Below are 144,179 nucleotides of genomic sequence, written 5' to 3' on the forward strand. Positions count from 1 at the left end.
ATGTTGGGAGTAGAAAACCATTAGGGCATTAGTAATGGGCTTTGTAGTGAGATCAACAGCAGGACTTGGCAATGAAAATGTTCACATTATCATTGAGACGCCCAGATGTCACCTACATGAACAAATCACATCTGTATGGTCTGTCAAATAATATGTTCAAACAGCCTTACCACCAAACATAAACATTAGTTGAACGGAATTAGGGTATCAAAAACAGGCTGTGTCCCAAGACAGGGACAGAATTATGAAAAATATGGAATGATGCCATTGTCAAGATGCAGCAAAGGAATGAAAAGGAAAATAAATTAAGAATTGCTCAATTATAAAAGACTTAAACTATCAGCAACGTCAGCATACACGAGTTTATCCATGTCAACACATTATAATTTACATGCTAAACATTGATGTTCTATACAGATCTATGATTATACTACATGTACCAGTTAAATTCCAAAATGCAGAAACATCAATTTACCAAAAAAATAAAACACACAATGAACTCCATATTGAGACGTTGAGGCTTACATTGAACATTAATCTTCCTTTTTTTTTTTTCTTTCTAATTTCTACGTCTACATGCATAGCATCCTTTCTTAGCACATCAATTTCATTATTGACAAACAACACATTCGTCAGAATACCTAACAATGTTCCTATGCTGCATTTCTTTCAAGAGTGAAATTTCTCTAATGGCGGTGCTAGGAACCCCCTCATCTTCCTGCTCCAGGCGAATCTTCTTCAACGCGATGGTCTCGTTGGTGACACGGTCACGAGCCTTGTAAACGACGCCGTAGGTTCCTTCACCTATCTTCTCAACCTTCTCGTACTGCAAAAAAAAAAAAATTAATAATAATAATTCACAAAGCAGAGGGAAAGAATCGGTGGATATTTCGATCATATTTGTAAGAAGAAATGAAAGTCGAACTTCAAAACGCAATGCGTTTCACTAACCTGTTCCATCAAAGAAGCTCTCTAAGTTCAAAGGCGAAGATCTAACACCAAAGAAGAAAGAGGAAAATTAGAGTGAAGAAAAGAACGATTGAAGAGAAAGAAGAAGAAGATCTGGGAAGTTAGCAGTGACGGTTACAGTGAGTGTAGTGGCTCTGTTAGTCTCAGCCTCCTTACTGGCGGAGACTATTGTCTGTGTCTTTTCTCTGCTTTTACTCCTCACGCTCCCAATTTGTTTCCCCACATCCCTATTCTCAAGTGAACGAGTGTGTGTGTTTTTCCCCTAAATTTGTTTCTTTTTTCTTTTATATATATATATATATATAGGATCATTTTACACCAGTATAAGTTACACTCTCAATCTTATCCGTTGATCCCATTTATATCTAAGGGCTCTAATTTTTTATTGGATACAAGTGGATCAATGGTCAAGATTGAGTGTAAGACTTCTAACTCTTACACCAGTGTAAGAATATTCTATATATATATATATATATATATATATATATATATATATATATATATATATATATATAGAGAGAGAGAGGATCAACTTACACCTCTTACACTCAATCTTAACCGTTGATTTTCGCATATCTAACGGTTATAATTAATTAATGAGTATAATGTAATTAATTACAGTCGTTTGATGGACGGAAATCAACCGTTAAGATTGAGTGTAAGAGTTATTACTCTTATACCGGTGTAAAAAGATCATGTCTATATATATATATATATATATATATATATATATATATATATATATTTGTTTTAATGTTTATAATATAGATAAGTTATCTACATTCACTCTCAAAATGACGTCGTTTTGGGGCAAAAAAATAAAAAATTATTTTGAGTAAAACTATTATATCCCTGAGATAAATATCTTGATTTCCGTCCCAAAACGACATTATTTTGGGCTCAGTATAAATAACTTATTTGCATTGATTATAGAAAAAATGAACACATATATATTTTAGTATAGGATTTTATAAGAGTTATGTTGCAAGAAAAGTTAGTATGTCATGTTACAGAGATTCGTTTTTCATACCCTTTTTTTTTGTTTTTTTTGCTTCGTAAATTGCGGACCCCATGAAATGTTGTATCTGCGGGAAACTTTCCCTTTTTCCTGTTATAGGACAAACGAAAACCCTTTTAGTATAACTAAGTAGAGAGATACAAAAGATATAAAAAAATGGAGAAAATATTTGTCATTTTAAATAACATAAAATTATGTCATTTTTAATGAAACTACCTCGTTTTGGTAAGTTTTTACATTCTATTTCCTCCATTTTCTTTTTATTTCTAATTTTATAAATTAGAGAAAATGACAAAACACACTAAAACGACATAGTTTCATAAAAATGACATAAAATTATGTCATTTAAAATGATAAACACTAAACCCATAAAATAATTAATATATCATCAGAACCTAGGGGTGTTTGGTAGGAAATTTTTTTTGAGATTCCCGGAAAAGTAATACTAGGAATCCTATTTATCCACGTTTAGTATAAGATTTTTGAAAAATTTCTCGGGAATCTGATTTTTTCGATATTTGTTTTGTGTACTATTTTCTTTCAAAATGTCAATTCTTAGAATCCCAGGTATTGAAAAAAATTTACAATTTTTTTGAAACAAAATCTCGGTAATATTTTGACCTGCTAGAAAATTTTTTGGTAACATTCCTGGAAAAATAATTTTTCCACCATATTCCTATAAATCATGATTCTCGGGCATAAAAAAATTTATCCTCTACCAAACGGCCCCTTAGATTTTGGGTTAAAGTAATTCCTTATCATGGTATCCAAATTAGAATAACTAGGAGGTCATGAGTTCGATCATCACTGCCCTTATTTTCAGGTGAAATTAATAAAAGCGCAAGTAAACTAAAAATCGATTTGTGTCATATCCATACTTGAAGTCCAAAAAACTCTTGCATGAGGGGGTGTCTTGTAGTGTCCCTAAATTTGTTTCATTTTTCTTTTCTATATTTTTTTTGACGTATAGATCACCGAAGTAGATTTTACCTCTACTAACAAAGTTTTTCCATACACAAAGCCAGGAATTGAACCCCTATCAACATGCTTAAGGGACCCGACTACCTACTAATTGTGCGGCTTTGTTGATTTCTATATTATTTTTTAATTTAAGTATAATTGAGTCTTTGTTTGCCAATATAATTCAAAATTCTTGGTGAGTTATTGATTCAACTAAAATATTTAATACAATGAAAAGAATAACTAAATTATATTTCATGCTAGGAACATTTTTCTTTTCTTTCCACGGGATAAACTGACATAATTAATGTAAATTTAAATTTAAAATATTAAATTAATACAAATTTAAAAATATTTTCTGAAATAATGCAATCATTTGTACAACAAAGTAATGTACACTTCATGTTCTTAGGGATTACCCTCTTGCCAAAATTGTTTGAAATCACTGGCTGGACCGACAACATAGATTAATATTCTACCATATGGACAAAAAGGAATAGTTCAACAAAATTCTAAAAACCCATTGGGGTTATACAAGGAACCAGGATTGGAGACAATATTTTTGTGTCATATGTTGGTACTTGTGGAAGCGGAGAGACATGGCCTTACGTGATGATACCTATGTCAGACTAGCTCAACCACATAATGTTATAATTGACTATATAGCCTCTGTCCAAATTGCTTGGTGTTCGACCCTACATCCAGATAACATACAATGGTCAAGAACCAAACCCCCTGAGATGGTTGCCTTCGCTAGAAAATTGGATGAAAGTGAATTTTGATGGGGCTGTTCATACTATCTCTTGCAAAGCTGGGTGGGGAGGCATTATCTGCGACTCTCGGGACTGCTGGTTCTGGAATTTTTCATGCCATATAAGAATATGTAATCCGGTTGATGCAGAACTTTGGGGTGCTTTGACTAGTTTAGAAATTGCATGGACCTTAGGAATAAAGAAAATACTCTTGGAAGGAGATGCAAGAAATGTTATTTCCATGCTCACCGGTCGTGATAATGATGCTAGAAGGCCCCACCTGGTGACCCTAACACAGCCATCATAAGACAGTTTATCTTAAATTGATTGCGTGAAATTTATTTTACCCTTAAAATAATTAGTGATAAAAATTAAACAAAATAAATACTAAATTCTAACATTCATAAGAGATTAAGGGAATTAATTTAAATATATACAAGACAAAAGCAACAATAACATGACTAAAAAGTTTACAAGACAAAATGGGTGTTGTCCAATATCTCTGAGGATCGTAATTGGTCCAATTTGCCATCATGGCCTCTTCTGTTTGGTATCATCTCCTGTTTCATTTGGCAAGCTAAGAATAAGAAGATTTTCCAGGGATCTTTTGTTCCTGCTTATGGCACTTTTAGAGCTGCTATGGTCTATGGTGAAGAATTTCCTTGGTCAGAAAACACGCTTCGGGTTGCTGGTCTTGAGACTAACTCGAATAAAGAGAAATTAGTTTCTTGGGTTTTTCCTTCGGATCCTTGGGTTAAGCTCAATGTGGATGGGTCTAGTATGAATAATGGAGAAGCTTCTGCTTGTGGGGGTGTATTTAGAAATGCTAATGGTAGGTGGCTTGTTGGCTTTTGTAAAAATCTTGGCTGTGGTAATGTTTTGTTAGCAGAACTTTGGGGTTGTCTCCTTGGGCTTGAGATTGCATGGAGGAAAGGTTTCCGTTTTGTCTGGCTTGAAGGTGATTCCTTAGTAGCCCAGTATTTCATAAGAGAAGGGTGCAGTTCTCATCATCCAGCCTCTAACTTGGTCTTGCGCATAAGGAATATGTATTGTTAAATATTCAAGTGTGATGAGTCACACATTGGTTGGTAATGGGCTAACTGAAGAGTATATAAGTGGAAGGACCCATGAACCCAATGCCTTAAGGTTTTGGGTTGAGACATGGTGTCAGATCCACTTGCTATGGTTGGTGTAGCCTTAGCTCATTGGTGGTGGCCCTCCGCCACGGGCTTTCCCCTGGACCCCCTGACATTGGTATCAGAGCCGGGTTGGGCTCGAGCTAGCCTGGTGATTGGCTAGGAGGCGGGTCGAGTACTTTGCGCTTGGGGTACTCGGTTGAGGGAGAGCTTACCAATGGTGGGTTTCACACTTGAGGGGGAGATTGTTAGGTATTCAAGTGTGATGAGTCCCACATTGGTTGGTAATGGGCTAACTGAACAGTATATAAGTGGAAGGACCCATGAACCCAATGTCTTAAGTTTTTGGGTTGAGACATGGTGTCAGATCCACTTGCTACGGTTGGTGTAGCCTTAGCTCAATGGTGGTGGCCCCCCGCCACGGGCTTTCCCTGAACCCCCCCTGACATTTAAATAAAAAGGCTTGATTACAGATGATCAGAATTAAATAAAAAGGCTTGATTACAAATGATCAGAATCTCCTAATAAAGAGCAATTACAAACTGATCAGAATCTCCTAATAATCCTAACATATTAACAGAATCTCCTAATAAAGGTGCCTTAAATAAAGGCTTGATTACAGATTCTTACAGCTTTCTTGATACGCCCCCTCAAGTTGGAGCATGGAGGTATGAAATGCCTAACTTGGACAGTAAAAATTGGAATTGTTTTCGCCCAAGTGCCTTAGTGAGGATATCCGGTGACAATCTAATTCGATGTGTTTTGTCTGTTCATGAAAAACGGGATTCGAAGCAATGTGAAGGGCAGATTGACTATCACAGAACAATTGCATGGGACGTTGATGATGAAGGCCAAGAGATTGCAAAAATGATTTGAGCCATAAAAGTTCTGCTGTAGCACTTGCCATTGATCTATATTCTGCTTCGGCAGAAGAGCGAGACACAGTATGTTGTTTCTTTGTCTTCCAAGAGATAGAAGGGGAACCTATAGTGACAAAGTAACCAGTAACAGATCGTCTAGTAATTGGACAGCTTGCCCAATCTGAGTCACAATATGTACGAAGCTGAAGATCACAGTTGCTGTGAAGGAGAATGCCTTGACCAGGGTTACCTTTGAAATAGCGAAGGACGCGGATAACAGCATCATAATGGAATTTGTTTTGGATGTTGCATGAATTGAGACAGACAGTGAACATGGTATCAGAGCCTCGCCGCCGCCCACTTTCTCTTGTGGAATTTCTTAGCACAGGTAGGCTGGGCCTGTTGCATCATCCACTCTTCAAGCCCAATGGGCTCTCGTGTGAGGGGACGTGTTGAGATATATAGTCCCACATTAGTTGTATGTGCAACTAATGTGAGGTTTATAAGGCGCACTCTCACCCTTTGAGCTAGCTTTTGGGGTGGTGTATCTCAAGGTTCTTTACAATATGCTGGATTGGAATTAGAGGGTTAGAATTTCCCATATTCATAGGGAAGGGAATGGGGTTGCCGATTGGATGGCCTCTTTTGCCTACTCCTTTGATTGGTCTTTACAAAAGTTTGACTCGCCTCCTTCTGGTTGTCGTGACAAACTTGAAAGGGACTATGTAGGAGTAGTTTGGTCTAGGAGGTGTTCCTAGTTTCTTTTTTGTTTTTCTGTTTCCTGTTTGCTTTTCAAAAAAAAAAAGTTTACAAGTGAAATGAAAATTTTAAATTAAAGATTCACCAAAATAAAATATGAGTAAATATTATTTTTGGTCCTCAGCAAATTTCACGATGCTCGATTTAGTCCCTAGCAAATAAAAAGGCTATTCGTAGTCCCTAAGAAATTCAAAATGGACCCATTTAGTTGAAATCGTGGTCCTTCACAAATTCAAAAACGACCCATATTAGTCCCTCAAAATGACTAAAATGGGTCCACTTTGAATTTTTTATGGACCACGAATAACCTTTTTATTTGCTAGGGACTAAAGCGGGTATCGTAAAATTTGATGAGGACCGAAAATTGTATTTACTCATACAATAAAAATCATTTTTTATATAAAACTAAATAAACAATACTTTCAAGTTTAAGTAACAATAAAAATTTGACAGCATTAACAAAAAGAAAAAAATAATTCAACATGAAGAAAAGCGTAACCCCGTCAGCTCAAATTATTATAGCATGAAAATTAACTTTACTTTTTATATGTAGGAACAGTGACCATTGTGCCACCGTTTCAAGACAAATTTACCTAAATGCCACGCCAAGAAACAATTTTGCCAAACTGCCACGAGGGCAAGTTCGCCCAGAGCAGTAGCGAACTTCGTATGCTATGTGTCAGCTTCTTGGTGGTGTCAGAATTCGAGTCTGACACAGGCGACCTCTGTTGCAATTAATGCCTCACCTGCTTTGCCACGTGGCTTGCATGCAGCAGAGGTCGCTGCCAACGTGGGCGACTTGTGTGCAACGGCTAGCATGCCACGTGGCTGACATGCACCGAGTTCGCTTGGGGGGAGCGAACTTGGTGTAACGGCTACTTTCCACCCCTATATAATAAACCCACCCCCTTTCCCCCCTCACCATACGCCCCCCCTTCTCTCTCTCTCTTATTTTTCTTGTTTCACTCTCTTTCTCTTTTAATTTTCTTTCTCTCTCATTTGCATTCTTTGTCTTCATTTGAGGTTAGTGATGTATAATTTAATTAATTTTTATTCATTTTTTTATTGTTATTTAGTTTTTGTTAATTATATTATATGTAACATAAAACATTAGGTTATATGACATATTAATTGTTTTATTATTTAATTAGTTTAATATTAGTAGTTTAGTAATTACATTTTAATGTTAGTAGTTAAATAACATATAGTTTAATTAATGTATGCAATACATTATTTTATATGCATTATTTATTTATAGGATTTAGGGTAAGATAATTTTTAGGATTAATGTTATGACACATTAGGTTAGATGACATATTATTTATTTTATTATTTGAATTAGTCTAATATTAATAGTTTAGTAATTGCATGTTAATGTTAGTAGTTAAATGTTTTATAGTTTAATTAATCTATTTAATAAATTATTTTATATGCATTATTTATTAATAGGATTTAGGTTAGATTTTTATATTTTAATGTTGTTAAATTATGTATTTAATAATTTTTTAATTATGAAATAAATAATAATATTGAATTAAATAAAATCATTTATTTGTAGGATTGAAAAATAGGTTAGAAAATTTTGAACATTGACTTATATAATATGTATGCTAATGTTATTAGGTGTAGTACTTTTTATTAATGTATTATTTAATAATATTAATTATTTGATATTATTTATAGGCTTGGAACCTAGGTTAGAAAAAATGATTTTAATTTTGTTAGATTTTGTATTTAATAAAATTTTGATTATGCAATAATTAAAATATTTGAATTAAATAAAATTATTTAGTTATAGGATTGACAAATAAATGTGACAAAGTTCTTTTACCACAATGTTTGTATTTATTTATTTATTAGTAATTAGTATTTATTTTTAGCATTTATATAATTTGTGTATAATATAATATATATTCTTGTATGCAATTATTTCATTTTTAAATGTAATATAATTTATATGTAATATATTATATTAAATAACAATATTGATTTATTTATTTCTTACTAATTAATTTTTAATTTGTATATATTATTTAAGTTTTGTATACTGGCTATTTGACCATTTTACCCCTCATTAATTAATTAATAACTATTTTTCCCCTGATTCGAAACTATCTACCAATCTGCCCCTCTTTAATCGACTACTTTGCATTTTTAATCGACTAAATGGTTGTTGGGAGATTTAATCGACTAAATCTTCCTACTTAATCGATTAAAAATTCATACTGACTTGTTTTCTTTTGTTGTCTGTTGGGAGATTTAGTCGACTAAATAGGGAGATTTAGTCGATTAAATCTCCCAACAGCTATTTTTGCATGTTTTGGCCATTTAGTCGATTAAAAATGCAAGGTAGTCGATTAAAGAGGGGCAGATTGGTAGATAGTTTCGAATCAAGGACAAAATGGTTATTAATTAATTAATAAGGGGCAAAAGGGTGAAAAAGCCTTTGTATACCATTATATATTATTGTATTTTATAATTCAATTGTTGTATTTTTATTATTCAATTGTTGTTACTAATAACGAATTAACATTATTTTGTTATTTTCTAGTATGTAATATTTAATTAATTATGGAGTATAGAATAATTAATTAAACTAGAAAATTTATTTATTTATTAATAATTTTTGTATTTATTATTTGTAAATAGATTCATGGAGCAACAGGACCCGCACCAGACCTTCATTAATGTAAGAACCCGCACCGTTAATTAAAGTATTTAATTAATAAATTACGAGAAAATAGGAAATGATTCCATAATTGACTCTAATAATTATTATGAGGCTTTAATAATTATAGTTAGTGAGTAATAATGCTGAAAGTCGCTTTTCGGAAGAAAAGTGCAGATACCGGTTCTGCTAGTCGGTATAAATGCGTGCCGAAAAAGTATCCCGAAAAATTAATGTAAGTGCATGATAATTACTAGAATAATATGTAGGACTTGTAAAACGAGTTTAAAGTCCAGATAATGAGAACTGGTGCTGGAAACCGGTACTGGCTTGGAAAAGCGCGTACCAGAAAAGTGCTCAGAAAATTATAAGAAAAATATGATAAATCTTAGAAAATTATGTAGTTTCATAATCCAAAGTTTGGGATTAAAATGCTAAGCGTAGCAATTAAAGTTAATACTGTGTGTTTTATGGCTAAGTGGCTACATATATGCATTTTAGCACATAACCCTAGGCATACCAGAATTCCTACGTGAGGCACTTGGTGGGCTGAGGGTGGTTTACTGTTCCATTGCCTCCTTTCACCATCTTTGAACTCAAGTTGTCACCTTTACTTGATTTCTTCCCTCTTTGAGCTTGTTTACACTTAAGAACATGCATGGTGAGGAAGTGTGAGGGTGTATTCTGAGTTTCCATCCTCTGTGTGTGGGTGAGAGTGCTGGTTTTGGGTGGTGTGGTTGCTGAAAGCCATAGTTATGGCATTTTGGAGGTCCAAGTGGTGACCTTTGGTGAGAAGAACCAACCCTTGTGAAGCCATTTTCGTGCATCTTTCTTGAGTCAGACTTGAGGGGCTGTGTTGAGCTCCAAGAGCATCTCCTTCTCTGTTTTAAGCCTTTGGTATGTATACCAACCTTTGATCTTGAGTTTAATGCTTAAAAATGAAAGCTTGATGCATGTTAAGGTCAAAAGATGATAACTTGTTGTGGGGTAATGTTGAACACACTTAGAAATGCATGTTTAGGTGTTTAAAATCGGTAAAAACCCAACCTTGGAAGGATATCTTCACGAAAATGCAGAAACTGCATTCTGTCGTGAAATATCCGGATATCGGCCCGTGGAATATCCGGATATGGGATATCCGGATATGATATCCGGATATGTGTATTCGGATATGGGGTTTTGGGATATCTGGATAATAGATATCCGGATATGTCCAGTGAGATATCCAGATATTGCATATCCGGATATAGTACCGAGGAATATCCGGATATTCTGGGATTTCGTAGAACAGTAGCTGTGTTGTGTGTACAGTAGGCTATTGGGGGTTTGTGGACCCTAGATTGATGAAGTTGAACTTCTGTATTTAATGGACTAAGCCAGAATCAAGGGATTAAGGGCTTGTGGCTTTGTTAGAAGCTTTAAGACTTGAAAACGTAATGAAAAGGCGTTGTCTTAATATTGTATGCTTGTGGTGCATGTTGTTGATGTATTGTTGGTCCATAACAGATTGTGAATCTGCTGTGTTTGGACTTTGAGCTGTGGACTCTTGGCTTTTGGAGTTAGCTTGCAAGGTAAGCTTTCGTGTCCTCGGTTTAGCCATGTTGTGGTTCCACCATGTCCCGTGGGGGTATGGTTTATGCATGCTGTGTACATGCTTTTGGATATTTGATATGTTGATTGAACTTTACATGTAATGGCTTTTAATATGCATGTGTTGTTTCATCTTGACGGGAAGCCTGAGTATGTAGCGCCATACAAGACGGTGTACCGGGGTGAATGCAAGTGGTACTTGCACGGTGTGTAGGTGATAGACGTATACCTGCACTGTCTCTGGCCAGTAGATTAGTATTGACACACATGACATGATTATCTGCTGCATTGCATTGTTTTAGAAATGATAAATTATAAACTGCTTTTGAACTTATATTGCACATGTAAGTGAGCTTGGGGTGGAAGATCTTTGAGGACTCACTGACTTACTGAGATTTCTAGATTAGAGATCTTACCCCACGTTTGGGGAATGCTTATTTCAGGATCAGGTAGTATGGGTACTGATGCCTCAGGCGGCAAGAGGCCGGAGCTTAGCTGATTATGTTTTACTGCTTTATGTTAGCATGACTAGATTTGGATGCTGTTTATGTTTTCCGCTATTTATGATATGTTGTTGTTGAGACTGATGTTGGGCATGTTGCCTTATTTGAGTGAGCATGGGGATTGTCTATGACACTTTATGTTAGTGCTTTTGATTTGGAGTTGTATAAACTAATAGATGGTCCGGTCTACGTTGTTGTAGTTCCGTGACTAGAGCCACACTTTTATTATCTATGTTTTGAGATATTTCAGTTAGCTGTTTATTTGCAACTACATACATGTGATGTTTTATTAATTGATTATTAAGTAAGCTGGTAATGTTAATGGCATCATAATTGAAAAGAAAAAGTAATTCCGCATTTTTAATTAAGCGCAACTTAATACGATATTATGATAACATTGCCGGATATATACGGGGTGTTACATTTAACCCTGGTCCATCGGTGCCGTCTCTCCTGACGTTGCAGGATAAACACATTTCGACGCTTGTATGGAACAGATCTGGTAACGCAAATCCAGATGATCGTGTCCTCAACGTCAGACACTCTGGTTCATGGGATCATTTGAATATACCCGAGGATATCCATCCTTACCTGCAGCAGGCTGGGTTTTATCACGTTGCGCGTCTGCGCAACCATGAGGTTAGTGATACGTAGAGTACATAAAAAAAAGAATTACATGTTGTATTGTTAACAAATTGTGATAAAATGTAATATAATTTTTTATTGTCAGATTGATCACTCACTCATTTCGGCCCTTGTGGAGAGATGGCGTCCTGAGACCCGCACATTCCATATGTCGATGGGTGAGGTGACGATTACTTTGGAGGATGTCCACTATCTGGTTGGATTGCCTACAGATGGAGAGGTTGTATCTGGCTGCGTTGGAGGTCATAACTTCTCCCAGCTGGTGAGAGATTTATTGGGCGTTGAGCCGGGTCGGCAGCGCGACTTATATAAGAACCAAATTTCGCTGAAATTTCTGAGGGAACGGTATCTACATTGGCATGAATGGTCTGGCAATGAAGTTGACCGTATGAGATACACATGTGCATTGATTTTGCGCATTATCGGTGGTTGCTTATTCGTTGAGACAACATCTAGCTTCGTGCATGCGCGGTATCTCCTATTTTTGGATGATTTTCAGAGGACAGGGACGTATTCTTGGGGTTCCGCTGTCCTGGCTACTTTGTACAGGGAGTTATGCAAAGTTACTGACCCAGGACGATCGGATATGGGGGGATGTGCTCTGTTACTACAGTTGTGGGCATGGACGCGTTTCCCTACTATCTCACCAGGAATCCCTGAGATCACGGACATGCAGGCTATTTTCGGAGCAAGGTATCTGCCTTTTGAACTTTTTTTGTTTTCTTCAAATTTACTGTTTGTTACGTTAATTACTAACTTTTATTGTGTTATTGTTTTGCAAGTTTAATGAATATTTGTCGCTACGACGTCAGTACTCCCACATCAGACGATATCGTCATCACATTGACGTTATGCCTATCCGCAGGATACGGTGGAGGCCATACCACAGATTCGTTGCACACCCGCCGTCGTCCGAGGAGTCACGCAGATGGTTAGCTGTATGCCCACTCATACACTACCAGATCGTTGTCTACCAGCAGCCCGATAGAGTGCTAAGGCAATTTCATTTTAGGCAATCGATACCGAGCGATCCATTCATGAGTTCAGAGTTGTTGACTATCACCCTGACTGGTAAGGGTGACGTAGACTGGAGGGAGCGACATGGACTTTATATAGCGCAGTGGCATTCTAGGGATGCCCTCGTTGTGCAGGGTCTACAGCTCGTGCAGGGAGATGGTCATCTGTCTATCAACAGCACGTACTTGCAGTGGTATTTTCAGCATACGCCTAGATGGATGATGCAGAGATCAACCATTCGTTCTGATGTGGTATGTTAATTTGTTGCCCGTGTCATTACTATTATGACTACTATTTTTTTGGGTTAATGACATCATACATTTAACATTATATTCGCTGCAGAGAATGATCGCATGGAGACTATTCTGCATATGGCATCAGACGAGGCGCAATGAGCTTTCACATACCGCCAGATATACGACGAGACCCTTCAGATGATGTCTGCATTCGACGAGTTTGGCAGACTGACAAAGCCTAGAGAGCCTGCACCTCCACCGGCAGTAGTGCAGACAGTGGAGCCGCCTCGTCGACCGCGTGTTAGCCAGCGTGCACACCACGAGGGATTGCCACTACATCATCAGTCTCCCGCTATGGCCGATAGGCCTGTGCTTGTGCAGTCTCTTCCGCCCCGTCCAGCCGGGCAGTTTACGAACTAGCTTACCCCCCAGGCGATCTGTCGCAGCCGTACTGGTGGCCTCCCATAGCCGGTCCGTCTCAGCCTAGTGTCCCATCGTCGCAGTACGGGTACCCTTGGTTTTCAGCACCGTCGCAGCCGTACCCTGGATATCAACAACATTTCAGTCAGCCGTTCCCAGGTCAGCAGTTCCCGGGTCAGACCAGTCGACCATCATATTCGCAGGCTGAGCCTCATGCGCATGAGCACAGTCAGTTTGCAGGCCAGTCCAGTTCGCAGCCTCAGTCGGTTCTGGAAGAGTTCACAGAGGATTACATACCGACATTCGATTCCCCAGCCTTCATGGCCACACCGGAGGCATTTTCGACTGACTTCCTTCAGTCACCCGTATCTGGTCCTACAGGTGTACTTGCAGAGGAGGATGTTGCGGGTACTTTCGACGATATTGATGCGGACGCAGTAGCGCCCGCTGCAGTTGCAGCCGGAGGAGAGGGTGGAGATGGCATCAGGCGTAACCAGATAGAGGGGCCAGGGAGCGGTGTTTCTTGTCACCATTTGAGCATGACCAGGCGCGTTGTGCCAAGTATCATGGGCGGAGGAGACAGCAGTGATTGGTTGTTTCATCATAGGACTTTTTTGTTTTATCACTGCTTCATATGTATTTACTGTCTTTGTTTTGGTACTCGTTGTATGTTGGACTTAGTACTTGGATTTCCATTTATTACTATGTGCTGACTGTTATTTTATTCATACTTCATGTGGTGTTATGTGCTATGCAACGGTCACTGCCCGAAGAATAAAACAATTAACAGCTAGGCACACGATGATTATATTAATAAACATATTACATTCACTAAACTTCACGACTAACCACAACAAAATAAAATAAACCACAAAGATAATTAAAAACATAACAAAAAAACGCATGACAATACACAGGCAGGAGAGCAGTACCAATGTTTCAACAAGTTTGTTTCACACCAAATTTAAGTGCCTTGCAGGCGAGATGGACAACAACGTCTGTCATGGCCAACAACCCTACAATAACCACATCTTACCTGCGTGCTCACACCCTCGCACTGATCCATTTCGTTACGGATGCGAGTACTTCGCAGCCTGCCTTTTTTACGTCTAAGTGACACATCCGGTAGGATCGTTGGGCCTTGGCTGGGTGGGATGAAGTCTTCATTACCAATTGGATACCATTGCCCGGAATATACCTGGCATTGATATGATGCACTAAATGCAGGATCAATGTATTGTAAGGGGTCATGATTTACTGATTTGCATGCAGCAATCATATGATTACATGGGTACCTAAAAGCAGTAAACTTACCACACTGACAGGCTCGATCAGCTAATGAAACTCACCATTTCTTTCCGCCTCTATGAGTTCTTTGATTGTAAGACTCTTGAACTTCAAATTGTGTTTTCTGTCTGTCATACGACGTAACAAAGTGTGTTGCAGCATTTTGTTGGTTTTTAACGTGTGCAACCCAGAATACTTTGGCGAAACGATTACCTTTGTCCATCTTTTCCCGAGCCTCCTGCCCATGGGCCAAAAAATATTCATTTAGCCTAGCGTACGTGATGCGCACCAAAGACGTGATTGGTAAGTTTCTGGCACCTTTAAGAACCTTGTTAACACACTCCGACAAGTTTGTAGTCTTGTGGCCAAATCGCCTTCCTTCAGCATCGTATGATATACTCCATTTTTCCTTCGGAATTCGATCAATCCATGTTGTAATTTGTGGGCTTGATTCTTTAAATTTTTCCAAACCAGCGTCAAAATCCAATCACGATGTAGTGTAACCTGTACATGACAACACATAATTGTTAATCAGTAATGACATCAGAGTCGTACGATGATTGCAACTAACAAAAAAACATGGTGCGTAACAACCATACCTAACTTCTTTAGCTGATTCTTCTACATGATGTTTTTGAATTTATGATTGAAATTGCTTGCCAGATGTCTCAGGCAAAAAACATGGTACCCTCTGGGTGGTTGCCACCCTAAGTCAACATTATTGACGGCCGCCAATATACCTGCATGTCGACCAGAAATAAGACATATTCCATCTTTCTGAGTCACATGGATCCGTAACATGGCCTAAAACCAGGACCAATTGTCAATATTCTCACAACTAACAACATCAAACGCAACAGGCAGGACATAATTGTTACCGTCAACAGCTGTAGCAATTATTAGCGTTTCACGGTATTTTCCATACAAATGTGTCCCATCGATTTGGAGCATAGGCTTGCAATAATTAAAGGCATCACAACACTGTTTGAATGTCCAAAAAACCCTTTTGAACACCTTGTGCGATCCATCGAGCCAACCATCAATCCTATGTTCATTCACATCCAGTTTATAGGCAGACCCTGGAGAAAACAATAACATATAATCCAACCATCTCGGCAGAAACGCGTACGACTCATCCCAATCCCCAAAGACCCTCACAATTGCCTTCTGCTTTGCTTTCGAGGCCTTTCTGTATGATATATGAAATCCTAGATTTGATGCAATCCTCTCCTGTATTAACCCAATTTTAACGCTAGGCTCTTCACGTATCATTTCTGCGGTTTGACAAACAACAGCGTATTAGCGTTACAAATATGATATTTATTTAAACATAGAGCAGATGGTTGACTTACCGATGATCAATTCACAAATGAAACTAGAGTTAAGTTGTTTGTGATCCTGTGAAAGTGTTATTGATACACATGTATGGATGTTATTCCACACGCCTATTATCCATTCATGACCGCCTTTTTTCAGATATGCTCGCATCCTCCACGGACAACCATCATTGTGATTTTGACAAATCATGATCAGCCTTTTCGTATCACTTTTTAGCACAACAGTTGTGCGATTATTTGCCATACAATATTGTTTGATGGCCATTTGTACATCCTGCTTGCTTTCAAATTGCTGGTCCTTATAAAGCTCTTGACCCATTTGCCAATTTGGTACTTGTTCCCCTTGCATGTCATCACACTCTTGATCGGGGTGTGCCCAGTTAATGTTCGTGTAATGTGGTATTTGCGACCAAAATGGAATATTATCCTCTCCTGTTTAACACACGTTTCGGATGTCGTTAAGTACATAAAAATATTCATTTAAACTCAAACAGTAAACTACCTAAAAACTCATATGGTAAACTACCTAACCTGCAGTAGGTGGTGGGTCATGCGCACCAACAATTCCCGGTGATGGAATCGGTTCAACCATGGCAGTGAACGTTTCCAACTCGAAATCACCATCAACGTCTGTTTTCGACGAGTCACTGTCAGGGACTAGACCTTCATCAACCTCCTCCTCGGAAGTAGCAGTACGCCACGACGGATCATACATGTCATTGGCAGGAATCATATCTAAAGGTTGTGTTATTGGGGGTGATGGTGGTGGGGGTGACACATTCATATCTTCTGGATTTACTTCCGGCTCCCTGTTAATGTCTATGGAGTAACTGGTAGCGATGAAACTTTGAGTGCTTGCCTCTCCACCGGTGTTTAGTTCCGCATATAACTCAAAGTATGAGGACTCTCCATGCTGTCGAAATGCATCAACTACTAGTGACACATCTTCATCCTTAACCACCTCCACAGCAACCCATTGCACGGGGTTACCAGAAGCACATCTAGCAATCAGTCGAGACAAGGTTTGACTTCGTTGTAATCTCAACTTCTTGTATATTATTTTCTTGAGCTCTGTATATTTGCAACGCGGACTCATGCGGAAGAACTTCGTATCTCCTTCAAACACTTGACCGTTCGGTCCAAAATATCTTCTCCCATTGTAATATAGAAGACATATTACATCGTTGTTATTCTCACTCATTATGTACTGAAATAGAAAAACATTCACAAACAGAAATGGAAATTTCCTTTTAAGAAAACGGACGAGAATGATGACTTTGGGAGAGGAAGAGAGGGGTGTTTAAATAAGATCTAGTTCGCTGCCTGGGCCAGCGACCTGTAACTGTCAGCAGGTAGTTCGCTTACCAAGGCAGCGAACTTCTGGGGAATTGCCACGTGGCACTAAGTTCGCTACAGTGTCCAGCGAACTACTCCAGTGGCTGCCACTTGTAACCTAGGTCGCCTGGGGCCCAAGCGAACTATGTAAGGGTCAGACACGTGGCAAATCAAGTTCGCCTGGCACATCCGCAATCTCACCATACGTGTCAGCATTTATTGCACCCAAGTTCACTCGTGTCAGTAGCGAACTTGTGCACCACCAGCTTGCTGACACATCATCATGCCTAGTTCACTACTACTCCAAGCGAACTTGCCTGCGTGGCAATTTGGGAAATAAGTTCATAAGCGTGGCATTTTGATAAATAAGAGTTGGAACAGTGGCACAATGGTCACTGTTCCTTATATGTATATATATTTTTATAGCCTAAAATATAAATTCTAAAAAAAAAACCCACTATGATATATTAAGCCCAACTTGAGACACATTGATCCATATTTGAAAATTCTAAATTAAACTCACATAAAAACTAAAAGAAACAAGGTGCCAAGATCGATACATTTTTTATTATCAATGAGGACAAGTGGTACACTACAGCTATAGTAGACATGATTTATAAATAGTTGACAGAGATACATGTTTACCATTTTCTAATACTTTAGCTGCAAGCATATGGATGCATGAATCAATGATAACTTCATAAATGTATAATTTAGTTCTTCTCGGATTTGTATAGTGAGTGAGTCCTCATTAGATTGTTCAAATCAGCGAAAGTAGCATCAAGAGTTCATGACTTGAATGTTTGTTAATTTTCTGTTTGTTGGTTTTATACAATGCATGCGAGTCAATATTAGATTGTTCTATTCAGTGAATATAGCATCACCAAGACTTGCATGTGCGCATAACTTTTTATTTGATGTCACAGCTATTAGTTCTAGATTCACAGAAGCATGGAGAACAACATCCCCTTATATAGCAAATATATTTTTCCTTCTCTAATATTGAACTGAGTTTGAGCCCAAAGAGATAGCCAATTGTTTTCCTATTATTACAAATATTTTTTTTAAAAAAAAACTCATGTATAACTTTCCTTAGGCTGCACCCTTCCTGATCCTGAAGATAGAACTAATATGAATGAAGTGTTATCTGCTCTCAAGAAGCTTGAAACAGCAAGATAGTACTACAATCTTGTTTAAATGATAAACACCATCAATCAATCTTTGGAGCTGCTTTAGCAAAAGAATAAAAATTAAATGCTTCTCAATTGCTTCGTTATTAGTGTCTTTAACTAAAGCAAAGCCTTCTGATATCCATGTTAGTTTTCCAATTATCATGAAATGCATGCACTATTTTTTTGTAATAGACAACAAATTAGCAATGGACTTGAGTCTGCAATTAATATGTGGAACTTTGTGAAAGTGATTTCCTATCCATGTGATATAGCCTTGACTGTCTCTTGCTGCATACTCCTCCTTTTTCACCCCCCCCCCCCCCCCCCTTCCCACTCTTGGGTTGAATGCAAATATAATTATATATTCATTTACAAAATTGCATGGTGGAAACCAGGGAAATTACAACGTACAGTATAATCATAATCTAATAAGGAATAAGGCAAACTAACAAAACTAAGAGCTACAAATTACATAATCCATTTTACAACTAGCCTTCTCAGCGTAAATTATGCATTTAATCGCATCCTACCCTTGCCCTATCCCCTGCCATTTTCTTATTTTCAGTATACAATTTGATCGGACCAGATACAGTATGGACTGACTTATAGGTATAGAGTCCAATCACACACGGTTGAATCACCTTACGTCGTTGTTGGCCTGGGCTAAGTATTGTTGTCGGGCTGATCTTGAGCTTTTGTCCTTCACGTTGGCACGTTGCACCAAATGGGGGTACCTGCGAAGACACTCCGATGCTTAAGTTAGTATCAGAGGCAGGTGTGTTATCTTGTTAAAGTAAAGGATGATCGTACCTTGGTGGTATATCGTGTGTTTATATAGTAACTGGGATGCCGCCTTAGTTAAGGCGGCTTGGCTTCTGAGTGGCCAGCCTTGGGCTGCAAGTTATTTAGGGGACCTATATAGCCTTATCTTTCAAAGGGTCTAGTAGTAGATTAGAGGCAAGCTGGAGCTGTTCGTTGTTTACTGGAGCTAAGGCGCGGTGGAGTTATCTTGAGCCTTACGTTTACCTCTCTTAGAAAGTTTCATGCGCGATACGAGAATCGAGTCTTGTGTGCCGCGATGATACCATCGCGTCCTGTATGTCGCGATGGGGATATCGCATCTGGAACGCCGCGATGTGGGCATCGCGTCAATGCTTGTTCCTTGTGCTTCGGAAGGGCTTGGGCTTTCCTTATGAGGCTTTGATTGGGCCTATATTTTATCCGGATCACAATTGAATTTGATCTCTTGTATAATTGGAGAATGATGTTAATATGGAATGAAAAATAACAGGTTACTTCCGAGTTTAATTGCTCAATATTCCCAGAAGCATGAAAGAACCTCCAAGTTTTCTATTAGAGGTCATAAAGTCTCTAAAGTTTCTATCATGTTCATAGTGCCATCACTGTCATAAGTTTGTGAAATTTTAAGTTGTGAGTAATAAAATGCTTATCCCCTATTGGAAAAATAGAAGGTATAGCATACTAAAAACATTTTTAATCTCCAGAACTCCCTAGAGACCAAGTAAAAGTTTAAAAGATAACTGAAAATGGATCAAAGTTATGCTGCTCTGAAGTTTCTTTATCCTTTTAATTAGGATGAACAACTCAACTCAGAGATCATAGCAATAATAGTTCCAGTTCCAGATTTAAGATTATTTTGCATCATAAAACTTGTCATTGTGCAGCTGTTCATATAAAAAAGGACAAAGTGAGAAGACTACATGATGCGATCTCAACAAATTGACTTCATCTGCATATAACAGTTAGAAAGAAGAATATCATAAAATAAAACAACAAAGCTCAAGAGTAATAAAAAGAATGGGAAAAAAAATAGCTAGGTTGCCTCAATTGCTGGGAGGATCAGTATGAAGAAATTCTTGAATGGTTGAACGAAAATGGTGAATAGATTCTACGTGGCATTTTCAAACAATAGAAAATTAAAAAAAAAAAAAAAATTCAAAATATATATGGCAATCTAAAGCTGCCAACAAATTATTAGAATTGTTTTTAAAAAAAATACATTGCAATTTTTCTATAATGCCACTAAATAACCTCCAGTAAAATCCCTTTTTCTTTAGTGTCCAGCTCGGGTTTCATAATTATCATAACATAATGCCAGTGTTGATCTGGGCCCTTCCGAATTTCTGAGTTCCTCGACCATAGTTGTTTAATGAATTTTTAGTAGTAGTAGTAGTAGTGTTAAAAGGCATGCTTCCCCCTTTGCAAACTTGCACACCGACATTGATCTCAGCCCGATCGAAATCTTGTTCGCCACTGCCCTTGTTGTTAAGGACATCTTCGATAAGGACACCTTTGCAAACTTGAGCTGATTCAGTGTTGAATTCCACTCGATTGAAATCTTGTTCGCTAGTGTTAAAGGCATATCCAGTGCCGTTGTTTCCATTGTCGACACCGATTGAAATATTGTAATTTCGAATGTTTGTTAAAAATTTTATAAATTTATATTGTTTTTTTAAATTTTATAAATTCTATTAAAAAATTTTAAAATTTAATATTATAAAATTTTTATGATAATTTTTTTTTTTAAAATAAAGTCTTTGAAATCTCTCTAATTTTAAATAGCCTCTTAAAATCTATAAGATTTTTTAATTCAATTTTTTTTTTTAAATTCTAATTCAATATATCCCTTTAAATCAATTAACTTGTTTAAATATATTAAATATTTCATAATTTAAAAAATAATTAAAATAATATTACTTTATTATTCAAAATAAACCATTCTCCACGTACCCTCCTTCTTCCGTCATCCGTCACCGTCACCCAAAGATCCACGGTGATCAGGCTCAGATCTCGGCCTCACCTCTTCGCCGCCTTCGATCAAGTCTTTGTTGCGCAGGTTACTGGTTACCACCATCTTCGAACTTCACGCTTCTTCTTCTTCCCGGCGCGACAACAATCGAAACAATGTACCTGTTCCTCACTCGCGAGTTCGGACGGAAGCATCACGGTTTAGGGGTGATTTTTATTTCAGGTGTGAATTTTTGAAACCCTAATTTTTTTTTTCTCTGATTCTACCCATTTCTCATCACCCTTCGAACCCTTTTTTTTTGCTACCCCGTTTTCCCCTATTCTCCATTTTCCCTACTGAATTCCTCATGACCATCATCTTCGAGCTGGGCTGCAGACCACCAAACAGTAGCTAATAGCTATCCCTTTTAACACTCTCGGTTGGTCTTCCAATCAGTAGTGCCTGTGGGTCATTTCATTTTGATAGCACTAGATTTTGGTTTCATGTGCAATTTTGCTTTACATTTTGTGGTCTACATCATTCCTCTGTTTGCCCCAATTTTTTTATTTTATTTTTAACTCATGATTATTTGGATGGGTTGTAAGCTAGTTGATGTGTTGAATTCCTTGTTATGCATACTCTCTGTTCCATCTTAGCTTTACCTGACATGTTGAGTGATTGAAGTAGGAAATGAATTAGAGTGCATGGAAGCCATTATGGTACAATGAGTTGCTGTATTATTATGAGTTAAAGCTCTTGGATTAAAATTCACATGCCTACCATTTCCTTGTTGCCATACACATATATATACAAACCATATGATGTGTGCACCTTGTTTTGAGAATGGTACGACTCTCCACTGTCCAATTATTCTGATAAAACTGCTGCTGATTCTCAAATTTGTGTGTTCTGGAGGTGCTTGTTACTGTCATATGGATTTTAATATAGAAGATTTTAGATCATGAAACAGTGCATGGAAGTCATTAATCTTTAATTGATTCTCAAATTATCGTGAATTAATAATTTATTAATAAATTTGATTTACGAAAATAGTAATTGTTGATCGACAAAAATCAACGATTAAAATATGATTGTAAGAGATTATAAAAATAAATAAATAATAAGTATAATCTTATTCCATTTTATATCCTTAATTCTGGATATCACGGGATATAATTATAACCAGTCGTGGTGATTTGTTGAGCAACTGCTGAGGTTTTTTTTTTTTTAAATAAATCAACTGGCCTCGCTTTATGGGCCAAGGCTTGGGCTACGAATGAGGCAACTTTTCTTTTACTTACATTTTTAAACATGAAATACGGTTATTTTTTTGGTTTATCATTACCACTATCTTAGCTTACAGGATCTAATCTAATCTAATCTTGATCGCAAGATAATCAACTGAGCTGGTGTACTAGTTGCTATCGTGCTTCTTCTGTCTAATGAGAAATTACTTTTAATTGGTACAAGCAATGTACGTATAGTAAGGTATTCAATTTAACTATATATTGTTCGGTCTGAAATCTTTATTTATATTATTACTTACGTGTGACAATGAAGAAAGCAAAAACCTGAAAGAGATATGAACACAAGATCATATATGGCTTTCTTGAACTTGAAATGCACTTAAAGGCTGTGTATAGGATCTATAAATGATCCCCCAAATAAAGGCCAAAATATTCTGTAAGTTCTACCCCTTGTTGGAAGTAAAGTCGTTAGTATCATCACATGGGAAAGGATCACAAGTGTCCCAAAACCCATGGGCTAAGTACCGTTTTTCAGTTAATGTACGTATGAAGTTCAAACAAAAAGGATATCTACAACCACATGCAACGGATCTTAATTTGCAGCTCCCAATGCGTATATCGTATATAAACTAATTAATTCCCTCATCTTCATAAACTGAACATGCCCATATTTCCCAAAAGAAACGGGTCTATTATACATCATTCGTTTGGTTTACCTTTTCCTTGATTCCGTTCATGCTGTTGAGTAGGTGAACTAAAGATGGTTATTATTAACTATTAATTCACTCGTATCCATAATTTACATAACTAAAAAACTAAATCTATCAAATATAAGAAGGATTAATGATAAAATTGAAAATATAATTTATACTGATGTCAAATAATTCAACCCTTGAAGAATACAAGAAAAAAAATGATAGATGAGGATGTAAAGTGTGGTTACAGTAACTGTAAGGATAGTAATATTGTCACCACAAATATTATTCTAGCGATTTAAAATTATTGGCTGAGTTGCATGTCATGGGATGGAGGATATAAAATATGTATAGTTAAGCTTCCTTTTACCAAAAAAAAAGAAAAAAGAAAAAAGATATGTACAGTTAAGCTATATCTTGGGTTGTCTGAGACTAAAATTAATGTAAGTGCGATGGTCCAGACCCCCTATAAAATTCTACAGCTAAGCCTATTAAGTAGCCACTGTGTTTGGTGGTCGGAAGCAAGAACCCCACATCCCTTGAGACCCTCCGGATTTAAAGTCAGCTTGTCATCTTGCAATGTAAGTTTCTTTAATTTAAAAAAGGTAAAATAAAATAAAATTCAATTGACCAATCCAAGTATCTGGAGTGCAACTAAGGAAGAAGCAAACACAACCTACATATAACGTTGCCATAAATCTTGAACTAGCATTTTTTTTTTATAAACTATGTTTTTTTGGCCACGATTAGTTACACAAAAGTGTTTGGTAGGTGCTAATTTTTTCAAAAAAATTGAGTTATTTTTACTAATACTATATTTGGTTGATGATGAAATATTGATGAGACTGTATAGTAAAATTACAAAATTACCATTATGTTCAAATTTTTAATCAGAGCAAGTACGTTTTAGCAAGCCATTATGCTCAAATACGTTTTATTCAGGGTATTTTGGTCTTCAACTTGAAAAAGGGGTCTGTTCATTACTCAGATTAAAAGAATACCATGTTTCAAAGTGCATTTTTTTTTTTTTGCAGAGTCTAGTACAAAATTATTTTAACTGGCAATATAATATACTGGCATTTGATAAATTAAACACATACCAAACATAGGAAATATATTTGACCTACACTACTTTCTCAAAAATTTTATCAAATTCTCCAACCAAACACCCCCTATAGATATTCTCGAACATTCAAATCATGGTGAGATTAGTTCTTCTAAAGGAGATTTTTTTGCATTCACAAAGACTTCAACCCAAGATGTAAATTACTTAAGCAGAATCAAGCATGTATTATATGAACCAACTCCTTTTGGTATATTGATCTAGCACTTAGTTAATTAGGTCAACTTGATCTAGCACTTAGTTTAAGTTGACCTAGCTTAAGTGTGGTCATCATAATGTGTTAATCATTTAGTTAAAAGACAACAAATTAAAGAGGTCGCATGCATAAGATAGCCGTCCACTTGATTCGATATCAAGGTCAGTGATGACATCTCTCCACACGTCATGGTCTTATTGGCAAGTGACCCGCGACCCGCGTGCCCCATGAACATGGTTGTTACGCAGACAGCTCAAGAAGATTATTTTAGTGCATATGGGTTTATACATTTGATTAGTTTAATTAGAACTGGCAGTGGCAACTACAACAGTTGGCATTTTAAGAACCTTGCAATACGTCATTGTTTAATATGTTGTTACATGACATAGTTATAATATATATATATATATATATATATATATATATATATATATATATATGACTAAATTATATATACACACACACACACACACACACAGCGCGCGCGCGCGCGCGCGCGCGCGCGCGCGCGCGCGCGCGCGCGCGCGCGCGCGCGCGCGCGCGCGCGCGCGCGCGCGCGCGCGCGCGCGCGCGCGCGCGCGCGCGCGCGCGCGCGCGCGCGCGCGCGCGCGCGCGCGCGCGCGCGCGCGCGCGCGCGCGCGCGCGCGCGCGCGCGCGCGCGCGCGCGCGCGCGCGCGCGCGCGCGCGCGCGCGCGCGCGCGCGCGCGCGCGCGCGCGCGCGCGCGCGCGCGCGCGCGCGCGCGCGCGCGCGCGCGCGCGCGCGCGCGCGCGCGCGCGCGCGCGCGCGCGCGCGCGCGCGCGCGCGCGCGCGCGCGCGCGCGCGCGCGCGCGCGCGCGCGCGCGCGCGCGCGCGCGCGCGCGCGCGCGCGCGCGCGCGCGCGCGCGCGCGCGCGCGCGCGCGCGCGCGCGCGCGCGCGCGCGCGCGCGCGCGCGCGCGCGCGCGCGCGCGCGCGCGCGCGCGCGCGCGCGCGCGCGCGCGCGCGCGCGCGCGCGCGCGCGCGCGCGCGCGCGCGCGCGCGCGCGCGCGCGCGCGCGCGCGCGCGCGCGCGCGCGCGCGCGCGCGCGCGCGCGCGCGCGCGCGCGCGCGCGCGCGCGCGGCCGATATATATATATATATATATATATATATATATATATATATATATATATATATATATATATATATATATATATATATATATATATATATATATATATATATATATATATATATATATATATATATATATATATATATATATATATATATATATATATATATATATATATATATATATATATATATATATATATATATATATATATATATATATATATATATATATATATATATATATATATATATATATATATATATATATATATATATATATATATATATATATATATATATATATATATATATATATATATATATATATATATATATATATATATATATATATATATATATATATATATATATATATATATATATATATATATATATATATATATATATATATATATATATATATATATATATATATGCTTCACATGGTATAGATGCTGATCATGATTCTCATTGGAAAACAAAATCCGTGTTATTCTGCTAGGATTAGAAGAATCCCAGTTCATTTTTGTTTGTTTCTGTGCTCTGTGATCGGAAAATCATGCAAAAACGTGGAGCAAGTGTTTCTCTTAATTAAGCCATTTTATAATAATGATTTTGCAAGACAAGATACCACGCAAATTGGGTTCGGACATCACTATCAGAATAATGAATTGCTCCCTAATTTTAAGAATCCATATAAAAAAGGTTCTGGACAGAAGTTACCGAGCTCTGAATATTCAAAGATGGTGTAAATGAATTTATAAAAAATTAACAAGTATCGTACGTGTATTTTTAAATTTAAGTTGAGTTTTAAAAGTATATAATAAAAGGGAATATCCAGCAGAAAAAAAGAAGTCCACCACATAGAGTAAAAGTAAAGTGAGTCTATCATTTCATCAGTTTCTCTCTTCTTATGGATTCCTCTCGATCTCTTTGATTTAATTATTCTATGTGGTAGAATTTTTTTCTCAATGATATTCTCATATTAAAAATATTTAAAATTGTAAGAAAGATATCCATAGATTTAGATAAAACATAAAATTATATTGTTACAAGAAAAACTTAAATATTTAAAATAAATAAATATACATAATTAATTTAAAAAGAGAAAAATTATGAATGGCATGTACCATTCTTTAGAAAGATTGGATTAAGAAATTAAAAAAATTCTCAATAAAATATATTCTAAAATAATATATTTAAAATATGCTCTCTCCTACAATACGAGAGTAGACAAACCTATAATTAATTAAGCAGTTTCCCATCCTCTGAAATTTTTGTTACAAAATAACAATAACACTAATAAATTGAAAATATATAAAAGTATTTTCATTTTACTCTACTTGCAATTTTTCATTGTTTCTGTCAAAATATTAAAATTTTTATTGAGCTGAACAATATTATTTGCATCGTGTAATTAAATTATGATTATAAACAAGTGTTAGTAGTTTTGTATCATATAAACACATCATAAAAATTATTCATGGTATCTCTTTTTTTAGGCCAAATATTCTTATAATCTCAACAACCTCAAATTTTCTTAGCAACATATTTATGTGTTGTCAATTACATTATCATGTGAGTGGATCTTAACTCATTTTTGTATACATATAAAAAAAATACTCTGAACTACAGCCACTACCTCAACACTTTTAGTTGTTAATAGTTACTATTTGCCTTTTTATGTGAATATCCAAATATGTATTTACAATACTATAAGCAATTATATACGTCTCCATTCTTGCACAAAAGGAATTTGAGATTTTTTATAATGCCAAAATCATATTGTAGTTTGATTAAATAACATGTAATTCATTGACTAGTAAAATTTACTAAAAATCAATAGTTTTTTTGTCGAAAAAAATTCCGTCCAAATTTTTTATAGATTACGTCGATGATAATGACTGAATCAGATATAATCTCTAATTTCGTCTCTATTTTTAACGGAATACATTTTCGGTTAAAAATTTCATCACTAATTTTGACAAAAAAAAATTCCATCGAATATTGAGCCTTTTCTAATAGTGAAACAAGCACATTCTAATAGAAAAGATGATGCTCATACTCACTAGCTAACTATAAAATAAAATAAACAATACAATTCCTACATTATTTTAAAGGGAAAAAGGTGTGTCATTTTAAATGACACATCTTATATCATTTCACTCTCACAAAGATGTGGGATCCACATCTTTAAAACTTTTTCCACTCATTCTTTCTCTCACTTAAAATGACACAATTTTGTATCCTTCAAAATGATACATATTTTTACCTATTTTAAAATGTGATTACTCGTGATTATTTTGTGGACTTTAGAAGTACACACCTTGATTTGTAGTTGGCCTAATAGGCATTCTTATGGAGCATATGACATCAAAATCAAGATAGGGGTGAAAGTTGTGTTAACGTTTTCTCTTATCACCGCATTATAATTATGTATTCACGATAATATATAGTTATCATGTTAAAGTTATATATATATATATATATATATATATATATATATATATATATATATATATGAGGCAAGATCCTTTGACACCGGTGTCAAATTTAAAGTTTGACACCTCATCTGAGAGCCGTTAGATCAAAAAAGATCAACGACTCTGATTTGCAAATATGTGACACCATGGATCTTTTTTGATCTAACGCCTCTCAGCTGAGGTGTCAAACTTCAAATTTGACACCGGTGTCAAAGGATCCTGCCTCTATATATATATATATATATATATATATATATATAGAGAGAGAGAGAGAGAGAGAGAGAGAAAATTAGGTACTGTCCAGTTACTGGATATAAAGTTTTGTCCAATCATCACATTGTAACTATGTATTCACATGAATATATAGTTATAAGGGATAGGATTCTTTGACACTGGAGTCAAATTTAAAGTTTGACTCCTCATCTGATAGTAGTTAGAATAAAAAAGATCAACGACTTTGATTTGTAAGCATGTGACACCATTTATCTTTTTTGATCTAACGGCTCTCAAATGAGGTGTCAAATAATCCTACCTATAGTTATTATATTAAAGTTGTACGTTTTTTTTTCTTTTCATAATCTTGTTTGCTAACGTGAAAAGTGAAAAAAAAGTATAACTTTAATATTATAATTATATATTCTTGAAAATACATAGTTATAATGCAGTGACGGGATAAAACCTTATATCCAGTGATTATTATTTCTCATGTTATAGGAGATAATTTTATCTCCTACATATATATAAAAATGTATAGAACTCATATTTTTTTTTCTCTCTTTTTTCTTCACATGGTTCCACATGGATCACACATGCTTTTATGTGTATATACTAAGGCGGACCTGCACTTGTGCAAATGTGTGCAAGTGTAGACATAAATTTTTGGAAAAAAGAAGAAGAATAAAGTATCTTTTGGGTCTTCAACAAAATTTACGGGACCCAATGTAATCTCTTAAAAAAAATCGACTCGTGGTTCATCTAAATTCCAAAATAAACCCACTTAGTCAAAATTGTGGTCCCTTTGAAATTTAAAAAAGATCCACATTAATCCCTTAAAAGAACTAACATGGGTCTATTTTGAATTTCAAAGGGATCACAAGTCAACTTTTTTTAAAAAGAATTAAATTGGGCCACGTAATATTTGTTGAGTACCCAAAATATACTTTACTCTATAAATATTAAAAGAAGAGAAGCTACGCTCAAAGGTCCTTTCCGTGATTCTCTTTATTACTCTTTTTTTCTTTTCTTGTTTATATTCTTTTATTTTTAATACATTTAAGATTTTCTTTAAAAAAAATTTCGGGGGCTCCCATCCCTAAATATACAGATATAAATTAAATTTCCTAGGTCCATCATTGTTTATATTGAACATAATTTTATCTCTTACAACATAAAAAAACATTAATATATATATAGGTATGAGATATTATGCATACCTTTTTTCATGTCTAGTTTATCTTCTCATCTCCAATATCGTTAGATTAGAATCTCAATTAACTTTCACCCTTTCTCTATCCTTTTAAGATTCTGAAATGACGGTGTTGGAAAAGAATAAATTGAATAAACATGAAAAAGGTAACCATAATATCTTATCATATATATATGGATTTTATTAGTCTCTTTTTACATAAGATAGTTATCTTATGTTATAGAGATAAAATGGGTGGGTCCCACCATTACAAAAAAAAAAAAAAAAAGTGGAGTGCAGAAATCGAAATGAGAGAAGTTATATTATGTGAAAGGAGAGTAATATTTTCCTATATATATATATATATATATATATATATATATATATATTAGATTCTCGAAATGTCTCATCAAACGTATTTGGGCGGTGATTCTCTTCATGATCATTGAGCCATAGAAAATTAAACTTGAATCCTCCAAATTGCAAACAACACTTCATCCCGCTATAAGTTAAAAAAGGAGAAAAAAAGAGGGAAGGGGAGGGAAACGCTTTTAGAAGTAACAATCAAAGCCCTCAAAAGTGTCTTATCGTGCATGTGTCATTTTATCAATATATAAGATCATTCTTTAAGCATCATCTTTTGAACGCCTTCACAAGATTTCTAGATTCAAAAAATATATATAGGCACAGAGACGTCGTTACTCTTTGTAAAAGGAAGATACTAAAGCCTAGTTTATTATATTTATTTAACTTAGATTATAGGCTTCATCGATCTTCTAATCATTGTCCTTTATCATTCCGACATACTATATATATATATATATATATATATATATATATATATATTAGTTCCTAGTTATTTGCATTCCACACAGTCTAATCATAATCACTTTAAGAAGTTTAATTATACTTAAAAGTTAAAAGGCCGTCCTTAAGCACCTCAAGGTTCTCAATTTCTATTCCGAATAAACCTGTCTAGTTAGATATATCATTCATTGATTGTAGTTGTGAATTATGACCTCTGAAAATGATGAAAAGTTATAAGCATGGCTCCCGTTAAAAGTGGCTTGTGAAATAGTTGATTTGCAAAGAAATAACTCCTCTCAACCACGAGAAAATTCTTATATATAAAACATATATATGGCCTGTGAGGTCAACTCATTTTGCCTTTGAATGGAGTAAGTGGACGTGGATGTTCTCAACCACTCACTATTCTTCTTCTGTTTGTAGATTAAAAGAACTCACTAATTTGTCTTCATGATTATTTGTTCCATCATTCCATTGTCATTTTTTTTTTTTTTGGATACAATTCCACTGTCATTTAGTCATGAATGGATATATACTATTTGCTAAATTTTTTGCTCAGTAACTATTCTTCTAGATAATGTATCCGATGTTTACAGAAAATAACAGAGAAGAGAATAATAAAATAATATCGCAGTGAACTAGAACTATAAAATTGAAATTAAAATATGACAATTAATTGCAAGCCAAACTTAGTGGCTTTAAATATTGACTAGAGAAAGTCTTGTGTTTTTTTTTTAAGTGCACGGTGCATTTTGATAACTATTAAGAAAAGTTTAAAGTTTAAAGTTTAAAACTTATAAAGAATAATGCTAATTTCTCCGACCTCTCATTCAACAAAATTTCACGAATGACGTGGCACTTTTTTTTAAGTTAAAACTTTCATAAGAAAGGTGCACAGCCTAATCTATAAATGAAGCCTTCTCCTGATCTAAACTGTAAAATTTAAAAAAAATAAATAAAAATCTTTTGTTACATTTTTGTTATTTAAAATTGTTGCGTATGGAATGGAGCATTGGAGTGGTTTGTGTGAAAAGTCAGCATCTGTATCTCTCTCTATCTCTAAACCAATTTTCTTTTTGTGTGTATTTAGAGAAAAGTGCAATCAATTTTCAACCTCCAAAAAACTGTTCCTTTGCTTTTTCTTTGTTCTTAGTGGCCAAAAAGAAGACCATTATTTTCTCATGAGAAAGTTTTCATGCTCATAACCTCATAATCAAACTTACAACCCACATATATACATACAACAAAATTCCTAGAATTGCATGTCTTTTTCGTCTATGAAAGTTAGCAAATTAGAGGTTCCAAGCAATCTATATATGTTCCAAATTACATGACACTGCTTTCCTCCTATTTGAAGCATTTTCACTAAGAAAAAGTACAATCTGAAACATCTTTGGCCAAATTATGGACAACTATCAAGGTAATTTAACTGACATATTCTGTGGTAGCGGTGCATCATATGGAAGCTGCAGCACAGGAACTTCATCATCTGAAGCTGCTACCTTCTCTGGTGATCACTGGCAGTTCTCTTCTGATCCCATGATGAATTTCTCTACTGTTTTGGAAGACCCTTATGGCAACTTTGGTGATCCATTCTCAAACACTATAGATTCCTTTCTACATGAGCTTGATATACCTGGCTCTGCCTACTTTAACAACACAAGTTCTGCTGAAATTACAAGTTGTGGGAGATTGGAAAAAGCAACTTGTTTTGGTGGGGATGGTGTTGTTGGTAGTAGTAATGCTTCCATTTTGCCACAAAAGGTTCTTGAGGATGATATGAGAAAGCCTTGTAATAGCTTATTGTCAAACATGATTCAGATCTCTCCCAGTGCAAAGTTTGATTCGCCAGTGATGCCTGCTTTGTCAAGGGTAGTTAAGCCTTCTGCTATGGTTTCAGGGAAAATATTGATTAATGCAAAGACATCTAAAGATCATTGCTTGATGGGAAACACAGGAGTGCAGATCTCATCTCCACGGAATCCGGGTCTTAAGCGAAGGTGATGTGTTAATTAGTTATTTAATAACTGAATTAAATGGAGAACAGCTTCCAAGGATTGAGTTGAAGAATTAAATTCACACTTGTTGATTAATTTCATGCTAGCATCATAAATTTGCAAAAGGGAATTAATCACATGCATTTTTTTTTTGGAACTTGAATTAGTTTCATGAAATCATGGTAATTGTGGCGTGGATAAAGTAGGGTTTGGCATAAGTGGGCAATTAGATTCTTTTCTTTTGCTTTAGAAATTTGTTTGGTTTTGACTGTTCTGGTCCTATGAACTTATTAGAGGATTTCAGGTGGGAAACAGTTCATTGTGATCAAGACTAAGCATGGGCACTCATCTAGGCTTTCATAGGTTTAATCTACCTGAAAAGTAGAGCTAGATGGGGTGCCACAATAATAATAGTCACATACTGAGCTTTCAAGAAAGTTTATCTTAATCTGCTTTTCTTCCAAACCCACCTGAAAAGTCCTATTCCTTTTATCATAGATAAAAACCATATATCTTTTGTTTGGCCACAAAATGTCCACTATTTCAATGGAAACCAAATCGACAAAGTTAAAACAGCCTGGTTTAAAAGAATTACTTTTAAGCATTCTATATTTCTTTGATTATGTATTTAATCCGTTTGTCTAGTTAAAGTTATTAAGTATTGATGCTCTTGGTGTAATTGCAGGAAGAGCCAGGGAAAGAGGTCAATTTGTATTCCTGCAGTAGCAGCAGCACCAAACAGCAGACAAAGTGGAGAGGTTGTTCCTTCTGATCTGTGGGCTTGGAGAAAATACGGTCAGAAACCCATTAAAGGTTCTCCATATCCAAGGTAAGTTGGTCTAGTGTGATCTTTCTTGGTAAGATAATGAAGGTATTTTAATAATAAAAACTACGTGTATAGCGCAGAAAATAAGTATTGTGACCTCCTCGTAGTGTGTCTTCATTCTTTCTTAATCAGTGATATTAACCAAAAACATAAACTGTTTGGTGAGGTTATATAAATAGTTTTATACTTTTCTAATACATCCTCTCACACAAAAGTTTATTCGGCTTGAAAGAGGAATAAAGATTGAATTCATGACTACTTAGTCACGTCGGCTCTAATATCAAGTACTAACGAATTAATTTAACTTCAAAACTTAAAGTATCGGGTGAGACTGAGTTAATGATTTTATATTTCTCCTCACAGGTGATGGGTTTTTTTTTTTAACTCTTTCTCATAATCATTTTTGTGTTGTAGTGTTTCTTATACATCTCTTTTGGTACCACATCTAGGAGTTATTATAGGTGCAGCAGCTCAAAGGGTTGCCCTGCCAGGAAGCAAGTTGAGAGGAGCAGAGCAGACCCAAACATGTTGGTTATTACTTACACTTCAGAGCACAACCATTCATGGCCAACACAGAGAACCAAGAATTATGCTGCTTCAAAGAATTCAGAAACCATTCAGCAACAAAAGGGCACAACAAAGCCAGAAGAAGAGCAGCAAGAGAGCAACAGTGACAGCAATGTGTCTCCAGTTGTTGTTGCTGCTGGGAACTCAGCAAACAGTGCATCTGTTAAGGAAGAGTTTGAAAGCATAGAGAAGAAGCATGTTGAGGTGGATGATGGAGATTTCAGTAATGGACTCCCTTACATGTCATCTAAGTTGAAGTGCAACCAACTTGATGAATTATTTGCAGAATTAGGAGAAATAGAAGCTGATTCACTGAACCAATTGTCTCTTCAAGGTTTTAATGCAGTTGATGATCAGCACATGGAATCCAAGGCTTTAGAACCATTCCATCTCTTTGAATTTTCAGGAGATAACAACACCAAGTACCACCTCATTTGATGAACGCTTAGAGAAGGTTATAAATATGACCTTGAAATTTCTTTTGGTGGTGAAGGTCAAGTTCTATCTCATTGTACTTAAAAAAAAGGGAGGTTAGGGAGATTTCAGCTAATATAGCCTAATAGCATTTTTCTTGTTTCTAGCTTTATTTTTTATTTCATATTTTTTTATTTTTCTTGTCATTAAATGGAATAGTTAGGGAGATGAATAAATTAGTGGAGTGAAAAAATGGGACAGTGCTGCTTGATTTGAAGCACACCCAACGAGTCCCGCATTGCTTTTGGAATATTGGTGGATGGGACAAAAAGCTGAGGAACAGAAGATTTCAACAGTTGAAACTTGAAACAATTCCTATAGAGACATGATTCAAAGGCTCAGTGAGTAGATTGATGATAAAAAGAATGGGACTAGTCCTTTCAAATGGGAAGCCTCCCACTTGGTCATGTGGGGTTATTCTTAAAAGTGAAAAAAGAAGAATGGGTACATAGATTTGAGATTTCCCTCGCGGAGATGAAAGATGACAAAGAATAAACTGAATAGGGTAAAACAAAGTATATTGTAACATAATATAAAGCTTGACTTTTCACTATAACATGAGGAGAATTATAAGCTTTGGTTTCTCGGTTTTCTATTTTTCTATTATTCTTGAACTTGTGTGTGTGTGTGTGTATGTTTTTTTTTTAATGTTAATTACTTGATATGTCTCCTACACCAGTCTCTCATTATCCAAATGATCGTACTCTGTCTTATCTGTTTGTATTGGTAGTTCCTCATAAGATAACAAAGTCCAGCAAAACGAGGTTGGCATTTAATCGTTTTGCATGTGCATGCTCCCCAACTTGTGCATGTAGCATTATATTAATAATTCCTCTATTGGTTGTGTACGTAATATTGAACTACAACTTGGGCTCGGCAACTTTTCCAATGAAGCAAATTGTTAAGAGGTAAATTTTTTTGTAAGAACCAATTATTGTAGCTCACTTGATAACACACAGGCCTTGGTACGGATTAAATTTTAACCAATTATATTTATTATGTATAATTATATAATTAATTATAATTTGGTCCGAGTTAAAATTATATATTGGCTTGGGCTACAATTTATAATTTGGCCCTATCTAAAACTTAAAATATTTTTAGTAAAAGATTTGGGTAAGTTGTATTAGGTTATGTGTTCAATTTTTATTTGTATTAGGTCCATTACTAATCTGATTCAGGACGGGTCTCGGGATTAAGGTTTTTTTTTTTTTACAGCTAGGGATTAAGGCTTTAAAATCCCTCCCAAAGACGATATTGAGGAAGATCAAACACATGCTTTTACTTTCACCTGCTCAATTTTCTAACACTGAACTACCATCACTTGATCATATTGCAACACTATATATTCAAATAAATACTTCAATAATCCTTGCCAAATAAGCATGTATACAGGAACACATGATATTGTGGGGACCATAAGGCCGAATTGCTTGGGCTCCAATCCCGTATGCACCCACTTTGAAAGTCAGCCCATCATTTAGCTCTTGACCTTGAATGGACAGGACCCGAAAGGCCCAATTAGTAAATGGACTGAGGTCCAAGGCCTGCCCTGTCGTAACTAACATTGAAGCTCAGCCCACCATTTGGCCCTTGACCCAGGATGAACGGGCCCAACCCATTTATTTATTAAATTTGTGGGATGGCTGTCCTGAACAATTTTGTCATATTTTTTTTCTTCGGAGGAGTTCCTACACCAATAAAGTGCGATACAAATTCATGGTTGACATAGAAATTATTCCTCTTTACAAGTATTTTTCTGCAAGCTCTTGAGATTCCTCAACTAATAAACTAAAGTTTTCTTATTATTTAAGCCAACCTTTTGAAGTACTTTTAGTTTTAGAAGAAGAGAGGAAACAACATTCTTTAAAGCTTTTGCCCAGATAGGCTTTCATTATCCTATTTAATTGACGAGTAAGAATCATTGCGAGAAATAAGTATGTAACAGATATTATTGCGAGTGACAGTGGTTCATGAATTTGAAAACAAAGAAATGCTAGTGATCATTAATTGAAGACGCACAAGTGGCTAACTTACTTATATAGTTTATAGTGCTGCCCTTAATTTTTTTCCCACCTTGTAGCTCTCATTGGGTCATGGTGGTTTTGCATGCAATATAGTAAGGTCGGAATTGGGGTCACAAAGCTAGTAAGGTGCCATCATGTCACTAGAAGGAACTTGGGTCACTCATGTTCCTCAAAATGGGTTTACACTGTATTAATGGCTTTGTGAAGAATAGAGAAGAGACAGTGTAGTGCAAAGAGAGGGAAGGTATTGTGAGTCAAAGAGCCATTGCTTTAATTAGAGGGCTTTGCTTCCTTTGCCATATGTTGAAGGTTTCACTAGTGGCAAGAGACGATAGTAGTGGAATTTAAACCTCTCCCATGTCCCCTAAAGTTTGGGGAAAGTTCAGCCACTAATTTGCTATTTTTTATTTTGAAATATTGTTTGGTAATAATTCCTTTTAGCACTGGGATGGGTGACTTTCTAAAATCAATCATAAAATGATTTGCATGTGAAACATCACATTCTTTTCATTTGGCCAAAATATTGGCAAGAAAAAGAAATTATTCAAATTTTAATCATAATTGTGCTGATATGGAATTATAATATTTTTAAATCAAATTAATATAAATAAAAGTATTTTATTTTCCTATTTTAAAGATAAATTTACTTTAAAAAGATTTATTACAAATTCATAAGCGTGTGTCTCGAAGTCGGGCCTCTCAATGTCAAATAGCTTGGCCTTCACCAAGTCGGCTTGAGAAAGCGTTGATGAATAGTAAATCAAAAAATTAAAATAGAGATATGAAGAATAGAGAACATATCAAAACTTTCAATGTGAAAAACCTCTTCGAAATAAAGAGTAAAATCCACGGGATCAATTCCAGAAAACTTCTACTATGATTAATGAGATTACACAATGATCCACTTTATCTTAATAACCAGAGGACTTCACCCTTTAAAGGATGGATCTATACACAAGGTTCTCCACACAAGTGTTTCTCTTTGTAAAGGGGATATAAATTCTATTCTATAGGCTATTCCTCTTCTTCAGTTATGACACTAAGTTTCTTTCTTAGAGGTTCTTCATCTCTGACTTGCGATGCCTTCGGGTTTCTTTTTCTTCTCGCTCTGTATTTCTCTTTTAGCAGCCACATATAAGCATCTAAGCATATTTTATAAACAAGAGATTAGGACACTCATCAAATGGGCTGGGTCCATCATGGGTCACAGATCTAACAAATCTCCCCTTCCATGCCCATGAGGGAGGATGTATGTGCTCCTTATATCAGGGGTATGGGACCGAGGTAATCATCCCGGCACCTTCGTTGCAATCTTCAAACTTTCATGTTGGAACCATCTTGGTCATCATATTCGACCAATTCAGGTCAGTATCGACTTTGTCGAGTTGCAGATACTTTTCTTCTATCATATCCTAGAGCAAATGGTATCGCACATCTATGTGCTTTGATTGTGCATGGAATGTTGAGTTCTTTGCTAAGCGTATGGCACTCTAGTTATCACTCTTTAGAACATACTTCTCCTTATTATGGTCGAGCTCTTGTAGGAAACTCTTCATCCACACTAGCTCATTGCAAGCATCAGTTGCAACAATGTCCTCGACCTCAATAGTCGACAAGGCAACTGCTATGCCTCCAGCATATATATGATTTTAAGCCAAAAAGAGAAATAATCTTGATCAATCTTGGATAAAAAGGGCTATAATTGTTATTAAATTGATAAATCTCAATCAGATATCTTGTCACTGATTTTATTATATTTTTGTAGGAAAATCTTCAACTTAACTCAGAATTGTATCAGAAAGATTGGATCAAGATATATGATGAAGATTTGATCAAGATATATGAAGAAGATATGATCAAGATTTCTAAGTAAGGCACAAACTCTATAATAGAGACTCAGACCTCAGAGCAAAAAATCTTTGACTGGATAGAATTCTTGGAGGCTCACGCTGGAGATCAGAATTCCGACGGAGTTGAAGACCGAAGACCATTGATTCTTCTTTTTCTTCCTCTTCTTTATTGCTTTTATGAATTCTTTTTATTTTAATTTGTTTAAGCCAGCTATTTCTGGCTAGTTTGTTTTTGTAGTTGGGATCACGGACCCAATGTGAATCCTTTTATATTTTCTGTATTCATATTTTATAATTTAATTAGTTAGTTTGTTTTATTCTACCTGTGTTACTTTTTCCATATCCTGTTTAGAATTGGCCACTCTAAATTATAGGGCTTTGAGGGTTAGAATTCACAATAGACATATTGGGGTTTTAATCTGGACAAGGGTAGAATAACAATTTGTGTATGATCTAGACATAGGCTTACATAAATTGCAAACTCATAATTCATTTGCTTAATGCTTAATTCAAAAGGGATTACTAAGACATTAGAATTCTGATTGGGTTAAAGGGTTGAAATCACTAAGACATTAGGGTTCAACTATTTTATAGGGAAATAATGAATTTTCTGAACAAACAAATTAATTGATTATAAAATACAATATAGGAATATAAGGGAGGATCGGAGGTGAAGTGCATCTTGGCTACATCCTTTTTATAAATTTTTCATCAATACTTTCATGTGTTCTTGATCTTTTCTTGCATGCGTTAGAAATTAATTGTTTTTAAAATTCTGTTTTAAATATTATTTTATTTTAAATTATGTTTTTAAATTCCAAAATCAATTCTCTTCACAACTCAAACCAACTTTATTTTCCAACTTAAGGGGAATAGTTAAACTAGTAATTGGTGCATTAATCCTCGTGGGAACGATACTCTACTTATCACTTTATTACTTGGAACGAACGGTATACTTGCCAATTTCACAACAGCAACACACATTTGGAGTTTGAACTGCCAAGAAATAGCTCCCCTGCAAAGGTCGTCCACTAACCTTTGGTCGACTTCCTCGAGTCGTCATCTCCAGTACCTAGGTTGGCATCCGAGTATGCTTCTAACCCAGGTTTTCCTATCATAAAACACAAACAACTTTGACTATGCCTTTGATATATCTGAATATTCATCTGATGGCGTCCCAATACTCCCTGCCTAAGTTTGACAAAAAGCTGCTTACAGCCCCAACTGCATGAGCAAGATCAGGCCTTGTGCATATCATGGTATACATAAGGTTCCTTACAGCTGACTGATATGGGGCCTTTGATATTTTGTCTCTTTCTTCATCACTGGTTGGACCTTACTTCTGACTCAACTTGAAGTGTCTAGTTAGAGGAGTATTGACCGTCTTGAAGCGGTCCTTATTGAACCTTTTCAGGATTATCTCTATGTACTTCTCCTGAGATAGCCACAACAGCTTCTTTGAGTAATTTCTGACAATCTGCATCCCGAGTATCTGTCTTGTTGGGCCGAGATCTTTCATTGCGAATGACTTGCTCAAGGCTTTCTTGAGGGCATTAATCTTCCTCATATATTTCCCCACTATTAGCATGTCATCTACTAAAGCAAGAGTATGATGAAGTCGACATTGTCGTACCTCTTGACGAGAACACAATGGTCTGCTTGAGTCTTCTTAAAGTCGTGTTGAGTCATGAAGGATTCAAACTTTCTATACCATTGTCGGGTTGCTTCAGGCCGTACAAGCTCTTCTTAAGTTAGCATGCCAGATGTTCTTTACCCGGGACTCCAAAACCTTTGGGCTACTCCATATATATTTCTTCTTCCAAGTCTCCATGAAGAAATGCAGTCTTCATATCAAGTTGTTCGACCTTCAAGTCTTGAGTGATCACTATGCCTAGAATAGTTCAGATTGATGTCATCTTCACCACTGGTGAGAATATCTCCTCGAAGGCCATTCCTTTCTTTTGATTGCACCCCTTTACCACAATCTGAGCTTTATATCTTGGCTTTGGGTTGTTCTCCTCCACTTTTGTATACCCATTTATTTTTTAGAGCCCGCCTACCCTATGGTAACTCGACCTGATCAAAGGTATGATTCTCATATAAGGATTTTATCTCGTCTTGCATGACTTTCTCCCATTCTTCCTTTTCAATTAAGGTCACTGCCACTTCATATCTATGAGGTTCTCCTTCTTCCGCAATGACTGTGTATTCGTCTGCAAGATATATGGTGGAAGGGCGTCTGACCCGGACATATTGCCGAGTTTGTAGTTGTACCTCAGAACCCGACTCTAATTCACCTTGGACTTTCGTATGTTCTAACTCTTCTCGCTTTCAGTTGATGGTTCTTCTTGTTGTTCGCCCTGTTCATCATTCTGTTGAATGGATTCTCCCCCTGCTTCAACTCGGACATGGTAGAAGGGGTCTTCATGACGAACAACATCTCAGACTTTGGGCCTCTAGATGTCCTCAATAATCTGATTCTCCTTTATAACCTTCTGGTTGATGGGGTCCCAAAGACGATAACCAAACTCGTTGTTTGGTAAGTCAAGATGGGCATATTCCTTGGTCTTTGCATGTAGTTTTGCTCGTTCATCCTTGGGAATGTACACAAATGACTGACATATGAATACCTTCAAATGCTTATATTTTTCCTTTTAACCCGTCCAAACTTCTTCTGGGATGCCTCCTTCCAGAGGACTTGAAGGTAATAGATTTATTAGATGGACTGCAGTCTTGACGGCTTCTCCCCAGAACGCCTTGGGAAGTTGGCATAAGATAACATACTTCAGAATCACTTTTTAATGTTCCAGTTCATCCTTTCAGCAACACCATTCAGCTGAGGTGTCTTCAGCTTTATATTTGCCACCCTATAGTGCATCTCAAATGTACCTCAGTATTCTTCGCCATTTTCAGCTTGTACGACCTTTAAATTTTTGTTGGTCTCCCTTTCAACCCTTGCATGGAAATCCTTGAATAGTTGGAATATCTGGTCTTTTGTATTCAGCAAGGATACCCATACTTTTTGGTGTGATCATCAATAAATGTGATGAAGTAATACACACCACGTATAAATTTCTCTGGCATAGAACGCATGGTAGTATGAATAAGATCAAGAATATACTTCTTTCTTCTGGACTGGTTTGGTCTCTTGGATAAAACTCAACATTGCTTGCTGACTAGGCAGTGTGTGCATGTCTCCAAGAGTTGACCTCTTAGGGTGTGCATGACAACCTTCTCGGAATCAATTTTTTTAATTTACGCTTTCGGGAACAGAAATGGATAGAAAACTCATTTGGTAAAATCGGTTTATTTTTTTGTTCCCGGGATGAACCGGTTTAATTTTTGTGCTGGGGAACAGAAAAAAGAATAATTTTTTTTTTGTTTTTTTGTTCCCGGGCACAAAATGAGAAACACTTATCTCTCTCAATTACTCTCCACCAATACCATCATCATCACCGCCACCACCATCCCGACACGATCACCTCTACCATCATCGTACCACCACCACCACCATCATTACGACCACCATCATCACCACCACTACCATCACAGTCACCATTATTATCACTACCATCGTCACCAACCACCACTAGCACCATCATCGTAGCCACTGCCACCACCACTACCACCATTACCGCCGCCATCGTGTCATCACCATCGTCGCTGCCGCTACCACCACCACCACCACAACCACGCCATCACTACTACTGCCATCGCAGTCGCTGCCACCGTTATAACCATCATCGCCACCGCCGTCACTATGTCATCACAATCACCATCATTGCAGCCACTGCTGTCACTACCATCACCACCATGACCATCGTTGCCTCCGCCTCCACCACTACCATTATAATGCCACTGCCACCACCACCGCTAGACCACCATGTCATCACCATTACCATCGTCGCAACCACTGATGTCACCACCACCACCACTACCGCCACCGCTAAGCCACCATTACCACCAATGTCGCTGCCACCATTATCATTATCACGCCACTGTCATCACCATCACCACTGTCATCACCATCACCACCACTACTGCCACCACCACATGTCACTATTATCACCACCATCGCTGTCACCACCACCACTACTACCATCACCATCACCACCATTATCCCTACTATCACTAACACCATCGCCCCAGCCACTACCGTCACCACCACTACCACCTCCATGCCACCATTACCACCAGCGCCGCTACCATGTCATCACCACCACCACGACGATGCCACTACTACAACCACAACCATTGCCACCATTACCGCCGCCGCCACCACTACCACCACACCATGTGAAAAGAAAAGTGATGATCCAATTGTTTTTATGCTTAATAGGAATAATTTGTTATTATATTATTTGTTGTTTTATTAAACACAATTCTCATTCTCGGAATAAAAATAAAACATATTATCAAACACATTTTTTTTTTCCAGAAACTGTTACAAGGCACAAAAATAGAAAATAATTGTTTCTTTTCAGAAAGAATGCTAGAGAACAGAATGGTTGTCATGCACACCCTTAAGTTCGACAGCAGTTCCTTCTTAGTGAGAATTTGGAGACTTTTCTCACTTATGTGTCCGAGTCTCCTGTGCTAGAGCTCCAAACTTAATTCGTCTTGGACATCATTGATCTTTGCATTTCCGACCTTCTCTTGCATAATATAGAGAGATCTTTCCTCCTTATCTCGGGCCACCACCAAGCTACCCTTGACAAGTTTCCATCTTCTTCCTCTAAAGCAGTTTACTAGCCCAACTTCATCGAACTTACCTGCCGTGATGAGGCTGAGTTGCATGATAGGAACATGTCTGACTTCCTGAAGAACCAATCTACAACTCATGTTAATCATCATCGTGACATCTCCAACTCCCACTATCTTGCTAGTAACCTGGTTACCCATCTTCAATATACCAAAGTCGTCGCGTTGATATGATGAGATGAAATCTTTGTCGGGGGTGACATAGAAGGATGCTCATGAGCATGGTTGTCAAAATCGCGATCCAAATCGTAGGATCGCACGATTCACGATATTTGCCTCCATGACTGATTTGAATCGTCTTCAAAATCGCTTTCAAACAAGATCGCTTCGGATAACCATGTAGGATCGCAAAATCGATGGGATCACACGATTTTACCATGCCAGGCAATCCAAAAAAGAGAGCAAGAGTTGTGCCGTCTATAGAGGTGGAGAAGACATCACTAATATGATTTTCAATTAAAACTCTAATTTGTAGAACCGCGGTGTGCTTCATGAAAACTCGATGTTACTCAGCAATTTTCCTTCTCTCCATTTGGTGAAAACTCTTCCAGCATCTTGTTCAATCTCTATTTGTTGAACCACGGTGTGCGTCGTCTTTGTTTTCTGCTCCATTTTGTCCATGGCGTCACTTTAATGGTGGTTCTTATATTCATGTATATTCAAGATCTGCATTGTTTTTGCTTCTAATTGATGGTGCGATTTCCTTCTTAGATCTTTATTTGGTGAATGTATTGCGTTCATGTTTAGGCCATTTTGTTGATATAAAAATAACTTTGTAGATTTGTGTTTATAGATTCAGTTCAAATTCAAACTTGAAATTTTGTTTTGGAATAGATTTGACTTACCCACTAGAATGTCCACCCCTTCGCCTCTTCGTCATCAAAGATGTCTTGATTGGAAGCTGCCAAGTGCTGACATTAACATAGACCAATGGCCGGGGAAGGCATGGATTGAGGTTGCTACAACGTTGGATCTTGTTGTGTTACTTTGGAAGAGATTTGGACCGTACGTGGGCTAAGGGTTGTTGGGCTAAGATCTGGACGATGTCCTTTCATTTATAATTAAAATTGTAATTTAAATATTATTTTTTATAATTAAAATTAAATAGTTACGATCTTAGGATCCGTTTCTATCCCACAATTTACGATCTTTTTATCCCCTTCCGATCTTAGGTAAGATCTCAATCCTAACAATCTTGCTCCTGAGACCACAACCCATGAACAGTCATCATAGGCTATGTTCAAATAACTGTCTTCACCAATTAGGAAAATATCAACCTCGGTATTGGCTACTATAGCCGCGGTGCTCTTCTCGTCTTTCTTACTCGAATCTATCACGTCCATCTTGACATTGCCTGTCTTCTAGTCTTTATTCATAGTCCAAAATTCAGACTTTTAATGAACCGATCTTCCACAATAGAAACATGTGAGGTTCGACCTTGGCATTGACCGACCTTTAGACTTGTCTACCTTGACTTTTACTTCTACCTCGGTGTGGCGTTCTTCCACGATTTTTCGATGACATTTGCTTCATATTGGTGGGTTATACCTCATTTTTTCTTTCTAGCCTCTTCATTCAACAGGTTGTTTACAACCGAGTCCGCAGTTATCTTCCCTTCTGGGTTAGCCCATAGCCATTATATCAAGCTCGGGCACTAATTTTTTTACACGCTCAAAGCATAGAATGTCTTGCCCAACTTTCTTTTTATGACCTCGTCTCATTTTAGCATAGCTAAAAAATGTAGTCATAACTTATTTTTTTTCTTATTTATTTTACGAACTTTGTCATTAAAATTAATTATGACAGTTTATTTCTAAATGAATAACTAAGACTTTTAACATAAAATGATCATACATACTAAAAATAAGAGATGACGAATTCATTCCCCACTCCCCCCCTCACCGGGATTACTTTATGTAAAAATTTCTGTAGTTGGGCTTCTTGATTTGTCAATTTGGACTTGCTCAACATATTCCTGATGATCCATTATGGGTTTGGCTAAATATGAGCTTGTCCGTTACTGGTTAAGCATAGTTTAAATTAAAAATATTGGCATACCCAAAAAAAAAAAATAATAATTAAAATTATTGAGAGTTTAGCGAGTTTGGAATTAGGGGTGTTAACGGGCCGAGCCGAGCCGAGCTTTGATCTTAACGGGCCAAGCCTGTATTTAAACGTGTCCGACTGGCCTTAGCCTGTTACCTGTTACGAATATAATATTGGCCTGTGGCCTGATTTATTTACAAAAAATAAAAGCCTGTATGAAGCCTGTCTTAGCCTGTTAGCATGTTAAAGAATAAAATTAAGAGAACAGAATTCCACAAAAAATCAATTTCCAGATAGAAACCTTAGCTTCCAATTTGCAGCAATAATTTACAAAGTCTACAATAAATAAATAAAATTAAAGTGAGAGAAGGTATATAACAGGTTATATTATCTTAGCTCATTATAAAAAAAGTGCCAACAAAAATAAAAATAAAATAAATAAAATAAAAAATAAATTGACACAAACGAGCAGTGTGGAACAAATGAGTTTTTGTGGGTTTGTTTGTGTGAAGGAGGATGAAGGATAATATAGAATAGCACTAGTAATTCCATAAATATACATAAATTCAATATATATCCAAATAACATAATATAGAACAAAATCATTCAAAAAGTCTGTTAAACTAATAAAATGGGGTGAAATAAATTGATGAGATAGAGTTATTACAAGTAGTATAAAAACTAGGCTAGCCTGAGAGGCTCTAAGGCCGAGTTTCTGAATTAGAGCCTGAGGCTTTTTTATTAAACGAGCTTTTATACAAGTCCAAGCCTGGTTCCAACACGAGCTTTTATTAAACGAGCTCAGGCCTTTACGAGCCGAACCAAAGGCCCCTGGCTCGTTTACCACCTCTATTTGGAATAATACAGGTTGGCGTTAACCAATATTTTCTTTACTTATTTATACAAATAACTTCCAAAAATGTTAATTTTAAATAATTTATATAAATAACATGAATTAAAAAACTTAAATCGATCCATATTAAAATATTTAAAATTAATTAATTAAAATACATGAATGTGTTTTAAATCAATATTTAAATAAACTTAATAAAGAGAAAAGTTATAACTATAATAGTTATTTTAATTTGTAACTTGTAGGGCAACTTACATTAAGTTGGTCCAAGTTTGGCCGAAATCATTTTTTCTGCAGGAAAAATATATAACAATCAAGTGATCAACATAGGAGCACTCCTCCACTGCTCGTCCTATAAAGTTCGGATACCTCCGGCCAATAATTAATTGGCTCTTCTTTAAATTTGTGGCCCAAAATCCCATGTAATTTTTTAATTAAATAATTTAAAGCGTATTATATATTAATTTATTTTTTAGTCTTAGAAATCTAATTTTAATTTATTAATTTTCAACATTTTCTTATTATTTTTAGTAAATAAAATTACTTATAAAAGGACCTGTTTAGCACTACGCTCTGAAAAAAATTGTTATTTTTCTTTTAATTTAAAAAGATATTTATTATAATAAGAAAATATAGACTTTCGATACTCTTTTTTGAATATTAAAAATAAGTTAAAATATTATAGCAAGAAATCAATAAAGAAATTTTATTCAAATCTAAAAATACATTCAGAAATTGGAGGGTCTTACAAAAATATAAATTATTTACCCTATAAAGAATAAGTGTAGTTGAAAAATAAATAAAAAATAAATTTTTAAAGTAAAAATTTTAAACATGAAAAAAATATTTCTTCTACAACATGAGATAAAATTATTTCTAACAACTCTAAAACGATATCGTTTTGGAGATTTGAAAAAAAAAAATGCTGGATATTTTTATCATTTTACTTTTTTTATGTCATGTAATTTTATTAAAATACCTTGTATTTTTTTCTCAAACCCTCAAAACGATATTGTTTTGAAATTGTTGGAGATAATTTTATTTTATGTTGCATGAAAAACTTAATCCCTAAATAATGTTAAAATATTTATCAGGTTAAGCAAATAGTAATTTTTTTTAGGAAATGAATAACTTGGTATGATGTTGTATTTAAATTATTAATTTGTTTCAGTATTATAAAATTTTATTTGAGATCTTAACTAGTTGATAGTAGTTTAGCAAATATAATATTAAATTATGTGGTGTTACGTATAACATTTTTCTACTTTGTTTCCGTTTGCTGGAGTTGTGGATAGCGCACCCATTATAGACTACTATATATATGATATGTATTCTAATACTGGGACAATATCAATTATCAACAATGAAGTTCACAGAATTCAAAAAAAACCGGAGAAGCTTTTGAATTTTGAGATTCATCAAAGTCAAAATTGGGTTTTTCAAGCTAAAGAGATTTCATCTCATGGCCCGTAGAATCAGTCTTCTAACTTGTCTCTCAAAAGCTATTCCAAATGCGCCAAAAAATACAATTTGTAATCTACAGCTAATGGACAAATTAAAGGCACAAAGCTAGCTGTTGTACACGAGAGTAGATTCTTTTATACTAAAATTTCATTTAATTTGATCATATAAAATTTTTATGTCTATTTTTTTCTTTATTAATGATAATTGGACCTTATTTATTTAATATATGTGAAAAAAAAATAGATTCAAAATTTTTACATATTTAAGTTACGTAAAATTTTAATACCAGAGAATCGCCCTCCTTATCCATATAGCTAAAACGAAACAAAACAGAAACAATGAAAGAAAGAAAGTTATGATAAGAAAGAAATCATCATCTAATCATATAAGTTGCTTTCACATTGGTGACGGATATTCGGATAATGTTTGACTCAACTACAACCAGGAGTTAATAATACGCAGTACTATATCTATCGATGAGTTGTTTCGAAAATGAATATAAAAGATTCGTAAATATAATATGTAAAAAATAAAGTCCATAATGTTAATTATATTTTATAATTTTTTCTTCTGGAAATGAATGCAGAAGATTCGGAAGAAAAAGTAACCCAGGGACTATTCCGCAAATAACTTGCAAACAATTTCATGTCTATAACGAGAAAGTTTGTAATTTTCAATAAGTTTTGAATAAAATTAAAAATCTTAATTTCATTATTTTAGACAAAGATAATTTATTGAAATCTTAACTTTTCAATAAATTAAAAATGTCAATAAGTTTGTTAATTATATTTTATAAATTAAAAGAACTTGCAAATAACTTGTTTTATTTGATTAAGGCAAAGTGCTATTCTGTCCCTTGACAGAACAATACGAATAATTGAAGTTTTATGGGACATAAAACCGTGTGCACCCACAAGGCCACAACCGCCCACATTGTTGAAAAAATGGAACTCCTACGAAATTGAGTGATTGGATCAGCAGATTTGATCTTCTTTGATATTATTTTTGGAAAGAATTTAAAATCTTAATTTTATATCTGTCTTAAATTTTAAATTAATCTATAAAAAATCTAAGAGATTATAGGAAAAATAATCTAAAAAAAAAGAAAAGAAATTGACCATATTTTTCCTAGACATTCCTTTTCTAAAGTAGTAAAAAATGGGATCAAATGACAATAATTATAAAACAATAGGATAAATGATATTAGGTAATTAAGTTATTAGTTTTTCTATTTATAACAAGTAATATACGAGTAAACAATACTAAAAGAGCTGTTACAATTTTTCCAGCATCATACCAATATATATATATATATATATATATATATATATATATATATATTTTCCAGCCACGATGATGCTAGCATATATATTTTTTAGAATAAAATTGATTTTTATGAATAAAAATACAATACATATACTGAAATATATTTGTTATAGATTATAATTCATTGAATAATTGTCATTATTGTAGACTGACGTACAACTGCCATTATAGTTCATTGCTGCTTGTAAAATAATTTGATTTGATAAAAAAAAGCTGCCACAAATGTAGGAAAAAATATTTCATAGTCCCTCCTTTTTTTTTTTTTTTTTCCCTCCATCTCTTCTTTCCTGAATAAATCTTTGGTACTACTGCTTACTGCTGTACTAAAGATTCAGTACATCTCATCAATGAAAATATTACATGTTAGCTAAAATTCTATTTTTTCTGTCATATTTTTTCTCTCTCCTCTGATATGTAATGAAATACACTGAATCTACATACAACAGTAGTACCAAAGATTTATTTTTCTTTCCTCTATTTCTCTGTCACCCTCACTCTTTCCCATATGTGTGCCTGGACTAGTACATATTCGCTCCAAATGTAGACTGTAGAAGAACCGACAAGGAACCAAAAACATTTAAAAATCAAGTAGAACAATGATTCCAAGTTTAATAATATTATTATGGGAAAAATATTTATCCTTTTAGATGACACAATTTATATTCTTTAACTCTCCTAAAGAAGTGGGACTACACCTTTTTTTTTATCAATTCTCTCTCCTCCTTTATCTATCTCTTTCTCTCTCTTAAAATAATATAACTTTACCTCCTTTAAAATGACAGAGTGTCAAACCCTATTATTATAAAGTTATAGTTTAGAAAACATTGTTTTACTTATCATTATTATAGTATTCACCGTTGGTCATAATAATATTTTTAAATACAAGTATACAACTTAGAAAAAAAAGAATTGCACATATATATATATATATAATGGGATTTATATTTATCATGCAACATAATATAATTATTTTTTCTACACACACAATATTTTATGAAGTCCTCATTTTTTGACGCAAAAAAAATTAAAACACAAAAAACGAATCTCTATAATATAACATAATCACTTTTTCTACCGGATGACTTTTATAAAACCCCAGCTGAATGACACGTCTTTATTGATATGCAGAAAACATCAAAATAAATGAGAAGAAGGAAATGGTCATCAGTTGAAAATCTGACTCAAACTTCGCTTTTTTTAGGGTAGCGGCAATCATGATATTATAATGGCGGGGGGCGGGATGTTAATTTGACATAATTTTGATTCAAATAAGCACAGATGAAAAACTGTAAATCATAATATAATACAATAACAATATTAATATAACACTTTTAAAGAAGGAAGTAAGATGGTATTTAATATTTATTTAATTTGAAATATAGCGTAATCTTTATTTATTTTAAACAATTTTACTTCAAGAAAACTTTTTATCAAGAGTATATATGACTGTTAAGTCCAGTTTTGATGTCCTATTATGATTTTTTCAACATTTAAAATTGAAGTAATCCATGTAATGCTAAATTTGAACCTATCCATAATCCATTGGAGGGACGTACAAGCATCACCTTCATGAATATTGACATTAAAGAAGTTGACTCTAATAATAAGATTATACCAACAACAATGAGCTGTCCTTGAAGACTAAATGATGGAGACATGGCATAAAATGATGGAGACATGGCATGATGCTATACTCCAATCCTTTCCACATAAACATGTTGAACTAACAACGCGAGGATAACTCAGTTGACAATTAAATGTCTAAGGATTTGTTTTATTTAGGAATTTAAATTTTGATCAAAGTAAATTTTTGAAATTTATTAAAATCACATTTTCCACAAAAGATGATTAGTCTCACATTTTTTTGATGACACTTGTTCAATGCATCTTTTATTCCAACCAGAAGTTAAATTTAAGGGGACGTTTGATAGAGGATAAATTTTTTTTATTAGGAAAATATAATTATTAAGAATATGATGAGAAAATGAGTTTGGTAGGAAAGTTAAAAAAAAGTTGTTTGGAAGACCAAAATATTACCGAAAAAATTGAGTTAAATTTCCTGAGTTTATGTTTGGTTGAAGATAAAATATTAATAGGATAATGGGTGTAAATTACGAAAATAACCCTTTTAACTTTTGTATCTAAAATCAAAAATTAACCCTAGTCTATCGTTGAGTCTTTGTGAACCTCTCTCTCTATGTCCTATGTCCGTCTTTGTCTTGTTTGAGTCTTTGTGTCTTGTTTCAGTCATTTGACCGCTTTGAGCATATTCAGGAGCCAAATACGTACACAGAAGCAGTATTGAAAATGTTCACCCGCATGTTTCACTCTCATTAGAACACAATCATTTCAATGCATACTCAACCAAAAAAGATAAAAAAAATCTTGAACTTTTCTAATTAACTATTTACTTTTCAACTAAATTATCTTCACTGCAGAAAGAATTACTCTTGGAATCATCTTCAATAAGAAGAAAGGTTGAATCAGTGAGGTAGTCCTTCAACATCCCCATTTTTTGGACTACATCCAAATGCTTGGTCTTGTTGAAGGATTGTGTAATGTGCAGAGTAGCCCCAGCTCAAAGAGTTCCAATATAACATCTTGCAAAATTTTGTTATGATGGCTTGAAACTGCATAAGGAGAAAACATTTGGACGAGGGGCATTTCCGTAATAAAAGTAGCGCCAATTTTTTCACTTCTTTATCCGAGGTGGTATTTGCGATCAGTGTTTTTGACATCAATTTACACACACCTCTATACATGGCATTAATGGTATTCCACTCTCACTTACCCAGCAATTTCACTAGAAACCACCTACCTATATAAAAAATTATACGTCCCATAAGGGCCATATTCTAAGAACAAAGTAACTAAAAAAATTATATGGGAACATTTCTAGATTATCTATATAAAAATAATAATACTGAACTGAAATATTGTATTCCCCTTCTTCTTTCTTCAATATTATCTATGATTTCATATACTATAGAGAAAAGTGTTTGTCTATTTAAATGACACAATTTACTTACTTTCACTCTCACAAAGAGATGAAATCCATATATTTATATATTTTTGTCGATTGTTTTTCCTTCTTTATCTATCTCTTTTTCTCACTTATAAAATGACACAATTTTACGTCCTTTAAAAATGATAAACACTTTTACCTATATTATAATACTAATATGATTCCAGCCGAAGTCAAATTCAAAATCACTAGTTAAAGTAGCTAGTTGTTCTGGAACTCCCCTGCCTATATAAACCAACACTTGATATCACTTTTCCTCACCCCAAAAATCACAATCAAATATCCATGATTGCAACCATGTTTCGCTTACCCATCATCCTATTCCTAACAACAACATGTCTCTTCACTATTGCAGTAGTCTCTGAAAAATGCAACCCAGAGGACAAGAAAGCCCTTCTCCAAATAAAGGAAGAGCTAGGCAACCCAACATCTCTATCCTCATGGAACGCAACCACAGATTGCTGCGACCCCACGTGGCAAGGTGTGGGCTGCGACACAGACAACAAAACCTACCGTGTCAACGACCTCTCCCTCTCCCAACTCTCCCTCACCAAACCTTACCCTATTCCTCTCTCCATAGTAAACCTCCCTTACCTCAACTTCCTCTTCATCTACACAATCCCCAACCTCGTCGGTCCTATCCCGACGGCAATCGTTAAACTCGACAAACTCCGTTACCTCACCGTCAGCAAAACCAACGTCTCCGGCGTGATACCTTCCGCCATATCCCAAATCAAGACCCTCGTAACCATCGACTTCTCCTACAACCACCTCTCCGGCAAAATCCCCGCCTCGCTCTCCACTCTCCCCAACCTCGTCGGAATCACCCTCGACGGCAACCGGCTCACCGGCTCCATCCCGGAGTCGTTCGGGTCGCTGTCGAGCCTCTTCACGTCGCTGACGCTCTCCCGGAACATGCTCACCGGGAAGATTCCGGCGTCGCTGAAAAAGCTGAACCTGGCGTTTGTTGACTTGTCGAGGAACATGCTGGAGGGTGACGCGTCGGTGTTGTTTGGGTCAGGGAAAAATACACAGAAGATAATAGTTGCGAAGAACAAATTGGCTTTTGATTTGGGAAAAGTGGGGTTGTCGAAGAATTTGAATACGTTGGATGTGAGGAACAATCGCATATATGGGATGCTACCACAGGGTCTAACGGCGTTAAAGTTTCTGCATAAGTTGAATGTGAGCTATAATAGCCTGTGTGGTGAGATTCCACAAGGTGGAAACTTGCAAAGATTTGATGTGTATTCGTATGTTCATAATAAGTGCTTGTGCGGTTCTCCCCTACCCAGTTGCAAGACTACTTAAGTCTCCTATGGACAAATTGTATATCATAGATATTTTGTTTGTCCTACTACATCATTTTAATAATAATAATAATGTCTATCTATGACATTTGTTTTAGAAAATCATTGTATCATGCTACCTCATTTATGGTTAATTTACCTATGTTATTTGTTTGATTAATTACATAACATATGCTCTTAGCTACAAACTTATCCAATATTAATCGGTGTAAAACATATTAACCAATCACAATTTGATTGTTTCCTTTAATGATAAGAGTGGCATGTGATATCAGTGTGGAAGTGTTATGTATTTTTCCTTTTATCAGAAAAAGTGTAATTCGTTGTCCTATTGTTGATACAATGTGTAAAATCTAGGGGCTAAGCTCCTCTGTTCGTACTATTTATTAACTCGTTAAGAGGATAAACCAATGAGGATATTCATGCTGGTATTCAAGCGAATGCTTACAGCTTATTGCAATTATGGGTGTGCAAAAAAAATTGGTTTACTTGCCTGCTTTGACCTGATATTGACGTGACTCATAAATACTTAATTTTTTGAACTGATTTAAATATTGATTTATTTTTATTTAGATCAGTTTTAGACTTGACTTATTTTAATAATTGATCCATGGACCCAAAACTTAACTCACTGTAAGAAAACAAAAAAACAAACGAAAAAGGGAATATCACCCACTGCATAATGTTTTCGTCCAAATCCAGCTATCAAGACTTCGTCCTACAACCATTGGTCAGACACTCACACCCGACCCCATGTTACACAGTCGATAGAAGCGGTGTTTAAAAATTCGGTCCGGCCATTAACTCGACCAAGGTTAGAGGATCATGAGATCACGGGTTCAACTGGGGGGTCACGGGATTACTATGCTAACCCGATTTTATATATTAAAAAAATATAAATATATATATCCTATATGAAAATATTAAAAAACAAATCATCGATTATCAAAGATTCAAAATATACTTAACATAATTCACCAATTACAACCACAAGTCAATATTATACAACCTAATTAAAGTATCAAGATACCAAAGTACAAAACTCGTTCTAATGTGATCACTACGCTGATCCGGTTCTGCCTCTTTTGAGAAGGTCTCTGACAAAGAAAAATTTAAAGAAAGTAAAAAAGAGTTTTGTTTTCCATCGACGACTGAAAAGATTTCATTTGAATGGGTAAATTTTTTATCTTTTCTAAAAGATTCACGGCAGCGAAGTGAAGATTGAAAACGTCTAGGTCACTAGGAGAGAAGAGAACGATTAGATTTAGGTTTGCAAGCATTTTTATTTTATTTTTTTTAATAAAACAATGTTGTTTCATGGAATTATTTAAAAAAAAAAAAAACATGCAGTCCGGAAGTCACTGAAACTCGACCGGGTTTTGGGGGTCAGAGGGGTCGATATGTATATAGAGTCCAACTTGTGCTTCAACCCTCAAAGGAGAAGGGTCAGGTTGACCCGGGTCAACTCGAGGGTGGAGCGGAGTTTTAAAACACTGGATTGAAGCGAAATATTACTACTTATTGAGATATTAAAAACTCACGAGAATTGCAAATGTTACATTATAAAGATCAACCAAACTAACAAAAATTATTAACAAGAGTACTCACATTCTCTTCTATGTAGTTTAAGCAACCATCATTCGGTACAAATGCAGCAATCTTCTTCCCATTCTTGATGAGTTGAACCCTATAACACACTTACGAATGACAGAGTTGGGCTGCTTAGCCTCAATACCTCTGCACATAGAACAACATATTAATTTCATAACATTAACTGTACTAATTGAAAATATGTAAATTTATTATATAATTTATATATTTTAAACAAATAAAGAGTTAAATTACATGAGTTTAAAAATTAAATAAATAACTATTAAAAAAACATCAAATAAAAAACAAGTTTTGAAATCAATTTAAAAGCGGATCAGGTCAAATTTGACCCGATTTTGAAATTAAATTAGACCCACTTCAGAAACCAAGTCAGGTCAGATCTGATTCAGTTCTGAACCAGTTCAAAAAAATTCAAACTAGATTAAATCTGAATTGGATCAAATTAAACCAGGTCGGGTCAAAATACCTGACCTATAAAATCAAGTTGAGTCGGGTTAGTACAAAAATTCAACCCGACCTGACCCATGCACAACTCTAATTGCAATCGAGCTTTTTACTATGATTTTCAGTTCATAAATGTTATAAAATATAAATATTTATAATTTTAAATTATCTTTCGAATGGTTGAAATGTTACCCGAATAAGATTTATCATAAGCTCAAATATATAATAACACAAATCAAAATTCACGTTTCGATAAATCTCCGCAGCTCTAGACTAGAGATAGATAACCAAGATTGCATTTCACGAATAAGCCGATTAATGGCTTATTGAAAATATGCCTTACATTAATAAATTAATGATTGATTGACTATTTTGTCCCTAATATTTCTTTTTTACCACTTTATTTCGTTTCTTAAGTTATATATTAATATGTCTCTATTTAACCAATTGACTGATACCTCTCGCTATATATATATATATATATATATATATATTCTTTTGATAAAGTAAAGGGCAAAAACCCAACAAAACAAGAAACTAAAGTAGTATTTGTCTAGCTCTATAAACAAAGCCAAAATCAGACGAAAAAAATAACCATGTAATTCCCTAAGAGGGAGTTTGGAAACGGAAATAGTTTCCCTGAGCAAAAAATCAAGAGGAAAATTAGAGATCCAATCTGCACAAATATTGCCTTTCTTATATGCGTGCTCCAGTTTCACCGACCACCTCCTTAACAGTCATAAGATGAGACTCACGAGATGCATCACCAACTTTGATGAGCAAAGTGATAGCAGCTGCATAATCATTTTCAAGAACTACTTTTCTCCATCCGCCTTCCCAAGCCAGCTCTAAACCTTTGAGGATATCCCATAATTCAGCTGTAAGTGACATACTTTGAGGTTATGTCCATAAGTAACATATAGTGTTGTGTCAACACGACATTGGTGAAAGTAATATTTTGGAGGTTATTTGTATCTTATTATGTCGTTTCGATTCACATACTAACTCATTTTGAGGTTTATAGGCTATTTATTTGTGTCATGTCGTATTAATTTGTATAATAAGTGATAAACTTTGAGGTTATGTCTATTTGTGTTGTGAGTTATTTGTATCATGTAGTGTCAACCTGTTAAATAAGCACATCATGACAAAGTCTTTGTTTATTTTTTGAATGGGTTAAAAATTTGTCCTTTTACATGATGTAATTTTTTTTCGTTTTAACAATTTGTAACGATGTATTAAGAGTAATACATAATTATAATATTAAAGTTGTACTTTTTACACTTTTCACGTCAGCAAACAGTGTCTAAAGAGAAAGAAAAAATACAACTTTAATATTATAACTATGTACTAGTCTTATTATATAATTATAAATTGCTAAAGGGACAAAATCTACATCTTTTAAAAGGAGAAATAATCTGTGTTAAATCCGTGTGTTCATGTTAAATTTAAATTATACCATCTCATCATGTATCAACCGAATTGTTGCTTCTAAGTTCGTGTTATGTTAACCTTTTAAAAAATCTCTTCACTTGTTTCCTGTGATGACACAAATTGTTCACTATAATTTCTAACTCATAAATTTTATAAAATATGAATTATCTTTCGAAGTTGAAATGTTACACGAATAAGATTTATCATAAACTCAAATATATAATAACACAAATCAAAATTCACGTTTTCGATAAATTTACGGAGCTCGATATTAGAGATAACAAAGATTGCATTTCACAAACAAGCCGATGAACGGCTTAATGAAAAGATGACTTACATTAACAAATTAATACCTACAATAAGATTACAATAAAACATGGATCTCCCATACGAAAAAAAGAAAAAAGAAGGGTTTCCGATGAATATTCAATACTACAAGACAAACTGATCATTTGATGATTCTAGGTCTATTAGCTTGTGTTTTAGATCTAGTGCGGTGAACCTTCTTTGGAGCATCGGTGGTCAATGCATATATCTTCACAGCAAACAATTCCTCAGGGAACCCTTTCTGATCCTAATTTAAAACAAAAGCAGCATAAAAAACCAAAGGATTGGTTTAAAGCAGATAGGGACCAATCATATATAATATATGAGACATGTTATATTTATAAATTTTTTATTTACAATACATTCTTCTATTTTTGTATTCCCAGGAATATATAGACAAATTTGTAAATATTTATAAATAAAAAATTTATAAATATAACATCATGATATATTGTTCTCACAAATACTTATCCAAGAAAAATAAAGTACACACATTGACACGACATCAGACGTGGCATCCTGTGGTGGTGAAGTATGTAACCAAGGACATCAGCACGTGGAAATCTTTTTTTTTCTTTTTTCTTTTTGGTAAAAGGAAATCCTTTTTAAAGTAGAACAATAACATAAGCACACACAATAAGAGGCAAAACCTGCTCCTAGTTACGCGATTTTGAACATTTTTTTTTGTTTTAAATATGCAAAGATAAGACTATTAAATGGATAGGGAAGACATAATAAAATCATTCTCCATTAAATCCAAATTAACGAGGGTGGAATAAGGACAATCCATATTCGTAACCTTACCTTTATATAATTGCAAAGAAGTTATTTTTTTTTTTTTTTGGATAACATGCAAAAAGGATCTTTTATTGTTCTAATCATAAAGGAATAACTTTACTATTATTTAGGCTCGCAAATGCATGTAATAAAAAATTTAAATTTAAAATAATATTTCAAAAGGCTGTTGATTATACTAGTCAAAAGTCAAAAGTAGACCATCACCTATTTAAATTAAAAATAATATCTCAGTAAGCGTGTTCTAGTTTATTTCTAATGATAAAGAAAATTAGAATGTAAAGAGATATCATAAAGAATACTAGAATTTAGAATGGGACCGGTTGAACATTCGCAGGCACATCTAGCTGTCTTCCATATGAAAAAAAAGTGATTTACCTTCAACTTGTAAACATGCAATCCACAGCGAGAAAAGAGTTCTTTGAAGTATAAATCAGATCTTGTAATGCTTCGGTCTTCATTATCAAGCACAAATCCTGCATGCCATGAAAACAAATATCCAAAACCATAAAGTAAACCTCCACTTAAACTGAAAGATGCACAGATAAATTAACTGATGACAATAAAGAAAATTAAGTTAATGACATCATTTAATAAGGCTATGTTTGGGAGTTTACAAGAGGATGGAATAGTGTTCATAATGGAGTGATTTGTAATGAAATGGAGACAGAGGTAAAAGAATATCTCTCCTCTCCATTCCTTTGAAGCCAAAATGATAAATAATGAGTGGAGTGAATTATAAATTCAACTCTCAATACTATCCTTTTGACTTTATCGCTTACGTCATTGTTAATGAACATTTTATCTTTCACTTTTTACAGCTGAAAATCTCTTGCACTTGAATCATCTAAAAGTTCTTATAATTTTTATTTTGTACGGTCAAACTTTAGTTCCTTTTTATCAGCCACCTACAAGTATAATATATACAATTTAACTAAAAAATATTTCAATAATTCAACATAAAAAGATTTTTAAAATAGCATATGCATAGTATTGAATATACACGTTATCTGTTTCAATATATATTAAAGAACATTTGTCGATCCATACCAAAAAAAAAAAAAAAAAGAACATTTGTCGATAGATATCATACGGCAATATTATTGTACATCGACATCTTCAATCAATATATTATACATAAATATGAAAGAAGCATCATCACAATGACTGGAAAGACAGAAATGCAACAAAGAGTAAAGTACCAGATCTGGCAATATTCTCTTTGAGGACAAACAATCCACCTGGTTTGAGGCCAACCTATAGTAATGTATATGTCAACACCATCAGAGTAAAGACAAAATAAAATAAAATAAAATAAACCACTCCCCGTTAAACCCAACTAGTGAGTGTGGAGTGGAGACAATCCTTGTACGCAGCCTTATCTTTTCATAATTGCAAAGAGACTACTTCCTGGATTCGAACCCATAACCTTTCAATCATGAAAAAACAGCTTTACCACTGCTTCGGTTCGCCACGTCTTAAATACCTTGATCTGCAGAGTCATAAATATTAATCAAAGAAAGGACAACTTACCTTTGCTCTCTTGAAAAATGAAACAAAATCGTCATCTGTGAGATGACCAATACACCATTGGATCCATATTACATCATATCTTCCAGTATCTGGTGTAAAATCCTAAAACAAGGAAAGCAAGAGGTGCTCAATAACATTACTGAAGAATAGACCAAAAGTGATGCTAAAAATATTAAAGCCCAGACAAGTATCAAAAGTGCCAGAGATACCACATTAACTAAAATGTTTTACTCAAGACCATCAAATGTGCCAATGGCCACAAAATAGATATTTACTAATTTATTTTGTGAGCGGAGGCAGACGAGGGAGTAGGGAGAGGGAGCAACCATTGAATTTGCATTATTATTGCAGAAGTCTCTAACAGTATTTTAAACTAATATGTAGCTGCTTCAATGCCCAAAGCTTACATCTCTACAGCGATAAATGCCGGATCCCAAATAGTTATTTACTTGTTAAATGTGAGTTCATAAAAGTCAAACATACACCATTTGTTGCCTGTGTAACCCATAACAGCCAGAATATGGAAAGAAATAACTGAGTTGTTGAAAAACTTATCCATAATATATAGGTCCATTTAAAGGCCTGATCTATTGAAGTAACTTCTTCTGAATATTAAGAAAAGCTTGTCTTCCTATTATTCAAGCGAAAAATGGTAATAAAAAAATTATCATAAGATCAAAGCTCAAATAAAGATATCAAGAATTCCAAAAATTTTGGGAACTGTGAATTACTTCAAGTTTGAAAGCACTAACTCTACATGATGCTAAGCTTAACAACACCAGAATGCCAAATTCTTATGGCAGTGTGCAATCTATGCCACTCTTTGGTGTATTACGTTGGAGTGTTATTCTTGCATCTTTAAGGATATTCCTTTGGATGAGCAACTCCTTTGGGATGTGATGTATTTGGCTTCCACTTGGCACAACTATAAAGCCCATGGTTTTTTGACAGGGGTTTATTTTCTCCTACAAAAATGTTGAGAGATTGGATAGCTTTGCTTCATTGATGTTTTTCTTTTTGGTTCTCTTTGTTCGTACCTTTTATATTTTGTAAGGAGGATTTCCTATCCTCACAATTCTTTGTAACATCTTCTATTTGTCTAAATGAATTTATTCTTTTATTTAAAAAAAAGCAAGATAAGTAGAGAGAAACCAACAGAATAACAAAGCCAAAAAATCACCAGTCAAATATCAAACAACCAGCTATTCTATTTATTGGAATTTTGTACATATTAGCTGTTGTTTTATTTGTTTTATTCATTTATCGTAATATAGCTGTAGTGTCTAAGAGTACTGAGGTCTATAGGCTGTTTTCGTGTAATTCAATCTGTATAAGAGATGTATAAAGGGTCCTACTGTACATCCAATCAGAAAAGGGTAATCTCTCTCTCAAAAAAGTTGTAGTTGTTGTTGACGTTTAAATAACATTCCATACAATGACCAACCTAATTCTTATCTACTATACTGTTTGGGGAAAATAAGGCAGGCATGCAACATGTTCTAATGTGAATTCCTCACTCTATTAAGTATTCACATCCTATATCATCTCAATCATCTAATCTAATGAAAGAAAGATGCCATCATTTACGTGGAGGTGAAATACACACCTACCCTTGAATTCTCTACTAGAAAACCATCTAGGGTTCTGTAAACATGATTAACAAGGATCAAACAACCACTTGACCTAATGCTAGATGCGAGTTGATATAATTATCAGAACTTGATTAAGTTGAGTAATTAAACCAAACACCTTAAGAAATAGATACCATCATTTACGTGGAGGTGAAGTACACAAACCTGAAGAGGCACACAATAAAAATTAACTGCTTTGTGCATATCCGAATTTGTATAATGTCCAGGAGCCAAAGTTTCACGTGCAGTCTCTAAGAAATGTGATACTGGCTCAAGAAGATCAACCTGAATTTTACAACAAACCAGAGAAAATAAAGGACGACTAATTAACTTAAAAGAAATATATATATATAGAAGAGAGGATGAAGAGAAGAAATAAAGCGATGCAGACATTCACATTTGGTAACGCCACCAATATCAGAAACAATGAACCAAAAAAAGATGATATTTCATGTTATATAATGGATAACTTAACTTAAATGTTTAATCCGTCTAGTGGTTAGGATAAGCTAGGACTTAAAACACACCACTGTGATACTAGATTGGAATTTAAATAGAACATGTTTAAATTCAATTAGTTAAGTATCTCTTCATTATTAGAGACAAGGCCATTGCACTAAAATGCTCAAAACCTGAACACAGCCTGAATAATTATATGGCTTGACCTAACAGGCTAACATGACCTGTTTATAAGTTAGGTTATCCACAATTATGACGACACAAACCCATATAAGCTTATTAAGCTCAACCAAACCCAGCGCAATTCAGGTCGTGTCAAAAACTATCATTGCTAGTTTTAGATTCCTTGCTATATCACAATCCCTGCTTCTTTTCTTCCCTACCCTTTTGATTAGGATAATTCCTTGATATCCATCCCAGGCTCTGCTAAGCCTGGATTGCATAAAACTAAAGCTGGGAAGGCTTATGCCTACCAGTACTATTTAAATATATAGCAATGGCGGCTTCTCACAAAAATGGTTTTGAAAATAAATAGCTTGAGAATTCCCCAGTAGTTGATCGAGAGAAGGTTCATTACATCTCTCTTTAACACCATTGTCAATAGAAAGGAACATCATTATGATCCCATTACTTCTCCACTTAGTTTGTTGTCTCTCCTTCTCAATATTCTCTCAATCATGCAAATACTAAGTTACCTTCCAAATATAAACATAATCCCAGACAAGAGAAGTGACAAAAAATTCTTGGCATTCTAAACATTGAAACAATATATGCTCTACTGACTTATTGTTTGAATTGTAGCACCAATAACAATTACTCGAAATAAGCATCAATTGATGAACTATAAAAGAACAACAGATGCTTGAAGAGTTGCCTAGCCAGCAGAGTGACTCAAAAAGAAAATATATGAAAGGTAAATCTGACAAACCTCATTGAAGTATCGTATCAACAGATTTTTGGTGACTCTGCCAATGCCAGAACCACAATCTGGAATTCAAGAGTTTGCTGATTTAGAAATTCCACTGATAAGAAATCAATATTTAAAGCAGGCTGTGTATAACATTCAATGAAAGCAGATACCAAAATGTCATCTTTCCCCAAAACACTCAAAAATAAACTAAAACACAATAGCCATCATTCCCAAGAAAAAAAAAATAAAAAAATTTCAAATGAAGTCCCGGCTAAAATATCATTTGATTAGAAAAGATACGAACCAATATCATCAATAACCACATAGTTTCTGATAAATAAGCTCCAAGGTGGGGTTAGGGGAACAAAGAAGCAAAGAGTGAGTGAGTACCAAGAGCAACAAGTGGTTGGCTTCTGACATCAGCTTCAAAACGTTCAGATAAGAGAATCTTCAAGAAATCCTCACTGCAACTTATATCAAGTTCATCCACATTTGCATACCCTCCCAATACCCCATCCGCAGTTGCCTTAACACCCTTCTCTCACAAACAATTAAAAAAACAAACTTTGTAACAATTTATTAATTCCATCATCACCCAGAAGAAAAAAAAAAAAAAAAACCTGTCACTACAAGCACACACCATCCAATTATTATATTTTTCAATTTTTTTTTTAATTCAACGACGATTCATGAGCTTCCAATAACAGAAACCCATTAAGGAAAACAATCAGATAAAGCGAATCCAATTCTGGTTAGGGAGGATAAGAGAGAAAGGTACCTCCCAGTAGGTGACGCCATGATGGTACCACTCGGTCTTCTTGTTAGGGTCACCCGCCTGTTCCCTCCACATCTCGTCGGCGCTCTTGTATTTCCGGCCATCGGAATCTAAGCCGCCGGCGTCCATGTAGCTTATTTTCCGGTTAGCGGGAATTGAGAAAGGAGAGTGACAAGTAAAAGCGGTAATGACAGAAGTGCTAAACAAGGAATGAGAAGTAACCCAACAACAAAACATATCTAAAAGCCCAAATTCTTCATCTCTTACCCGCCAAAGATAAAATAAATACAGGGCAAAGATTAAATATCTTTTTTTTGTCCCTGATAAAAAAATACAATCCTCATTTTAGTCTCTTACAAAAATAAACTAGTCAGTTAGTCTCTAACAAATTCAAAGTGAACCCATTTTAATCCTTTTGAGGGACTAATACGGGTATTTTTTGAATTTGTGAGGGACCACGATTTCAACTAAATGGATCCACTTTGAATTTGTTAGGAACTAACTGACTAATTTATTTTTGTAAGGGACTAAATTGGGGATCGTATTTTTTGTTAGGGACCAAAAAGAGTATTTACTCTATCTAGAAGCCCAAATTCTTCATCTCTTACCCGACAAAGATAAAATAAATAAATAAGAGTTTTATTTCTCTCATTTTACGTTTTCCATCGTAGAAATAAAGTTTCTATACACAAACTTTCATCTCTATTTTTCTCTCTTTTTTTATCTCAAGTCTCATTTGTGTTCGTTTTTTCTGCAGTTAATACAGATAAGTTATCTGCATAAAGTCCAATACGACATTGTTTTGGAGCAAAAATTATAGTGTTTTATTAATTTTAATTTATTTCAGGGTTATTAGTCTTTATAATTATAATTTTTTAATTTTTCCAGAAATATTTTTCTGTATCTCTATTATATTAAATAATTTTTCTCATGTAATATGAGAAAATAATTTCTCAATAAATAATGGAAATCATTCTCTATATATAAAATCATTTCTGCAGCCGTTTTACGTACAGCAACGATAGATGTATGGTTATTATTCCCCACATTTGATGCTTTCATCCTTTGTATGGTTATGATTCCCTGCATTTAATACTTTCAAGTATATATATGGCAAGTATTTGATTGATGCACGTACAGCAGCTGCAGAAATATAAACCCCCCCACATATATATAGGGTTCACTTTTTCTACAGTCAATGTAGATAACTTATCTACATTGAGCCAAAAACGACGTCGTTTTGAGGCGAAAATCAAAGTATTTTTGTAATTATAATTTATTTCAGGATTACAATAGTCTTTTTATTATAATTTTAAATTTTTCAATCAAAACAACGTCGTTTTGGGAGCGAATGTAGATATTTATCTACATTCACTGTAGAAACATTAAAGTCATATATATATGAGGTAGGATCCTTTGATAACAGTTTGAAATTTGACACATCATCTGAGAGTCATTAGATCAAAAAAGATCAATGGTGTCACATGCTTATAAATCAGAGTCATTGATCTTTTTTGATCTAACGACTCTCAGATGAGGTGTGTGTGTATATACACACACATACACACCTCATCTGAGAGCCGTTAGATCAAAAAAGATCAAGGGCTCTCAGATGAGGTGTCAAATTTTTTGACACTGGTGTCAAAGGATCCTACCCCACCTTATATATATATATATATATATATATATATATATATATAAAGATATAACTGTTTTTGTGTCCAAGTGTTTGATATGCTAGAAGGTGAAGAATGAACACTAGAAACCATCTGGTAAGCTTCAACCTCTTGAGATTCCGCAATGGAAGTGGGATAACATTTCCATGGACTTCGTAGTGGGATTGCCTAGGACTCAGGCTGGTTCTGACTCTATCTGGGTCATTGTGGATAGATTGACTAAGTCTGCCCACTTCTACCGGTAAAGGTGAGCTTCACTACTGAGCAGTTAGCCAGACTGTATGTTCGCGAGATCGTGAGGCTTCACGGGGTTCCCAAGAGTATCATCAGTGATAGGGACCTGAAGTTCACATCTCGGTTCTGGGAGGCGCTGTAGGGAGTTTTGGTATTCAGTTGAGATTGAGTACAACCTATAACCCTCAGACTGATGGACAGACTGAGCGGACCTATCACCCTCATGCTATTGGTTGAGTTTTCATACAACAACATTTTCCATGCTAGCCTGGGCATGGCACCCTACGAGGCATTGTATGGTATGAGGTGTCGAACTCCTACCTGTTGGTTCGAGGTTGGAGATAAGGAGTTGTTTGACTTGGACTTTGTCCAAGATACCACCCAGCAGATCCAGATGATCAGAGAAAAGCTGAAGCATGCGCAGAATCGCCAGAAGAGTTATTACGATGTCAAGCATCGACCACTGAAGTTCAGTGAGGGTGAGCACGTGTTTGTGAGATTTTCACCTGTCACTGGTGTTGGTCGGGCTCTCGAAGTGAGGAAGCTTAGCCCGAGATTTTCAGGGCCATACCAGATCCTTGGTAGGGTAGGGCTGTTGCCTACCGGCTTGCCTTGTCTCCGAACTTGGCCAACATCCACGACGTGTTTCATGTGTCTCAACTTCGAAAGTATATTGCGAACCCATCGCACGTGGTGCAACCTGATGATGTAGAAGTTCGGGAGAACTTAAAGACTACCGTCGGACCACTCAAGATTCTCGATCGTGGCGAGAAGAAGCATAGGAGCAAGATCATTCCTATAGTCAAAGTGTAGTGGACAGGAAGAACTCATGAGGAGTGTACTTGGGAGCGAGAGGACGAACTTCTCTGGTAGTACCTCGAGTTTACGGTATGTCTCTGATTTTGTGAACAAAATCCTAAAAGGTGGGGTGAATGTAAGAACCTGCACCGTTAATTTAGGAATTTAAATTAATAAAATGTTAATTTAGGAAATAATTCCATAATGGACCCTAATTATTATGAGAAGGCTTAAATAATTATAGTAAGTGATTAATAATGCTGAAAGTCGCTTTTCAGACGAAAAGTGCAGATACCGGTTCTGCCTCACGGTATAAGTGTGTGCCGATGAAGTATTCCGAAAAATTATGAAAAGTATGTATATATACTAGAATAATATATAGGACTAGTAAAACAAGTTTGGAGTCAAAATAACGAGAACTGGTATCAGGACTGATATCGGCTACGTAAAAGCGCGTACCGGCAAAGTGCTGTGAAAAATAAAATAAAAATATGACAAATCTTAGAAAAATGGCTAGGTTCAAAATCCAAAGTTTGGGATTAAAATAATAAGCATAACTATTAGTGTTAATACAATGTGCTTAAAACTTAATAAGGCTATAAATAGAGGGTTGCACACAACCCTAGGCTGATCTTCAGCCTCCTACGTGACTTGGTTCAGCAGCTGAGTGTCTTCACTTGCCACCACCCTTCTCTCTTCTTCTTGTGAGCCAAGTGGTCACCTTTCTTCTTGCAATCTTCACCAAAATACCTTGGCCTTGTGTGAACTAGCATTGTGAGGGGGAAAGAGTCACCATTTCTGAGTTTGTAACCTCTGTGTGTGAGGAGGAAGGTCTAAGTTCACTGTTTGGGTGGAGTGAGAGAATTTTCTTGGGTTGTGGTTCTTCAAGAAGCTACATTTGTTGGTAAAGGGCCAAGCTTGGTAGCTATTTTCGTAACCCTTGAAGTCAGAACCATTGTAGCTGACTTGAGAGCTCTAAGAGCACCATTTACTTCTGTTTTAGAGCTTGGGGTATGTTCTTGAACCTTTGATCATGAGTTTCTTAAATAAAAGTGGAGTCTTGGCATGTTAATGAGATGATTAAGTAACTAGCATGTGTACTGGTCTAATTAAGCATAAAAATGAATCCTTGGACGTATAGAAATGTTAAAAGATGAATGGAGCTAAAGAAAAGAAAAGATACATGGAGAAGTAAATGGGAAAATCCATTCAAGAAACTTGACCTTAGTGACTGTAAACGTTGCACTCCTAGTTACCACTGTTGGCTTGTTGCCTTCTTCAGTGAGGGCTATAACTTTGATAATCTTTTCTGACAATTTAGTTGGCTTTTGTCATAAGCATTTTGTCATGCGTAGAATATCAAGTATTAGCAACTTGGACATACTATGGATCCTATAATTGGGGCATAAGTGCATGGAATATATATTTTTTCTTCCTCTTTCAATATATGCCACTGCTTAATCACAGTGCTATGAGGCAAAATGATGGAAGAAATTTGAGATAAACTTAGAAAAATTTGTAATTAGATACAATTTAATATATTCATTTCAAAGTTAATGTGTAAAAATATTCATAATTGTATTTTTAACATATTTTATTTAAAATAATGAATTTAATTTTTTTTAAATAATTTAAAACAGGAAGTAATATATAAATAAATTAAAAAATTTAAACATAAAATAAAAAAGAATTATATGAAAATCTATTATTGAGAGTATTTTTGTCTATTTAAGCATATCCCGGCGCAATCTGATTCACACCAAACAACAGATATGATACTATTGTCCTATCAGATAGCTTATCTAGTGCACATCAAACACAAGATAAGATATGAGCTTATCATGGCCATATCATATCCTACACTTATCCAATTCTCTTATCCTATACGTCCTTATCCCATCATGTCAACCAAACGAGCCCTTAATGTAGACTCACCCAACAGTTTAAACTTTTGGGTTGAATTGGTTCCACCGATTATCTTCCTCTGTTTCCATCCCAAAATTCTCTTTCTCTCCCTCTGCAAATCTTGTTTTCACTCTTTTTGTCTCAATTCCTCATTTTTGTTTTTTTCTCTCCTAAACCCTAAACCCTAAACTCTAAACAACGTAAGAGAGAGACATAGAAAGAAGAAACCTATTTTTTGTTTTCCTTGTTTACCTTACTTATTGTTCTGTCCGATCAAACCCTTCACTCTTTTTTTGTCTTTATTTTCTCTTGTCCCTCAGAGATCTACTCGACTTGTTTTCTAGCAAATTTTCCTAGGAAAATCTGGAGAACCGATAAAAGATAAAGAGAGTAAGGGATGACATGTATGCTAGTTCTCGCTCTCAATTCAAACGCCCCTTTAGTTCCTCACGTGGTGATTCCTATGGCCAAAACCAAGTCCCTGGAGGAGGGGAGGAGGAAGGGGAAGAGGAGGAAGAGGTAGTGTTGGTGGGGGAGCAACTACTTCCCAGAAACAGACTACCATTGTTGCCTTATCCTATTAGAAGGAAGTGAAAGACATGTTTTAGGACAAAAGCGAAAAATACGACATTTTCCTTGAGGTCATGAAAGATTTCAAGGCTCAAAGGACTGACACAACTGGTATCATAGTAAGGGTGAATGAGCTATTCAAAGGGCACAACAATTTGATTTTTGGATTTAACACTTTCCTGCCAAAGGGAAATGAGATAACCCTTGACGAGGATGAGGCTCTTCCAAAGAAAACGGTTGAATTTGAAGAAGCTATTAGTTTTGTGAACAAGATAAAGAAACGATTCCAAAGTGATGAGCGTGTTTATAAATCGTTCTTGGACATTTTGAAAATGTATCGCAAAGAGCATAAGGACATCAGTGAAGTTTATAGTGAGGTTGCTACCCTGTTTGAGGATCATCGAGATTTGCTTGAGGAGTTCACTAGATTCTTACCAGATACTTCTCATTATCGTGAGTGTGATCTGAGTGTTGAATACCCTGAGGTGGATGATGACAAAAAAAGATGAACATGCACAAGGAGCAGAGTAAACGTGAGAGTAAGGATATAAGGATTCGTGATCAGGTTGAGAGAGAACCTGATCTTGATAACAACAGGGATTTGAACTTGCAGCGCTTTCCTGAGAAAAAGAAATCTGTCAAGAAGGATGAAGGTTTTGGGTAGGCTTCAGACTTTTCTTCTGATGAAGACAATGATAAAATAAAGAACATGTAGAGTCAAGCATTCAGTTCCTGTGAGAAAGTTAAGGAGAAGTTGAACAGTGCTGGTGACTACCAAGCTTTCTTGAAGTGCCTTCATATTTTCAGCAGTGGAATAATAAAAAGGAATGAATTGCAAAATTTGGTAACCGATTGACTTGGAAAGCATCCTGATCTTATGGAGGAATTCAATGATTTCCTGGAGCATTATGAAAATATTGATGGGTTCCTTGTTGGTGTCATGAGTAAAAATTCATTGTCTACTGATGGTCATTTATCAAGATCATCAAAGTTGGAGGACAAAGACAAAGAGCAGAAGCGTGAGATGGATGGAGCTAAAGAGAAGGAAAGATACTTGGAGAAGTACATGGGAAAATCCATTCAAGAAATTGACCTTAGTGACTGTAAACGTTGCACTCCCAGTTACCGCTATTGGCTTGTTGCCTTCTTCAGTGAGGGCTTTAACTTTGATAATCTTTGCCTACAATTTAGTTGGCTTTTGTCATAAGCATTTTGTCATGCGTAGATACCAAGTATTAGCAACTCTGACATACTATGGATCCTATAATTGGGGCATAAGTGCATGGAATATATATTTTTCTTCCTCTTTCAATATATGCCACTGCTTAATCACAGTGCTATGAGGCAAAATGACGGAAGAAATTTGAGATAAACTTAGAAAAATTTGTAATTAGATAATATTTAATATATTCATTTCATAGTTAATGTGTAAAAATATTCGTAATTATTTATTTTTAATATATTTTATTTAAAATAATGAATTTAAATTTTTTTAAATAATTTAAAATAGGAATTAATATATAAGTAAATTAAAAAGTTTAAACATAAAAAAAAAGAATTATATGAAAATCTATTATTGAGGGTATTTTTGTCTATTTAAGTATATCCCGACGCAATCTGATTCACACCAAACAGCGGATAGGATACTATTGTCCTATTAGATAGTTTATCTAGTGCACATCAAACTCAGAATAAGATATGAGCTTATCATACCCATATGATATCCTACACTTATCCAATCCTCTTATCTTATCCGTCCTTATCCTATCTTGTCCACCAAACGAGCCCTTTATGTAGCCTCATCCAACAGTTTAAACTTTTGGGTTGAATTGGTTCCACCGATTATCTTCCTCTGTTTCCATCTCAAAATTCTCTTTCTCTCACTCAGCAAATCTTGTTTTCACTCTTTTTGTCTCAATTCCTCGTTTTTGTTTTTCTCTCTCCTAAACCCTAAACAATGTAAGAGAGATACATAGACAAAAGAAACCTATTTTTTGTTTTCCTTGTTTACCTTACTTGTTGTTCTGTCCGATCAAACCCTTCACTCTTTTTTTTTTCTCTTGTCCCTCAGAGATCTGCTCGACTTGTTTTCCAGCAAATTTTCCTAGGAAAATCTGGAGAACCGATAAAAGATAAAGAGAGGAAGGGATGGCATTTATGCTGGTTCTGGCTCTCAATTCAAACGCCCCTTTAGTTCCTCACGTGGTGATTCTTATGGCCAAACCCAAGTCCCTAGAGGAGGAGGAGGAAGAGGTAGTGTTGGTGGGGGAGAAACTACTTCCCTAAAACTGACTACCAATGATGCCTTATCCTATTTGAAGGAAGGGATAGACATGTTTCAGGAAAAAAGAGAAAAATATGACATGTTCCTTGAGGTCATGAAAGATTTCAAGGCTCAAAGGACTAACACGGCTGGTGTCATAGCATGGGTGAAGGAGCTATTCAAAAGGCACAACAATTTCATTTTTGGATTTAACACTTTCCTGCCAAAGGGATATGAGATAAACCTTGTCGAGGATGAGGCTCCTCCAAAGAAAACAGTTGAATTTGAAGAAGCTATTAGTTTTGTGAACAAGATAAAGAAACGATTCCAAAGTGATGAGCATGTTTACAAATCGTTCTTGGACATTTTGAATATGTACAACAAAGAGCATAAGGACATCGGTGAAGTTTATAGTGAGGTTGCTACCCTGTTTAAGGATCATCGAGATTTGCTTGAGGAGTTCACTATATTCTTACCAGATACTTCTCATGATCGTGAGCGTGATCTGAGTGTTGAACACCCTGAGATGGATGGTGACAAAACAATGATGAACATGCACAAGGAGCAGAGGAAACGTGAGAGTAAGTATAGGAGGATTCGTGATCAGGATGACAGAGAACCTGATCTTGCTAACAGCAGGGATTTGAACTTGCAGCACTTTCCTGAGAAAAAGAAATCGGTCAAGAAGAATGAAGGTTTTGGGTTGGCTTCAGACTTTTCTTCTAATGAAGACAAGGATACCTTAAAGAACATGTATAGTCAAGCATTCAGTTTCTGTGAGAAAGTTAAGGAGAAGTTGAACAGTGCTGATGACTACCAAGCTTTCTTGAAGTGCCTTCATATTTTCAGCAGTGGAATAATAAAAAGGAATGATTTGCAAAATTTTGTAACCGATTTACTTGGAAAGCATCCTGATCTTATGGAGGAATTCAATGATTTCCTGGAGCGTTGTGAAAATATTGATGGGTTCTTTGCTGGTGTCATGAGTAAAAAGTCATTGTCTTCTGATGGTCATTCATCAAGATCATCAAAGTTGGAGGACAAAGACAAAGAGATGAAGCGTGAGATGGATGGAGATAAAGAGAAGGAAAGATACAAGGAGAAGTACATGGGAGAATCCATTCAAGAACTTGACCTTAGTGACTGTAAAAGTTGCACTCCCAGTTACCGTTGTTGGCTTGTTGCCTTTTTCAGCGAGTGCTTTAACTTTGATAATCTTTGCTTAGAATTTAGTTGGCTTTTGTCATAAGCATTTTTTCATGCGTAGAATACCAAGTATTAGAACCTCTGACATACTATGGATCCTATAATTGGGGCATAAGTGCATGGAATATATATTTTTCTTCCTCTTTCAATATATGCCACTGCTTAATCACAGTGTTATGAGGCAAAATGACGGAAGAAATTTGAGATAAACTTAGAAAAATTTGTAATTAGATACAATTTAATATATTTATTTCATACTTAATGTGTAAAAATATAAGTATTATGTATTTTTAATATATTTTATTTAAAATAATGAATTTAAATTCTTTTAAATAATTTAAAATAGGAATTAATATATAAATAAATTAAAAAATTTAAACATAAAATAAAAAAGAATTATATGAAAATCTATTATTGAGGGTATTTTTGTCTATTTAAGCATATCCCGGAGCAATCTGATTCACACCAAACAGCGGATGGGAAACTATTGTCCTATCAGATAGCTTATCGAGTGCACATCAAACACATGATAGGATATCAGCTTATCATGCCCATATCATATCCTACACTTATCCAATCCTCTTATCCTATACGTCCTTATCCTATCTTGTCCACCAAACGAGCCTTTAGTGTAGCCTTACCCAACAGTTTAAACTTTTGGGTTGAATTGGTTCCACCGATTCTCTTCCTCTATTTTCATCTCAAAATTCTCTTTCTCTCTCTCTACAAATCTTGTTTTCACTCTTTTTGTCTCAATTCTTCGTTTTTGTTTTTCTCTCTCCTAAACCCTAAACAACGTAACAGAGAGACATAGATAGAAGAAACCTATTTTTTGTTTTCCTAGTTTACCTTACTTGTTGTTCTGTCCGATCAAACCCTTCACTCTTTTTTTTTCTCTTGTCCCTCAGAGATCTACTCGACTTGTTTTCCAGCAAATTTTCCTAGGAAAATCTGGAGAACCGATAAAAGATAAAGAGAGTAAGGGATGGCATTTATCCTGGTTCTGGCTCTCAATTCAAACGCCCATTTAGTTCCTCACGTGGTGATTCTTATGGCCAAACCCAAGTCCCTGGAGGAGGTGGAGGAGGTGGAGGTGGAGGAGGAGGAGGTAGTGTTGGTGGGGGAGAAACTACTTCCCTAAAACTGACTACCAATGATGCCTTATCCTATTTGAAGGAAAGGATAGACATGTTTCAGGACAAAAGAGAAAAATATGACATGTTCCTTGAGGTCATGAAAGATTTCAAGGCGCAAAGAACTAACACGGCTGGTGTCATAGCATGGGTGAAGGAGCTATTCAAAGGGCACAACAATTTGATTTTTGGATTTAACACTTTCCTGCCAAAGGGATATGAGATAAACCTTGACGAGGATGAGGCTCCTCCAAAGAAAACAGTTGAATTTGAAGAAGCTATTAGTTTTGTGAACAAGATAAAGAAACGATTCCAAAGTGATGAGCATGTTTACAAATCGTTCTTGGACATTTTGAATATGTACAACAAAGAGCAAAATGACATTGGTGAAGTTTATGGTGAGGTTGCTACCCTGTTTAAGGATCATCGAGATTTGCTTGAGGAGTTCACTAGATTCTTACCAGATACTTCTCATGATCGTGAGCATGATCTGAGTGTTGAACACCCTGAGATGGATGATGACAAAACAATGATGAACATGCACAAGAAGCAGAGGAAACGTCAGAGTAAGGATATGAGGATTCGTGATCAAGATGAGAGAGAACCTGATCTTGCTAATAACAGGGATTTGAACTTGCAGCGCTTTCTTGAGAAAAAGAAATCTGTCAAGAAGAATGAAGGTTTTGGGTTGGCTTCAGACTTTTCTTCTAATGAAGACAAGGATACCTTAAAGAACATGTATAGTCAAGCATTCAGTTTCTGTGAGAAAGTTAAGGAGAAGTTGAACAGTGCTGATGACTACCAAGCTTTCTTGAAGTGCCTTCATATTTTCAGCAGTGGAATAATAAAAAGGAATGATTTGCAAATTTTGGTAACCGATTTACTTGGAAAGCATCCTGATCTTATGGAGGAATTCAATGATTTCCTGGAGCTTTGAGAAAATATTGATGGGTTCCTTGCTGGTGTCATGAGTAAAAAGTCATTGTCTACTGATGGTCATTCATCAAGATCACAAAAGTTGGAGGACAAAGACAAAGAGCAGAAGCGTGAGATGGATGGAGCTAAAGAGAAGGAAAGATACAGGGAGAAGTACATGGGAAAATCCATTCAAGAACTTGACCTTAGTGACTGTAAAATTTGCAATCCCAGTTACCGTTGTTGGCTTGTTGTTTTTTTCAGCGAGTGCTTTAACTTTCATAATCTTTGCTTACAATTTAGTTGGCTTTTCTCTTAAGCATTTTGTCATGCGTAGAATACCAAGTATTAGCAACTTGGACATACTATGGATCCTATAATTGGGGCATAAGTGCATGGAATATATATTTCTCTTCCTCTTTCAATATATGCCACTGCTTAATCACAGTGTTATGAGGCAAAATGACGGATGAAATTTGAGATAAACTTAGAAAAATTTGTAATTAGATACAATTTAATATATTTATTTCATAGTTAATGTGTAAAAATATTCGTATTATGTATTTTTGATACATTTTATTTAAAATAATGAATTTAAATTTTTTTAAATAATTTAAAATAGGAATTAATATATAAATAAATTAAAAAATTTAAACATAAAATAAAAAAGAATTATATTAAAATCGATTATTGAGGGTATTTTTTTCTATTTAAGCATATCCTGGAGCAATCTGATTCACACCAAACAGCGGATAGGAAACTATTGTCCTATCAGATAGCTTATCTAGTGCACATCAAACACAGGATAGGGTATGAGCTTATCATGCCCATATCATATCCTACACTTATATAATCCTCTTATCTTATACGTCCTTATCCTATCTTGTCCACCAAACGAGCCCTTAATGTAGCCTTACCCAACAGTTTAAACTTTTGGATTGAATTGGTTCCACCGATTCTCTTCCTCTATTTCCATCTCAAAATTCTCTTTCTCTCTCTCTGCAAATCTTATTTTCACTCTTTTTGTCTCAATTCTTCGTTTTTGTTTTTCTCTCTCCTAAACCCTAAACAACGTAACAGAGAGACATAGATAGAAGAAACCTATTTTTTGTTTTCCTTGTTTACCTTACTTGTTCTGTCCGATCAAACCCTTCACTCTTTTTTTTTTCTCTTGTCCCTCAGAGATCTACTCGACTTGTTTTCCAGCAAATTTTCCTAGGAAAATCTGGAGAACCGATAAAAGATAAAGAGAGTAAGGGATGGCATTTATGCTGGTTCTGGCTCTCAATTCAAACGCCCTTTTAGTTTCTCACGTGGTGATTCTTATGGCCAAACCCAAGTCCCTGGAGGAGGAGGAGGAGGTGGAGGTGGAGGAGGAGGTAGTGTTGGTGGGGGAGAAACTACTTCCCTAAAACTGACTACCAATGAGGCTCATCCAAAGAAAATGGTTGAATTTAAAGAAATGATTCCAAAGTGATGGGCAGTTTACAAATCGTTCTTGGACATTTTGAATATGTACCGCAAAGAGCATAAGGACATCAGTGAAGTTTATAGTGAGGTTGCTACCCTGTTTAAGGATCATCGAGATTTGCTTGAGGAGTTCACTAGATTCTTACCAGATACTTCTCATGATCGTGAGCATGATCTGAGTGTTGAACACCCTGAGATGGATGATGAGAAAACAATGATGAACATGCACAAGGAGCAGAGGAAACGTGAGAGTAGGGATATGAGGATTCGTGATCAGGATGAGAGAGAACCCAATCTTGATAACAACAGGGATTTGAACTTGCAGCGCTTTCCAGAGAAAAAGAAATCTGTCAAGAAGGATAAAGGTTTTGGGTTGGCTTGAGACTTTTCTTCTAATGAAGACAATGATACCTTAAAGAACATGTATAGTGAAGCATTCAGTTTCTGTGAGAAAGTTAAGAGAAGTTGAACAGAGTTGAAGACTACCAAGCTTTCTTGAAGTGCCTTCATATTTTTTGTAGTGGAATAATAAAAAGGAATGATTTGCAAAATTTGGTAACCGGTTTACTTGGAAAGCAACCTGATCTTATGGAAGAATTCAATGATTTCCTGGAGCGTTGTGAAAATATTGATGGGTTCCTTGCTGGTGTCATAAGTAAAAAGTCATTGTCTACTGATGGTCATTTATCAAGATCATCAAAGTTAGAGGACAAAGACAAAGATCAGAAGCGTGAGATGGACAGAGCTAAAGAGAAGGAAAGATACAGGGAGAAGTACATGGGAAAATCCATTCAAGAACTTGACCTTAGTGACTGTAAACATTGCACTCCCAGTTACCGCTGTTGGCTTGTTGCCTTCTTTCGTGAGGGCTTTAAATTTGATAATCTTTGCTTACAATTATATTGGTTTTTGTCATAAGCATTTTGTCATGCGTAGAATACCAAGTCTTAGCAACTTGGACATACTATGGATCCTATAATTGGGGCATAAGTGCATGAAATATATATTTTTTCTTCATCTTTCAATATATGCCACTGCTTAATCACAGTGCTATGAGGCAAAGTGACGGAAGAAATTTGAGATAAACTTAGAAAAAATTTTAATTAGATACAATTTAATATATTTATTTCATTGTTAATATGTAAAAATATTCGTAATTATGTATTTTTAATATATTTTATTTAAAATAATGAATTTAAATTTTTTTAAATAATTTAAAATAGGAATTAATATATAAATAAATTAAAAAATTTAAACATAAAATAAAAAAGAATTATATGAAATTCTATTATTGAGGGTATTTTTGTCTATATAAGCATAGCCTGGCGCAATCTGATTCACACCAAACAGTGGACAGGATACTATTGTCCTATAAGATAGCTTATTTAGTGCACATCAAACACATGATAAGATATGAGCTTATCATGCCAATATCATATCCTACACTTATCCAATCCTCTTATCCTATCCGTCCTTATCATATCTTGTCCACCAAACGAGCCCTTTATGTAGCCTCATCCAACAATTTAAACTTTTGGGTTAAATTGGTTCCACTGATTATCTTCCTCTGTTTCCATCTCAAAATTCTCTTTCTCTCACTCTGCAAATCTTGTTTTCACTCTTTTTGTCTCAATTTCTCGTTTTTTGTTTTTCTCTCTCCTAAACCCTAAACCCTAAACAACGTAAGAGAGAGACATAGAAAGAAGAAACCTATTTTTTGTTTTCCTTGTTTACCTTACTTGATGTTCTGTTCGATCAAACCCTTCACTCTTTTTATTTTTTTATTTTTTTCTCTTGTCCCTCAGAGATCTACTCGACTTGTTTTCCAGCAAATTCTCCAAGGAAAATCTGGAGAACCGATAAAAGATAAAGAGAGTAAGGAATGACATTTATGCTGGTTCTGGCCCTCAATTCAAACTCCCCTTTAGTTCCTCACGTGGTGATTCCTATGGCCAAACCCAAGCCCCTGGAGGAGGAGGAGGAGGTAGTGTTGGTGGAGGAGCAACTCCTTCCCTGAAATTGACTACCAATGATGCCTTATCCTTTTTGAAGGAAAGGAAAGACATGTTTCAGACAAAAGAGAAAAATATGACATGTTCCTTAAGGTCGTGAAAGATTTCAAGGCTCAAAGGACTGACACGGATAGTGTCATAGCAAGGGTGAAGGAGCTATTCAAAGGGCACAACAATTTGTTTTTTGGATTTAACACTTTCCTGCCAAAGGGATATGAGATAACCCTTGACGAGGATGAGGCTCATCCAAAGAAAACAGATGAATTTGAAGAATATATTAGTTTTGTGAACAAGATAAAGAAACGATTCCAAAGTGATGAGCATGTTTACAAATCGTTCTTGGACATTTTGAATATGTACAACAAAGAGCATAAGGACATCAGTGATGTTTATAGGGAGGTTGCTACCCTGTTTAAGGATCATCGAGATTTGCTTGAGGAGTTCACTAGATTCTTACCAGATACTTCTCATGATCGTGAGCGTGATCTGAGTGTTGAACACCCTGAGATGGATGATGAGAAAACAATGATGAAAATGCACAAGGAGTAGAGGAACGTGAGAGTAAGGATAAGAGGATTCATGATCAGGATGAGAGAGAAGCTGATCTTGATAACAGCAGGGATTTGAACTTGCAGCGCTTTCTTGAGAAAAAGAAATCTGTCAAGAAGGACGAAGGTTTTGGGTTGGCTTCAGACTTTTCTTCTAATGGAGACAAGGATACCTTAAAGAACATGTATAGTCAAGCATTCAGTTTCTGTGAGAAAGTTAAGGAGAAGTTGAACAGTGCTGATGACTACCATGCTATCTTGAAGTGCCTTCATATTTTTAGCAGTGGAATAATAAAAAGGAATGATTTGCAAAATTTGGTAACCGATTGACTTGGAAAGCATCCTGATCTTATAGAGGAATTCAATGATTTCCTGGAGCATTATGAAAATATTGATGGGTTCCTTGCTGGTGTCATGAGTAAAAAGTCATTGTCTACTGATGGTCATTTATCAAGATCATCAAAGTTGGAGGACAAAGACAAAGAGTAGAAGCGTGAGACAGATGGAGCTAAAGAGAAGGAAAGATACATGGAGAAGTACATGGGAAAATCCATTCAAGAACTTGACCTTAGTGACTGTAAACGTTGCAATCCCAGTTACCGCTGTTGGCTTGTTCCTTCTTCAGTGAGGGCTTTAACTTTGATAATCTTTGCTTTCAATTTTGTTTGCTTTTGTCATAAGCATTTTGTCATGCGTAGAATACCAAGTATTAGAAACTTGGACATACTATGGATCCTATAATTGGGGCATAAGTGCATGGAATATATATTTTTTCTTCCTCTTTCAATATATGCCACTGCTTAATCACAGTGCTATGAGGCAAAATGACGGAAGAAATTTGAGATAATGTCTAAAAATATTCGTAATTATGTATTTTTAATATATTTTATTTAAAATAATGCATTTAATTTTTTTAAATAATTTAAAATAGGAATTAATATATAAATAAATTAAAAAATTTAAGAGTAAACACCATTTTTGGTCCCTAACAACAAACACGGTCCCTACTTTAGTCCCTTACAAAAATCAATTAGTCAGTTAGTCCCTAACAAATTCAAAGTGGACCCATTTTTGTCCTTTTGAGGGACTAATATGGGTCTTTTTTGAATTTGTGAGGGACCACGATTTCAACTAAATGGGTCCACTTTGAATTTGTTAGGGACTAACTGACTAATTTATTTTTGTAAGGGACTAAAGTGGGGACCGTGTTTTTGTTTGGGACTAAAAATGGTGTATACTCAAAATTTAAACATAAATTAAAAAGAATTAAATGTAAATCTATTACTGAGGGTATTTTTGTCTATGTAAGCATATCCCGGCGCAATCTGATTCACACCAAACAGCGGATAGGATACTATTGTCCTATCAGATAGCTTATCTAGTGCACATCAAACACATGATAAGATATGAGCTTATCATGCCCATATCATATCCTACACTTATCCAATCCTTTTATCCTTTACGTCCTTATCCTACCTTGTCCACCAAACGAGCCCTAAAATTACAAAAACACCATGATTTCCGCCTCAAAACGACGTCGTATTAGGCTTACTGCAGACAACTTATCTGCAGTAACTGCAAAAAAAGCGAACCCATATATATATATAGGGTTTACATTTTTGGAGCTGTTGTACGTGCAACAATCAAATACTTGCCATATATATACTTAAAAGCATTAAATGCAAGGAATTATAACCATACAAAGGATGAAAACATTAAATGTAGGGAATCATAACCATACACGTGTCGTTGCTGTACGTAAAGCGGCTGTTGAAATGATTTTACCTATATATATATATATATATATATATATATAGGGTTCGCTTTTTCTAGAGTCAATGTAGATAACTTATATACATTGAACCCAAAATGATGTCGTTTTGCGGCGGAAATCAAGACATTTTTGTAAATATATTTTATTTCAGAGTTATAATAGTCTTTTTCATTATAATTTTTTTTTATTTTTCAACCAAAAACGGCGTTGTTTTAGAAACGAATGTAACTTATCTATATTCACTGTAGAAACATTAAAATCATACATACGCATATACATATATATATATATATATATATATATATATATATATAAGATATATTCTTATAGTTGTGGTTCGTGCAACAGTCAAATACTTACCATATATATGTGAAATCATTAAATATGCAGAATCATAACCATACAAAAGATTAAAACATTAAATGTATGAAAATCATAACCATACACATGTCATTGTTGTACGTAAAACAGCTATAGAAATGATTATATATATATATATATATTAAAAAATAAAAAATAAAGTCTTTAATATATTAAGAATTTAAAATATTTATTTTTATTTCATATTTTTTAAAGTTATTAACAATTCTCTTTAAAAACCCTCGCTAGTATTTTTTATATTAAATTGCTGTATTTTTTAGAATAAAGTAAATATTCTATTTAGAAATGTTATTTTTAATTTTTAATTTATTTTTTAAAAATTCATTGTGCGTATTTTTTTGAATATTAAATATTTTTTCTTTTAATTTATATTTACAAATTTTATATTGATTAATTAATTTTATATTGTTTGTAATTTTCAATATTTCTTTATTTTATGTTTTTAAATTTCACTTAAATTTAAAATTATTGATTTAACACACATACTTTTTTTTTTGTAAGCAATACACATACATTTTAAATATGAAAAAAATGCGTATCATTTTTAAAGGATGTAAAGTTGTATCATTTTAAGTGAGAGAAAAACATGATAAAGGAGGAGAGAAAGTGGACAAAAAAATATAAAGGTGTGGATCTCACCTCTTTGTGAGAGTAAAATAACATAAATTATGTCATTTAAAAGGACAAATATTTTTCTTTTTAAATATTTATTGGGTAGGGTGAAAATAGGTTGACGACTTGTTAGGGGCTTGTGATCTGGCTTAGGCCATGTTAGAATTGACTTTGTAAATTTAGAAAAAAATAAAAAAAAATTATTTAGAAAATAAGTTATAAGGTCTAGCTTATAAGCTTTCTATTATTATTTTTAATAAAATAAATTAATTATTATTATTCAAATAATTTTAAAATATAAAATATTTTTTTAATTTTTTTAATTCATGATAAATTTTAAAAGTTTAAATAGATTAATAAATTTAAATAAGACCTTTTAATTTTTAGAAATAAGTTTATGTCTAATATATTTACACAAAAGCCTAACGTAGGTCAGACATTTGAAAATGCATACCTTATTTCTTATATTTCGAGTGATATTATTTGAGTGTGTAAATGTATTTAATAAAGAAAGTCTTTAAGTTAAATGTGACGTGTCACTTTCACATTTTTTTAAAAAAAATAACTTTTTCTTGTAACGTATTTTTTTTTATAAATTTTCAACATTGACTCACAATTCAATTAAATGATTCTAATAATATATAAATTTAAATTTAAATTTAAAAATTTATTATTATAATTTATTAATTCATTGATTATATTTATACATAATAATTTTTAACTTTACCTATAAAGAATTGATTGCATATAATAAAAGTAGGGTGAGAATGACGTAAAGAAAAAAACGTGTATTAAAAAAAAGTAGTGTAAAAACTTGACCTGTCAAAATTTATTTGTTTTTTATACTTTTCTTACTTTAGAAAATCAAAATAGAGAGAAAATGTATTAAAATGTGTGTTCTTTCTTGTTTTATTATCGAAAAAAAAGGTAAAGTAAGAGTGAAGTTAAGAAAAAAAAACACGTGTGTATAACGTTATTGATAATTTTTTGTTACAGAAGAGTTAAAGAAAAATGGGATATTGCTGTCCATTCAAAAAAATAGGGCTTGCACAGTGATGACTTACAACAAACAGATAATATGTCTTGTCTGCTACGCCACTTAAAATTTATGTTTTACCGATTTTGATATGGGATATAACCACCGATGATAAATAAATTAGGGGTTTATCAAGAACTTTTGATTTGGCTCGTGAATATATGAACTTATATGTTTAAAATTAATTATTGGAATCATTCGTTTAATAAAAGGTTTTCAGGCTTCAATTCAAAACTTCAGCCTTAGAGCTTATCAAGCTGACCTAGTATATTAATTTATTTTTATTTATATTCTTTATACTACTTGTAATATCCATCTCTTTCTCCTCAATCTATTTCACCCCATTTTACTGGTTAAACAGACTTTTTGAATAATTTTGTTATATATTATGCTGTTTGGATTTACATTGAATTTATGAATATTTATAGAATTACTAGGATTGTTGATAGTACATTCTGTTTGGATACATTCTGTTGATATATTATGCTTTTAAATACTTGGGCTCCATTTTACAAAACGGTGGAGAGATTGATGAGGATGTAAATCACAGAATCAGAGCAGGGTGGATGAAATGGCGCAGTGCATCTGCATTTTTTGTGTGACCGCAAAATCCCCCTGAAGTTAAAAGGAAGATTCTATAAAACGGCAGTAAGACCGGCAATGCTATATGGAGCAGAATGCTGGCCAGCACATAGGCAACCTGAGCATAAGATGAGAGTAGCAGAGATGAGGATGTTAAGGTGGATGTGTGGTTACACAAGGATGGATAAGATAAGAAATGAAGATATTCGACGAAAGGTCGGAGTAGTACCGGTAGCCGAGAAGATGAGAGAACATAGATTGAGGTGGTTTGGGCACGTGATGAGAAGACCCATGGATGCTCCTGTAAGAACAGAAGTTTGTTACCAAGAGCTCAACACAAAAAGAGGCAGAGGTAGGCCGAAGCTTACTTGGGGGAAAGTAGTAAAACAAGATTTAATGGAGTGGGATATAGATTGGCGGACAGTACATCTTAGAACGGAATGGAGAAAAGCTATAAGTATGGTGGAGGGTTAGACCCGCTGTTATTCCTATGTTCCAGATGGTCCCTTTTTAGTCCTTTCCCCCTTCATTTCCCCCATTTCTTCTTGTCCCTTTCTTTTTTACTTTTATTTATTTATATATACATATATTGTTATTTTATTTTATCTTATTTTATATTTTTATTTATTTATTTTTGGCTTTTTTACTTTTTTACTTTTTTATTTTTTTATTTTTATTTTTTAACTTTTTTTCAACCGTTTTGTATCTTTCATGTGGGTTCATCTACCACCGACCCCAATTAATTTGGGATAAAGGTGTTGTTGATGTTGATGTTGATACAGGTTAAATCAGGCTTTCATTTTTTGTAAATAAGTCAGGCCACATGCCAATAACAGGTTTGACCAGGCTGACACATTTAAACACATGCTTAGCCTTTTAAGGCCAAAGCTCGACTCGGCTCGGCCCGTTAACACCCCTAGATACAAGTTATGACATGACACGATACTGCGACACGTTAATTCCAAAAAAATTATATTTCGACATGTCGGAACACGTTTTGATGGTAAATAATATTTTTAGTATATATAATATAATTTATATTTAATACATATAACAGTCCATAACAAGTCATATAACCATTTAAATATTCAAATTTCATAACATAAATATAAAGCAAAAGTAGTTTTTCATACCTTGTTAATTTTTTTTGTCAAATTCCATAACAAAAAAAAATTGACTTATAAATCATTTTATCATTTTCAGTTAATAAAATAAAATTTAGACATAAAAAAAAATAAGTAAGAGCGTTGACCGCGTTTTCAAAAAAGTTGACTGCGTGATGGAAACACGTATCAAAATGTGTTGAAGCGTTGACCGCGTGTCCTAAAATATTGAACGCGTGTCAGAGCATGTCACTGTCCGACGCACAAGTTTTTTTTACAAAACACGTGTCATTACTTTCTAGGTTAAAACCACATACAATTTAATACAATGTATGCCTAACGCTAATGCTACTATTATAAGTCTAATAAAACATTGAATAAGTTAAGGAAAAAAAAAAAAAAAAAACTCAGAAATCAGAACCGAGACAACACTAATTCTAAGGATCAATTCTGAAGAAAATATCCGCTGATATAATGACTTATCTGGATTGAAGGCGCATGTGTCCCTTAAATCTATCTCCATGAAATATTCTATGATTTGCAGATGGCAAAACAAGGCTAGCCCTGTAGGCTCTTGCTATAGTATTAAATATCATGGCCAAACTTGGCTGCTCACTGTTTGATTGGTCTATGCACATTAATCCTATGGATAGAACCTGTTTAACTTGATGAAAAGTTGTTTCAGTTACTTCCATTTTCTCATCAATCATCTGCTGCAACTCTACAGGATGAAGGGTTCTCATGTACCTAATAAATCCAGCTTCACCTCCATCAAACTCCTCTTCAACCCTCTTGTTTAGTATCATCTCTAGCAGGAAAACTCCAAACTTACATATCTCTACAATATAAAAGAAAATACCAATTACCAAACAAGTCATAAAACAATAAAAAAGAAAAGACATCATAAGGGAAGAAATTTTGATTGTGTGTGTTTGTGCTAATTGTCTATTATTCTTACTTCTTCGACTGCTGTTTTGATCTCCAACTTTGAACCTTGAAATTAATGGTTCCATATTTTCAGACAATAAAACACTACTTGTCTTGAGGTCATAGTCAACTTCAGGCCATTCCTCTTGCAGATAACGCATGCATTCTATAACTCCCATTAACACTTTCAATCTATGATTCCATGTTGGAGCTGACCCTGATAACCACATTTCAACATTCTCTTCTTTTGTCCATTCTGTAATAATAGCCCTGAATTTCCTGCTCCTGCACCACCCCAGAACTCGAACAAGGTTCTTGTGGTGTAACTCAGAAAGAACCTTACATTCTTCAACAAATTTACGATAGTTATCCCTTGATATATCATCCCAATACATCTCAATTTTCACTTCAGTACCATCTCTCAAGATCCCTTTGTAGATATGAACAACATCACTCTTCCCCACCAAATTCTTAATAGAAAAACCAGCAGTTGCAGCCTTTAGAATTGCTGGTGTAAACCTCCTACGTCTTTGAAATTTTCTTGGTAGAAAATCAGGCCTTTGGAAACAAAGCCATCCCAAGAAAATTACCATCAAAATGACAATGATGGGAAAGCCAACCAATAGAATGATAGCCTTTAATGTAAACCTTTTGTGATCCAGGAGAGCACCAGAATGAAGAAAACTAGAAGAATTAAACCTTTTGAAGAATTGGGAATCAAACAAGTCAATCTCTGAAAAACAATTATAGGAGAGGTTAAGAAAAGTGAGGTTGGTCAGAGGAGAGAAACTTTGAACTGGGATGTCACCAGAAAACTCATTGATACTTAAATCAAGAGCCTGTATTTGGGTGCAATAGAGAACATCAATTGGAAAACTACCCTTCATAGAATTGTTGGACAAATCAATGGACATAATGCTCAAGGGGCAATACCTCCAAAAGAAATCAAATGACAAATAAAGAGGTGCAACATTTGGTCGGTTTCTAAGATCAACTTTAGGGAATGACTCCACACAATTGGGGTTCTTTGATTCATTGCAAAGATGGCTAGCAACAATAGTATATTTGAATATTTCATCAAGGTCCGTGGGAGAAGAACTACAGTACCTAAGAGATGGATTCTTGAGACAGTTGGTCATAATTGTAGAGTTAAAATCTGGAGGTTGGTGTAAGTTTTTAAGGTCTTCTATCACTGTTGCACATAGTGTTATGTGGCATAACGACAAAAGAATAGGAACAAAGAGGTAGCAACTTGCAGAAATGGTAGCCATGAATTGAGTTAATTTTGAGGACGCTTGGTTTCGGCATAACATGCACTCAAAATTCAGATTTGCGGTTGGCAAAGGAAACCAATTCAAATGCGTAGGGGCGCTTGTGTGGTGTTAACTGTCCTCCTTTTCAGTTACAAATCAACTATAAGCAGAGTCATTTTTTAAGAACTAAAGGAAGGAAAAACAAAACATCAAGAGAGTAAAAAAAGGGAGGAAGAATATAAAAGAAAAGAGTAAAGTAATTTTTGGATCGCCAGTAAATATTATGAGTCTCAATTTAATTTTTTAGAAAAATAAAATTGACTCAATGTCTCATTTGAAATTCAAAATAGACCTATGTTAATTTTTTTGCGGAATTAATGTAAATTTTTTTTTGAATTTCAGATGGACCATGATTTTAATTAATTGGATCTATTTTAAATTTCAGAAATATCACTAGTAAATTTTTTTTTAAGAAATTAAAATGAGCGGGTGATATTTGTTGAGTATTCAAACTTTTTTTGGAGGAAGACGATAATGTAAAAGTGGTTATATTTTTATATTTGCCCAGTAAAATATAAACTTTATAAATCTTATCTAATTTGTCCAGTAAATTTTTTTTCAACCAAACAACTTTTTTTATATTTTCCTATCAAACTCACTTTCCAACCATTTTCCTATCAATTACATTTTCCTAGTATTCAAAAAATTTCTCCTCAACCAAACGCCCCCTAATAATATCCAAGAAAATTGCAGAGCTTCTCGTTCAAAACTTCATATAATATTTTTTAGGGTTTTATATATGTTATGTTATAGGACACTTTTAGTGTCATGTTACTCTAATACATTTTATGTGAGTCTCACTCAAAAAGAAAAAAAAAACAAGGCGGGTCTCATTTGTCATGTGATAGTAACATGACACTAAAAATGTCATGCAACATGATATGTATAAAACCCTATTTTTTATTGTGCATAAAGAGAGAGATGTATGCATCTACCTTTTTCTTCTTCCATACAGTTAGAAATTATAATTTTTTTCCCCTTAATCATACTTCTTACAAGTCTCATACCCGTGATTCTTCACTTGTTAGTTAGCTGAGGATTTTTCATTTTAAATTTTATTTGTTAATTCTTGATTTTCTAGCTTATTTTGCAATTTTTATATTTTTTTTTTTTTTTGATAACATCAATTTTTATATTATTTCGGTAACTATGTATCTAACATTATGGATTAGATATTTTTTGTACGCACCCAATGGTATGAATCGATGCTGATTTAAACTTGATCCCATCGTTCGCATTTAAAATATTGTATTTATTGTTAATATTGTATCATATAATAATATTATTTTTAGGATTGAAATGCCTTCTAATATTATTTTTTTCAAAAAAGGAAAAATAAAAACTGCCGAAGATGTTGAAACTAGTAGACCAATCGCAATAGATTTATAGCACGGTATTATAAAATGAAAACACATTAAAATTACATTCCAAAAAATCAACTAAGTGTTGACAAGAGAGACATAGGTGTTATGACCCCATTAAAATTACATTCCACAAAAAATTATTATTAATAAGAAAAACAAAATAAATATTTAATTTGTGATTTAAACTCAAAAATTAATTTGAAAAATATGTATTAATAAAGAAAATAATTAAATAAATATTCTAAACACTTGGAAGAATATTATATAATTTTGTATATATTTTAATAATTAAATAAATAACCTTGTACACTATTTTTTTCAAACACTTGGTAGAGGCAAAAAAATTAAAATATTGCTTTTTTAATAAATAATTACGAATAAGTTGCCGTTTTGAACCTAATTACGAATATATTGCACTCATTCACGCCCAATAATGGTACTATAACATTAAATTCAAAATTCAAATAACCTCCAATAAGTTGATTGCATTTTGTATTTAATAAGAGTTGATTGTGTTTTGTATTTAATAGGAGCTAATTGCGTTGTAATTTTATGAGTTGGTTACAAATTGTCGCCAATTCAAAGAAATTGTTGGTGGTTATTTGAATTTTGAATTTAATGTTATAGGAGTTGATTGTGTTTTGTATTTAATAGGAGCTGATTGCGTTTTGTATTTAATAGAAAATTTGGTGCCATCTTATTTATAAATGAGTTAATCCACTTTGGTGCCATCTTTATAGTATCATTGTTGTAAATTTGAATTGTGTTTGTGAGAGATAAAATATATCAAATGAGATGTCATTACGTAGATCTCAAAAAGTTATGTGGAATCAAAAAAAGAATGACCTCATTCGGATACCCGAGTCAAAAGTTACGGCTTTCCAAAGTTTTATGGTTCGTAAGTTGACTTTTTTGCCACGTGTCAACACCAAATGATTCACGGCTAAATTAGGCGTGAATGCCTTGGGAGTCACGCCTAATTTGGGCGTGAATAAGTACAATAGATCCGTAGATAGTTTGAAGCAGCTATGTATTCGTAATTATTTATTAAAATAGTAATATATTAATTTTTTTGCCAAACGACAAATCTAGACATTGTTGTGTTTGATGTTGACCAAAATAATATAGAGCCTAACGTGGTCAACGCCAGTATTGAAGAAGCTGTATTAACACCACCACTTGAAGAGTCTTCACATAATGAACCGGGTAATATCACTAACCATGATTCCATGCCTTGTTACACTATGAGATCAAATAGAGGCATTCCAAAAAGGGTATATGAACTTGATCTTAATTCTTGTGCCAAATATCCCATAAATAATCATACCTCTACTAGTCGATTGTCGAATTCTTATGCTTTAATTGTTGATCAATTATCCAAAGTATCTATTTCTAGTAGTGTGCAAGATGCATTGGCATATCCAAAGTAGAAAAAGGCTATGAATGAAGAGATGAAAACACTGTATAAGAATCCAACTTGGGAACTAGTCCACTACCTAAAGAAAAAAAGATAGTTGGATGCAAATGGGTGTACACAATATAACTCAAAGCAGATTGAAGCAATATAGGTATAAGGAAAACTAGTGGCAAAAGGGTAGACACAAAAATATGGAGTCAATTATCAGGAGACTTTCGCTCCAATAGTAAAACTCAATATTGTTCGCATACTCATATCAATTGCAGCTAATCGAGACGGACCTCTACGACAGTTTGATGTAAAAAATGCCTTCCTAAATAATGACTTGGAAGAAAAGGTATATATGAAAATTCCTCTAGGGGTCAAACAAGGTCCTGCACATGAAGGAAAAATATGTATGTCGGATAAATCATTATATGGGTTGAAACAATCACCAGAACTCGGTTCAACAGGTTCACTGAGGCTTTGAAGTCAATTGGGTACAAGCAAAGTAATTCTGATCATACTTTATCAATCAAACACAGGGACAAAGTGACATCTTTGATTGTATACGTAGATGACATGGTCCTAACAGGAAATGACTCCGAAGAAATGGAGAATTTGCAACGATATTTGGTAACCAAGTTCGAAATGAAAGATTTGGGACAATTGCGCTACTTTATAGGCATGATCCAAGCAGGGAATTTCACTTTCTCATCGGAAGTATAGGTTAGACTTGTTGGCAGAAACCTATATGTTAGACTGCAAATTGGTTGAAACCCTAATGTAGATGAACCATCAGCTTAAAATGTCCACCGGAGAAGGTATGTGTGATAAAGGTCAATATCAGCGGCCAGTAGAAAAATAGATCTATCTCACTGACACCAAACCATATATTGCATTTGCAATAAGTGTGGTTAGCCAATTTATGCATGCTTCAAATGAGAAACACATGAATGCAGTTTACAGAATCATGAGGTATCTAAAAATTGCACTAAGCAAAAGGTCGTTGTACACAAAAAATGCAGCCTCTACCATAGAAGGGTATAGCATCAAAAGATTGCACTAAGCAGAGGGTTGTTGTACACAAAAAATGCAACCTTTACCACAGAAGGATATAACGACGCAGATTGGGTAGGAGATCAATCAACAAGAAAATCCACCTCTACATACATGACATTTGTAGAAGAAAATTTTATTACTTGGAGGACTAAAAAGCATAATGTTGTTGCCCAATCTAGTGCAGAGGCAGAATTTCGAGAAAGTGCACAAGGCTTATGTGAATTATTATGGATAAAGAAAGTCTTGGAAGAGTTAGGAATTGAATGTAGAGAGTCCATAAACTTATTTTGTGACAACAAAGTTTCCATACAGATTGCTCAGAATCCTGTTCGACATGATCGCACTAAACATAAGGAAATAGATCGTCATTTCATCAAGGAAAAGCTGGACCATCAAATAATTCATTTCCCATTCGGAAGTCTAAATACTAGCTTGCTGGTATACTCACCAAGGCAGTCTCTGGAGGAAACTTCCATATAATGATTGGCAAGTCTCTGAAGAACAGCTTCCTTGATTACCTCAAATAAAAGAGGCAAGATTCTCTCCCCAATCACCTTAAATAAACAAATTTAGGGGGATATTTGTACAAATAATTTTTTTTCTTTCCTAGAATAAATCAATCAACAACTGTATAATTTCTTTCCTAGAATAAATCAGCCAACACTGTATAAATCACATGTCTATGTATGAATGAAATCAATCAAGTATGAATTCTTTTCAAATTCTCTAAATTTCTACAGTCAGCACAATGGCTTTATTTATAATAAGTGGCATTGTTTTAGGATGACAAACTTGGCTTATAGTCTAGGCAAGTGGTGTTGGATGGTCAAGCGAGTACTTTATTAATGGATTAATTGACAAATTACATGGGAATGAATATACGGTCTTTTCATTCATATGGTATTTATTTATTTATTTATTTAATATGAAACTATCAATAATCTTTACTAAGATGATTATCAATTGCTTAGATAGTAAACACATATCACAATAATAAGTGAACATGACAACACATCTTATCCCTAAACCTTAAACAATGATTTATGTCTTTTTCACATAACTTAGTTCAATCTTAATCAATGAGAGACTTGATCACTCTTCACTCACATTTGAAGTTTCAATAATATTTCTTTGAAGTATGAGATCCAACATCAGTGTGCTCTACAACAAGCAAAAGTTTCTCCAAATATTAATGAACTTACCAATCAATATTGGTCAAGTCTTAATTCCACAATATAAATTTGGCAAGGACAAATCTGAATATTAACCACCATCTCCAAATAGCGACCCACATTATAAATCTGAACACCAACCATCATCTCGAAATACTTCACCCATCAAACTATTAACTATGATACCACTTCTAGGTGATAAGGAAACTTAAAACTTGGGAGACCTTTCAACCAAGAGTGTTTAAGTTTTAACTCCATTAGATCAATTTGACAAGCACAAATCCAAATAGAAACTACCATAAGTTGACCTAGCCAAACATCAAGATGAACAAGTTAAACAATTAAACTTGATATCTCTATTAAGCAATCAAGGGGAATCCATGAGAAATTTGCATCAATAATGGGCTCAACGACTAACCACTCCATCAGTGGGTTAAAGAACAACTCTTAAATTACAATTACAGGCTTGAAACATTTCCTCACCTTAAAACTTTAAGAAAATGAGTTTATGATTTTTTTCCCCTAATCATTTCGTACTTTATTCATAACTAATGAAAAACTTTTATACATGAATTTCCAACAACTATTAATAGTCTTGACACCAAGAACATGACAATTTAGACTTGGTTATGGCATCTTGATTGTCTCGACATCATGAACTCGATACCTTTACCATAATTGAAAATGAAGTATGGTGATCTGCTCGTGACGAAGGGGCATGAGTTATAACCGTAGTTTATGTTTCGGGCAGTAATGAGTATTGGGCTTTTCTCATAATAGCTATAGGTCCAACACAATGACACTTTTAAGGTTTCTTTATGTAAAAGTGAGACTGTAAGGGTATGCATGGGTCGAACCGAACTGAATTTTTTTAAAAACTGAACCGAATTGGTTTGAACGATTCGGTTAAAAAATGGTTCGGTTCGGTTCAGTCCAAAACTGGTTCGATTCGGCTTGAAAATGGTTTGGTTCGGTTCGGAACCAGTTCAGGTTGACCCTATTCTGAAAAGATAAAAAATTAAAGAAATAAAGTAATTAAAATCTGTTTGGTTTAGTTCAAAATTGGTTTGATTCGGTTCAAAAATGATTCAGTTCTTGAACTGATTTTAAAAACCGGTTCGGTTTATAAACTGGTTCTTTAAAAATCAATTCGGTTCATGAACCAGATTTTAAAAACCAATTATTTTAAGTGTAGTTCGGTTCGGTTCACAGTTCAGTTTTTTGGTTATTTTGCACGTCTCTAAATTAGAGTGAGTAGCTTCTAAAGTGGTAGAAAGGAAGGGCAGTCATTCTAGACATTTTGAAGAAGAAGAAGAAAACCAAGAAGAAGCAATAAAGTAGTTATACTATATAATTAAAGAAAACAATTTTCTTCCTCCTTCAAGATCTCCTTCGCCCATTGGATCAACCTTAATTTTGAACGATGGACTCATAAACCTTTACCCACTGTGGTTTTTAATCCTCATATTGATGAGAAATTTCACATTAAATTGTGTTGAATCATAGGTCAAGAAGACTATGTTTATGAAGTTTTGATGATAACAAAGCAACAACAAGTACCAACATAGCTCAACAAGAAAGCTCTAAATGAAAGGCATGACAACAACTTCTAAATGATACAAGAAGCCTATAACAAAGTGCAAACATGAAGAGAAGACTCAAATATGCAAAGTCAAAGCTCAAGTCAAAGATTTTAAGATAAAAGGATTATAAGAAGACTCAAACTATGAAGACAATGAAGACTCAAGCACTTACTGGTTATATAGTACATTAAAAGTCTTAGAACTTATTAGGGTTGAGTTTATTGAGTTTTTAACTTAGAAAGTGCAAAAAAAAAACTGAAAACTCATATAGGTGACACATATTCACTTTGATCATGCATACAATGTTCAACACTTCAAGAGTTGTTATGCAAGTGTGAAACATGATCATACATATAGTAGAAGTCACTTAGAATCATTTAGAAGTCACTAAAAATCATTAAGATGCGTTAAATTTTGAAAAATCAGCATAAAAATTGATTTCTGCATAAAAGTAATCGAATACTTTTTTGCAAAGTAATCTAATACTTTTATGGGTAGAAAAGTAATCGAATACTTGATAAACAGTAACCAAATACTTTCTGGGTTTGAAGAAGTATTCGAATACTCCCCGAAAAGTAATATAATACTTTTTGTTATTAGTGACTTAAACTTGAAGAAATTCAAAAAAAATTTATGCCCAAGAGCTATAAACGACTAATAACTCATTGGGCACCTATAAATACACATCATTAGGGTTCTAAACAAAAAGAATTAACATTGAAACACTCAGAATCAAGAAATCTCATAATTGAATCCATATTGGCATGCTTTTGCACATCCTTGAGAAAAATCTCAATTACTCTCTCATATCTAAATCTTTTTGTGTTCTTTCTTTTTTGTTTGAACGTAGATAGGTGACTCTACATCTGTTTAGCAAGAGTGAATTGTTGTAATTGTTGGAAAGATAATTGGAGTGACCCTAAAGGCTTAGGTTAAGTGTGATCATAGACTTGTAAAATTCCAGTTGTAAAAAGGTTTCTTCAAGAACCTGTTGCAAGCTTGATGATAGTGAAAACGATCAACCTTTGTCTGGATGTAGCTCTCACGTGATTTAGAGAGTGAACCAGGATAAACTCCAATGTGATTCTTCCTTACCTTGTCTCTTTTGATTTTTATCAATTGAATTTCGTTTTGATTCTTGATATATGTCATATTGAATCTATATAAAGTTTATGATCATTACTTTTATGTTTTAATTTGTTTTTGCATGAATTCTTCAAAAGAGTGAGCATAACATTGAAATTCTCTTATTTTCTCTTCAAATTTGATCCGCTGCATATTCTCTCTGAATTGATCTTATAAGAATTGTTTTAATTCTGTTTTGTATTGAGAAATAAGATTACATTTTGTTTGAATTGATTTTGGTTGATATACTTGTCAAAAACTTGATTTTTGAATTATTTCTTGAATTTCAAGTAACACATAATTCACCTCCCTTGTAGGATTGTTTATAGGGGTGTTCGCGGTCTGTATTGGATCGTTTTTGGAAGCAAAAATCATCTAATCCAATCTCTTCGATTTGATCATGTAATCATCCATTCGATTTGGATTTTTTTTCAAATTTGATCCGTTCCAATCCAATTTTTTTCGGTTTGAATTGGATTGGTTTTCGGTTTTTTGAAAATTCTAAATTTTGTTTCATGATTATTGTGCAAATAATATCTTTTGTATATTTTGGCTTTGTAAAAAAAAATTGAAATATAAAAGCATCAGTAAATGATAATATAATTTTTTTTTGCAATGAGATATGAAGCTCTATACAGATGAAATTTTGTCGATGAGATGTGACTAGGTTTTTTCTTGGGTTTAGTTGATGGGTTAATGGATCTTGGGTTTAGAAATTTTTGGGCTATGATTGGGGAAATACCCAAGTAGGTAGAAAGGATTAATATATTGGATCGGTTTGGATTGGATCGATTTTCATCAACTAATTCGAAAACTGATCCAATCTAATTATAACTTGCAGTTTTTTTCGATTTATTCGGTTATCGGTTTATTCGGTTATCGATTTTTCGATTCGGTCATCACGATTTGAATCGGTTGATGAACACCCCTAATTATTTAGCCATCTTTTCTTTTCAAATTGTTTTGTGTTTCTTTGAGTTGGGTTCTTGCATAGTTGCTGAAAAAATTATTTTGCTTATGTTCAACCATGCATATCAGGTTCGTGGGACATGAAATTGGTGTGGTAATATCTCTACCTTTAACTATAAACCAAAAATTTATACTCGGAGATTGACTTTATAAGCTTAAAAAAATGAGTGGGTGAAAATTCAATTGACATGTATATTACTTTGAATTTGGTTCTTGCTAGAATTTTTTTACTTATAATCAATTATTCGTAACGGATTGAAGAGAAGGGAAAATTATATTACTTTTCCTAAAATCGTCAATACAGAAAAAGGTTTGACAATGAAATAGGTTAGGAGTGAGGCGGCTACTCGTTGGAAAATTAGGACATATTTGGTACATAGTATAAGATAAGGTCTGATATGATATTGTATAAGATAATATCATTCAATATGTGGTGATAAACTGTATAATACTAGATAGATTAAAAATAAATATTTTTATCAAAAATACCTTTTAATAATGAATTAAATTCTTCCAAATATGTTGATCAGTGTGTCCAAAAAATATATTAATTTTTATAAAAATAAAAATATCCAATATTTTAAAAAATTATATAATGAAAAATTATTTTTTATTTTAATATACTAATATTAAAATAATATATTAATTCTTGAGAATTACATTAGTTAATATATCAATTCTTTATCAGGCCTAATGCTACCCTTCTAGGCCTGATTAAGTTATACATCATTTTGATATATAAAGAGATTCTGTTGTATAAACTTATACTATACGATGGTCATACCAAATAACTCAAAATGTCATAACGTATAATCTTATAATATCAAGCTTTCACAATTTTTTTTTAGGTCAAGAGCCTTTCCATCTCAACACTTTCTCATGCTACTATGATCCCATTATCATAACTTGGGACATTGACCATACTGCTCCATTTTTAAATATAATATACCTGAATGCCACAAAATCAATTTTTTTTTTCAAATTGCCATAGTACCATAGTCGCTGAGGTAGTTAGCTACTATGATCGGGACACGTGTCACTTTCGCAGGGGATGGAAGGCCTGGTTGCACCAAAGTAGCTGACTACCTCAGCGACTATGGTGTCGTGACAGTTTGGAAAAAAATTTCAACTCAGTAACATTCAGGTAAATTATATTCAAAAAAGGGACAGTACGATGTTGTCCCTCATAACTTCATATCATTGTTTTCAGATCATAACTTCGATCATATCATACAATATACAACAGGACTAGTTGTAGTTAGTTAATTAGCTTGCCATGCCACAAACCAGAGGCGGACTGACGCTGTCGGCTGTGTCTGCACATGCAGACACAAAAATTTGAGATTTTTTTTTCAAAGGGGTGAGTGATTTAGGTCAAGTAAAAAAAAAAGATTTAGAAAGATTGAAAAGAAAAAAATAAACATAGATCCAACCATGGTAGTTAAAATCGGTATCTTACTTAAAATCTGAAGGAGGATAAAAAATTGTGGGTTCGTAGTAATTCGACAAGTCTCAATGAAAGGTAACTTTCTATATTTATTTTATTTGTTATTGTAACAGCTTAGTTGACTCTTGATTATTATTATTTTTATGTTAAGTTAAAGTTTTCTTTTCTTTTCTTGTTTATATTTCTTTTAATATTTTCTTAAAAAAAAATCTTCGGAGACACTGCCCCCGAACCCCCGCCTTAAGTGTGCACACATAAAAAAAATTCTAGGTCCGCCACTGCCACAAACTGAACCGTTATTAGTTGATACCTGTTTACTTAAGTGTGTTTATTATTTTATAATTACACGACGTTTGTTATAATTGTACTTGTTAAAATTGTACACCATTTTGTTATATAAAAGTTTTGTAATTATTTTATGAAAAAAATATTTATCCTCTTAAATAACCCTCATTTTAGTTATAATTATTTTTTATTTCATATTTAATAAAAAAATCTTTCACTTTCTTTACCATGATTTCTGTTTCTTTCACCATAAAATATAATAGTTTGGATTAAAATAACATATTCTATGTTCTAAAGGACAAATATTAAGCTCGAAGGATAGTTCAGTTGGTCATTGAACTTCCAAGAATTTGCTTGGGTCAAAAAATCTTTAGAATATCTTTTATGGGCACGATGACGTGCCTCTATCCTCAAAAAAGGGGATTGCCGTACTCCGTACTCTGAGGACAAGATGATTGAAATAAAAATAAAAATAAAGAACAAATACTAATCCCTTATTTATTTTATAATATTTATTAATTTTAATTGAATTTCAGTTATCTAATATCGAGAATAAATATATTTACTTATCACATGAAATGTTATCACGAAACATTCCATTTTCAATTAAGGATCACGTTCGAAATTTCTTTTTAATATTCTGGAAAATGTTTTTATCTTCATGCATGTAAACCATCTGTCAACTAATTAACACACTTAACTATACATGTCTCAACCAATTCAACAGTAACATCCCTGAAATATTTTTTAATACTCTGGAAAATGTTCTTACCTTCATGCATGTAAAACATCTGTCAACTTGTTATCAAATAAAAAATAAAAAAAATAAAAAACATCTGTCAACTAATTAACACACTTAACATGTGTCAACGAATTCAACTGTAACATCCCATGTGTATGACATGCAATGTCTTAGCATAATTACTATATACGTTGATGGAATCTAACTGGACCCCTTCAAAATGAACAAAACTTCAGTACAGTTCATTTATTCTAGTATAGGGAATTCTAAAAATTTACACAGGATCCGCCTGCCAAAAAATTAATTTAATACTTTTTAATAAAATAATTATACATTTATTACAGTTTTAGAAATAATTATGAATCTATTGCACAAAGTGACGCCTCTTTTGGGCGTTACATGTGACGCCTCATTGAGGCGTCTCACCCTAAGGAGAGACGCCCCATTGAGGTGTTGACACGTGTCATATTTTTTTCAAAAAATATTAATAATTTAATCATAAAATTTCTGAATACCATAACTTTTGACTCGGGTATCCAAATCAGGTAATTCTGTTTTTGATCCCACATAACTTTTCGAGACCTACGCAATTACATCTCATTTGACATATTTTATTTCTCAGAAACAAAATTTTAATTTGCAAGAATGATATTATAAGAGCGGTTAAACCCAGAAGCCTCTAAGTTCTGGGTTTGTGATTTAATATAAAAAAATGTATAAATTTTGATTTGTGATTTAATTTTTTTATAATAATTTTTTTTATTATAACAAATTTTGGTTTGTGATTTAAATTAAAAATAAAAATAAAAATTATTATTAATAAGGAAAACAAAATAAAGATTTGATTTGTGATTTAAACTAAAAAATCAATTTAAAAAATCTGTAAAAATAAAAAAAATAATTAAATAAATATTCTAATCTATAAGGAAGAAGGATATTATTTTGGAAATTAATGATTAATGCTATAAGCTTCTGAGTTATTATTCGTGGTCTGAAATTAATGATGACTTATGAATATTTTTCAAAAATAAAATTACCTAAATTAGGCGTGATTGCCTCTTGATTGAAACCAAATTTAGACATGATTGGTGACGTGTCAGGTGTTGACACGTGTCACACTTTTAAACTCAGAAGCCTCTGAGTTCTGCGATTGTGATTTAATATAAAAAATAAATCAAGATTTGATGTGCGATTTAATTTAAAAAAATAATTTTTTTTATTTTATTATAAAAAAAATTTAGTTGTGATTTAAATTAAAAGTAACAATTATTATTAATAAGGAAAAAAAAATAAAGATTTGACTTGTGATTTACACTCAAAAATCAATTTGAAAAATCTGTATTAATAAAGGAAATAATTAAATAAATATTTTAAATCTCTAAGGAAGAAGGATTACCTGATTTAAATTTAAATTATGTTTGTGAGAAATAAAATATATCAAATGAGATGTCATTGCGTAGATCTCGAAAAGTTATAAGGAATCAAAAAAAGAATTACCTGAATTGGGTACCCGAGTCAAAAGTTATGGCCTTCAGAAGTTTTATGATTAAATTATTATTTTTGTTGAAAAAATATATGACACGTGTCAACACCTCGTGAGAGACGTGGGGCGTCTCCCCTTAGGGTGAGACGCCTCAATGGGGCGTCACATTATGAAATAGATCCGTAATTATTTTTAAAATTGTAATAAATGCATAATTATTTTATTAAAAAGCATTAAATTAATTTTTTTTGCCGGATCCACTTACCTATTTTAGGGAAATTTATTTATGCTTCCCCTTTCTTTTTCTTTTTCTTTTTTATTATTTCTCTCTCCTCTCTCCACCCTATTTTATCTCGAGAGACCATGAGGGCCGGGACCTCTAAATATTATCTCCTATTTTAGAATAACTGAACTTCAATACATCGTTCCTTCAAAATATAGACGCTGCTTGCCGAGTAAGAGTATTAATGAAATGAGCCGAACTGGACTTAGTCTTAAAAGACTAAGTCTGTATTTTAATGTATCAGTCTGGCCTAATATGTTATTTGCTATGAATATAATTATCATCTGTGACCTGTCTTATTTACAAAAAAAAAAAACCGGATTTAATTAGCCCGTTTTAAAAAAAATAAGATAACAAAAATTTATCCAAATAAAATATACGGTCCAAAACACTAATAATTTCTCAAAGATGCATAAATTCGATGTATATCCAAACAACATAATATAGAACAAAATCATTCAAAAAAAGTGTTTAACCAATAATAATGGGTGAAATGGATTGAGGACACAGGAAAAACTATTATGAATAGTATAAAAAATATAAAATAAAAATAAGAATTAGTATATTAGGCCAGCCTAAGAGACTTTAAGGTCGAACTTTTGAATTAGAGCCTGAGATATTTTTATTAAACGAGTTTTTATATAAATTCAAGTCTGATTCCAACAACCAATTTTATACATGTAAGCTCAGATCTTAACTAGGTCGTCGAAAGATTTTTGTGGTACTATGGATGTACATATATACACCAGTTCCCAAATTAAAAACTTTCGCAACTTAAAAGGTAAATATGGATTGAAAAGATACAAGATTTTTCCAATTAAGAAAAATGAAAGTATTAAATTAAGTACTCCTTCGGTATTAAAAAAAAAATTCCTGCTTGCCTTCCAAACTTTTACGATTTTATTGCTGAATGGTAAAATTTTTGGTAGGGGAGAAAAAGTTGATTGTGATATTTATGCATATTAATAGTGAAAAATATTTTTCCTATAATAGGAGTTAAAATTATATCCTGTAATCCCAAAATTATGTCATTTTAAAGATTAGAGAAATTAATAAATAATGTTTTAGAAATTTCTCTTTTTATTTTATTTTATGAATTTTATTAAAGGGAAATTATACTCTTATGTCACATGAGATTCATTTCTCATGTTACACTTACATAAAAAGACGTGCCTTTCTTTTGCTTCTTCTTTTTTTTAAAAAAAATTGATGGATCCCACTTCATTATCTCACAACATAAGATAACTTCTCTCATATATTACATGAGAGAAGTAAAGCCCTTTATTCAAACATACTTCATTACTTTTCCAACCCTCAAAATGACATAATTTGCGGATTTCTAGAAATAACTTTATTTCCTGCAAATGATAAATTCATATTAATAATTTATATTTCATATTTTTTTTATTATATCAGTTTATGTTCGTGATCACTTTATTATATTTTTTATTTTAATTCTTAAACTAATGTCTTGGTCGTTACAAATTTTAGAAGAATTACCAAAAATAAAAGATAAGAAAGTTAATATTTTTGGTTAAAAATTACATGTCAGTGCATGTTCTGTCTTCATCTAGGGGGCAGGCATGTTTGATTGTACGACAACATCATGTTGTCAATTCTTAACATGTCACGAGGGATTGATACGATATATATATGGGTTTATCATCTATCATTTAACATGACCACAAAAATTTTTCTACACACAACATTTTGTGGAGCCCGCAGCAAAAAAAAAAAAAACTTCGGCACGCAAAACGAATCTCTATAACATAACACAATCACTTTTCCTACAACATAACTCTTATAAAACCCTATATATATATATATATATATATATATATATATATATATATATATATATATATATATATATATCGTTTAGCAGAAAATTTATTTTAAATTTAAGCAAGTAATGATTATGAATGCAGTCTAATTATAAATATATTATTTAAAAATAATATCAATTTATACTAGCTAGTATAATTTTAAGAAAATTTATATTTCTTATTATTAACTATTGATCTAATTAAATATAGTAAAACCGTAAGATAAAATAAAATCAACAATTAATAATAAATATAAAATTTATATAAGTATAATTTGATCCTATTTCATTTAAATAAAATATATGATTAGGAATGAGAATGAGTACTATTGCTCATTAGCAACTCATGATTTAAATTTAAATCTTGATTCAGTAAATTTAAGTTCGAGAGCAAATGAGTTTAGAATGACTGTAAGTCTTGATGATTTTGTTATAAAGAATGAGCTGAGGTAGAGCATATAAAAAAGTATACACTAGTATGCGATTTTTCCAGTATAATTAGTGATTTTTATTTAAGTAGTAAAAAGAATTTTGTTGTTCTTATGATCCCAACCGATTAGTCACTTAATCAGTGAAGCGGTGAAGAAATTAAAAATATATATAACATATTAATTGAAGAGTATTTAGCTCAAGAAAACGAGAATACAAAAAGAACTATGAAAAAGAAAGCTTATTGTAAAAAGAATATTATGTGCAACAAAGACTAGAGTGGCCATATTGTCCCAACTAATGAAAATAAAAGGGTGAGCGTGTTTGGATAGCAACGAGTAGCTAGAACTCCCATCCCATGCAACCAATGTCCAGTTGCGCTTTCATTAGTGATATTCAGTCGAAGAAACGACAAACGTAGACAGTTACTTTACAGGTAAGACTGTAAATAGATTAAATTGAGCTGTATTTTGTTTTAAATATTTCACACTTATATAAAATGCCTCGGGTCTGGTTTATTAATTTTATGTATATTTAAATTATAAATCTGATCTGACTTATATTTAAAAAGTAAAAATTTGGTCTAAATTTATTAGCATATTTAAATTTATTAAATATTCAATAATTAAAATAACATTTATTTTATTATTTAAAATTATTAAAATAATAATTTTATTTAAGATTTATAGATTCAACGTGTAAAAGAAAATTTTCAACCTATTTTTTAAATAAGTTTTTTTAAAATGTTAAAACCATTTTATTTGATTATATAAAATTGACTGAAGCTTACTTGATATAGGATCACCATAAACCCCGGGCCTGACCTATTGTTACTTTCTCATTTATTTTGGTTGGAATAAATTGTCCGATCAATGGCTTGGTGTGACAGGAGGAAATTTATGAGAAACTGACACCTCCATTGTGAGAAACATGGTAAAGATAAGAATGAAAACAGGATCCAAGAGAGAAATGGACATGATTCAAGACAGAGATGTAACATTTTGACACAATATTTATTTTAGTACTAACGGAAGATGGGGGAAAAAAAACTCGGCAAAAGATTTGAATTCTGTTACTTTAGAAAGTTATTAGAAACGTCTATTACCTATGAATTTGTCAAGACTTTTTTTAATTTTTTTAATGTTTATTTTACTTTACAAAACAAGTTAATTTTATTATTCATTTGAAAATATGTTAAAGCATTTTTTTTATACATAAAGCATATTAATTTAATAACTCATCTGTAATGTACTTCATTTGATTAATAATTGATCAATTATGTGATAACACCTGAAGCATGGTAAAGATAAGAATGTAAACAATTAATTATACGAGGTTTATACAACAGATTTTTTTGTCTTCCACAAACAAATTTATTTAGTATTGTAAATATCATAAAATTGATTGATTGATTTATTATTAGACTTGACATTACATCTTATAGTTTAGTGTCTCTTTGGATTCTTTTATTTTTAAGTTAGAAATTAGTTTTAAGTAAAAATTAGGCTAAGCAAGTTTTGAAAAAAATACTAAAAGCTTTTTTTATAATAAAAAAGGAAAAAAAATATATCTAATGTTACTTTAGACAATTTGTCTAATGTTCACCAAAACGACGTCGTTTTGACGTTGAAAAATTAAAAAATTAGAATGATAAATAATCCTGAAATAAATTAAAATTACAAATACATCATGATTTCTACTCCAAAACGATGTTGTTTAGGCGAACATCAGATAAAGTTGTCTAAAGTAACTTTAGAAAAAATGAACCCATAAAAAAAAACCAAAAACTAAAAGCTCGAGTTTTTTTTAAGCTCTTATCAACTTTTTTTAAATTGTGTGTTTTTTTAAATGAAAAGTTATAGAGATAGAGAGGAAGAGACTCTTCTTGAAATGCATGCTTTTAAGTAATTTTTTAGCTAATTTTTTTTTATAATAACCAAATAGTTTTTAGCTTTCTTTTTTATGCTTTAGCTTAAAAAAAAAAAAGAATCCAAAATCTTTTGAAAAAAATACATCAATTGATAAGCCAAATGACAAATTACAATAAATAGGCTGATGTCACATTTTAAATCAAAACCTTAAAGGCTCAAATTATATGGGTTTTTTTTTTAATTATATGATACTAGTTTAAAACATTTCTAATCAATGTAAAACTTCATTACTAGTATTTACCAAAAAAAAAAAAACTTCATTACTAGTGACTTGATTATCTCTAACAATTACCTCAAGCAGACAACAAACAAAATTTGAGTGAAGGCCAGCCAAACCTATTTTCTCTTAACTTTGTTTTTTTGTCACAATCCATTCCCCACTATTATCACCTAATTCCCTTTTTCTATTTCTCTTCATCCCTTTTACTCTCTCTCTTTCTCTTCCCCACTGCCACACATAAGTTTTGCTTATAAATACCCAGGAAAGAGATGGGTTGATTTGAGCAGCACTAAAGTCTGGTGCTTATGTCACTGTAGTGTGGTTAGCTTCAAGTTCAAATTTTGATGGTGGAGATGGGTTGTATAGGGGTTATCCTTGTGGCCATTTGTAGTGCTTTTATGTTAATTAGATCCCTCCTCAAGAATGTAAATTGGTGGCTCTATGAATCCCACTTGGGAATGAAGCAGTACTCTCTTCCACCTGGTGACATGGGCTGGCCCATCATTGGCAACATGTGGTCTTTCCTCAGAGCTTTCAAGTCTAGTGATCCTGATTCCTTCATCTCCTCCTTTGTGTCCAGGTAAATTAATCACCACCCTCTCCTTTTAGCTTTTGAGCACTCAACAAGCTACTTTGCTAGCTAGCAACTTGTTCTACATTTTGGGCTGCAAGCACAACTAGAAACGCAAATGCGAAGAGTGGTAAAAAATCTGGCATTGGGAAAGAATGAGTTTAGCAAGATACATATAAATGGTTTATTATTTGTATGTAACATAATATAGTTATAGGGATTGATTATTTTATCTACCGTTTTTTCTGCCTATCTTTGTTCATCACTCTAAATACTCTTAAATCAGAATCTCAAGACAAAAGAGAAAGATAAAGATTAGTTAAGATGCTCATCTAACGGTATTTTAGAGTCGTAAAGAAAGGTAGACAGAAAAAATGATAAGTAGAATAATATATCCCGTATAATACTATCCCATAGTTATAATATTATTTTGTCTTTATAATTATATAATTCTGAAATATATAATTATATTATTTAATTTTTTTTCTCCTTGTTGGCCGACGTAAAAAAATAAATAAAAATTTAATATTATAATTATGTATTTTTTAGAATATATAATATAAGGAATGACAAGATAAAATATTATATCTTGTTATTAGACGACCGATGAACTCATATATAAATGAAAGGATTTAGAGTTAAATTTTTTTTTTTTTGCTGCAAAAATTATTAAAACAAATTATTTTTTGCTATACTCATATAAAAGTGAGTGAATCTCACTAAATTCTTCTGTCTCTTTTTTTCAACAAGAGCAGAAATTTTTTTCCCACAAATTTAATATCTTAAAATTTTGGATTGATCAGATAGAGTATTCTATCCACTTAATGTGATTAGTCTAGCTTAGTGTATTGGACAACTATAAAAAATTCCTGCATCCTTATCTAAAATACAGTTTATAAACGTTTTTAAAAAATAAAACCAATCTGTAGATCATTATAAATTTCTATCCCAGTAATCTTCTTAAATATCATTATATTCAACCATAGATATACATTTTACTTTAAAGTTAATTCAATAGTTGAAAAATATATATAAAAAATTTTCATTAACAAAGTTGCATGTGAATGTCCGTGAGCATGTTTAGTCCATGTCATTATGGGCATCGCGTGATTAGGATGGTCTAGAGTCTTTAACATAATTGTAACTCTAAATATCTTCAACTCCAGAGTAGTATGAAATAAAGTGCACCAGGTGTAAAGTTTGAATCCTAATGCAGATTTGGAAGGACCGGAATATATAAGGCCTTGATGTTTGGAAGCCCAAGTGTAATTGTGATAACACCTGAAGCATGCAGAAGAGTTTTGACAGATGATGATAACTTTATTCTTGGTTGGCCTCGTTCTACGGTTGAGCTTATTGGAAAGAAATCATTCATTGCAATGTCTTATGAAGAACATAAACGTCTTAGGCGTTTGACATCTTCTTCAATCAATGGCTTTGAAGCACTGTCCTTGTACTTGGTATATATTGAAGAAATTGTGAAAAGTTCATTGGAGAAATGGGCCAACATGGGACAAATAGAGTTTTTAACTGAGCTCAGGAAGCTTACTTTTAAAATCATTGTGCATATTTTCCTTGGCTCTGAGGGTAACGCTTTTATGGAATCTTTGGAAAGGGAATACACGGCACTTAATTTTGGAGTTAGAGCCATGCGAATTAATATTCCTGGATTTGCATTTCATAAAGCCTTCAAGGTAAGCTTTCAGCACAAAATATTTGAATAACTAAAGTTACTTGACTTATCAGAAAACAAATATAAACCGTTAAAAAGACCTTCATCGGGGTTGAATTGGTTCTTTACATGGTATCAGAGCCTTGGTGTACCGGGTTCGATCCTCATTCGATCCTCACCGCCCCTCACTTTTTTTCTAGTGTAATTTCTTTCTTTGTACAAATGGATGGGCCTGTGCATTGTCCACCCTTTAAGCCTAGTGAGCTCTCATATGGGGGGTGTGTTTAGATATATAAAATCATTAATGTACCATCAATCAATGAGAAAAAATGGAATGGGGTCCATCATGTTTATGGTTTCTCTCTCACCTTTGAGGCAGAAATGGTTTCCCCTTTATTTATTAGTATTTCACTCACTTCATTTTTTGTCTTTATTCAAATATACTTGAGGGAGGTTATAGTGTTAATCACATTCACATATTCTCAGTGATTAGAAGAAAAAGAATACTACCTTTGATAATCTTGTATTTAACTACAATTTAAATTTTAACTTCTCATTTCAGGCTAGGAAAACTCTGGTGGCAATATTTCAATCTATCGTGAATGAGCGAAGGAAACAAAGGAAGGAAAATTTGTCCAGACAAAACAAAGACATGTTGGATGCTCTGATTGATGTTGAAGATGAAAATGGAAGAAAATTGAGCGATGAAGAAATCATTGATGTTATGATAATGTACTTGAATGCAGGCCATGAGTCTTCAGGACATATTACCATGTGGACCACCTTGCTCCTGCAAAAGCACCCAAAATATTTCCAAAAGGCTAAGGTATCCTCATGTTACCTATAGTACATTTAAATTTAAATCTACACATTGTCTTGAATGGTATCCTCATGTTACCTCAACCCGAAAACTCTAACTTCTACTTCCAAATATTTAATCAATGAATAGGCTGAACAGGAAGAAATAATAAAGAAAAGGCCACCTACACAGAAGGGGTTGACACTTCAGGAAATTCGGCAGATGGAGTTTCTTTCTAAGGTAAATATCTTATCGGACAAGTATAAAACTATTAACGTGGTCTTCACTTAACAATTTAACCTTTTGGGTTAATTTTATTCTTATTTGACAAAGTGGTCACGAGTTTAATTCATTCTTCACCTAACTGCTTAAATTTTTGGGTTGAGTTAGTTCTTTACATATCTGTTGATTTTAGGTTAATATCAACTAATACTAGATCAATTTTGTAATTATCTATTTTCATATTCCTACATTGCATAGGTGATTGATGAAACAATGCGTGTGATTACATTCTCATTGATGACCTTTCGCGAGGCAAAATCTGATGTCAGGATCAATGGTTAGTCCATGTTCTGCTAATTTCTTTTGTCAATATTATAAAAATCAACTTACATTATCTGTGAAGAGTGAATACTTTAATGCATCTATCTTCTCACTTTTTAGTTTATATGAAAGCAGAAGTGATGAATAGAGCGGTTTTGGCCCCTTATCCTTTCCTTACTTGAAGTGTCTAAATTAGTAAAGGAAACGCATGTGTTCAATTATATAAGTTTTGGCAGCAACTTTATTTTTCTGATGTAACGTGTGTAGGTAAAATGATGAGTGGAAATGGAATGGTTATTCTTTCGTCTCATAAATCTGTTGAAATCGCTTCAAGAATCAGATGTAGTGGAAATATGCAGCATGAACTTTATTCATATTACAAAGAACTAACTGCATTGATTGTATAGGCTACACCATTCCAAAAGGTTGGAAAGTACTGGTTTGGTACAGGTCCGTTCACCTTGATCCTGAAATATATCCTAATCCAAAGCAATTTGAGCCTTCAAGATGGAATGTAAGTTACAAATATCTTTGTTTTTTCCATTTGAATTGAACAAATAGGATACTCCAAGCATTCTTAACTTATGTATGTGTTTTAGATTTAATTTATCAAATTGGTTGATGATTATCCATAGACCGTACACAAGGCTGGAGAATTCCTTCCCTTTGGAGCAGGAACCAGATTGTGTCCAGGGAATGATCTCGCTAAGCTAGAAATCACAGTTTTTCTTCATCATTTTCTTCTGAATTATCAGTGAGTAAACATAAACCTTATATTATCCTTATTTTGTGAGTTGTAGGATTGAACCAAAGTCTACATCTAGGAGAAAGAGACTAATTTTTTTTTTTTTTGTAATAAGAAAGAGACTAATTTTGCTTTGCTCTAGGATTGAACCAAATGTTTGTGTTATTTGTTTCTACCACAGGCTTGAACAACTTAATCCTACATGTCCTGTGATGTACTTACCGCATACAAGGCCCAAGGACAATTGCTTGGCAAGAGTCCAGAAATGTTCATCTGCATCAACCTAAGATGGATAAACAGAGTACGAGACTATGGGATATGATAGGCATGACTATGATATGAAGTCCACATGGCCATAATATGTTAAGAGCGACTTTTAATGTATAATAATATTATGCGAGTAACGTTCAAAATAATAACCTGCAACTATATGGTTTAGCCGAAGAATTCTTCTTATGTGTGATAATAATTTAATGGGCTATGTATATATATAAAAAAAACACTTGTTCGGGAGTGAACATCAATATCTAATGGAAGAGCCAATAATTATGAATAATGGGTATGAAGGGTGGCCAGTCTTCTGAATGCTGAAGAACCTCCTTCGTCCCTTGCTATATGTAGCCATATATAGATGAAGTACACTAATAGTTGGAGAAGTTGTGCACATAGAAGTGGTTTTTTCCAATGATTTAATGGTGTCACCCAATGCAAATGGGTGGTCATATGTAGTTGAGGGAAGTTGAAAGATACTGGGAGATTGAGGTGTTTTACTTTTATGTAATAGGGATAGAAGTAAAGACTTTGATTGATCCATAACAAAACTTAACGAACTTCTCATGTTGTTGGAGAAGAGCAAAGTTTTCAGCATACACAAGTTTTGTAGGGGCCGTACTTGTATGAAGTGTTTTTCCCTAACTTAATATGGTAAAATTATGGGAAAAATATTTTTTCATTTACTGGAGATAATTTTATCTCCATTGAACTCAAAACGATGTCGTTTTGAAATTATAAAATTAAAAAATTATAATAATAAAGACTAATATAATCCTGCAATATATTAGAAATACAAAAATACCTTTATTTTGCCTCAAAACGACATCATTTGGAGATAATCGAAGATAACTTATCTTTATTGACTGGAGAAATTTTTTACCCTAAAATTATAAAAGAGAGTTGTCTAATTTAAATTGTAATAATCAAATAATTAATGAATTGATGGAGAGACAGATAATCGGTGAAATTGATGGAGAAATAAAAATAAAAATATAAAAGAAACGTCGATTTTTTTGAGTTTTAGAAGGGTCAAGACTCAAGCGTGTTGTTGGATTGGGGCATGACCAGTGACCACAATCAACCCTAATTTTTAAATTAAAACGATTTCTACAAATTGTTGTTATTAATTTTTGAAATAAGAACCAGTAAATTTATTAAAGAATATAGTTCAAATACCCAACTCTACTTTAAAATAATTTATTCTTAATTTTTTTAATTTTTTTAATTTTTTTAATGATTTTTTTCTTTCTAAATTTATATAAATTTTAACTTATAAATCGGAATATGCTACAATACTATGTAACCTAATTTTTTTTCTTCATTTCATTTACTTTAAACTGCTTGATGTGATGTATAATGTTTCATAGTATAAACTTATATTATATGTTCTTACGTTTTTAGTTATTTGGTGTGACCATCACATAATATAAACTTATACAACAGAGTCTCATAATACATCAAAATGATGTATAACTTAATCAGGCCTAACAGGATGAGATTAGGCCTGATAAGGGATTAATGTATTAACTAAAACAATTATCAAGAATTAATATATTATTTTAATATTAATATATTAAAATAAAAAATAATTTATCAACATATTAATTTTTAAAATATTGGATATTTTTAATTTTATAAAAATTAATATATTTTTTGGACACGTAGATCAATAGATTTTTAAAAAATTTATATCATATGACATATTTGGAAAAATAATATAAATTCTTTATCGAAGGATATTTTTATCAAAAATATTTATTATCCTATCTTGTATTAAACAGTGCATTACCAAACATTGAATAATATTATCTTATACAATACCATGTCAAACACTAGATAATATTAAATTTAATCAGACCTTATACTATCAGGTCTTATACTGTCAGACCTTATCCTATTCAGTACACCATACATGCCCTCAGTTTCAATCTCACACAAATAGATAGTTTAGGGTTTGAAAATGAGATATAGTCGAGGAGAATTTGATCCTTAAAGGCATATTTGGTAGGAGTGATTTTTGTAGAATCCTGGAAAAGCTTGGTTGGGATTGTAATATATCTATATTTGGCAGAGGAAATCCAAAAATTTATCCTTGATTCCAATTTCTCCATCATTTTGAGTGTAGTACAAATAATGGATCCGAATACCATCAATAAATACCACAAATTATGTGGTATTTCCATAATCCGGTTTCTTAAAGAAATTTGACATATTTTTTGGGTCTTTTTTACCCTTGCTTGAAATTTTTCGTCGTCTCTACTCACTTTATCTCTTACCTCTTTGTCCTTGTCTTCGTCTTCTTCCAGGGAAAAAGAATTTCAATAACACAAATTGATGAATGAATGTTCCATTTCATGTATTGTTCTAAATCTAATTGTGCTTATGTTTTGTCTTTCTCTCTACCGCAACATGATTTCGGCTTTGGAATTCTTCTTTTCGTTTTTATTTTGTGCAGTTTTTGGATTTCAGCTACCAGATCTACTTTTTATTTTGGGGGGTTTGTTAAATAAATCAGCTTTTGGATCTTAGTTAAAAAAAGGTTCTCATCCAGTGCTGCATATGAAACGAGTTTGGTGGGGGTGAGATGCTGAAACAGGAAGGAGTGATTGGAGGCCATGAGGGTGTCTTTTCTGAATACACACAAGAATGATTCTTGAGAGAAATTAAGAAATACAAAAGTTTAGATGAGTTACAGGGAGCAAGAAATGCAAATGGCAGGTTTTTGGGTTTTGATGGATAAGGTTATTATTGTAAAATTATCATATATTCCTATCAATATTTTACAATCAACCAAACATAGTCTAGGAAAATTGGTCTAACATTTCCGGAAATATTTTGACCTACCAAATAGCTTTTTAGTAACATTCCCATCAAATTTATTTTCCCAGCATATTCCTGAGAGTCGTGATTCTCGGATACAAAAAATTTCTCCTCTACCAAACACCCCCTGGTATTTGGTATAAAGATTTTGTTTTTAGATTACTCGGAAAATGATCTTGGAAATCCTATTTATCCATGTTTGGTATAAGGATTGTGATTTTTTTGGGAATATGATTTTCCTAGAATTCTGATTTGTGAATATTTTTTAAAGCAAAATGTCATCCAAGAGGTGGGAAAAGATTTTGCCGTCCACGCCCTAGTGCCAAGCAAATTTTTCTTCGTGCGCCATAGGACCAAATGTTCAAGGAATATTCTCTTCCTGTGTCAATAGTGCGGGGATGGTGCCACCAACGTTAGCAGTGCAGTTTTTAAAACCACCCTACATTTCTAGTATTATTTGACAATCAATCAAACATAGAATGATAAACTTGAGCAACATTTATTAGGGCGTTTGGTTCAGGAGAATTTTTTTTTTTACTCGGGAAATAGAATTACTAGGAATATGGTGGGAAAGTTAAAAAAAGTTGTTTGGTTGGGCGAAATTTTACCGGGAAAATTGAGTTAAATATATTGAGTCTATGTTTGGTTGAAGATAAACTTTTGATGGAAAAATAGGATGACATTACAAAATAACCCTTATTATATTTGAATGAGAACAACTGTTGCTTAAATAGAATAATGGTTAGGGTGTCGTTCGATATCAGTTGTGCCAACGTCAATATTCCTCTTACCTTCCATATCTCTGTATTTGTCAGTAGTGTTTCCATCGTTAGACATTATCAAGGTTCATGATTCAGATTGTAGCCACATTTTGTGAGGATGTTTTGAATATATGCAGGTTTATTTCAACTTTTTTTTTTTTTCTGAAAAGTAATAATTTCTTTTTTAAAAGCCCTTTTAAGAAGTTGTAAAAATAAACTAATCCAAATCATCCAGTTAGGCTCAAATGTACCCACCACCCAGCTAGGCTCGAATAGTTAATTTGATTTTTGATTCTTTTTACTTTGTTTCCTATTACCAATGGACATTCCAAACACAGTGAACAACCCCTGTTTTAGACTTGCTGAAAATAACGCATCCACTGTACCCAAACATAATTTTTTTCTTTTGTTAAACCATTCTAATATTTCTCTATCCAGGATAACAGTAGAATATACTGCAGCTGTGGCTCCAACTCTTCCACTAGCGGTCCCCCTTGACTTCAGAAGACGGTGAAAACGTCCAACAGGGAACTATATCAAAACATGTACAAGTTGAAACACCAGAGGAAATGAAACGTATTACAATTACTATACTAACAAACAAAAGATTTTAAACACAAGCTGCAGTTCATCATGATCTGAACCAATACACCATAAATTTCTCCATGCGTAAAAATGGAAGATGAGCGTTTGCATATATGTACTCAGGGGTCCACTAAGCAACTTTATCTTTCTTCGTGCTATTTAGGTTAGACGAGGGTATTTTGGTCTACATTTGCTTGCCCTTCTTGCCATTTAGCTGGTTAACTACAAATACCACCTCCAGGTCGTCTTTTCAAATAGTGACTTCTACTTCAGTTTCACAACCATTTCTCAAACGCTATGCAATATGGTAGCTGGAAAAATATTTCAAATCTCTCTACCAAACATGGACTACACACTTTGCCAAAGTCATATGCATGGTAAAATATTTGAATAACCTGAACCAAACGCTCCCTTATGGTAATATTTTGGCCTTTAAAATAGCATTTTGGCCCCATTCCCCAAAAATTTATTTCCCCAACATATTCATAGTAATCGTAATTTCTAGGCATAATAAAATTTCTCCTCTACTAAACTCCTTAATATTTTGTTTAAAGGGGTTGAATGACAGATTATGCAATTTTCAACTGCATAAGGAAAAAAAACATATGAAATAATGATAAAATTGTAATAAAAAAATTTGTAGGAAATGATTTTAGAATAATTCACGAATATCGAAACTTTACTCTTTATTAAATCATGATTTATGAACTAGTTTTGTTTAATAAAGATAACAATAAAAAAAAATTTAGGACTAAGTGGGGTGCCTTTATAAAGACAGGAGTTGAAATATCCCATTGTGACAATTCAGACACAGTTTCGAAATTCAAAATTTGAAATTTGAAAAGAGAGAATGTCGTCAGTGTCAGGTAACATGAAGGGTTTCTACAGGCAAAAAAAAAATCCCAACAAATCTTCAAAGAAACCTCCGATTCACGCCGCCGCCACTTTCGGTTCCGATTCGGCCCAACCACCGGCCCTCATCTCCCCCGGTGGAAACCCTGACCTCGAAGGTTCTCCTCCCCTTCCTTTAAATCTAGGGTTTTCTCAATCTAATCACATTCTTCTTCTTCTTCTTCTTTTTTTGTTTTCTAATCGAATTTGGGTTTATGCGCGCACAGATGAATACGATGAAAGCGAGACGATGTTGCGGGAATTCGACATGAACATGGCATATGGGCCTTGCCTCGGGATGACGAGGTTAACAAGGTGGGAGCGTGCTCAGAAACTGGGTCTGAACCCTCCACAAGAAATTGAGAGGCTCTTGAAAAGTGGTAAGGTTCAGACAGAGTCCTTGTGGAATGGTCGCATTTAGAATCAAGAAAAATAATAATAATATGAAACTGTAATGTCTTATTGTAGGTTGTAACGTGTGTCTTTAGATTTTGCTAAAAAAAAAAAAACCCAAATCAGCTTCTGGCTGTGTTCTTTTCTGTGCTTGTATGTTATATGGTTCAAATCAAAGATGACGCTTGATTAAGCAAAATGTCCTTATTTGCTTGCTTCCAGTTGTTCATTGTTGTTAACTTGTTATCAAATCATGGTTTGCTTTGTTACCTGGCTGTTCTCTGTTGTTATGTATAAGAATATGAATGTGGATATGGCTGTTCTCTGTTGTTATGTATGTGAATATAATAACGTTTTGTGAATATTTAGAGGGATGGACACAAGATTTTTAGATTATCAAATTCATGTGAAATTATCACATTGGTAATGTTTTGTGGAATTTTTATTAGAGGATCCATTTCCCTGGTGGAGGAAAAGGAAGCAGCGTTCTTATTAGCACTTGATTTACACAATAATAATGGTACATGTGCTTATAATTCACTGCCTTGATTTCTTGATAGGTTGGTTCTAATAACTTTTGATCACTCTATGTATTTTTCTTTTAAACCCATAATAAAACCTTGATGTTTTTTTAGTCCAGTTGTTCGGTCCAGGAGATGCATGTCAGGTTAGTGTTTGATTGAGAGTTTTTTTTTTAGCTTTTCTTTTTCTTATAAGTAGAAATTAGGTCAAACAAATTTTTACAAAAGCTCTTCCAATAAAAGAATTTTTTTTTCAAGAAAATGGAATTAATAAAAAATACAAAGCATTACAAAGTCTTGGGCTAGCAATGCCCATCAAGTCCCTATTTATCAGGATATTTCATTCAACAGGAACTTCTTGTAAAACATGCAGTTCCCAATCAAAAAAAGAATAGCCTATATTAGCTAATTTATCAGCTACCATATAAGGAAGCCAAAACCCAAAACTTCCTCCAGGATCTTTTTTAAATTGTATCAGTTTTTTTTTTTTTTATGAAATAAACAGTTTGCTTTTTTAAATGAACAGTTTTTAAGTAATTTTTAAGTTAAAATTTTTGTATAATCATTAAATAGCTATTAATTTTATTTTTAAAGCTTCTTTTTTTTTTTTTAGCTTTAACTTAAAAAAAAAGGATGCCAAATCGGCTCTTAAAATGATGCCTATTCATGGGTGTGCAGGGGCAACACCCCTTGGCCCGTAGAGACATGGTATTGTTGTTGGCCTCTAACTGATTATAATTTTATTTTTCATAGTAGTTTGAGCTTTGGTCCATGAATAACTATTGTTAAGATTTTTTAAATCTTATTTATATTTCCCTGTAAATCGATTGACTAATAATGAGTGGCGGTGAGGTAAATATAGTATAGATAAGGTGGACGTATCCTACATTGTGTGAACGAGGATAAATCACCATGTCAATTTTTTTCTATCCCTTTCTCTTTTCATTTTCGATTTGTGTGTTGTGCGATTGTCGATTTCCAACACTTTGATTAATAACAGATCTCTAAAATGACAACTTATAGGCATCAAAAAAAGAACATTGAGATTTAGAGTTTCTCCTCCAATTAGGGCAATTAAGGGACAGGAGTGACAGAGAGTCCTCCCTAACTTGGAAGATGTCTTATATTTGTCCTCAATTTTAATAAATTGTCCCATATGAAATGCTACCAAGTGAGCATAGCATATTAGAGATATTGCATAAGTTGTGGTTTTTATGAATGAGAACCTATATATCTATAAATAAACAAATAAATAAAATTTTGTTATAAATGCATGTGCAAGAACTAATCAATAGAAATGACAGCGGTTAAAATCATGAATCTATCAATCTAAATCATGAAATTCATCTTCCACAATCATGGCTTGTCTAGCCCCATATTACTTCCAAAAAATTGCTATTTGACACATTAAAAGAAAGTGAAAAATCTAAGATGATATTTAGAAAATTTATAATGTAATAATACCTGTTTATATGGTACTTAAGAGATATATGGAAAGCAAAATGTTGTTGGAAGAGTGTTATTATTTGCCACTTGAGAGATATATGGAAAACCAAAAGCTGCTCGAGATGTTGCAGATATGCTAAAATCTCTGGCTCTTGTACTAGTAGCTTTGCCTAAATCACTAAATAATAATAACAATAAGCATATAATTCTATAAAATTAAAGAAAAGTATGATAAGAATTATATTATTTATTTTACCTTAATCAGTATGATTACGCCTTAGAGGTTTAAATGCATTAGCACCTTGAGATATATTTCGAGCTTGTGATATATTTTTCTTACGTATTTTCTTCTTTAGTTGACTTTTTAATCTAGCATTTGTAACTCCTCTTGCTCGAACACGTTGGAGAATTAAGACCCTTTTTGAATTTAATTTAATATGATCATCTTTCTCTTCATCGTTAGTTATATCATCAACTTCAGTAGGTTTGCTAGTAAATGTAACAACCAGAATAATATTTTTTAACATCCTCTCCAACATCTTTATCCCCAGCTCTAGATGATCTTAAGCTATTTTGCTTGATTCATTTGTCAATGGCTTTCCTTATTATTTGACTCTTATGTAGATTAATTCTTTGTGTTGAAACCTCACAAGCTTGGGGTGGAATGCTATCAATTACATTAAACCCATTTTAGTGTCTTTTGTCCACCTCTTCAAGATATATTGAGAAGGTATACGAAAAATATTATGAATGTTAAGTACCTTCAATGAATGAAAACATAAGAGACCAATCGATTCAAACTTCTTACAACTACATTCAACCAAGCAATTGACATATTCAAATGTCAAAAATATTATTTTTCATCACCAATTTTAATCAACTTGTAGCCAAAGAAAGCACTATTTTTATTGGTTTTTCAATTGCCACATATAAAGATTCAAATAGTTCTTAATAGAATTCTTTAAAAATAATATGAGTATATACCTGTGCAGCTTGTTCGGCCATACCTACAAGTTTTTTTACCCTAGGAGGTGCAAATTGATTGCACTCAAAGTCTTTTTGCGACTCTGACCAACGTCTACGCTCTAAAACTTTTTCGTAACGAAGCATGAATTGAGTAAAAGACATTGTTTTACAAGTTACAGTACAAAAAATGTTATCCATATTCTCAGTTCTTTGTGTTGATAAGATGTCAACTGAAAAATAATTCTTACCAAATCCTGGGCACCAATTTTCTCGTAACTACTAAATTGTTTTCAACCATGAGCATTTTGTGTATCAACTTTTGTAAGTAAACAGGTCCACACTTCTTCAAACTCTTGCTTATATTCACAATTGTAAAGACACTTATTAAATAGAACTATAAAGTCAAGTTGTCTCAAATAATATGAAAGATGCTTAGTAGCATTTTTGCTAATATGCCACAAGGAAAGTAGATGTTAAGATTCAAAAATAGCTTTCATAATAGCATTGGTCATTGTTTGACACTGATCAATAAAAATTGTTTTAGCTTGCAGTCTATCCATTGGATAATAGCCCTAACCAGTGAAATGAATAATCAGGAATTATTCTGTGATAAAAATGGTGTAATTGGATTAAAAATATAATTTTGAGATTTTAGTCACTTTTTGGGGAATACGAGAATAGTGAAAGTTAGGGGTAAAAATGCAATTGTGTAAAATTACCTGAAAACTTCAAAATGGACTAGTGAGAGTTTATTTAAAGACATTGGTGAATATTAGAACCATGATTAGATGATCACAACATGAATTAGTGGAAGATTTAAGTGAGGGGTAAAGTGGTAATTTATCTTATGTGAACATTTGGCCAAAGACAAGTTTAAATGACTTAATCACTTATGTTTTAGCCAAAATCTGCCTTCTTCGTGGTTTTCTTTCACTCTAGGCCGATGCTCCATTGTTTGAGAGCTTGGTTATCTACCTTGAGTTCTAATCATTAAATCACTTAATGTTTATAATGCAAAATGTCAAGTGTGAGGTGGTGATCAAAGCCTACTAAAGAAACTTGATTAAAAAGCATTGAGTGAAGAGACCATTCTCATTGCAAGTGGCGAGTTTTTGGTCAAGGGCTAGGAGATGAGTTTGGCTTGTTTTGAAGCATGGAAGGTGTTCCATTGATGATTCTAGGTAAATCTATTCTCAGAAACCTAAACCTTATTGAGTTTTATGATGATTTGGATTTCTAGGTCTCATTGAATAATGTTGTGTGAGATGATGATCCTGGAGTGTGATTTGGACTTGACTTGTGTTGGAAAGATTGTTGGTGAGATGAAATAATTGGTGAAAATGTTATTAAAAAACCATTTTGAACATTTTTAAGAAATGGCCGAAAATGACATGTATAAAGTGTTGAGTTTCATGCTTTGTAAGATTTGAAATGTCAGATTGATTCTAGACTTTTGAATTTTTTATTGTGTGGCGTGAAATCAATTGATAGCTTGATATTGGATCAAGTCTTGGAGCAAACTAGTGGAAGAAGTGTTGATACTTGACTTGTTAACAATAGGGTAAGTCCTTGAAATTATATGATTCTCTAATGAAATAATCATTATGTGGATGGTTAATAATGAATTCATTTTGTTGATTGAAATTGTGACCTTTGTATAGGTAAGTTGGACTATAAAGTGTGATTCGTGGGCTTACTTGTTTGACAAGAAAGCTTGCTCATGTATTGATTGGATATGATATCTATATGTATGTTGTGCTATATATATATAATTTTCTGGCCAGTAGAAATGCATGATTGTGTGGGACTTTGTTGGACTTGGCTCCCTGATTAGAGTTCCAGTTGATATTATACATAAGAGAAATAGCTCTTTAGCGGAGGTTTTTTAGAAGTCCTAGTGGACCCGATATTGGTTACCTTGGAGCAATGATTCCTGATGGATGTTTCTTGGTAGTTCTGTTAGATTGTGTTGTGATGGATGATATATTATTTTTTTTATAACGAATGATATACTATTATGTTATAACTGTATATGCACATTGAGTGAACCTATGGGTGGAGTGATCTCCAAGGACCCGTGGTTTGCTGATATTGTTATCTCATCCCGTGTGGGGACCATATTTCAGGTACTACTAATGGTACATGAGCATCTCAAGGTAAGAAGCTTGAGTAGGCTTGTGGAGCATTGTGTATTTTAGACATGCATTTTGCGGATGTTTATGTATTTTGGTGATGCACGATGTTGAGTTTATATTTAGACTTTGGATCATTGATGTATGATTATTTATTTTGTTATAGCCTTTAAATATTGGAGAAATTGGTATAATGTAAGAAAGGGCTTGTAATAAGATATTTGATACACTTGTGTAATGTGACTTTTTATGTAATTATTAAGTACATTATTTTATGTATATGCAAATTGAAAGGAATTGTATAAAGAACTATGTATGTTATGAAAATTGGTAAATCCATTAGCATTGAGGTTATGTGATGAAATCCGTTGATGAATCAATTGAATAAGGCCTTGGTATGGCTTGCATAATGTATGAAGTACACTTGAATTTGTCTGTTTGGTGGTGTAAGACCTGTGAGGCTATCTTGGGTATCAAGTTACAGCCAAATGTTGTCCAATTTGATATTCAAGGTCTGCTCGTTAGCTTCTTCGTTTAAGCAAAGCAGCTTAGCGAGCAGAACTGGGAAACACTACCTAAACTGAGTGTTGCTCGCTTGTGCGGGCAGTCTAGCGAGAAATGTTGCAAGATGACAGTTGTCACTGTCTAGACAAGGCACTGAGTAGTTGCTTGGGATCCAAGAAATCCCTGTTACTTGATGTAAAAATTCAGAGGCTGCTTGCTGGCTTGATCACGGAAACGAGCAACCTAGAGAGCTAAATGTGGAGATGGCAGTAGCTACTGATTGGTTGGGAATTTGCTCGCTGCCATGCTTGCTTGTGCGAGCAGAGCAGTGAGGAAACTGCTCACTAATGATGCTTGCACAAATGAGAAACTTAACGAGCACATGAAAAATAAAGAAAAGTGAGATTGAGTTCAGGAATGTATGTGGGAACCTTTTGATAGTTATTTAAGGTGAATGTATGATAAAATTCAGTATGATTTAAGTCTTCCGCGCCATGTTAAGTTATGATTACAATTTGAATTGATTTAAATATTAAATGTGTTTTAATCAGAAATAGTAATTTTAAACAGAAAGGGAAAAAGTTAGTTGTATTTTAATTTAACTACTGTGATTGTAACTACGATTACTACCATATGCAATGCTAACAAATCGGTACGTAATGGGGTGTTACACATTGCTTCCAAAAAATGTTCAAATAGCTAAATGAATGATTCGGTTGTCTCATCTAACAAAAAAATAGAACCAAACAAAACACTTTGTTTATGATGGTTTACCCTAATGAAAGGCACACAAGCTATACAATTCTTGTTTTTTCGGTAGGCTGTGTCAAAACTGACTACAACTCCAAAGTGATTATAATCTGTCTTTGATATGCTATCTCTTCAAAAAAAAATTTGTTTATGCGGTTTCCACAATCAACTTGCATTGTGTAAAAGAAGGATGAGTTATTTGCATGTAATGTTTTGAAATAGTTAATAACACTTTGTGCATGTCTTGCTTCAAGAATGTTGTTTCTTTTACTTTGTAAAAAATTGTCACGATTATGTTTAAAAAATCCAATATTTTGGGCTCCTCTGGCAACTTCAACAAAAAATAAATACATACATCGTTTTATACTAGCATTATCCATATTTTCAATCATATTAACATGTGCTTCATCAACATGTCTTTGGGATCTTAATATAGCTCGCGCACATGATTTCACAAGATCATGATTATGATCTGGAATGAATTTATAAACAATCTAATTATCCTTATCATATCATAGCATGACAACCCGTTCTTGTTTCTCTTATATTTACTTTGTTCACATGTAAAGGGTCCTTCAACCTTCAATATTATTCTCTTTCACAAAAAAATGTTCTTTGGATTATGTTCTATCTACTAATCTTTGATACTGTGATTTTTTCATAGGAAAATCAATCAATTCAACATATTTATTATAGAACTTATAAGCTTAATCTTCAGATGAAAACATCATTGCAATTTTTGGCTCATATTTGTTTTCTTCTCTACTCATAATCATTGACATTTCTATTTGTTCATCATCATATTTACTTTATGAAGAGTTCATTTCACTAGGTGATATTGATTCAGAATAAAGAATATCCATACCGCAAATTCCTTTGCATTAGCAACAATATTAATTTTTTCTTGAGAGATGGTTAACAGAAACACCATAATAAATAGAATTATATAAGGGCTACTTGATCCTATAAGAATAAAACACAAATAACAATTGCAACTCAAAGAATAATAAAAAATTATCGAATATTAAAAAAAGGGGAAGATGAAGAGAAAAATTAATGCATACAACAATGAATCTTGAGGTTCCCTAAACAAGCATTAATAATTTAAAAAAACATATTTGGATATTTTTATTAATGGGATCATTTATGAGAATAGACAAAGGTTGACATTTTTTTTCTAATGGTTGGTTTTAAATAAATCTCTAGTTCTTTATATGTTTATGGATTTTGGGAACCCCTTTCAAAATTGGCAGTAGCAACCATAAAGCAAAAAAACAAACTAGTTATAAGACTTGTTTGGAAAAATCAATGATACATGAAAATTTAATCCTTACTTGGCACATACATATGAATTAGTCAGGATTCACTTGGGAGAACATTAAATGATAAATCTTATCTTCATCAATGACATGCTACCTATGTTGAGCAAACACGACATCATGCTTGAATTTTTCAATAATATTCTTATATGTCTATAAATTTTAATGCTAAGAAAAAAAAAGTTTTGATACTTTGCACACCTGAACTTCTATTCAATTGAGAATTTTAAGTTTTGCTGCAATCGTCTAAAATATAATGAAAAGTGTGGGAAAGAAATAAAAGAGGAAGAAGATGGAAGAAATGGGAGAGAGAATTGCAAACTTCGGGATTGCTAAAGATATAGCCTTAGAGAAGAAATGAGATAAAAAATTGCAATCTTCTATTCAAAGTGTTTATGGCTTTGCTGGACAGTCATTTGAGCCAGCCGAGCAAGACCATCTGACTGGTCCAAAACAAATATAATGAGTCTCCATACTTCAGAATTACTAAAGATATTTTCGTGAACTGCATGACGACAAACATATATCTATTTGTTGGTAGTATCAAATGGCATACTGAGTATTATTTATTTTTAGTATAAAAGCTTTCCTTCTATACAATAATGGGCTTGCTTGCTTGAGGATAATAATCTAACCATATGGAACCACATTAGAAGAAATCTAATGTCAATTATTGACAACAACGACGAAATGATGCTTTCCACTTCATCTTGGACTCTTTATTGATAGCCAATCATTGGTAACAAAATAATAATAATAATAATAATTTTTAAATATTATATATATATACACACACACACACACAAGCAAGCATCGACACAGATATTTTGAAAATTTTGCGTGTCGGACACGGACACGCGTCCGACACGCGGTCAATATTTGGGGACACACGGTCGACTCTCCCACACATTTTTTCGACACGCAATCAACTTTTTTCGACACACGGTCAACACTCTGACACGTTTTTTTTAATCTTAATTTTATTTTATTAACTAAATATAAAAAAATAATTTATAAAATAATTTTTTCTATTATGAAATTTGACATGAAAAATTAACAAAGTACAAAAATTATTTTTATTTTTATTTATGTTATGAAATTTAAATATTTGATTGGTTATATGACTTATTATGGACTCTTATATATATTAAATACAAATTATATTATATATATTAAAAAATTTATTTAATATCAAAACGTGTCCCAACGTGTCAAAATATGACATTTTTTAGAATTAATATGTCAGCGTGTCGTGTCGTGTCCCGTGTCGATACTTTGTTAGTTAATAATATGTTGTCAGAAGGTATTACTTGTGATATTGCAAAGGAGAACGATACAAATATAAAATACATGGAATTGTTGATGTTATATTTGGTAACAATTACTTATTCATGCAATTTGATTTTATTTTTAACTTTATGCGTACTTATTACTCAAGCATTATCTTATTCCATGGTGAAGATCAATAATTTCCTTAATGACCCTGTAGAGAACTATAATAACCCAAATGATTAAAATGAATAATTAGGGGTTATTTAATAATTAAAAGAAGATATTTAGATGAAAAATCTAATTAGTGAGTTAAATAACTTTTCGGGAAAAAGCATGAATATTGAAAGTTTAGGGGTAAAAATGCAATTAGGCAAAATTATCCGAAATTTAAAAAATAAATTAGTTGAAACTACCCCACAATTATTAAGAACACAAAATCCCAATCTAAATACTCTAAGTGTTGGTTGAATGAGGGTTAAGAAATAGGGATACAAGAGTCATTAAACATTGGTAGAAATTTCTTTAAGTCAAATACCCCAACATCACTTTCTCTCTCCTAAATGTTCCTTCTCCTCTCGTGGGCTTCCTTTCTCCCAATCGAAAATCATCATCTTCTCCTCCATGAACCAAGTGACCAAGACAAGGAAGATTGGGTGAGAAATCTTCACCCATTTCACTAAATACCCACTAAGGAACAAAGTCCACTCATCATCCTCACTTTTAAAGCTTTCATTGGAGAGAAAGAAACCATCCCCCACATTTTGCAATTTTTGGTTTTCTTCATGGATGATAATAGGAAGTTGTTCGAGAGCTTGAAAATCATCCATTCCAACAATGTTTGAAGCTTATAAGGTAATGAACTATCAACCCTTGTTAGTTTCATGAAGTTTCCATGGTTTTAGGTCATTTCAAAAAGGGTTTTTATGGTTGAATGTGTAGTTGTGAAAATGAACATAAATTCCTTCACAATATACTAAATAGAGTTCTTTTTGATAAGGAAACTTCACTTACTTTGAGTTTTTATGATGGTTTATTAAGTTGAATTCTTTGAGTTGATTTTTTGTCCGTAAATTCTTTGTTACTTTGTTGTTGAGGAGATTCTTGATCTAAAAGAACAAATTTGGTACCAAAAATCCAGAGGATAATGGATAAGATATGGTGACCGTAACACCCGTGATTATCACACTAAGACCCTCATCAGAAGAAAGTGGAACACAATTGTGAAACTTCAAAATAATGCAGGCCATTGGGTAAATGATAAAGAGGATCTTATCGAGTTAGCTTACGATTTTTTCCAAAATCTTTTCAAAGAGGACAATAACGATTAAAAATGGTTTTATTGTAGAGCCTCTTGGCTTGCTCTCTCTGGGGAGAAATCTTCTATCTTAGAAGATGATTTTAAGAATGTTTTTTTCCAAATGTCCACCTTAAAAGCCCTGGGTTCAATAGATTCCCTGCTTTGTTCTATCATTGCAACTGAGAACTCGTAAAAGCTTAGTTTTATTTTCTATCTGAACCATCTTGATCGCATCAGAGATATCAATCAAACTTTTATTGTCTTATCCCTGAGATTGATAGTTTGCAACTTATGAAGCACTTTTGGCTAATTACTCTATGTAATACAATCTATAAGGCCTTAGCAGGATCTTGGCTAATAAGATCAAACCCTTCCTTCGTAGTCTCATCTCACTTAGTCAAGTCATTTTGATCCCATAAGGTACATTCAAGACAATATTATTATTGCTCAAAATGTCCATCTTATGCACAAGATGAAAGGGAAAAAAGGTTTCTTTTCTATAAAGTTTGATATGAAGAAATCTTATGACAAGCTTAGATGGAATTTCGTCATAATGGTCCTTGTTGATGTTGGTTTCTCGGGAATCTGATGGAGGTTATCATAGGTTGTGTTACTAGACCATACTTGGAAGTACTCTGGAATGATGCTAAAACCCCAGGTTTAAAATCTCAGAGAGGATTGGCAAAGTTGAAAAGAAGAATTGGCATCCAATCAAAGCTGGTAGGGTAGGACCTTTGATTTCTCTCCTTATGTTTGTGGATGGCATCGTTCTTTTTGTTGAAGCATCTTTAAGTCATCTGAACTCAATCATTTATTACCTAGATAGATTCTCAAAAATGTTTGGACATTGTGTGAGTATAGAGAAATCCTACATTTACTTCTCTAAAAATGTCCCTATGGACATTGCTGGTGAAATTGCCCCTGTTAGTGGTTTCAAGAGAGCCAACAATCTAGGTCGCTTCTTGGGTTCCCTGATGAGACATGGAAGAACTCGAAAGGATCATTATGTTGAATTTATTAATATAGTTCAAAATTGACTTTATGGTTGGAAATCTAAGAGCCCTTCTCTTGCGAGCACAAACATTCTAGAAAAAAGTGTCATTTCAGCCATTCTTAGCTTCCATATACAAAATAATGTGCAACCAGCGCATGTGTGTTAGGAGATTGAGAAGTTTCAGTGCAATTTCATTTGTGGACGCGGACTCAAAGTGCAAAGCCCACTATGTCTATTGGGAAAAAATGTGTCTAACGAAGCAGTGTGTTGGTCTTGGAATTATTAATTTGAAAGTTCAAAATGAAGCTTTTATGCAGAAACCATCAAACACACTCTCCAAGATTGTAGTTTTGCAAAAGCATTTAGGAAAATATGGTTCTCTGAGAATGTTCCTCAAAATTTCTTCTCCTTAGATGATGAATCATGGTTCTGGTATAGTATCCTCAACCCATTCCCTATAAACAGATGGCCTGTTTGGAAAAAAGTGTTCTACATAACTTGTCGGCTTTTATGGCAACGAAGAAACTTATTTCTTCACGAAGAAAATTTTACTAAACTTAAAGATCATTACCATCAAAATTTTCTTTTTCTCTCATATGAAAAAATCTAGTAGTGGAATTACTATACCTAATAGGAATGCATGTACTATTTAAAGCATTTCCATTTGGCAAAAAATCCCTCAAAGCGAATTTAGTTTGGATGTTGATGGAGCTACGTATATAGCAAATGCTAGAAGTGCTTGTGTACACTTGCGATTCCAAAGGAGTAGTGGTTTTGCTTATAACATTGATCCTTATTCTGTCTTGGAAGCTGAATTGTGGGGCTACTTACAAGGTCTCACACTTGCTGTTGAGAAACTTGATTGCACTAACCTCTTTCTTAGTTGTGATTCTAGAAAAGCATTACTCTACTTATCTGGGGATGATAGAATTTGTGATTATTCTTCATTAATTAATCACATTAGGCTTGTTTGCGAGAAGCTAGGTAATCTTGAGTAGAGAATTTGTGCCCAAGGAGCTAAACTCTTGTGGATAATCTCGCCAAAATGAATTTGTCTCTCCATGCTTGTTTCTTTTCACCAATCCACTTTATGTAATTCTTCCTTTTTTAAGGTTAATAGCTCTAGGATGTAATTTGAGACATGCAACATATATGTCTGTAATTTTCTCTTTGGATTTTTTTTGCACTCCACTAATATATATATATATATATATATATATATATATATATATATATATATATATGTCAGGATTATTTTATACTAGTGTAAGTTACACTTTTAATTTTGTCCATTAATTTCACTTATATTTAATGGCTCAATTTTTTTAGTAATGTGAGTCATTGGATACAAGTGGATCAATGGTTAAGATTGAGTATAATATTTTTTTTTTATTGCTCCACTGGTTTCTGGGGTTTCGCCCCGACTATGTCTAGTCCAACCTGGGTAGGTTACCTAGCATTGGCAGGTGAGTCTCCCATCGAGGATTTTCTGCATACACAAGGTCTCGAACTCGAGTCCTTGCTTAAGCGAACCCAAGTACCTTACCACTTGAGCCAACCCCTGTTGGTGAGTGTAAGATTTCTAACTCTTACAACGGTGTAAAAATATCCTGCCCTTATATATATATATATATATGGGACAAGATATTCTTACACCGTTGTAAGAGTTAGAAGTTTTACACTCAATCTTGACCACTGATCCACTTGTATCCAAGAGCTCACGTTACTAAAAAATTTGAGCCCTTAGATATAAGTGTTGGGAAAAACTCGGTTCCCTCAGATCGGCTCAGGGGCCTTTGTGCGGAAGTCAATCAACAAGATCCTGATCTTGGATCTCGACAATACCTTGGCCTGAACTTCACCAGGTCAGGCAGCGCAGCGGAAAAATCAAAACGAAAACAGGAGAGAGAGAAGAAGAACACAACCAGATTTAACGTGGGAAAATCTTCTACAATGAAGAAGTAAAAACCCACGGGACCTAGTCCAGATCAAAAAATCCACTATGAAAATAATGGTTACAACGAATCAAATACACCAATGTGGTGGTTAACTCAACCTCTCCAATAATGGTGATAATCAAACTACCCTAGAGATGTTTCACTCAAACTCTCTCTAGAGATCTGTCAAATGCAAAGCATAAAGCTTTACTCAAACAATCAAACAATTTTTCTCTCAAATTTGTTCTCTCAAATCTGACCTAGCCTCCACCCACAACTAATGAGTATATATAGAGGAGGTGGAAATTAGGGTTAGGGTTTTTTAGGAAACCCCTCAAATGGGCTTGGGCTTAGCATTGAAGGAGGAAGCCCAACAAATCTCCCCCTCCGACTTCAATGTGTCGGCTTCAGCATCAACCCGGCTCCTTCACAGCAGTCTTCAAATTTTCTTTCTGGAACCGGCTTTGTCATCATGTCGGACCAATTTTGGTCAGTGTGCACCTTGACGAGTTCGAGCTCACCACCTTCCACCACATCCCGGATCCAGTGATACCTCACATCAATATGCTTAGTGCGGGAGTGATAGGTTGAATTCTTCGCAAGATGGATTGCGCTTTGATTGTCACAACCCACCTCGTACTTGTCTTGATCATGGCCAAGTTCCATGAGGAACTTCTTCATCCACAGTATTTTGTTTGCTTGCCTCAGTAGCGTCAATGTACTCAGCCTCAGTTGTCGATAGTGCAACACATTTCTGAAGTCTTGATTGCCAAGAGACAGCTCCTCCGGCAAATCTCATCATGTATCCCGTCGTCGATTTCCTCGAGTCGGAATCTCCCCCTAAATCATAATCCGAGTAGCCTTGCAACTCGGCTTTGCTTTCTCCAAATCGGAGACATAAGTTGGTCGTACCTCGGAGGTACTTGAAGATCCACTTCACTGCTTCCCAGTGCTCTTTGCCGGGGTTTGACAAATACCGGCTTACCATTCCAACAGCATACGCCAAGTCGGGTCTAGTGCAAACCATTGCATACATCAAGCTTCCGACGGCGGATTGGTAAGGGACCTTCATCATTTCATCTTTGTCTTCATCAGATCTCAGACATTGCTTCTGGTTTAGCTTTATGTGTCCGGCTAGGGGGGTGCTCACTGTTTTGGCTTTGTCCATGCTAAATCTCTTCAAAATCTTCTCAATATATTTCTCTTGACTCAGCCACAATAGCTTCTTCTGTCTATCTCGGATAATCTTTATTCCGAGAATCTGCTTTGCAGGGCCGAGGTCCTTCATTGCGAAGGACGAGCTCAACGCCTTTTTCAGGGCGACTATCCTCGATTTATCTTTTCCTACAATAAGCATGTCGTCAACATATAACAACAAAATCAGAAAATCTCCGACCTCATACCTCTTCACAAATACGCAGTGGTCGGCTTCTGTCTTCTCAAACTTATGATCAGTCATGAATGATTCAAATTTCTTGTACCACTGTCGAGGTGCTTGCTTCAAGCCATAGAGGCTCTTTTTCAAACGACATACCAAGTCTTCTTGGTCTGGAGCTTGGAATCCTTCAGGTTGCTCCATATATATTTCTTCTTCTAAATCACCGTGAAGAAATGCCGTCTTCACGTCCATTTGTTCTACCTCGAGGTCCATTGAAGCCGCCATGGCTAACACGGTACGGACCAAGGTCATTTTCACCACAGGAGAAAAAATCTCCTCAAAATCAACTCCTTTCTTCTAATTGCAGCCTTTCACTACAATCCGGGCTTTGTATCTCGGCTTTTGCCCGTTCTCTTCATTCTTAATCTTGTAGACCCATTTATTCTTCAAAGCTCGTCTTCCTTTAGGCAACTCAGTCAGCTCATAAGTCTGATTCTCGTGCAGAGACTTCATCTCGTCTCGCATTGCCTTTTCCCATTCTTCTTTCTCTGAGCTAGTCACAGCCTCATCATAACTCTGAGGCTCACCGTCTTCAGCAACAACGATGTATTCATCAGATGGGTATCTCGTAGATGGTCTTATTTCACGAGTTGGATATCTCTGCTGTTCTTCAGCTTGAGAACCCGGTTCATCAATTTCATCCCGGATCTCATCATCAACTCGGACCTCAGTGTCTTGGTCATCTTCAGCTTGTTGCTGATCATCATTTTCTTGATTTTCTCCCCCTGCTTCAGCTCGGACAGGAGGAACGGGTTCTTCACGTCTGACAGTAACCCGAACTTTGGGCTTCGAGATGTCATGAATGTTCTCATGCTCATGAAAGATCACATCTCGGCTTCTCACTATCTTCTTATTGATTGGATCCCAAAGTCGGAACCCGAACTCACATCTCGGCGAACCAAGATAGATGCATTCTTTTGTCTTTGCATCAAGTTTGGCCCTTTCATCTTTAGGAATATGCACGAAAGCTCAGCATCCAAACACCTTCAATTGATTGTAGGCCGCTTTCCGACCTGTCCAGACTTCTTCTGGAATTTCTCCTTCAAGTGGCCGTGATGGTGAGAGGTTGATCAAGTCAACAACAGTTTTGACGGCTTCTCCCCAGAATGATTTCGGTAACCCGGCATTGGATATCATGCTTCGTACCTTCTCTTCAATTGTTCTATTCATCCTCTCAGCCAGTCCATTCAGCTGAGGTGTCTTGGGGGGCGTCTTCTCAAGTCGAATCCCGGCCGCTCTGCAGTATGCATCAAATGGGCCGCAATACTCACCACCATTGTCAGATCGGACCACCTTCAATTTCTTGCCAGTCTCCCTTTCAACCATTGCATGAAATTCTTTAAAGGATTGGAGTACCTGGTCTTTAGTGTTCAACAAATATACCCACACTTTGCGGGAATGGTCATTAATAAATGAAACAAAGTACTGAGCTCCTCCAAGGGATCTTTCCGACATGGAGCAGACATCAGTATGGACGAGGTCAAGAATATACCTGCGTCATCTAGGTTGATCCGGTCTCACAAAACAAACCTGGGGCTGCTTTCCAGCTAGGCAGTGCGTGCAACTCTCCAACGCTTGGCCTTTCAACCCGGTCAATAATCCTTTCTTGTTCAGGATCTGTAGCCCTTTCTCGCTCATGTGGCCGATGCGCTTGTGCCATAGCTCAAAGCTAGGTTCATCTCGAACAGAATTGGCTTCTCCGCCATTGATCTTTCCTTTCATCACGTACAAGGAGCCTTCTTTCTTACCTCGGGCCACGACCAAGTTTCCCTTGGCCAGCTTCCATCTAACACTACCAAAGTAGTTCACTAACCCGGCATCATCAAGTTTGCCTACCGAGATTAGGTTCAAACGCATGTCAGGTACATGCCTCACATCCTTCAACACAAGTCGGCATCCGACATCTGTGGTCAGAGTTACATCGCCGACACCAACAATCTTGCTGGTCACCTGATTTCCCATCTTCACGACTCCAAAATCACCACCTCGGTAAGAGGAGAAAAAACCTTTGTGTGGAGTAACGTGGAAGGCGGCACCAGAGTCAACAATCCAGGTGCTGTCATCATATGCAACATTCAAATAATTATCCTCACCAAGGAGGAATATCTCGGCATCAGGGTTGGCAGCCACCGCAGTGGTGCTCTTGTCTTCCCTCTTCTTGGGAATAATCTGATCCGGCTTCACAGAGCCGTTCTTCTCATCATTTTGTAGGGTCCAGCAGTCTGGCTTCTTGTGGCCTGTCTTTCCACAGCAAAAGCACTTCAACTCGTATTTTGGCTTTGACCGACCTCTGGACTTTCCTCTTCTATCTCGATCTCGACCGCAACTTTTACTTCTACCCCGGGAGTCAGATTTCCCTTTGTTCTCAGCAATATTGGCCTCAGACGTACTCGAAGTACCTCATTCTCTTCTCCTGGATTCTTCGCCCAGGAGGTTGTCTGTCACGACATCCATCTTCAATTTTCCATCTGGAGTCGAGTTATTCAGGGTCACCACCAGAGTATCCCAGCTTTCTGGCAGCGAGCTCAACAGCAGCAATGCCTGCAATTCTTCATCAATTTTCATATCAGCCTTTGACAGCTGATTCACAATACCTTTGTAGGTGTTCGATCATGCTCATGCCGTCCTTGTATTCAAGCTTAACAAGTCGGCGAACCAGGTGTGTTTTGTTCTTGGGAGTCTTCTTCTGAATCATGGACTCTAATTTCGTCCACAACTCATACGCGTTCGTGAATTCGGACACGTGCTCAAAGAGGCTTTTATCAATATATTTCCTGATCGTGGCTACCGCCTTCCGACTCAGGATCTCCCACTCCTTATCTGTCTTGCTTGCCGGTCTCTCATCAAGGATAATGGGCTCATGCAAATCTTTGCAGTAGAGATGATCTTCCATCATCGGTCTCCAATAAGTGAAGTTGTCTGCGGTCAACTTGAACATATCTCCATCATGAGTTATGCCACTGGTCTCCATCTCGTCTCCCTCAGAACCCGTTGAACTCGGGCTCTGATACCACTGTTGGAAAAAACTCGGTTCCCTCATAACGGCTCAGGGGCCTTTGTGCGGAAGTCAATCAACAAGATCCTGATCTCGGATCTCGACAATACCTCGGCCTGAACTTCACCAGGTCAGGCAGCGCAGAGGAAAAATCAAAACGAAAACAGGGGAGAGAGAGAAGAAGAACACAACCAGATTTAACGTGGGAAAACCTTCTCCAATGAAGAAGTAAAAACCCACGGGACCTAGTCCAGATCAAAAAATCCACTATGAAAATAATGGTTACAACGAATCAAATACACCAATGTGGTGGTTAACTCAACCTCTCTAACAATGGTGATAATCAAACTACCCTATAGATGTTTCACTCAAACTCTCTCTAGAGATCTGTCAAATAGAAAGCATAAAGCTTTACTCAAACAATCAAACAATTTTTCTCTCAAATTTGTTCTCTCAAATCTAACCTAGCCTCCACCCACAACTAATGAGTATATATAAAGGAGGTGGAAATTAGGGTTAGGGTTTTTAGGAAACCCCTCAAATGGGCTTGGGTTTAGCATTGAAGGAGGAAGCCCAACAATAAGTAGGATTAACAAATAAGATTAAGAGTGTAACTTACACTGGTGTAAAATGATCTTGACCATATATATATATATATATATATATATATGAGGTAGGATCCTTTAACACCGGTGTCAAATTTGAAGTTTTACACCTCCTCTGAGAGCCGTTATATAAAAAAAGATCAACGACTCTGATTTGTAAGCATGTGACACCGTTGATCTTTTTTTATGTAACGGCTCTCAGAGGAGGTGTCAAACTTTATATATATATATATATATATATATATATATATATATATATATATATAGAGAGAGAGAGAGGGGAAGAGAGGGGAGAGAGAGAAGGATGGTGAAAATATCGGTTGGTGGATACGATGATGGGGAAGGACCAAGCAACCCGATCCAGAAAAGACAGAGGGTAGAAGAAGAAGAAGAAGAGGAGGAGGAAGAAGAAGAGCAGCAATTACAAGAAGGCTTTGAAACCGAAGAACCCTCAATTGAAGAAGAACAAGGAGACGACAACGCAACTGAAGAGCATCATCTTCCAGCCAATGCTGAAATCGTTGGATCATACCCTAACCCCCCAGAGAACAATAATGTGTCTGCATCGAATGATAGGAATAGGTCTATTTCTGTCACCGTTGTGGACCCTGATGTCCTTGATTGCTGCATTTGCTGTGAACCCTTGAGTGCTCCTATTTACCAGGTCACTTTTCCTTCATGCCAATCTCTCTCTCTCTCTCTCTCTCTCTCTCTAGAAGCTTGAGAGGTTTATAATTGGGATTCTTTTGACTTGAGCGCTTTGAGTTGATGTGCTGTTTGTAATTGTTATGTGGCTTACAAGTTTTAAATTTTTAAGAAAAGAAAAAGAGGGGTTTTTGAGTAGTTGATCTTGGAATAAAAGTCCAGGCCTATGGATAGTAATTCAGGTTGATAATTGAAGTGTAAGTGGAGATGTAGGTTAAGAAATAAAAAAAAGTGTTAATTGCTAGTTGTTTCTTAAGAAATATGCTGTTGTTTTTATTATATTCTTAACTGTAGAAATGCAATTGTGATTCATCACAGGGATTCTGACCATTTTGATGGAGAAGTATTGTATATATACAGTTTGACAATTTTGTGAAAAGAGCTTGCCAACTTTAATCTGTCAAAATTGAAGCATTGAAGTGACTAAGCATTTTGCTAGGTTGTACCTGCAATATAGATGAAATTGTTGTGGAAGATAATATTCACTTTCAAAACTTGTTAAAATTTCTACACTATGCATTCCTTTTGCTATAGGTTGTTGTTGATCACTTGGTTTTATATTTGAATTGATGCTGTCTTTTGAAGCATAATGCTATGATGGTAACCACAGATATTCTGAAAGATATGTTAAAGTTCATTGAAAACATTACTATAAAGGGGGGGAATTTACCATCCCCCTCCCTAGAACATTTTCTGATGTAGCTTGAATTTGAAACTTTTTTACCGGTATGCGTGTGAGGAAGAATTATTTACTGATTTAGTGTTGGGGAAATGCGCTGAAGGTGCTAGCGCCTCCCCTTGAAATAAAAAAAATCATGAGCAGGCCATGTTGACCAATCCTGCGAGAGGTACTGCTGGCTTTAGCGCCTCTAAAGGCTCTAAAGCATGTAGCGCCTCTCATGGGATTGGTCCATGCCGCCCAACCATACCACCTTAATCCCACCCGCTTCTTCTACCCTTGGCAATTGGTTCCATGCTGTTGGCCTACTTCTTCTCTATGATACCCAGAACACATCTTGCTTCTTAGTCATATACAACCCCAGATCAATGACTATTGACCTTGCGCACTGATGACTAATAAAACACAGAACAAATTAATCTCAATCCCCCAAAACAGCTATATTGAAAAAAAAAAGAACAAAACTCACTCTTTCCATCCAAAGTCATTGGTATGATCAATGAAGTTAGATCACGAGGGAATTACGAAAACATGCGCAGCATATCTAGTTATGCAAAACCAATACAAAAACCAATCACTTCCTAAAACCAAACATCGTTTGAAAAAAAAAAATGAAAAATGAAAAAAAAAAATAGATACACCAACCATCTTGGGTAACAAGTGGATAATCAGAGGCACTGAGATTAATGAACCAACCCCAATTCCCAAATTCCCTAAGGAGGATTGCTTCCGTGTGGAGGGTGTTGGCTACCATGGTGGGGGGCCCTTATACGTTACCAGATTTGCCTTGGTGATCATTCTCACGTTCCTAGACTGCTGGAACAACACGTGGTTCTTACAAATCCCTGCAGTAGGGGGGGGGGGGGGGAGGGATTGGGGTGGCACGGGACCGATCCTGTGAGAGACGTTGTTGGCCATAACACCTCTTACGGGATTGATCCACATGGCATGTTTTTCTTTTTCCTCCAAAGGGAGGTGCTAGCACCAACAGTGCTTCTCCCCAATACCAAACTGGTAAATATTTTTGCCTCTCACTCATATCAATAAAATATTTCAAATTGAAGCTTAAGAAAAAGGTGAGGAGAGTAGGAGATGGGGACATTATCAAATATCAGGTTGACGGCAATGCTATTTTCCATTTGCCAAAGTTTTCCATTGTGTGTTTCTTTTATTTTCTATTTTGCTACTTCAACTCGCAATCCTTTCAAAGTTACTTTTTCTAATTGTTTTGTTGGTTCTTCCATTTAACAACAAATCTATTTTTAAAACTTTCTGTGATTAAATGACAATGCAGTGTGAGAATGGGCATATTGCTTGCTCTATTTGCTGTGTCAGACTTAGGAACAAGTGTGCCATGTGCTCAATGCCCATTGGCTATAACCGATGCCGAGCTATTGAGAAGGTGCTGGAATCTATTAAAATATCATGCCTGAATGCAAAATATGGCTGTAAAGAGATGTTTAGTTACAGTAGGAAATATGACCATGAGAAGGAGTGCATCTATCTACCATGTTTATGCCCGCATTCAGGTTGTGACTTTGTTGCCTCATCCAAGGAGTTATCCATCCACTTCAGTAACAGACATATAGATTCTGGAATACCGTTTATATATGATAAATTTAACACTGTCTTCTTAAATGTTGGCCAAAAAGCAGTTGTTCTTCAAGAGAAAAATGATGCTAATCTGTTTATTGTTCACAATCACCTTGAGCTTCTGGGGAATATAGTCCATATTGGTTGCATTGGCCCCAAATCGATGGCAGGGTTTCATTATGATGTCTTGGCTAGGTCTCAGGGAAGCACTCTAATATTGCAATCTTTTACCAAGATCATTCAAGGCCAAGTTGCTGACACTCCTTCAACAGGGTTCCTTTTGATTCCATGTGATTTTTTTGGTTCTGGACAACTCAAACTGGATATTCGCATAAGGTTACAACATCAAGCCTAGGCTGGAGATTGAAGGAGGCTGCAATCTAGTTGATTTCTGTATGTATTCGCTTTGTTTAGCACTTAGCGAATCAAGTAATTTAATCTGTTTGGGCACAGTTGACTTTGACTTATCTCAAAAAAGTTGCTGTCATTGAGTAGGAAACTTAAGAATACTTGTATGAATGCATGGAATTGTTGTTTCAAAATTATCCTGTAAATATGAAGTATGCCTAAAGTGTCTTCTTACATATGAATATTGTTCGAGTCTATAAATTATCCTGTTAATACGAAGTATGCCAAAAATTTGTTGACAATTAGCTTATTTAGGTGCATTTCTTTTTTCCATCTGCGTCCTGTTAAAGTACAAAAGTTGTTGCTTGAAAAGTATTTGTCCAGTGACATTATGAGGAGCTTCTTATTGGATTCCTGTTGAAACGAAATGTACTTTTTATTTTTGGTTCTTTTTTTGTTGGTAAACTTATTTTTGGCTCTTTACTGGAGAAATACTTGTTTATAAATATTTATTTTCAGTGTAAGTATTTGCATGGAAAAAATGTAAACAAATTTCATTCTTTGAGTCGATGCAACTGGTCATGGTAGGTCTGCATATGAGAGAAAATGTCTAGGGTCATGACGTACCTCAGGCAACTATTCTTGCAAAGGATTCAAGTCATGTGTCAAATACATGCTAAAGCTGTGATTCCAGGTTTCGAAATAGGAATAACTAATCAAGGTAAAGCCAAGTGCTTTCTACTCGTAAGACTTTTAAGAGAGCAGTGAAAGTCAATTATAACAAGCCCTGTCTCAGAATGTCCAAGGCAATTAGATATTAGTGGTCAAACAAATGCTTGAATATTTAGTTCCCCAATATCGGTATTGTACGCCTGTTATTTCAACAATCTCGGTTGATTGCTGGGGGTTTTAAGCTGTTGGAAGACCTACTTTTTGAGTGAATTATTATCTGTAAATTTGTATGATAAACATTTGAAGAATTGAACTTTCATTAATATCTTCATTGCAAGAAGTTTGCTTTAGGAAAAAAGAAAAAGAAAAAGAAAAAGAAAAATCCTTGTCTACAGCCTGGAATCAATATAATAAAATGGAGAAAAACTAAAATAATTTAAGGACTAAACAATCTGAAGTAGAACAAACAAATGAGAAGATGGAGATATACTTGTCTCCAGTACAATTTCAGAGTTAAAGAAACTAAAGTTTATATGGAGGCGATACAGAAAAGATTAAATAATGAAATATCAAGACTTTCTGTGGAGTTGAAATCAATAATGAAGTCCAGGATCACCAAGTTACACCTGGTTTATATCGTTGCAAGGCAGGAACTAAAACTTCCGTTCTGAGAATCATTCAGAGCATGAGTAGATGCAATATAAACTTGATGAAAAAATATCTACTTCTGATGCCCCTGCTCCTGCAAATGACTCAGATATGTTATAGCCTGTGCTTTATTGTTTGCTTATCTTCTTATATCTTCCTGGTGTAATTTCTTGTACTTCATATCATTCATGCCCTTTTGCGTATGATACGACCATTCAGTTAGAGCTCAGGATTTTGTATCCATAGTGGGGTGTGTATAGGTGCGAGAATCCACCATTTTCAAAACATATTCAACAAAAACATACTGCTATAGTCCTTGCATGAACCAATACCAGTGAGTTAGGCTAGCGATGGGAGTCATGTGTGCGCCACAAATAAATAAATAAATCTATTCATTGGTTTAGATAGAGATGGCAATTCGGATCGACACAACATCAATTTGACTTGAATACGAAAACTCTTAATACGAATACGACACAAATTTGAAATCGGGTTAAAACATTCGAAACGAAGATAACCCGTATATATTGTAGGTTAATACAACATGATACGAATAATAGGCAAACTCATAGTGTATAATTATTATGCATGTTGACATGAATTACCTGTCAATCATAAATTGTATTACTTATTATGCGGGTCAACAAGACATAATAAGACACGAATAATTTGTTTACGACACAAAGCGACACGAATAACCTGTAAGAAAATTAATACAGATCAAATTCAGATTCATAGGTTGAATCATGACACGACACAATTTTTTTTTTATGTTAGCTTTTAACAACCCGAAAACAGATAGACCTAAATTCAAATTTTTCCTGTCATATTCGTGTCAGTGTTAAAAATTGACATCCCTAATTTACAGGGTAGTCTATTCATGAAGTTTCCATTCATGATTTGCTTTAACTTGTGAGCACTTAATGTCTTCAGCTCTGCAGGTTTTCTTCCCCCAACTTTAATCCAGTAGTGACGTCTGCAACTTAATGATCAATTGGCAACTTGTTAGACCAGTTTTGCAATAATCATTGAGCTTCATAATAGTGGGAATGTATCATGTTCCGCCGGTTAAGGGGATTTTTTTAGTATACTCCACGAGTATATTAAAATTTTGTGGTTCTTTTCCTTTTTTGGTAAAAAAAGTTACTCTTATATCCCTCTCTTTTCTTATATTTTCCTCCCTATCCTTTTTTTTCATTTTTTGGACCGGACTTTGCTGCACCCGGTCTACATTAAAAGCCCGCTCCGGTTAAGGGTACTGTTTTCTAATGTCACTTTTTGTCATTTCCTATGTATATTTTGGATTTGATGTTTCTCGTTATGAGATAATATCTCCTATACATAGAAAAATGTGTAAGACATATGAAAAGAGAAAAAAAAAAAGGTTTAAACAGATATTAAACCTATATATTTTACTACGTACAATTTAAGCCCATTCGAGCTTTAGCTCAGGTGGGTTAGGTGGTAAAAGCTTAGTGTTAGATGTACAGGTTCCTTACTATTTTCTTTTTCTTCCTTGTTATCTTGCTTTCCAGGAAATAGAAGCTTGAAGAGGAAAAAAGTTCAGTTATTCTCATCTCTAACACTCCAAAACTGTTCTCATCCAACTTCAAGGTTCCAAAACTGAAGAACCCTTCTTTAAGCATCCGATGAAAGGTGACATATACTTCTGTTATATCTAGCCTATTAGAAGATGGTTTTTGTATGATACACTTTTTATGCAAATCATTTATATGTTTGGTGTAGCTGTTCAATTCTTCTAACCTACCTGTTTGAAATAGGTTTGAATGAGACCATCATTTTAGGTAAGGACGTAAAGTAGTACTACAAATATAACAAAAATTTTTATTGAAAAATAAGATGGAATTGAGGAACTCGTTTTAACATGTAGTCCCACCAACCATCAAATACAACACAAGAAGAATCCACTTCATTATTAATGTGATCTAAGAGGAAAAACCTATTGCATAAACACACACACACACAAAACATGGATAAATAAAAGGATTAAACGAGTTGGATTGATAAACATGTGAATCACAAACCATCCACTGAAGTAGGAAGGAGAAACTGCCTTACGTAGATAACATATAAACTTGTAAAAATACTATTGCAATGACAAAGATAGGGTGAAGCCGATAGGATATCAAAATCAAAAGCAAGAAAACAAAAACAGCCCAAACCCAAGGGGATGGCCCTCCATCACCACCGTTGGAACTTTTCACATCTGCTGCTGGAACCACAAGGCGGCCACATTGTACTACGAGGACTAAAACAAGAGGCAAAAACAAGAGGAACAAGTTGACGTAGATTCTTGTTGTTTCCATGGGTGACTTGTGGTTTGAATATGATGAAAACCATAACAAGAACACCACAATGGCAACAAGTGCAAGCAGTGGCAGAGGAGGAGCAGAAATGTAGGACAAAGTTTTCTCTGTCCACCCTTTCTTCAACTCTGGATCCCTTCTCTCATTCCACTGCCAAGCCATTATTTCTCTCTCAACTTTTATTTTTCTTCTGGGTCTATGATATTCCTTGTATTAGTTACGGATAAGAACTGGTATATGTATATATAATACGTGTTTCATTTCATGTGTTGTCTTTGGCATAGGCAGAGAGGTGTTGAGATTACTTTTATGAGTTTATCAGTAGCAGGGCTTTAATTTTGGAATTTTGCTCACCGAGTTGGGATTTGTTACGTGTCCAAAGGAGAATCTTCATGATTATCTCAGCAGAGTACACTCGTAATAGTCTCATGCATGCATGCAAAGGTTCATTTCATATGAAAGGTTTGCATGTGATGTGTCTCATCCTAGTGTTGACACTTGAGAGCTTTTACTCACTTGAGAGGGGACCAAGGAGCATTCAAGAAACCAAGAGTCTCGCTGAGCATGCAATTAAAGAACTCACAGAAAGGTGTAACTCATTAATTCTAATTATGTTGTACTTATTGCCGTTTGTTTTGAATTTATGAGAAGTATCCTCATTTTTTGTTTTTGATGAGTTCCTGCGAGATGGGGGTAATTAATGTAGTTTGGATTTTCGTGTTTGCTTCTGATGGGAACAAAAGCTTTTGTTGTACATGAACGGCTTGGTGTTTGAAGTGTTATGAGCAGTGTTAAAAATAAAAATAAATAAATAAATAAAGGTACTCTTAGCAACAATCAGTGGCGGACCAACTTCCGGAAGTGCTCAGTTTTTTTTTTTGGTTGTTGTTGTTGTTGGTGGTGCTTATTTGTCTCTTGATTCAATATATATATTAAGAGTAAATATTATTTTAAGTCCCTAACAAAAAACATGGTCTCTATTTTAGTTTCTTACAAAAAAAAAATTAGTCTCGAGGTCCCTAAAAATCTTAAAGTGGATCAATTTAGTTAAAATTGTGATTTCTCATAAATTCAAAAAAGACCTATATTAGTCACTCAAAAAGACCAAAATGAGTCCACTTTGAATTTCATATGGATCAGGAGACTAATTATTTTTATAATAAACTACGGTGTGAATTGAGTTTTTTGTTGGAGACCAAAAAAGATATTTATTCTTATATTACTTAGTAACGTAGTAACGTACGGAGATGATTAAAATAATGTAGCAACACAAATTGAAATAGAGAAAACTTATTCTTTCTCCTCTGTCACGTACTCATTTCTCATGCTCTCTTTATACTTTGTTTCCTTTTTCATTTTTATAAAAAGAAAAAATTGACTGAAAAAAAATTTTGGGGGCATGTGCAGACATAAAAAACTATTCCTGAGTCCGCCAGTAGCAACAATGATAAAGATCAAGGCTCTATTCAAATTTCCCAAATGCTATCTTAAATGGGGAGTATGTAAATGAATGTGGTAGCTCTATGTACTAGCAGAGTAACAGCTCAATAAGTTGAGTAGATCAAAATGACCTTTCAATGAAGAAAGAGATATTTATAATAGGGTGGGACTCCCTACATGGGGATGAGATAATGAGGAGTAGGGATCAAAATGCCCTTCAATAAAGAGGGATGTAAACAATCTTGGAATATACTATCCCAAAAATTAGCTCAAAGGGTGGGAGTGTTCAAGGCCTTATAAAGGTCACATTAGTTCCCACACAATCAATGTGAGACTATATATCTCAACATGCTCCCTCACACGAGAGCGGGCTTGAAGCGTGTATTATGCACAGACTCAATTTTTGATTTTATTTTAATTTCACTTTAAAGTAGGGGCGGTAAGAATCGAACTTGTGACCTTATAGTCACTCAAGCTCTGATACCATGTAAAGAATCTTGGGATACACCACCTCAAAAGTTAGCTCAAAGGGTGAGATGCTCAAGGCCTTATAAAGGCCATATTAATTGCTTATACAATCAATATAGGACTATATATCTCAACAAGAGAATATTTATAGATAGGGTTAGACTTCCTAAATGTGGAAGAAATATTGAGGAGTAGGAATGTTTAAAATATACAAAAGATTCAAATCTGCTCATAACCAAACCCATCCATATTTAAAAAACTGATTTTTTTTCTTAAAACTGATTTTATATTTAAATGTATTTTATTTTTCTAAAACCTTTATTTACTGATTCATAAAAGTAATTTGATATCCAATTTTTTTCCATCTTAAACGGTTTTTATGTTTGCTTAATTGCTTCCAATTTCGTTGTCGGATGCTCTTCAGTCTTCACTTTCACATATTGGCGTCGCAGCTAGGCAGTGAGTTTATCTACACGCTCTCCTATCATAACCTCACCTTCCAGTTTTTAGTGGTTCCGTGTTACCCACGCACGTGACGCACAAATCATTTTCAGTTTGGTCCTGTCATAGGCATTTGTGGCTATCCATCACAAGTTGGTCTCCTTTATCGCTACTATGAATGACTAATGAGTTTCGTCATCATATGGGATCCACCATATTTAGCGGCTATGATGTGGAGCGGAGATATTCTTCACTACCAACCCACTATCCTTGTAATCACCATTAATATTTTCTCTTTTTCAAATTTTGTTTAGCATTTTTTTTTTGATCTAATAGTAATTTTGGAGGTAATGGGTTGGTAGTGAATATTTTTGATAGTAAAAATATCTTTCCTCTGAGTTGTAATAGCATTCCCGGGTTTAGATGAATCCATTTTGAAATAAAAATTATCTAATTCAATTTTCTCGATTTGATTATTTAATCATTCATTCGGTTTTGATTTTTTTTTTAAATCCGATTCAATCCAATTCAATTTTATTTAATTTGAATTGGATCGATTTTAGAAAAGCATAAAATTTTTAGTAATATAAATTACTAGTTATATTAAAATAAAGTCATACAAAATTACAAATTATCGAAAAATTCAAATCTATAAACTAAAACAAGTCTTAAAAAATTATAATGAAAAAGACGATTATAATCTTAAAATAAATTATAATTACAAAAATATCTTGATTTTCGCCTTAAAACGACGTCAAATTTGAGCTCATTATAGATAAATTATTTATATTAACTGTATAAAAACGAACCCATTTTTTATACCAATTTCCATTAAATGCCGTATATCTATATATCGTAATTTACGTTTTCCATAGATTTTGTTTAATTAGTTTTAGGAAAATTATTCTCTCATATAATAGAGAGTTATCGTATCTTGTAGATACATCGACAAACGTGCCTTTTATTTATTTATTTTTTATTTATTAACACATGGTGGGACTCATCATGTGTTGGGTCTATGACATGAGAGGAGTATCTCCTACAACATGAGATTAGAGAAATAGAAAAAATCCCTTACCGGTCGACGAGACTCTACGTCTCATGTTAGAAAAAGTATTTCTCATGTCACTCATACATCGATATGTGTGTTTTGTTTTTTTTATTTTTATTTTAATTTCTTAATAGTGGGACCTACCTTAAACATGTGTGTCAGAAAAAAGATTTCTCATGTGAAAGGAGAAAAACAAAACAAACTTAATTAGTTTTATAGCAAGAATATAAAGAATCAGGTTACGCTGTTTCTAAAAATATTTAAAAAATAAAATGTGCTTCAATATATAATTATTATTTATATCTAAAACATTGAGTCCGACCGAAATCAAATTAATTGAATAACCAATCAATGCAAAAAAAAACAAAAATCAATGAAACTAAATTCCAACCGTTGATAGTGCGTTATCATTATAGAACGAAAGTATTCAGCTGCGTGCACGCACCGTAATCAGATACGCCCGCCCATATTACTATTTTTATGCAATTTCGCTTTTATTTAACTTATTTATTGGAAAATGAAAATGTTCACTCGTGTACAGTACATATATGATAAAATTAGTAGGAATAAGAAACTTAACTTTCATGTTCATTAGTAAATATTGCTTTGAATAAGATATTAAAAACTTATCATATCTTTAGTGGTACGTAGTAGTTTAACATAAATTTCAATCCTACCTATAATATCTCTAGATAGTTTATGTGCTTGTGCTTAACTATTCTAGCATGGCTGGCTAAGGCACACGTTAATTAATCCAGAGTCCACACTCTTGATTAATATATATATCAGAGACTACTGGGTTTCATTTCTCAATTGCACCAAAAAATCCAAAAATGGAGCATGTAGGAGGCTCACATTTTACTGTTGTTATAGTTTGTGTTTTATTTTCATTTACATCTTTGGCAGCTGATACTCATGAAGACTTCATTCAATGTCTTTACCTTAATTCCCATAACTCCACATCAATCTCTAAGGTTGTCTACACCCAAACCAACTCCTCTTACTCATCAATTCTCAAGTTTTCCATTCAAAACCTCAGATTCGCATCCAACACAACTCCTAAACCCCTTGTCATTGTCACACCTCTGGAAGTTTCCCATATTCAAGTTACCGTATTCTGTTCCCAAAGCCATGGCATGCAGATTCGAACTCGAAGTGGTGGCCATGATTATGAGGGTCTCTCCTATGTTTCTGAAGTCCCATTTGTCATGATTGATCTCATAAACTATCGAGAAATTGAAGTGGACGTAGAGAACAGCACTGCATGGGTTCAAGCTGGGGCAACCGTTGGTGAACTTTACTATAGGATTAGCCAGAAAAGCAAAAATCTTGGTTTCCCAGCAGGTGTGTGCACAAATATGGGCATTGGTGGTCACATAAGTGGTGGTGGCTATGGATTCTTGATGCGTAAATATGGTCTAGCTGCTGATAATATAATTGATGCCCACATAATTGATGTGAAAGGTAGGCTTCTTGACAGAGAATCCATGGGTGAGGATTTGTTTTGGGCCATTCGAGGAGGTGGGGGAGCAAGCTTTGGTGTGATCCTAGCATGGAAGGTGAAACTCGTTCCAGTTCCATCAACTGTGACAGTATGCACAGTTCCAAGAACATTGGAACAAAATGCAACTGAGCTGATTCATAAATGGCAGCTTGTGGCAAATAAACTTCATGAGGACATAACCATTAACATCATATTGCAGAGGGTAAATTCAAGTGAAAAAGGGAAGTTAATAGTACAAGCCCTATTCAATTTCTTGTTTCTTGGAGGGGTAGATAAGCTCATTCCCTTGATGCAAGAGCGTTTTCCAGAATTGGGTTTGGTCAGAGAAGACTGTACTGAGATGAGCTGGATAGAATCGGTCCTTTACTTTTTTGGCTTTCCAATTGGTTCCCTTGAAATTTTGCTGAACAGAACACAAACTGTAAGGGGTTTTTTCAAAGCAAAATCTGATTACGTGAGAAATCCCATTCCTGAAATTGGCCTAGAAGGTATATGGCCAATGTTTGATGAAGATGTGGCCCAAGGTGTAATGATGGAACTCTTTCCTTACGGTGGCATAATGGATAAGATTTCAGAGTCCGAAATTCCATTCCCCCATAGATATGGAAACTTATACATGATTCAGTACTCTCTGCGTTGGCTTCAAGAAGGGGATGAGGTAGCACAAAGGCACATAAGTTGGATTAGAAGACTTTACAGTTATATGGAACCTTTCGTTTCAAAGTCTCCTAGAGCTGCATATTTCAATTATAGAGACCTTGACATTGGGGTGAATAATGAAGGCTACACAAGCTATAAACAAGCTAGCATTTGGGGTCTTAAGTACTTCAAGAACAACTTCAAAAGATTGGCACATGTGAAGACTAAGGTTGATCCTTTTAACTTCTTCAGGAACGAACAGAGCATACCTTCCCTTCTATGGAAGGGACACAAATAGAAATCCCTGGGAAGCAAAGGTTATACTAAAATTAGCTACTTCGTTATCTTGCTTTTATGTGTACCTAAGGTAGCATTCGGTCCATTGTATCATACATAGGAAGCTATTTGGATGCATAGTAAGTTGGCTTATCATATTTCATACTTTCTAGCAGTTTCATGTATGTTTTCTATTCAACCTATTGTGGATGATGAAGATATAAACAAGCTATGTTCGGTATGGGGGCCTAAAAGTGAATTACTAATTGGTTATTATGCATACCTTTAAAGCAACTTTTTTCTTACACGATAACTAAAATAAGTGAATGAACTTAATCATAGTCTAATAGTGCTAATTCCTAAATTGGAACCTGAGAACTTAAAATTCAGCCTGCCCAATTAGTCTTTGTAACAATACTTAATGATGCGCCCAATTTTGCAAGATAGGGTGAAGTCGATAGGATATCAAAATCAAAAG

At 34.3% G+C, this 144,179-nt stretch overlaps 9 protein-coding genes and 4 pseudogenes across 10 annotated transcripts in view; 10 read left to right on the forward strand and 3 right to left on the reverse strand.

Moving 5' to 3' along the window:
• The window catches only part of LOC133315551 (cell division control protein 2 homolog), a 7,403-nt gene extending 6,177 nt beyond the window's left edge, over positions 1-1,226 (reverse strand). Inside the window, exons 1-3 of the mRNA XM_061517193.1 lie at positions 1,088-1,226; positions 952-992; positions 642-826 (exon numbers count right to left, since the gene is read on the reverse strand). Of these exons, the coding sequence (XP_061373177.1) occupies positions 642-826; positions 952-960 (194 nt within the window). The 5' untranslated portion in view covers positions 961-992; positions 1,088-1,226. The remainder of the gene's footprint in view (positions 1-641; positions 827-951; positions 993-1,087) is intronic.
• Positions 1,227-31,020: 29,794 nt separating this feature from the next.
• Positions 31,021-34,584, forward strand: LOC133315548 (probable WRKY transcription factor 14; annotated as a pseudogene).
• A 17,376-nt stretch (positions 34,585-51,960) lies between these two features.
• Positions 51,961-53,041, forward strand: LOC133315546 (polygalacturonase inhibitor 2-like). Its single transcript, XM_061517187.1, has one exon. It carries the CDS (start codon positions 51,964-51,966, stop codon positions 52,987-52,989), a length of 1,026 nt encoding a protein of 341 aa, XP_061373171.1. The 5' UTR covers positions 51,961-51,963; the 3' UTR covers positions 52,990-53,041.
• A 3,701-nt stretch (positions 53,042-56,742) lies between these two features.
• On the reverse strand, positions 56,743-63,146 carry LOC133315549 (alpha N-terminal protein methyltransferase 1). 2 transcript variants are annotated; one of them, XM_061517191.1, is made up of 8 exons: positions 62,911-63,146; positions 62,523-62,667; positions 62,151-62,209; positions 60,929-61,048; positions 59,133-59,234; positions 58,802-58,856; positions 57,978-58,075; positions 56,743-57,045 (listed from the first exon to the last, which is right to left on the reverse strand). In XM_061517191.1, the coding sequence occupies exons 1-8, from the start codon at positions 63,142-63,144 to the stop codon at positions 56,926-56,928; spliced, it is 933 nt and encodes a 310-aa protein (XP_061373175.1). In that variant the 5' UTR covers positions 63,145-63,146; the 3' UTR covers positions 56,743-56,925. The 2 variants fall into 2 exon arrangements, with proteins under 2 accessions (XP_061373175.1, XP_061373174.1); XM_061517190.1 differs by having other exon boundaries at positions 56,743-57,051.
• Positions 63,147-67,456: 4,310 nt separating this feature from the next.
• LOC133315558 (paired amphipathic helix protein Sin3-like 2) lies at positions 67,457-69,297 on the forward strand (annotated as a pseudogene).
• A 10-nt stretch (positions 69,298-69,307) lies between these two features.
• LOC133315559 (paired amphipathic helix protein Sin3-like 2) lies at positions 69,308-71,602 on the forward strand. The gene is made up of 2 exons (XM_061517200.1): positions 69,308-69,322; positions 70,223-71,602. Exons 1-2 carry the CDS (start codon positions 69,308-69,310, stop codon positions 71,600-71,602), a joined length of 1,395 nt encoding a protein of 464 aa, XP_061373184.1.
• Positions 71,603-71,650: 48 nt separating this feature from the next.
• Positions 71,651-73,926, forward strand: LOC133315560 (paired amphipathic helix protein Sin3-like 2; annotated as a pseudogene).
• Positions 73,927-75,120: 1,194 nt separating this feature from the next.
• Positions 75,121-78,378, forward strand: LOC133315561 (paired amphipathic helix protein Sin3-like 2; annotated as a pseudogene).
• Positions 78,379-83,604: 5,226 nt separating this feature from the next.
• On the reverse strand, positions 83,605-85,323 carry LOC133315562 (probable serine/threonine-protein kinase PBL28). The gene is made up of 2 exons (XM_061517201.1): positions 84,084-85,323; positions 83,605-83,963 (listed from the first exon to the last, which is right to left on the reverse strand). Exons 1-2 carry the CDS (start codon positions 85,321-85,323, stop codon positions 83,605-83,607), a joined length of 1,599 nt encoding a protein of 532 aa, XP_061373185.1.
• Positions 85,324-103,025: 17,702 nt separating this feature from the next.
• LOC133315553 (ent-kaurenoic acid oxidase 2-like) lies at positions 103,026-107,321 on the forward strand. The gene is made up of 8 exons (XM_061517194.1): positions 103,026-103,261; positions 104,469-104,946; positions 105,487-105,750; positions 105,874-105,963; positions 106,204-106,282; positions 106,674-106,780; positions 106,902-107,020; positions 107,193-107,321. Exons 1-8 carry the CDS (start codon positions 103,026-103,028, stop codon positions 107,296-107,298), a joined length of 1,479 nt encoding a protein of 492 aa, XP_061373178.1. The 3' UTR covers positions 107,299-107,321.
• A 4,942-nt stretch (positions 107,322-112,263) lies between these two features.
• On the forward strand, positions 112,264-113,023 carry LOC133315554 (uncharacterized). Its single transcript, XM_061517195.1, has 2 exons — positions 112,264-112,460; positions 112,569-113,023. Exons 1-2 carry the CDS (start codon positions 112,301-112,303, stop codon positions 112,760-112,762), a joined length of 354 nt encoding a protein of 117 aa, XP_061373179.1. The 5' UTR covers positions 112,264-112,300; the 3' UTR covers positions 112,763-113,023.
• Positions 113,024-131,195: 18,172 nt separating this feature from the next.
• LOC133315545 (E3 ubiquitin-protein ligase SINA-like 10) lies at positions 131,196-134,547 on the forward strand. The gene is made up of 2 exons (XM_061517186.1): positions 131,196-131,574; positions 133,589-134,547. The coding sequence occupies exons 1-2, from the start codon at positions 131,215-131,217 to the stop codon at positions 134,240-134,242; spliced, it is 1,014 nt and encodes a 337-aa protein (XP_061373170.1). The 5' UTR covers positions 131,196-131,214; the 3' UTR covers positions 134,243-134,547.
• A 7,568-nt stretch (positions 134,548-142,115) lies between these two features.
• Positions 142,116-143,723, forward strand: LOC133315563 (tetrahydroberberine oxidase-like). The gene is made up of 2 exons (XM_061517202.1): positions 142,116-142,626; positions 142,705-143,723. Exons 1-2 carry the CDS (start codon positions 142,116-142,118, stop codon positions 143,721-143,723), a joined length of 1,530 nt encoding a protein of 509 aa, XP_061373186.1.
• Positions 143,724-144,179: the final 456 nt, after the last annotated feature.

This window comes from Gastrolobium bilobum, unplaced genomic scaffold, assembly GCF_033153095.1.
Source record: "Gastrolobium bilobum isolate Gb01-03AN ecotype WA unplaced genomic scaffold, APGP_CSIRO_Gbil_v1 utg5429, whole genome shotgun sequence".
In the NCBI taxonomy this organism is placed as follows: domain Eukaryota; kingdom Viridiplantae; phylum Streptophyta; class Magnoliopsida; order Fabales; family Fabaceae; genus Gastrolobium; species Gastrolobium bilobum.

What these genes read in the sequence shown, in the direction of transcription:
- LOC133315554 (XM_061517195.1), top strand. Translation starts at nt 112,301, where the DNA reads ATGTCGTCAGTGTCAGGTAACATGAAGGGTTTCTACAGGCAAAAAAAA. An exon ending in TGGAAACCCTGACCTCGAAG is followed by an intron (nt 112,461 to 112,568) that starts GTTCTCCTCCCC and finishes ATGCGCGCACAG; the next exon opens with ATGAATACGATGAAAGCGAG.
- LOC133315546 (XM_061517187.1), top strand. Translation starts at nt 51,964, where the DNA reads ATGATTGCAACCATGTTTCGCTTACCCATCATCCTATTCCTAACAACA.
- LOC133315553 (XM_061517194.1), top strand. Translation starts at nt 103,026, where the DNA reads ATGGTGGAGATGGGTTGTATAGGGGTTATCCTTGTGGCCATTTGTAGT. An exon ending in AATATTTCCAAAAGGCTAAG is followed by an intron (nt 105,751 to 105,873) that starts GTATCCTCATGT and finishes ATCAATGAATAG; the next exon opens with GCTGAACAGGAAGAAATAAT. An exon ending in AGATGGAGTTTCTTTCTAAG is followed by an intron (nt 105,964 to 106,203) that starts GTAAATATCTTA and finishes TACATTGCATAG; the next exon opens with GTGATTGATGAAACAATGCG.
- LOC133315563 (XM_061517202.1), top strand. Translation starts at nt 142,116, where the DNA reads ATGGAGCATGTAGGAGGCTCACATTTTACTGTTGTTATAGTTTGTGTT. An exon ending in AAATCTTGGTTTCCCAGCAG is followed by an intron (nt 142,627 to 142,704) that starts GTGTGTGCACAA and finishes AATATGGTCTAG; the next exon opens with CTGCTGATAATATAATTGAT.
- LOC133315549 (XM_061517190.1), bottom strand. Translation starts at nt 63,144, where the DNA reads ATGTTTTGTTGTTGGGTTACTTCTCATTCCTTGTTTAGCACTTCTGTC. An exon ending in ATGGCGTCACCTACTGGGAG is followed by an intron (nt 62,668 to 62,910) that starts GTACCTTTCTCT and finishes TTGTGAGAGAAG; the next exon opens with GGTGTTAAGGCAACTGCGGA. An exon ending in AGAGAATATTGCCAGATCTG is followed by an intron (nt 58,076 to 58,801) that starts GTACTTTACTCT and finishes CATGGCATGCAG; the next exon opens with GATTTGTGCTTGATAATGAA.
- LOC133315562 (XM_061517201.1), bottom strand. Translation starts at nt 85,323, where the DNA reads ATGGCTACCATTTCTGCAAGTTGCTACCTCTTTGTTCCTATTCTTTTG. An exon ending in TCAAAACAGCAGTCGAAGAA is followed by an intron (nt 83,964 to 84,083) that starts GTAAGAATAATA and finishes TTTATATTGTAG; the next exon opens with AGATATGTAAGTTTGGAGTT.
- LOC133315545 (XM_061517186.1), top strand. Translation starts at nt 131,215, where the DNA reads ATGGTGAAAATATCGGTTGGTGGATACGATGATGGGGAAGGACCAAGC. An exon ending in TGAGTGCTCCTATTTACCAG is followed by an intron (nt 131,575 to 133,588) that starts GTCACTTTTCCT and finishes ATGACAATGCAG; the next exon opens with TGTGAGAATGGGCATATTGC.